Source organism: Prionailurus viverrinus, chromosome B4 (genome assembly GCF_022837055.1).
Source record: "Prionailurus viverrinus isolate Anna chromosome B4, UM_Priviv_1.0, whole genome shotgun sequence".
Lineage (NCBI taxonomy): Eukaryota > Metazoa > Chordata > Mammalia > Carnivora > Felidae > Prionailurus > Prionailurus viverrinus.
Genome location: NC_062567.1, coordinates 41,052,579 through 41,196,229, shown reverse-complemented (window position 1 = coordinate 41,196,229; position 143,651 = coordinate 41,052,579). Strand labels below are relative to the sequence as shown.

The window sequence follows — 143,651 nt, the reverse complement described above, 5'->3', positions numbered from 1 at the left end:
AAAAAAAAACCCAAAAAACAAAAAACAAAATTTGAACTACTTCTATTGTCCTGCTATGTGACAGTTTGCAATTATTATTTGTACTTATACAATTGTTCAACCTGCAGAGAAATTTGAAAGTTTCTAAAACTGATCCTGAAAAAACAAAGACATGGACAATACTACATTTTCTCGAATAATTGTGAAACAGGATTTTTATAAATCTTTGCCACACACATCCTATGTGTAAGTCTTTTTCCTATTTATATACCTGTTGCTTCGGTGAAAGAAATTGTTCGAAATTAAAATGAACAAAAAAAGATGGTCTTAAGTCAATCTTGAACAAAAATGAGTTGATTATGTCTGGGTATACAGTCGACTTAACATGAACATGCAATAACGATTAATTTTGACAACGTCATTGACAAATTTGGAGAAGATAAGGGAGCCAAAGAGAAATTATAACATTATTTATTACAGTGACATACCTATATATAGGTATAAATTCCTCTCCTTTTCCAAAAAAAAAAAAGCATTAATATAATGGAAAGGATTTTATCGATTTAATTGAGTAGTTTGTACAATATTTATTTTTATTTTCATAGACCTATTTAAACACATATTTTAATTTCGATTGGCATTATTTTATTTACAACTTCCAACGAAATATATCCACTACCTGCATTTGTTTTCTGACCATTATTATCATTCGTTCCATTTCATGATTATTACTGAAAACTATATTGTTGTATAGAGGAAAGGAAAGTAAACAAAATAAAGCAAAGGAAAAAATAACAGTCTGGGTGTTAAATATGCTGGGTACAGCATTGCTCAAGGACACAAGGACAGCGAGTAAAACTGTTATAAACATCTCACAATTAGAAAATGACACAGAAATGCATTTTTTCCTTGGGGAGACTGGGAAATTTCAAAAAAAAATTTTTTTTTCAACGTTTATTTATTTTTGGGACAGAGAGAGACAGAGCATGAACGGGGGAGGGGCAGAGAGAGAGGGAGACAACAGAATCGGAAACAGGCTCCAGGCTCTGAGCCATCAGCCCAGAGCCCGACGCGGGGCTGGAACTCAGGGACCGCGAGATCGTGACCTGGCTGAAGTTGGACGCTCAACCGACTGCCCCACCCAGGCGCCCCGAGACTGGGAAATTTCAAATACAAGTGCCATAGCAGAGTGATATATATGCACATTATGTGTACTTCTCCCTATTAAAATGGAAGAAAAGAAGGTGACTCAGTTAAGAGTCCAACTTCGGCTCAGGTCATGATCTCACAGCTTGTGGGTTCGAGCCCTGCGTGGGGCTCTGTGCTGACAGCTCAGAGCCTGGAGCCTGCTTCGAATTCTGTGTCTCATTCTCTCTCGGCCCCTCCCCTGCTCCTGCTCTGTCTCTGTCTCTCAAAATAAACATTAAAAATGGAAAAAAAGAGGGGCAAAGTAGGAGGGGTAGTAGACATTCCATGTCGAATGTGAACAATGTAGCAAATTGAAACCATGAAGCTATGGGAGCAATAAGGTAGCAGGAGTCTGAACAGAATCAGAAAAGAGAAGGTGGACTGGGAAAAAGTGGTGAAAGGCACATTTCAACCATGAAGGATTTGCTGATTTTAAAGAGAAGCTTTGGTTTAATTTAAAAAAATTATGCCCTCTAAGAAAGGATCCTATGTCAACTACCTCATTTGTAGTAAGCCTGAAATTAAAACTGGAAAGAGTGCTGGGAATAAAGCAAAGGAGTTTTTGTGGGCCGCCCAAACCAGAGGTGCTTGAACAATGTAAGTGATTTTTCTCCCTTTATTCTCCAAATACAATGTGAAACCAGTTGGGAGGGGGCCTCATGCCCCTTTGTATCCAGGCTTCTGAGAATATGGTAAAGGTTCAGTAGATGTTTAACTGCTTAATGGATAGAAGGGGGGGGGGGGGGGAAGGGAGGGGAGAGGAAGGAGGAGACCCAAGCTAGCATTCAAATTAGAGATGAAATTTTCAAAGTTTTTTTGGAAATTTGTGAAATGCGGAAGGCACTTGGGAGAGTTGCTATCTCCTGACGATTTATTTATTTATTTATTTACGACGGTTTTATTTTTTTAAACAATTTTTTTTAAACGTTTATTTATTTTTGAGACAGAGAGAGACAGAGCATGAATGGGGGAGGGTCAGAGAGAGAGGGAGACACAGAATCCGAAACAGGCTCCAGGCTCTGAGCTGTCAGCACAGAGCCTGTCGCAGGGCTCGAACTCAGGGACCGTGAGATCACGACCTGAGCCGAAGTCGGACGCTTAACCGACTGAGCCACCAGGCGCCCCTACAACGGTTTTAAATGAATGCTTAGTTTGTTTTAAATAATCTGGTTTTCTATTTAATTCTTTTAATCATCTATTTACCTATTTCTCTTTTCATATGCATTTCTCTCTATGAGTTTTCCAAAAAGTCACACTGAACACATGCTTGGGGCTTTCCTGTTTCCTTTTGCTGGCCTGACACTCATTCTAGTAAACCCAGCAAAATAGGTATTTGATTAGGAAGGATATTATTTTTCGAGCTTTCTTTTTTTTAAGTTTATTTATTTTTGAGGGACAGAGAATGCATGTGCATGGGTGTGCCCACACAAGTGGGGAAGGGACAGAGAGAGAATCCCAAGCAGGCTCTGAGATGTCAAAAGTCAGATGCTTAATAGACTGAGCTATCCAGGCACCCCTATTTTTTGAGCTTCAATTCTGGGAGTGAACACTACTGTTCACAACAGCTAAATAAATATACAGAGAAATGAAAATACGACCAGGCTAATTCAGGTATTCTGAATGCAGTGCCTTAAGCAATTAACTAATTCATTAATCGGACTCTTGATTCAACTAATTGTATTTTTGTTCGTATTTATTTACTTTTTAAAGTTTCTTTCTTTTGAGAGAGAAAGTGAGAGATGGTGTGCATGAGGGGGAATGGGAATGGCAGAGAGAGAGAATCCCAAGTCGGCTCTGTGCTGTCAGACCAGAGCCCGATGCAGGGCTCGAACTCACAAACCGGGGGATCATGACCTGGGCCGAAATCAAGAGCAGGACACTCAACCGAATGAGCCACACAGGTGACCCCCTCAACTAATTGTATTTTGAGTTTATAAACTATGTTTCATTTTTAAGGATTGTTTGGGTTTTCACCTGTTGCTTACTTTAATGTGTAACCAGGGGTGTTTTTCTCTGAATACATAGATTCTTCTCCTAACCCCCTCCTGTCCCTTGAAATACTGAGAGTTTTTTTTTTTCCTTTTTTCTAGTATGTCAATGATTTGTGTAATTACTGTTCAGTTGTTTTAATCCCAGACAAAAAGAGACGACTAAAGTTTCCATTTATGGAAAAATCGCTTTGACAGCTTAGAAAGCCCAACTGTTTTTGTAGGATTGTGATTAAATAGAGGAAGGAACTTCTAGAAAATAAAAGTTATTACACAAAGTTCTCCCAATGGGGGGCCCGAGTCCACAGCAGAAAGCTAGTTTTTGTTATTTTGCCTGGAAGGTGCTCCCTTCATTACTGTTCTGTTTAGTCAGCTGACCTTTCTTCCAGATACTCATTCTGTGAAAAACCCCCTGTTGTCCAAAGGCTGCATGATAAGACCTGGAACACTGATGGACATTGAGATTGGGATCCACACTTCTCCTTTGCAATGTGTCTACAAAGAGTTTTTCTCTGAGCCTTGGCAAGGAAATCTACTACGCGAAACTATTTCTTCGAGAACCCGAGAGCCATCTCTTTGAAAGGCAGACATTGGGGCGCCTGGGTGGCGCAGTCGGTTAAGCGTCTGACTTCAGCCAGGTCACCATCTTGCGGTCCGTGAGTTCGAGCCCCGCGTCGGGCTCTGGGCTGATGGCTCGGAGCCTGGAGCCTGTTTCCGATTCTGTGTCTCCCTCTCTCTCTGCCCCTCCCCCCGTTCATGCTCTGTCTCTCTCTGTCCCAAAAATAAATAAACGTTGAAAAAAAAAATTAAAAAAAAAAAAAAGAAAAGAAAGGCAGACATTCAGGGAGTTAGGGAGATAAGTCTCAGTCTCCCAGTCCCTGTGGGAGAATAAGGGTCTAGCTTCCATGGGGGCACCACCTTGCTTTAACATGTGCCACTGCCACCTGTCATAGATATAGGAGAAGTTTATTTCTCTTCTAGATAAGCACTAAGAAACAAGTCTTCACTCAGATTAACATCCGGATTAACACAGATTAACGGTCTTTCTGTTAGCACACCTTTAAAAAGTCTTCAGTCTTTTGTTTTGGGGAAGTTGAGTTCCTTCATGCCGGTCCCCCTTTCCTATTGTAACAGTGTTACTGAATGAAATCTGTCCTCACTGCCTTAATGAGCGTCCGGCTTCATTTCTCTTTGCCGTAGTTAAATGTCTCCTTTATTCTGCTTGCCTCAAAGTCTTGTAAGTGGATTGGGTAACTGTCTAGTGTCCAGTAATGATAAGTGTTTTCCCTATCTCATTAATTTGGGAATTTTGCATAATATCTCAGTCCCAGAATTCTCCATAAGCCATTACAGTGGTTTCTTCGTATCCTGGGGGATATGTATGTTCCAAGATCCCCAGTGGATGCCTGAAACCAAGGACAGTACTGAAGCCTGTATATACCATTCTTTCCCCCTATACATAACATACCCATAATAGAGGCCTTGTGACGCAGGGTTAAGCTACTATTGACCTTCTGATGATACATCAGGAGAATCATCTGCTTCCTGACCACAGTTGACTGGGGGTGACTGAAACCATGGAAAACAAGACCACAGATAAGGGGGGACTACGTCCTTGGAATATAAGTGTTTAAAAAGATCATGAGTGGGGCGCCTGGGTGGCGTAGTCGGTTAAGCATCCGACTCCAGCCAGGTCACGATCTCGCAGTCCGTGAGTTCGAGCCCCGCGTCAGGCTCTGGGCTGATGGCTCAGAGCCTGGAGCCTGTTTCCGATTCTGTGTCTCCCTCTCTCTCTGCCCCTCCCCCGTTCATGCTCTGTCTCTCTCTGTCCCAAAAATAAATAAACGTTGAAAAAAAAATTAAAAAAAAAAAAAGATCATGAGTTAGGCAGCAAGAGTAGACTTTGGTTTGACTCTTTGCTTCAATATTTTTATTAGCTTCTTAAAACTGAGCAAAGGGCTAACATTTCTATATCTCATTTTCTTCATTTGAGAGTAAAAAAAAAAAAAAAGAAAAGCATCCCATCCGGACTTGTTGGAACATTGAGATTGACAAAACATGGGCAATGGGTAGTACCTAGTTCATAGTAATTGTTCAATAAATAATTACCACTTCGAATTATCAATCCCTAGCGAATCCTGAAGAGATTATTTTTTTCTCCTCTCTGTTGTTACAACAATTGCTCCTATGGCATCATTTATATACCTATCTGTAGGTTTCCTCTATTAGGCAGTGAGTTGGTTCTTCTTTTTCTTCTTCTTCTTCTTCTTCTTCTTCTTCATATGAAGGGCACTATGCTTTTTAAGTTAAATTTAATTAATTAATTAATTAATTTTAGAGAGAGATTGTTCTCGCACATGAGTGGGGGAGGGGTGGATGGAGAGAAAGAGACGTGGAATCCAGGGAGAAAGAATCCCAAGGAGGCTCCACTCTCTCAGCACGGAGCCCCATGCGGGGCTCAATCCCACAGCCCAGGGATCATGCCCTGAGCCGAAATCGAGAGCAGATGCTCATCGAGTTGAGCCACTCGGGTGCCCCAGGCAATGAGCTTCTTCACATTAATCCTCTATCCTTGTATCCCCGGCTCCCGCCAGTTGAAAGTTGCACATTTGATAAATGTTTAGTGAATGAGCAAACACATGAACAAATGAATGCATGTATGAATTCGTATTTCACTTTTCTTATATTTGGCCTGAAACAAAGATTTATCTATTGTGTTGCGTTGTCATTTTTTTAAGAGTCATCAATTTTAGGGGCGCCTGGGTGGCGCAGTCGGTCGAGCGTCCGACTTCAGCCAGGTCACGATCTCGCGGTCCGGGAGTTCCAGCCCCGCGTCGGGCTCTAGGCTGATGGCTCAGAGCCTGGAGCCTGTTAACGATTCTGTGTCTCCCTCGCTCTCTGCCCCTCCCCCATTCATGCTCTGTCTCTGTCTCTCTCTGTCCCAAAAATAAATAAACATTGAAAAAAAAATTAAAAAAAAAAGAGTCATCAATTTTAGAAACAGAAACTAAAGGTACAAATGGGAACTCAACACAGCATTGTTTTCGTTTCCTGCCTTTGACTATCTGATTGGACTATTCAAGCTCAACTTGTTAAAACTCATTAAGTGCCTATCCCACATGATTTGACTCATACATCCTCTTTTGTCCACAGGCAGTTGTCTTCAGAAAAGAAGAAGGAGCTCGCAAATGCTGTGTCAATTCAGGGACTCAGTAGAACAATGGAATACCGTTCTGAGGTAGAAAATTTGGACGAAGATGGTTATACTCGTTTAGACTTCAGCTCTCAAGGCGTCACTGGGAGACATGTGGTCTTAGAGAAAGGTATTTTTTTCTTTCTGCCTTCAACATTCTTGTTGTCATCAACTAAAACACTTACGTGGAGAAAATTTGAAAGATTTGTGCTTTGTAGGAGGAAAACCTTTTAAAAGGTTCTCAGACATCACTGAGGATATTTGAAAGTGTACTAAGCCTTTCCTCATGGCAAATATTAGATGAGTAATTATTAGTATTTAAAATAATGATGATGATGACAGAAAATACCTACAATTTCTCCGTTCTGTAGAAATAGACACTTCGGCACTAAGGAACTGTACATAAGTGTGATGAATGCAAAGATGAAGAAATTTTAGTGGGAGTGTCTTGTTGCTTGATTGGCAGAAAGGCGTAAATTGTAGAATGGAAGTCATGGAAACTTCGAGAAGTATATGTCAACAACATCAGAATATTGAAGATAAGAAAGAGAAGAATAAAAAGATGGAAGATAGACAAGAAAAAAATCCAAATATTTGATTTAGTGGTAAAGGCAAGTTGGAAGTCATAGGGTTTGGAATCATGAATCTGATGTGGTTTTTTGTGACAAGAAATTGATTTGGATTTTTTTTTTATCAAAAGTGGGGGGTCTTTGTATACTAACGTTAGAAAATGTGTGTTAGATGAAATGTGTGTTAGATGAAAAGATCCTATGAACAGGATATGAGTGTTAAACGTACTATAAAAAGAGTGAAAATGGTGAAAGACATTGAAAAATCTCTCTCTTCACAGAATGAACCATTTAGTGTCCTCTATGGTTCTCCTATTATACAATTCTCTGAAACACTTAGACTGCTTATTCTCAGTCAAAGGCAGAGCTATAGTCTTTGTTGCGGTGCATTAACATAAAATAAGTTTCCTGTTATCAAGAGAAGATTTTTGTCACAAGTTTTGACATGAGCATTTGCACTCCTCTGCTTTCTGGTCATTCACCTTGCTCATTTGCTCTTTACCACTTATGCAATTCTTTTCTTGCTCAACTGGTTTAAGAGGACTGGCAAACTGGATGATGTAAGAGGTAGGGAGTCAGGTACAAGTTTCTACGTATTTGTTGACAAACAGTGAGTTATGTATAATGACCTAGTAGTCTCTGGACGAGATGCTTTTATGTGCTAGCCCATTTAGTTCCCACAATGATCCTCTGAGGTATTATTACCCAATTTTTCACAAAGAGAAATGAATAAGCAGAGGGAGTAATTCACCCAAGGTTATGCAACAAATAACTGAAAAGAGAAGTTTGCCCTAAGGGACCCATGCTATTTCCCCACATTAAGCTGTTTTTTATAAAAATGAGTGGGATTTCAGGGGCGTCTGGGGCGGGGGGGGGCTCAGTCGGTTAAGCGTCCAACTTTGGCTCAGGTGAAGATCTCGCCATTGGTGGGTTCGAGCCCCGCGTCCAGCTCTGTGCTGACAGCTCAGAGCCTGGAGCCTGCTTCGGATTCTGTGTCTCCTCCTCTCTCTGACCCTCCCATGCTCATGCTCTGTCTCTCTCTCTCTCTCTCAAAAATAAATAAACATTAAAAAAAAATTAAAAGAAAACGAGTGGGATTTCAGAAATCCTGATAGTGTCAGGACCTATAGACGTCAATGTGAAACTAAAATTAGGAGTGTACAGATGTCAGGGCATGTGCTGAAATTACAGTTCTGGCACCTGATGAGGTATGATAAAGGAGAGAGAAAATTCAGATAATCCTAGATGACTAGATTATTTGCGTATAATGGTTCACATCAGAATGTCCCAGATTTTGATGAACTGTAGAACCGAAGTGCCGTGTGATTCACCCTACTTCTTCATTTAATTTCTGTTCCTTCTGGCTTCCTAGGAACTTGTGCTACGTCTCCTTATTGGCGTCCCATTGCCGTGACCTTGGGAATCCTATGCTTGGTAATACTGGTGACAGCTGTGGTCCTGGGTACCACGGGTAAGTATTTGTGGGGGGGGGGGGAGAAATTAACAACAATGACGACAACAACAGCAGACATTTGATAAGCATGTATACTGTGCCAGACACACTTTTAAGAGCTTGACATGCATAATCTAACGTAATCTGTATATTAGCACGTGCTGTCTCTCTCTCAAAAATAAATAAACATTAAAAAATTTTTAAAAAGAGACTATAACTATTTTTATGAATCTTATGATTTAAGGAAATTGTTTTGTACCTGATCTTTAATCTAGGTTCCCTTGAATAATATCAGGAATTACCTGAGGCACTTACTAAACAGACATTCTGTGATGGGTGAACGAGTTCTTTTAGATTTTATATCTCACAAATTCTATTGTCAATAACATATTATTGTGCCTTTGGGGTTTTTTCAAGGAGCTCTCATTTTTATTTTTATTTTTTTTAATTTTTTTTTCAACTTTTTATTTTATTTTTATTTTTGGGACAGAGAGAGAGAGAGAGAGCATGAACGGGGGAGGAGCAGAGAGAGAGGGAGACACAGAATCGGAAGCAGGCTCCAGGCTCTGAGCCATCAGCCCAGAGCCTGACGCAGGGCTCGAACTCACAGACCGCGAGATCGTGACCTGGCTGAAGTCGGACGCTTAACCGACTGCACCACCCAGGCGCCCCTCTCATTTTTAAATAACAGAAAAAGGATAGATTAATTACTATTTCAAATCTGTCATGCTCTAATTGACTCTATTTCATTTGCCTCTTGCTTTCTCTTCCATACTCTTTCTTTACTTGTTTGATTTTTTTCTCGTTTTTACTACGCCTTCATGGAAGTTATTTTTTTTCTTTCCATCTATTTAATCTATCCATCATCTATTCTATTATCTATCTATCTATCTATCTATCGTCTATTTATTTATCTATTATCTATCATCACTATCTATCTATTATCTATTATCTATCTATCTTGACCTCTCAATCAGCAATGTGTTCTCTATTTATCATGAATCAAGAATATATCCCTTTGTGTTCCAACAAAAATATGGGTTTGGGAATTATGTTTTCAAATATAGTAGAATGACTTTTTTTTTTCTGTCACTATAATTGTTGTTGGTATATGAAGCTATTTGGAGACCCAATTCAGAGAGCAACCCATTGAAGAATGACAACTTTCCATCAAGAAATAAAGGGAACTACAGTCAACCCACACAATCATCTTTAGAAGACAGTGTGGCTCCTACCAAGGCTCTCACAACCACAGGCAAGGGCAGAGTTAAAAGATGAGTGGAATCTTTAATCCAGAAAGGTCATTTATTGGTGCTAAGACCTGGAGTAGGGTGGGTAAAGAGAGCACTTTTACATGCAGGGATTGTGCATTCAGGGAAAGCACATATCAGTATTATCTCACAATAGTATGCCCCTATCATATATATAATAAAGTGATATAAATATCCCATGCTTTTGGCCAGGCATTGCTAAGTTGGATTTTTTTTTTTTTGAAATCAGTAACTAATTGATCACTTTCTATGTATTTCGATCTATAGATGATGGTATAACTTGATGCAAAGGAAAGAAATGTGTTCTCTCCTCTTTCAGAATTGACATTTAAAAAAATTAAAAAAAAATTTTTTTTTAATGTTTATTTATTTTTGAGACAGAGAGAGACAGAGCATGAACGGGGGAGGGTCAGAGAGAGAGGGAGACACAGAATCTGAAACAGGCTCCAGGCTCTGAGCTGTCAGCACAGAGCCCAACGCGGGGCTCGAGCTCACGGACCGTGAGATCATGACCTGAGCCGAAGTCGGACGCTTAACCGACTGAGCCACCCAGGCGCCCCCAGAATTGACATTTTAAAGGAATGTCATTAGAATAGGAAATAGGATGTCAGGAAGAAAGGCAGAGAAAAAGGAAAGAAGGGAAAATGTGCTAAGAATGAAGAGGCTAAATTGAGCACATGCCAAAAAGATAGACCTAACAGATATGTTCTTGAAAACTCCAGTTATATTTGTTTTTCTTTAATCATACAATTTCATTAATTTTATTACAGTTTGATATGCACTTTACCCTTATTTCTAATTGCATCATAATTGACTGTGACAATATTTTGACTTCAATTTTCCATTTCTGGACCCATATCTTCTCCCTATTTGTATCACGTAGCTAATGATACAAAACAGAGATATTCTATAATATGAATCATTGTTTTTGTACTTTTCTGCTTTGGAAAGCTGTATTGTTAATTGGATCTCACACCTCTAAAAGAAGTTAACGTGAAATTACTGTATATCTCAAAGATTGATTTAAGTTGATTTGTTTTAAGAATTATCATGAAGAAAGGGGGGTCTGGACTGAATTTGAAAGAATAGAATACAAATCAAAAGGGAAAGGAGGACTGACTGTTTAAAACACTGTTTATAATTATTCAACTTATATTTAAAATTTAAATGAATGGAGGATTTTATTATGGTCTCTTACATAAAAATTGTATCCTTATTGAGGTGATTGGGTGGCTCAGTTAAGCATCCAACTCTTGATCTCAACTCAGGTCATGATCTCACAGTTTATAAGATAGAACCTCTCATCAGGCCCTGTGCTGACAGTGCGGAGCCTGCTTGGGATTCTCTCTCTCTCGCTCTCTCTCTCTGCCTCTCTGTCTCTGTCTTTCAAAATAAATAAAAAAACTTGCAAAACTCATAGCCCTATAGTTTGAACTGAAAATGAAATCTATCACTGGCAATTCATTGATTATTCAGTGTCCACGGGATGAATGGTCGCTTGCCCTGAAAGAGTAAATTGGTATGATATGAATGTCATTGTATTTACTTTTTATTTCCAGGAGTTTTTTCCAACTCTTGTCCTCCTAACTGGATCATACATGAGAACAACTGTTACCTATTTAGGACATCATTAGCTTCCTGGAATAGCAGTAAAAAACAATGCTCTCAACTGCACTCTAATCTCCTGAAGATAGACAGTGAAAAAGAACTGGTAAGTGTAGACTTGAGTTTTGTAATTATCTGTGGTCTCTACTGAGCAGAAAAATAAAGGTAGATTCCAGATAATGATAATTTTCCCTAAAAGAAAGTCACTTTTCTTATCCTCCATAATTATAATAATAGCATGTATTAAATGGGTAAAATATATGTTTATTTATTATTTTATACATATATATATAGAGAGAGAGAACAAGCATGGGACAGGGGCAGAGGGAGAGAGAAAATCTTTAAAAAATTTTTTTTTAATGTTTATTTATTTTTGAGAGAGAGTCAGAGCATGAGCAGGGGAGGGGAAGAGAGAGAGGGAGACACAGAATCCGAAGCAGACTCAAGGCTCTAAGCTGCCAGCACAAAGCCCGTTGCGGGGTTCAAACCCACGAACCGTGTGATCATGACCTGAGCTGAAGTCGGACGCTCAAACAACTGAGCCACCCAGGTGCCCCGAGAGAGAAAATCTTAAACAGACTCCATGCTCAGCCCAACACGGGCTCGATCCCACAACCCTGGGATCATGACCGGAGACAAAATCAAGAGTCAGACAGACAACCAACTGAGCCACCCAAGCGCTCCTATGTGCTTTTTAAAATTAATTAATTCTAAAAGTAAATACGTTTCACTTTAAAACAAATCTGTTCAAACACACTCCACTCCAAGTTTGCCTGACTGTAATAATCAGACCACTCCTCATTTTTGTGGGTTTGGGTTTCAATTCTTCAAGTTGGTGGAGTAAAATAGAAAATTCCCTCCCTTGTCGGCATTATGATCAAGGAAAAATAGCAGTAATAATAATACATATTTATAAATCATTTACTGCTTGAAATATCCTGGGAAAGGAAAAGAGGTTTAAAAAGTAACCTTGCAAGTTCAATGCTTACATAGTTTGTAAGAAGAAAGTAACAACCCAACAGCTGCTAAAAGCTAAATATCTCGTATTGGCAATAGATGACATAGGAATTCAGAGACATGCCAGTGTAAATAAAGTTTTACAGAAAAAGTGGGACTTATAATGCATCATGAATGAAGGGTAGGACTCAGTTGGGCTATGAGTAGGAATTAATAGTCAGGAAACACTTCATACATCTAAACAATCTATAACTTCTACCTTTGCTTTCACTTCCTCTCAATTTTTGTGTTTCTGTCCCACATCACCTAACGGTTGTAGTTCACATGAAAATTAATGGAAGTAGATTATGGCAAGGAAGGAGAAGGACACTGGAAGTTGGTCGGGCTCATAGATGTTTCTCTCATTTGTCAACAATTCAAATGTCGTCATTAAAACTCAAATTACTGGGGCGCCTGGGTGGCTCAGTCGGTTGGACATCCGACTTCGGCTCAGGTCACGATCTCGCGGTCCTTGAGTTCGAGCCCAGCGTCGGGCTCTGTGCTGACAGCTCAGAGCCTGGAGCCTGTTTCGGATTCTGTGTCTCCCTCTCTCTGACCCTCCCCCGTTCATGCTCTGTTTCTCTCTGTCTCAAAAATAAATAAACGTTAAAAAAAAAATTGAAAAAAAAACCCTTCAAATTACTTATTCATAAAACACGCCATAGAACTAAATTATTTTTATAGGTTTTTTTTTTAATCTAACTCTGCAGAGCATTTCTTGACGAAAATCATATCAGTTCATATAGTCAATCTGAGGAGAAGATAGTGGCTTGTCATCCATGAAAATTGCCGAAGGGCTCTGTCATCTTTGGATTTTGTTGGGCAAGTTGGAAGGAGGCTGTACGATTTTGATGTTACGGATCTGTTCTTCATTGGAAAATTAAACAATAACGACTCTGAAGGAATGAAATATGCTTCTGGAAACACCCAATGGCATTCAATGGTTGGCACTTTTCTCTAGGTTGATGCCAGCCTGTGCATGCATTCTTTATCAAAGCGATTCAATCTGCTGTCTCTATTTCAACGTCTGTAAGAGTTTTTCCCCATCTATTTTGTCTATCATCTCTGTCTATTCATTCTCTCTACCACTCTTGGACATGCGTTTGTATTTATGTTTTCCTACAGGAATTCATAATGAAGCAAGCGTCTTCTCAACCCGATAATTCATTTTGGATAGGGCTTTCTCGCCATCAAACTGAAGGACCATGGCTCTGGGAGGACGGCTCGAGATTCTCTTCTGACTTGTAAGTAACTGGAAAGACAAAGCTTCATGCCCTTTCTCAGAAAGCTAACAGCATGCCAACCAGTTAAGAATCTGATTTGTGGGCCATTGATAAGAAAGAGAGGCAGAAAGAAAAATGATAGCGAGAGACAACCAGTGAATCAGGAAAAAGAAAAAAAAAAAAAGAAAAGAAGACAGTAGAGGAGGACTTTACAGTCCAAAAGAGTTGAGTGGTCATCTAGTGTTACTAACACAAACGTGCCTCAGCTTTCTTATGAGGAGGGCATTTGCACATGTCGGCAGCTGTCCAGTTAGGGGGAGCTGTCACTGTTAGTAAAAACTCTGGCTACGAGCATGGGCTTTGGAGTTGGCTCTCAGCTTGAGCCAACGCTTGGTCCGCTCACTGTGTGAAATTAGGTAAGTTGGTTAACCCACCTGAGCCCCTTTCTCCTCATCTATAAATGAGAATGAAAATAGTAACTACCTGGTGGGCTTTTAAGGTAAAGAAAGGAGATAAAAGTAACATCACTTAGCACAATGTCCCGTGCCCAGTAAATACGTGTGCCGCGTGCTGTTATCCTTAATTGTAAAAGCAACACATTTTACATTTTACAGAGTTCTTTGACACATAGTTTGCATTTGCTTAGTTGTAAGTTCTTCCCTGTTGTGTGTGTATCAGCCAGAATTCTTTAGAAAAAGATCTATGTAGATCGCCTGTTGGTTCTGAAGAACCCTGACTGCTACACGTGACATTGAGGAATAATTTATCCATGGAGATTGACTATCAGGAATTGGCTCATGTGATTAGGGAGACCGCCAAGTCCCACAGTCTGCCATCTGCAAGCGGGAGACCTAGGAGAGCCTGTGGTCATAAATTCCGTTCAGGTATGGAAGGCTGCTGACAAGGGGAGCTGATGGTATAAAACCTAGTACTCGGGTAGAGACGAGCTACCCTGAGATGTCTCAGTTCACACGGTGAAGCAAGAAAAGGCAAACTCTTCTTCTGTAGGCTTCTTTGTTCTATTTCAGCCCTCAGTGGATTGGATGATGCCCAGCCGTATTGGGGTCTGTGATCTGCTTTCATGTATCCACGGATTCAAGCGCTAATTTCACCCAGAACCATTTCTACAGATATATTTAGAAATAATGTTAATTTGGGTGTGGCCAGTCAAGTTAATGCAAAAAATTAACTATCACAAAGTGCTGAGGTCTTCTTCACTGTAATTGTCAGTTAGTTTCTTTGTCATATCTGAAGAATATGGAATTATATTTTCCTTTTCAGTTTCTATTATTTGTGTGTGTGTGTGTGTGTGTGTGTGTGTGTGTGTGTGTGAGTGTGTGTATAAAAGAGAGAGAGAGAGAGAGAGTGAGCCTGTTTGTTTTCCCATTATTTTCAGGTGTCTTTTCCAATTCCATTTCTCTTTTCAAAGAAAGAAATTTCAGCTTTGTTGATTCCTCTGTGCCTTTAAAAATTTTTCTTTTTTAAAAATTTTTTTTAACGTTTATTTATTTTTGAGACAGACAGAGACAGAGCATGAACGGGGGAGGGTCAGAGAGAGGGAGACACAGAATCGGAAACAGGCTCCAGGCTCTGAGCTGTCAGCACAGAGCCGACACGAGGCTCGAACCCACAAACCACGATTTCATGACCTGAGCCGAAGTCGACCGCTTAACCGACTGAGCCACCCAGGCGCCCCTAAAAAAATTTCTTTTATTAATTTCAATTCTCATCTTTACCACTTCTTTCCATTCAGTTTCTTTGTGTTGAATTTGCTCTTCTGTCTCTAATTTCTCATATGAATGCTTGACTTATGAAATCCCTCTTTCTTTTTCTCAAATATGTGCATTTAAGGCTATAATTTAATGTATTTTATTGTCATTTAGTTCAAATACTTTCTAATTTCCATGCCGAGTCCATTCATTTAGTTCAAATACTTTCTAATTTCCATGCCGAGTCCATAGGTCCATAGGTCCGTAGACTTAGAAATGCATTTCTTAATTTATAAATACCTGTGTGTTTCTATAATTATCCCTTTGCTTTGGGTTGCAGCTTAATTCCATTATGGTCAGAGAACATACTCTGTGTGATTGCAATTCTCTGGTTTTTATCTTTTATCTTCTTTCCCTACAGAGAGAAGTATATTAAAGTCTCCCATTGTGATTCTACTTACCATTCTGTAACCATTTTAGTTGATGCACCGAAGCTGTATTATTAGGCACATTTAAATTTAGAATTTTTATACTGTACAGGTGTATGGTCCATCCTATGAATTTTTTCTTTTCTTTCTCTCCTCTTTTTGAATTGTTTAATATTTTTATTGCTCCATTTTTCTTTGATTTTTTAAAAATGTTTATTTGTTTTTGAGAGAGCGAGAGAGAGAGAGACCATGAGCAGGGGAGGTCAGTGAGAGGAGGGGGCCAGAGGATCCAAAATAGCTCTGTGCTGACACAAGCAAGCCCGATGTAGGGTTCAAACTCATGCATGGTGAGATCATGACCATGGATCCAAAGTCAGGGCCAAAGTCAGAGGCTCAACCACTAAGCCAGCCAGGCACACCCTACCCCATTTTTTCTTATAATAATTTAGAGTTTACTCTTTCGCTAATTTTTTAGTAGTTGTTCTAAAGATTACAACAAATATCCTTCACTCATCAAAGTCTAATATTAATTGTTTGGTTTATTTTAAATGTTTGTGTGTGTGTGTGTGTGTGTGAGAGAGAGAGAGAGAGAGAGAGAGAGAGAGAGAGAGAGATTGAGAGTAAGCAGGGGTGAGGGGCAGAGAGAAAGAGAGAATTCCAAGCAGGTTCCATGCCATCAGCACAGACCCTGACACGGGGCTCTATCCCATGACCCTGAGATCATGACCTGAGCCAAAATCAAGAGTCAGAAGCTCAACCGACTTGAGCCACCCAGGTGCCCCAAATCTTAATTGTTTTTTAATGTTCTTCCCTGGCAATATAAAAAATATTAGAATATTACTTTACTCTGTGTACTCCCTCCTCAATTTACATGCTATTATTTTTGTGGAGTTTATTTAATGCTCTCACATCATTTTCCACATTTTAATATCTCTGCAATTGGCACCTGTCTTACAAATGCTGTCCTTTTATAATCACTGTAGGTCTCAGCTGAAGTTAAAGTCTGTCAAGGATTAGCATTTGTTTCTGCCAGTCAGAGAGAAGCACCACAAATGTGAGATTACTCAAACACTCTACTTGGTTTTTCGTTTCGTTTTGTTTTGTTTTGTTTTGTTTAAACTACACTCGTATTATGGATTCAGATAGAACTATGTAAGTGCCAGTTACTTCTGGGGCAACTTCTTGGGGAATATAATTTTTTCTTCCCATCTTTCACCTGGTGGCGAGACTGAGACGTGCACTTCTGACAGTCTTTTCTGTGTGGTATTTTAATTTTCATTGACTTCTGCACCGAATGAATCCTTTGTTTTCCAGTTTCTGCAGGGTTTTCTATTAAATTCCCATCTTGGATGGATTTATTTCACAGTATTAGGTCAATAAATGGCCTATCAACAATTGATGACCCTCTTGGACTCAATAAAAAATATAGCCCTAACAAACAGTAGATTTATATAGTCATCTCCTCTAGATTTTTCCACATATTTATGGTTTGTAATGCTTTTTATTTTCTTCTGCCTCTCCTTCCAACCATTTTTCTTACCCTGAAGAATACTCCCTGATTCCTTTTAGAGTGGAAATTTGAGAGTTTAATTCTCCGTGTTTGTCTAAACCTGTTTCTATTTCAATTTTTCCAAAAAATATTTTCTTTGAGCATAACATTGAAAATTTGTTGTTTGTTTGTCTTGGCCATTCAAAGATATTGCCATATTTTTCTTTTTTTTTTTTCTTTTTGGTTTGGTGTTTTGAAAGGTCATCTAGTTGAAGGTTAACGTATGTTTAATATCTGATGTCTTCTCAGCTTTGGAAAATTCTCAGCCATACTTGCTTGAAATGTTGATTCTTCCCTTCTTCTGGGATTCCAGTTATATACATTATAGACCCATTCTCAATATTCTGTATGTCTTCTCTGCTTCTTCCTGAGTCTTTCAGCCTTTTTTTTTTTTTTTTTAGATATTTACTTCTCATATATCTTTGAGTTCACTAGTTTTTTTTCCCCCATCTATGGCTAATCTGGTGCTAAAAACCTCCATTAATTTTTTAATTTTGTGTCGTAAATTTCTCAGTTCTATGATTTCAGTTTGGTTCTTTCTCAAATCTAATCTGTCACTATTTATAATTCCTGGCTTTCTTCCACGAGGCCTAAATCAAGGCTGTTTCCTGCTTTAGCCTAGTCATTTTTACAAAAGAATTCTCTCAATCCTCCAGCCTCAGGGCCAAGAAGAGATAGATACACAAGATGAAGAGTACCAGTCTGTAGCTGTTATGGTGAGGCTCAGTGATGCCCTTCAAGCTTGACTGATAAACGCCGCCCTTTCAGGAGAACTCTTCTATTTCAGCAAAGAGAACAGGGCCATACACCCACTTACCATGATAATTATCATAATTGTCTATCATTGTATTGTAATACAACTCTGTCTTCAGAATGAATTAAAATACATAATGCTGTTTTCCCTGCCTTTAAATGGGCTCGATATCTATGATTCTTCATTAGTGCTAAGTATTTCTCAATAATAGCTCCTCTGATTGGTCTGTTCACTAAATACACCCAAAGATAATTTCACTAGCCTGTTGTTTCATTTGATAAATATATTTCTAGGTGAGAGGTTGAAAGATCAACAAAGAACTTTCTATGGAATACTGAGTGATTTTTCTTATTTGTCAGGAGCTTTATTCATTTTATGTAACAGTGTTTTTCTTAAAAAATTTTTGAGTCATTTTCATGCGTTAATAATGAAGCCTATCCTGTTACTATTTGAAAACTAATGCAATCTAAATTCAAATTTCCTTTTGCAATAACATGGACACTTCAGAAACTCTTTTCACAAGATCCTTGCCAATTTCGTTCAGCGTTGTATAGACAGTAGACAGTGTTTCTTATGTTCTTTCTAATCACCTCTTTGTATTTTAACAGGTTTCAGATCAGAAGCACAGAAATTCAAGAAAACTCATCTCACGATTGCGTGTGGATTCACCTATCAATAATTTATGACCAACTTTGTAGTTTGCCTTCATACAGTATTTGTGAGAAGAAGTTGTCGATAAAATGACGAGGCTGTTGATGTAAAGAACAGAGAGAAGTATGTAACAGCCAGAAGGGCAAAAAACAAAACAGGAAAGAAAGATACTGGAGGTCAGAATAAATGCTAAAAATAATCAAGAGAGCTTATCCAACTTCAGTCTTAGCTGAGAAACGGTATGGAGAGTCTGTGATGCTGTACTTTTCAACTGTTTTGGCAGACCAGCCTTACGTTCTAGTTAACAGAGCCCTACATGTGGAGTAGGGACAGCTGAACTTCTAGCTCCATTCTACCATTGACTTAGTATTAACCTGGAGTTAGCCACATATCCGTGGTGTTTCAAAAGGCTCTTTATTTCTGGGCCGACCAGACTCATTTTTTTGTCCTTAAAAGGTGCCCCTGGAGTACATGTGGTGTGTTCCCATGATGCTTTCTTCCACTTCTAGCAGTTTACCAGACACAGGGGGAAGGCAAAATGTATTTCTGAACAGCTGAATGAAGAAATGAGAAAGAACGTCTTCACTACAATCAGAGCTATTCCATCATCTTGTTCATCAATATGGTCACGGTTATGATCAAAAGCATCATGAGGGGCACCTGGGTGGATCAGTCGGTTGAGCGACCAACTGCAGCTCAGGTCATGATCTCACAGTTGGTGGGTTCAAGCCCCGTGTCAGGCTCTATGCTGACAGCTCAGAGCCTGAAGCCTGCTTCAGATCCTGTGTCTCCCTTTCTATCGGCTCCTCGCTTACTTGCGCTATGTCTCTCTCTCTCTCTCTCTCTCTCAAAAATAAATAAACATTTAAAAAAATCCTTTAAAAATTTTTTCTCTGTCCCTGGGGCACGTGGGTGGCTCAGTCAGTGAAGCATTGGACTTCCGCTCAGGTCATGATCTCACAGCTCATGAGTTCGAGCCCCACGTTGGGCTCTGTGCTGACAGCTCAGAGCCTGGAGCCTGCTTTGAATTCTGTGTCTCCTTCTCTCTCTGCTCCTCCCCCACTTGTGCTCTGTCTCCTTTCTCAAAAGTAAATAAAAATGTAACAAAAAAAATTGTTTAAAAAAAGCATGAAAAAGCAGCAACTCAATCTTATTTATTTATTTTTTCGTAAAAATAGCTCAGAGATGGGGCGCCTGGGTGGCGCAGTCGGTTAAGCGTCCGACGTCAGCTCAGGTCACGATCTCGCGGTCCGTGAGTTCGAGCCCCGCGTCGGGCTCTGGGCTGATGGCTCGGAGCCTGGAGCCTGTTTCCGATTCTGTGTCTCCCTCTCTCTCTGCCCCTCCCCCGTTCACGCTCTGTCTCTCTCTGTCCCAAAAATAAATACACGTTGAAAAAAAAAATTAAATAGCTCAGAGAGTACGTCTGTCACATTTCTGACTAATAAGATTTTGTATAATGTGAAGTTGTATGGGAACTGCTCTTACAAGAAAGCTTTCTCCTTTTTAAATACTATCAATCAAAAAGGATCTGGTAATGAATATAGAAAAAAACAATCCCATTGCTGTGGTGTTAACACTCTGGAAGGCAAAACGTGTCGTACAATTTTTGATGATTAACATTTGGAAGTTTTTAGCACTTTCTCAATAATGCCTGTAAAAAGGTATTATTGGAACATGTTTCCTCATATGAGGATTTGTCTCTTTTTTTTTTTTTCTCTTACATTTTCCCGCTGGTGCTATTTTTACTCCCAAAAGAGTCTTCCTTTTATTAGCGGAGAGGGAGTTACAACCTTCCCGTGGTTATTAACAAGCGAACAGAAATCATGCCAAGTTACTGGATTTTTTCACTTTAAAATGTGTAATTGTATGCTATGTGAATCACTGTAATCAAAAATGTTAAAGAAACTTCTGGCCTCCAAATGCTGTGTGTAATAAACACTATCGCAATACGCCCTCTCCCCATCGGAAAATGATAATGATTCTGGCACTGGGGAGAAGGTAGTAGAGTCATTTTAGATTGAAGAATAAATTTGGGTTCTCAAGTATTTAAAAATCTAAGAGAAGACGCTAGAAATTTTTGGTGAAATTTCCTCATGCCTTTTATTTTATTTTATTTTTAATTTTTTTTCAATATTTATTTTTGAGACAGAGACAGAGTGTGAACAGGGGAGGGGCAGAGAGAGAGAGGGAGACACAGAATCCAAAGCAGGCTCCAGGCTCTGAGCCATCAGCACAGAGCCCGACGCGGGGTTCGAACCCACCAACCGCGAGATCATGACCTGAGCCGCCCCTCCTCGTGCCCTTTAACAGGCAAGCTTGTGTATTGTCACACATACCAAAAGAAATGTGGCAAGGGCAAAGTTAATTCAGGTTAAGAGTTAAATTAAGGCAGAAGGTGAGATTTTGAAGATTTTGTATTTTAGTTTTGCTTTTGGCTTGATCCGAGCCTCCTGAGTCCCAAGGACAGAGTGAATGATTTGAAGAAATCATAATCATCAAGAAAAATTCCAGGTGCTGAATGTCCAGCTGTACTTACAGCAGACAGGTTAGGCAATGATAAGCTGTGATTTAAAGATAAAAGTGTGACTGTGACACAACTTTGGCATACAGGAAGATGGTTCTAGGTTTTCCAATGCATACTATACCTGACTCGTCAATACATGGTTATACCACAGTTTACATGGACACGGACGTTGGAATGAACACAAAACTTGCACCTGTTGCAAGAGACAGAAAAGGGAGGATGGCTGCTAACTGAACTTAGTTCCAAAGGGTAAATTCAAGGTGGGTAATGATCATACTAGAGGAAACACTTTCCAGTTCGACGACCACCATCTTCTCTGGCCTGAGCCACTGCAGTAATTTTCGGAGTAATGTCCCAGTGTCCACCCTTGCCCTTCTAAGGTCTTTTGCCAACATGGCAGAGTGATTCTTCTAAATTGAAAACAAATCATGTCAAGCCTCTACTAAAATTCACCTCACTTCCCACGTATCTCAGAGTAAAAATAAATATAGGTAAATCAAAACAAAAAAGAAAAGACCTTTTCAATGGTCTGTGAGACAATTACCATGGGCCACTTTACTTCTTTGAGCTAATCGACTTTTCTCCTCTTCATTTATTCCATCTAGGACACTGGTTTCTCTCTTGTTTCATAATAACTGACATGCTTCGAGCTTTCTGTTCCCTTAACCTGAATGATTCTTACCCTAGATAATCTGCAGGATGCACTCTTTCACTTCTTTCAAGGCTCTGCACAAATATCACTTTCTTAATGAGGCTGACGTCAACTGCCTTATTTAAAATTACCAACCCTCCGGGAGCCTGGGTGACTCTGTTGGGTTAAGCATCTGACTCTTGATCTCAGCTCAGGTCATGATCTCGTGGTTTGTGAGATCGAGCCCCACATCGGGCTCTGCGCTGACAGGGCAGAGCCTGCTAGGGATTCTCTCTCCCTCTCTCTCTCAAATAAATAAATAAATAAATAAATAAATAAATAAAATAAATAAAATTATCAACCCTCCTTTTTGTATATTCTCAATCTCCCTTACCTTCCAACATATTTTCATAAGTCTTGTCCTAGTCTAAGATACTCTATTATTTGCTTACCGTCTTTCTGGTATATCCTCTGCCTTCCTCCTAGAACATAGGCTCCAAAGGGCAGAGCGTTATGTTTTACAAAACTAGAATCTGAGACTAGCACCTGAATTAAAGTAGGTGTTCAAAAGATATTTTTGTCATTGTTGAAAAAAAAGTAAATGTTTAAGGACAAGTAGGAGAAATGGTAATGTAGGTTTTGTGGCAAAAAGTATCAAGAATCTACTTGAATCAGTGAGTGGAGAAGAGTTTTAATTGATATTTCAGGAAAATCATAATTATTAACACCTTCTAACTTTATTTTTTTCAGGCCCCAGCTGTTGCAGTTTCTAATATTTGATCTTCCTGCTTCTTTCTACTGTGTGCTTCACTTACCTCTCCTTTCAAGTTTTATTTAAATTAAATTAAATTAAATTAAATTATTTAAAAAGTTTATCCAGGGGTGCCTGGGTGGCGCAGTCGGTTAAGCATCCGATCTCGCGGTCACGATCTCGCGGTCCGTGAGTTCGAGCCCCGCGTCGGGCTGTGGGCTGATGGCTCGGAGCCTGGAGCCTGTTTCCGATTCTGTGTCTCCCTCTCTCTCTGCCCCTCCCTCGTTCATGCTCTGTCTCTCTCTGTCCCAAAAATAAATAAACGTTGAAAAAAAAAATTAAAAAAAAAAGTTTATCCATTTATTTATTTTGAGAGAGAAAGAGCATGAGCAAGGAAGGGGCAGAGAGAGAGGGAGAGAGAGAGAATCCCAAGTAGGATCTTCACTGTCAGCAGTGTCCAACGCGGGGCTCAATCCCATGAACTGTGAGATCATGACCTGAGCCAAAATCAAGAGTTGGATGTTTAACCTACTGAGCCACCCACATGCCCCTCACTGCAAACTTTTTTACTGCCTTAGCTCCTGTACCATTTTCTAATACATCAATCCAATGCAAATGACCAAATAATTTTGGCTTTACTACTTTTTACAAGGCATAATACAAGAGAAAATGTCTTTACGTTTGTTTTATCTAGAATAACTTGATGAACAATACACGGTTGGAGACACATGGTAAATCTAGAATGTGTGTTTCCTAATCCTGCCCTCATAGGGCCTGCCCAACCCCACCCAAGCATCTTCTCCACTTCTTTATATTTAGTATGCTTGATTTAACCAAGATGTCAACTAAAATATAGAAAGTATTGGTAGAATAATATAATTATATTGTATTGGTTCAGAAAGGATTTTTGGACATTATCTAAAACAGTCTTCTCAGGTTAGGAAATTTAGGCAAAAATTATTACCCGGCTTCCTGGAGTCACATAAAAAATCACATGTAGTTAGCAATAATTGCAAAAGTCCTGACTTCCAGCTAAATGTGTGATTGTTCATGATCATGGTGTACCAAATATGCTATAAAATGTTAAACTGAGTTCATATGCTGTAAGAAAAAAAGATGATTGAATTGGCAACAGAAGAACACTTTTTTTAATGTTTAATTATTTTGGGAGAGAAAGAGAGAGAGAGAACATGCACATGAGCAAGGAAGGAGAAGAGAGGGAGAAAGAGAATCCCAAACAGGTTCTGCACTGACAGAGCCCACATGGGGCTTGATCCCACAAACCATGAGATCATGACCTGAGCCAAAATCAAGAGTTGAATGCTTGACTGACTGAGCCACCTAGTTACCCACCGAAAAACGCTTAAAACAATTCAGTGTGGTAACATACAGTGTTACATTAATTTCAGGTGTACAATACGGTGATTCGTCAATTTATACATTACTCAGTGCTTATCAGATAAATTTACTGTTAATCCCCTTCACCTATCACCCATCCCCCTACCCACCTCCCGTCTGGTAACCATTTGTTCTCTGTAGTTAAGAGTCTTATGGTTTGTCTTTTTCTTCCCCCTTTGTTCGTTTGTTGTGTTTCTTAAATTCCACATGTGAGTAAAATCATATGGTATTTGCCTTTCTCTGACTGGCTTATCTCACTTAGCATTATACCTCTAGATCCATCCATGTTGTTGTAAATGGCAAGATTTCATTCTTTTTTTATGCTTGAATAATATTCCATTGTGTGTGTGTGTGTATGTGTATATATGTGTATATATATATTATATATATATATATATATATATATTCTTTTCCATTTATCTAAATTTATTCTAAATTTGACAGCTTCCATAATTTGGCTTTGTAAATAATGCTGCAAAAAAACATAGGTGTGTATATATCCCTTCAATTTAGTGTTTTCATATTCTTTGCGTAAATACCCAGTAGTGTGATTACTGGATCCTAGATTAGTTCTGTTTTTAATTTTTTGGGGAACCTCCAGACTCTCTCACAGTGACTGCACCAATTCATTCCCCAACAGTGCACAAGGGTTCCTTTTTGTCCACATCCTCAACCACACTTGTTGTTTCTTGAGTTTTTGATTTTAGTTATTCTGACAGGTATGAAGTGTTATCTCAGTGTGGTTTTGATTTGTATTTCCCTAATGATGAATGATGTTGAGCATCTTTTCATGTGTCTCTTGGTCATCCATATGTTTTCCTTGGAGAAATGTCTCTTCATGTCTTCTGCCCATTTTTTAATTGGTTTTTGGGTGTTGAGTTGTATAATTTCTTTCTATATTTTGGATACTAACCCTTTGTTGGATATGTCATTTGCAAATATCTTCTCCCATTCAGTAGGCTGTCTTTTAGTTTTGTTGGTTGTTTCCTTTGCTGGACAGAAGCCTTTTAATTTGATATAGTCCAAGTAGTTTAATTTTGCTTTTGTTTCCTTTGCCTCAAGAGACATATCTAGAAAAACATTGTTATGGCCAACGTCAGAGAAATTTCTGCCTATGATCTCTTCTAGGATTTTTACTGTTTCAAGTTTCACATTTAGGTCTTTAAACTATTCTGAGATTATTTTTTTTTTTTTGGTAAAGTTTAAGAAAGTGGTCCAGTTTTGTTCTTTTTCATGTAGCTGTACAGTTTTTCCAAAACCATTTGTTGAAGAAACTGTCTTTTCCCCATTGCTTTTTCTTGCCTCCTTTGTCAAAGATTAATTGACCATATAATTATATGTTATTTTCTGGGCTTTCTATTCTGTTCCACTCATCTATGTGTCTATTTTTGTGTCAGTACCATATTGTTTTGATCTCTATAGCTTTGTAATATATCTTGAAGTCTAAAATTGTGATACCTCTAGTTTTTTCTTCTTTTTCAAGTTTGTATTGGCTAATTGAGTCTCTTGGGTTCCATAAAAATTTTAGGAACCTTTGTTCTAGTTCTATGAAAAAAACTGTTGGCATTTTGATAGGAATTGAATTAAATCTATAAATTTCTTTGGGTAGTATAGACATTTTAATGATATTTGTTCTTCTAATCCATGAGCATGGAATGTCTTTCCATTTGTTATATTGTGTTTTATTTCTTTCATCAGGGTTTTATAATTTTCAGAGTACAGGTCTTTCACCTCTGGTTAAGTTTATTCCTTATTATTTTTGGTGAAATTGTAAATGCAATTGTTTTCTTAATTTCTCTTTCTGCTACTTCATTTAGTGTATAGAGATGCAACAGATATTTGTACATTGATTTTGTATCCTGCAATGACTGAATTCATTTATCATTTCTAGTAATTTTTGCCGGAGTCTTTAGGGTCATATATATATATATATATATATATATATATGTTTTAGGCACTATATATATATATGTTTTAGGCACTATACATATATATATATATATATAATGTGCAAATAGTAAACGTTTTATTTCTTCCTCACCAATTTGGATGCCTTTTATTTCTTTTTGTTGTGTGATTGCTATGGCTAGGGCTTGCAGTAATATGTTGAATAAAAGTGGTGAGCATGAACATCCTTGTTTTGTTGCTGACCTTAGGGGAAAAATTCCCTTTTTCACCATTGAGTGTGATGTGTGTTGTGGTTTTTTCACATAAGGCCTTTATTAGGTTGGGGTATGTTCCCTCTCAACCTACTTTGTTGAGGGTTTTTATCATGAATGGATGTTGTACTTTATCAAATGTTTTTTCTACATCTATCAAAATGCTTGAACTGTGAGATCCTGACCTGAGCTGAAGATGGAGGCTTAACCAACTGAGCCACCCACGTGCCCCCATCTTCTTTGATTTCGGATTTTGTTTGAGTCCTCTCTCTAGAGGAGTATCAATTATATTGATCTTTTCAAAGAATCAGCTCCTGCTTTCATTGATCTGTTCTATTGTTTTGTTTTGTTTTTAGTTACTATATCATTCATTTCTGCTCTACTCTTTATTGTTTCTTTCTTTCTGCTGGTTTTGGGTTTTGTGTAGTCTCCTTTCTCTAGTTCCTTTAGGTATAAGTTTGTGTTAGGTTGTTTATTTGAGATTTTTCTTGCTTCTTGATGTAGGCCTGTATTGCTCTAAACTTTCCTCTTAGGACCGATTTTGCTGCATCCCAAAGATTTTAGACTGTTTGTGTTTTCATTTCATTTTGCTCCATGTAATTATTTTTTAATTTTTATTGTATTTTTGAGAAAGAGAGAGAGACACACACAGAGCATGAGTGAGGGAGTAGCAGGGGGACAGAGAGGGAGACACAGAATCTAAAACAGGCTCTAGGCTCCCAGCTGTCAGCACGGAGCCTGACACAGAGCTTGAACTCACGAACCACGAGATTGTGACCTGGGCCAAAGTAGGCACTTAACCAACTAAGCCACCTAGGCACCCCCTCTGCATGTAATTTTTAATTTCCTTTTTTGCTGTTGACCCCTTCATTGTTTAGTAGTATGTTATTTAACCTCCATGTATATGTGGTTTTTCCATATTTTTCTTTGATTGATTTCTAGTTTCATTACATTCTGGTCAGAAAAGATACATAGTATGACTTTGATCGTTTGGAATTTGCTGAGACTTGTGTTATTGTCTAATATGTGATCTATTCTGGAGAAGGCTCTATGTGCAATTGTAAAGAATGTGTATTCTGTTGTTTTAGGATGGAATGTTCTCATATATCTGTTAAATCCATATGGCCCAGTGTGCCATTCAGAGCCACTGTTTCCTAGTTGATTTTCTGTTTAGATGGTCTATTAATGTAAGTGCGGGGGGGGGGGGGTGTCTTAAAGTCCCCTACAATTATTGTATTGCTATCGATTAGTTCTGCTTGTTCTTAACTGTTTTATTTATTTATTTATTTATTTAGCATTATTAATATTTATTAACTTGTATTTTTTTTTTTTGAGAGAGAGAGAGAGAGAGAGAGAGAGCATGAGTGGGAGAGGAGCAGAAAAAGAGGGAGAGAGAATCTCAAGCAAGTTCCACACCCAGTGTGGAGCCTGACACGGGGCTTCATCTCATGACCTGAGTGGAAATCAAGAGTCAGATTCTTAACTGACTGAGTCCCCCAGGAGCCCTGATTATTAACCATTTTATGTCTTTGGGTGCTCCCCTTTTGTATGCAAAACTATTTACAGTTGTTATATCTTCCTGTTGGATTGTCCCCTTAATAATCACATAGTGTCCTTCTTTGTTTCTTGTTAAAGCCTCTGTTTTAAAGTCTATTTTGTCTGATATAAATATTGCTACCTTGGCTTTCTTCCATGATACACTTCCATGATAAATATTTCCCCATCCTCTCACTTTCAATCTGCATGTTGTCTTTAGGTCTGAAATGAGTGTCTCGTAGGCAGCATATAGATGGGTCCTTTTTTTTTTTTAATCCATTCTATCACCCTATGTCTCTTGATTGGACTGTTTGGTCCATTTACATTCAACGTAATTCTTTTTTTTTTTTTTAATTTTTAAATGCTTATTTATTTTTGATAGACAGAGTGCGAGCAGGGGAGTGGCACAGAGGGAGACATAGAATCCAAAGCAGGCTCCAGGCTCTGAGCTGTCAGCACAGAGCCTGATGTGGGGTTCAAACTCATGAACCATGAGATGATGACCTAAGCTGAAGTCGGATGCTTAACAAACTGAGCCACCCAGGTGCCCCATTAATTCTTGATACGTATATATTTATTGCCATTTTGTTACTTGTTTTGTGGTTATTTTTGTAGCTCTCTGATTCTTTATCCTCTTGCTCTCTTCTCACAGTTTGCTCATTTTCTTTAGTGGTATACTCAGATTCCTTTCTCTTTATTTTTTGCTTATCTATTGCTGGTTTTTTATTTGTGCTTATCATTAGGCTTGTATATAACATCTTCTGTATATGGCAGTCTATGTTAAGTTGATGGTCACTTAAGTTTGAACCCATTCTTTACTCCTTTCCTCCCCACGTTTAAGGTATATAGTGTCATACTTTATATCTTTATTTTGTGACTCCCTTGACTGCATTTTACAGATATACTTCTTTTTACTGTCTGTGCTTCCTATTTTCTAACTGTTACTTATGGCCTTTCCTTTCTATTCAAAGACTCTGCTTTGACATTTCCTGTAGGGTAGGCTTAGTGATCATGAACTCCTTTAGCCTTTGTTTGTGTGGGAAACTCTTTATCTCTCCTTATATTCTGAATAATATCCTTGCCGGATAGAGTATTCTTGGCTGCAGATTTTTTTTCTTTCAGCACTTTGAATATATCATGCCACTCCTATCTGGTCTGCAAAGTTTCTGATGAAAAATCCTCTGATGGCCTCATAGGCTTCCCCTTTTTCTGCTTCTAAAATTCTTTTTCACTACTCTTTGCCGTTTTAATTACTATGTATGTATATATGTATCTTGGTGTGGACCACCTTGGGTTGGTTTTGATGGGGTCTCTGCCTCCTGCAACAGATCTGTTGCCTCCTGCAACAGATATCAATCTGTTTCCTTCCCCAGATTAGGGAAGTTTTCAGCTCTTATTTTTACAAATAAATTTTCTGTAAAACCTTCTCTCTCTTCTTCTTCTGGGATCCCTACAATGGAAATGTTATTACACTTGATGGAGTTGCTGAGTTCCCTAAGTCTATTCTCATTTTGCGTGTTTTCCTTCCTCTCTCACCTGCTTAGCTCAACCGCTCTGCATTATTCTGTCCTCCAGGTCTCTAATTAGTTCCTCTGCTTCCTCTAGGCTGCTATTTATTCCATCTAGTTTATTTTTAATTTCATTTATTATGCTCTTCATCTCTGATATGTTATTTTTAAACTCTTTAAGGGTCTCACTGATACCCTCCACATTTTTCTCAAGTCCTATGGGTGAAGTTATGATTATTACTTAAATTCTTTCTAAGGCATATTACTTATATCCATTTTGCTTAGATCTCTTGCTGTAGTTTTGTCCCGTTCTTTCATTTTGGACATATTCCTGTCTCCTCACTTTGTCTAATTCTCTCTGTCTGTTTCTGTGTTTTAGGGAAGCCAGCTACATCTCCTTCTCTTGAACCTGGTGCTTCAGGGGTATCTCCTATGTGTGCTGTGTGGGCTTTGCTGTTGAGTCTTGACTGCTTTTCTTTCAGTCCAGTCATCTTCAGTGGTTTTCTTTCCATGTTTGGGGCAGTGTTTTGTCTCTGTGGTGTTAGTGGACCAGTCTGGGGCCACCTTGGGTTTGAGCTGAGTCTGACCAGGCATTTGCCAGAGATGCAGTAGTAGCAAATTGCAGGGCACTTTCCCTGTAGTGTCCCCTAAGAAGTTTTCTTTGGTGAGTGGGGCCTACAATCTAACCTGCAGTGTGCCCCCAGCCCACTGCTGGGGCAGCCCTCTAACTGGCATGTGTGTTTATCTTCCTCTCATCCCAGGGCAAGAGTCACTTTGGAGTGATGCTGGCCCCTATTGGGGCTGCTTGCACACTGTCAGCCTTGGGACCCCAATTTGAATGGGCTATGCCCAAGAGTTTTTTGGAACAGGCATGCCACTGCCACAGACATGGGACTGGCCAGGGTAGGATCCACAGTTTTAGTAAGGCGCATGCTGGTCTGCTTGCAAGATGAGACCTGCCACCACCACCACCTTTACAAAGCCAGATCTGCAAAGCATGTATGGGCAGGGCACACAGTTTCAATAAGGTGCCTGCCAGCCCTCTATGGGACCCACTGCCACCACTCTGACTGCCAAAACTGGCCCGGGACCCTGCAAGACCTGTGGGGCGGAGGACTGGGTGTTGGCAAGGTTTGCACTGGTCTTCTGGGGGGGAGGGGACCTGCAGTGCCAAGACGGAGGCAAGCATCATCGGAAAGGGCAGATCTTCTGAAGCAGCATGGGAAGATGGGGGTGGGGGGTGGGGGCTGGTGGTGTGTATTAGCAAGTTAGGTAGTGAATCAGCACGGCACTGGGTCCTGCAGGTGGTTGCTATTTATGTTGAGGGGAGGGGGAGGGAAATGGCACCTGCCAGTTCCTTTGTTTCTGGAGAAGTCCAATAGGGGAACACTTGTAAAGCTAATACTGTCCCTAACTAGCTATGTGACTTTACAACAACCACTTCCTTCAGCTCACCGGACTTCAATCTCCTTTTTCCGTAAAATGGAAAAGCACAATCAATGAGATGTTCTCGAAATAGTTTCTGTGCTGACATCCCACGTATATGACATTTCATACTACACAATATGCCCTCGCGGAAGAGGGAGGCCCTGTGGTCCGTTCTCTTTTCATAAAGGCACAGAAGTTAACCTTCATCTAAGTGACTCAGTGAGTGTATGGTAGATAAGAAACAGGTGATACGTATCTCTTCGGCCGATTATTACTCTGCAGAGCCTGAAAGAATCTGTGTGTGATTATAAGGTCTTGCCCCCCCCCCCCTTTTTTACACTGTACTCACACAGGAAGTATAAATACGTGAACAAAAGGGATCCGAGAAGTGCAACCCTTCGAAAATTGTTCAGACGGAGACCGCCCAAATGAAAAACACATGCTACTTCCCCTCTGCCTGAGCAATTTGGCATTCCGCGTACAAGTTCCCAGGAGGGGGGCTGGGCCTCTCCAGGCAGGAACTGGAGCCAGAGGCTTCCCCTGATACTGGCTGGGATAGAAGAACATCAGGAATGACTTTCAGTGCAGTAGTTCCTGTGGTGCTCGCAGAAGCCACGCGGCTTGGGTGCAATCAAACTGCGGCCCAGCCTCATCCCTGCAGGAATCCAGATGCAGGCCAAGTACAGCAGCACAAGGGACATGCTGGATGACGATGGGGACACGGTCGTGAGTGTGCATTCTCGAGCCTCGTCTCCAAGCCAGCAGCCAGAGGCTGGACGCAAAGGTACTCTGCCTCCCGGAGTGCAAATTGGCAAGACCCTTGGGCGATGCATGGGACGAGCTCTCTCTCTGGGGAATGTGCCACATGAGGGAAAGAGAAAGCGTTTCCACGATTGATAATTACCTGTCACTGTGCACTTTCCACAACTTGCGTGCCTCGTATATGAACGTCTGAAAAACTAAGCTCAGTACGATCAAAGATGTTTATTTTTCTAAGATTCTATCGTGAGCACAGTGGTTTGCAGTTAAGGGTGTATTGTGTTTACCAAGTAGGTATAAGTATACAAAGGTGAGATTGTATGTAGAATTAAAGCAGCATTCCTTCTCTTTCCCGGCTTCCCATGAAGGCCCAATCCAATGCTGTTGTATTTACCATCTGCGATCCGATCTGGGAATTCGCTGGTTTGGGACTCGTGGCTTTAGAAGGAGTTTTCCCAGCAGACACAGCAACCTGGGTATTTTGTCATAATTCTGCATCTTGAAGTTGTGAGGCCTCGGGAGAGTCATGTCAACAGCAGGTGTTGGTTTTTATCATCTGTGAGATGAGGTGGGATTAAAGTAAATGCTTTCTAAGGTCCCCTTAGCTTAATTCGGTGATTCGATGATCTAAATAGCGGCCTCAGATACAATAACATCCCATTCCGTTCCCTTTTGTTCTACTTACTACCAGACTATTACTGAGATGGTTGAAGTGAATTATAAAAATATTTAATCTTAGTTACATTTCTACCTTAGTTAAGTTTCTACCTTATGCTTCTATTTCCAATAACTCACTTTCTGACATAGCAATAAAAAGATTTTTTTTCAGTCCATAGAATTCATATACAGAGAGAAGGATCTTAGATCCTGGGCAACTCAGTCAATGTAAGGCGAAATGTGACGAGTTCTAGTGGAAAGACCTCACAGCGTAACACAGAAACAGGTTCTTTTTTTGTTTTTTGTTTTAATATTTACTTATAGGAGACAGAGGGACAGAGTGCAAGCAGGGGAGGGGCAGAGAGAGAGGGAGAGAGAGAGGGAGAGAGATACAGAATCTGAAGCAGACTCCAGGCTCCGAGCTGTCAACACAGAGCCCGATGTGGGGCTCGAACCCACAAAGCGGCAGGATCATGACCTGGGCCGAAGTGGGACGCTTAACCGACGGAGCCACCTGGGCGCCCCAGAGCCAGGTTCCAATATCAGCTGTGCTACTTACAGACTGGGGTATTGGATAAGTCACTTAAGTATTCTGGGGCCTCAATTCCTTCATTTATAAAATGTTAGCGACAGTAAACACGTATCCAGTGAGCGTTGTGTGCCTCAAAGTATTTTAAGCACTTGTGTATATGAAACTTCTATTTTATAGAGTGGCTGGGGTTTAAGGTTGAGAAGTTATGTAAAGTCCTTGGCATACCACAGACATACCTGTGTGTTTCTTTTCAGTATGCCATTCCTTGAGAATTCCTAAGTGTTCTGTTTAACATTTTTGTGTTAGTCTGCATCAGAGAGATTCTTTTTTTTTTTTTTTTTTTTAAATTTTTGAGACAGAGAGAGACAGAGCGTGAACGGGGAGGGTCAGAGAGAGAGGGAGGCACAGAATCTGAAACAGGCTTCAGGCTCTGAGCTGTCAGCACAGAGCCCGACGCGGGGCTCGAACTCACGGACAGCGAGATCATGACCTGAGCCGAAGTCGGAAGCTTAACCGACTGAGCCATCCAGGCGCCCCTGCATCAGAGAGATTCTTAATCAGTGACGGGATCGTAGTATGTCCTTCTCTTTTGGCCACACTCAGGTTTTCTTCACTTCTATAAATCTGGACACATACTTTTTCACCGTTCCCTTCCACTTCTCCTTTATCAAATAACTTTGAGGTTTTCTTCCTTTCCTCTATTAAACCTTTCCACTCAGTTTCTGTTCATTGAGCGATCACCACCTGAGACTCACTAATGTGACTTTATTTTATTCTTTGCTTTCTACTACACTATCTACTAAGTTGTAAGAAGATACTGGGGACTTCTAGCCTCCTTGATGTGAAGCAAAGTGACAACTTTGGGATGTCAGTTTCTGTAGCCACCGATTATGAGCCGCATGATCCGATATGTTTTCCTCCAACAAATCCTGTGAAGAATCAGCTTTCACGGCTGTGGTTTTAAGTGGCTTGTGTATAACTTCAGTTTTCGTCTTTAACTAGAGCCAGGAACTCACAAAGATTAGTGATCAGCATAATCAGGAACAGGGTGTACAAATAAATTCTGCCGAGCTAGGGGGTGGAGAGGTAGGTGGGGCAGGATAAAACACTTAGTGAAACATCTGGCAACCTTTCCCTTAGAAGGGGAAACTGAAACCGTAGGAGTAAAGGTTACAAAGAAGTGTCTTGAAGGCAAACCTCTGAAAATAGTTATCTTGCCCTTCATGTATGATACTTCGTTTTTACCTTGTGCTGATGCAAATATTTAAAGGGATGTCACTGTTGAAGTTTAATTACTTCTTAGGAAAATGATCTGATAGAATTTTACTATTAAAAATAACAGAGCAAAGGAAAGGCATGTGGGTGGCTCAGTTGGTTAAACATCCGACTTCGGCTCAGGTCACGATCTCGCGGCTTGTGAATTCGAACCTGCGTTGGGCTCTGTGCTGACAGCTCAGAGCCTGGAGCCTGCTTTGGATACTGTGACTCCCTCTCTCTCTGTCCCTCTCCAGCTCATGCTCTGTTTCTCTTTCTCTCAAAAACAAACAAACATTAAAAAAAGGAGAAGAAGGAGGAGGAGGAGGAGGAGGAGAAGGGGAAAAATACCAGAGCAAAACTCACTCCGGGAATATTTTGGCAATGCAGAAGATTTAAGTTCTTATGATTGGAAAATTAATTTTTTTTCTCTAAAATCAATAAAAATAAATTATGTCCACTCATTTATTTCCTCGATTTTCATTTTTTCAGTAGAAAAGTTATGTTCATCTTAAAAAATGCCAAACAATTCATAAGATAAAAAGGAAAAGTGAAAGACAATGTCCTCATACCTTCTTTCTAAAAACTTATGTTCAAGGTTACGTTATGCCAGGCATATTGCAAGGTATGCCAAATACGATATTGCAAAGTAATAGCAAATATAATATGATCCCTGTTTATGAGGAAACTTAAAGTTTTGCGTCTTCTTCAATTTCTATCATAAGCTTTCTATAGTTTTCAGTATACAGATCTTTTACCTCTTTGGTTAGGTTTATTCCTAGGTATTTTATGGTCTTTGATGCAATTGTGAAGGATGCAATAATGCTGACTTGAAGGAGAACATGCACCTCAATATTTATAGCAACTCTATCAACCACTATCAACCAATTTGTTGATATTGGCTATCGACCAAAAGCCAAATTATGAAAAGATCCCAAATGTCCATCACCTGTTGAATGGATAAAGAAGCTGTGGTTTATATACAGAATGGAATACTACTTGGCAACAAAAAAGAATGAAGTCTTGCCATTTGCAACGACATGGATGGAACTGAAGGGTATTACATTAGGCAAAATAAATCACTCAGAGAAAGACAGAGGTATTTCACTCGTATGTGGAATGTGAGAAAGCCAACAGATGAACATAGGGGAAGGGGAGGACGAATAAGATAAAAAGAGAGAGGGAGGCACACCATAAGGCACTCTTTAAACACAGAGAACAAACTGAGGATTGCTGGAGGGGAGACAGGTGGGAGGATGGGCTAAATGGGTGATGGGCATTAAGGAGGGCACTTGTTGGGATGAGTACTGGGTGTCATATATGAGAGATGAATCACTGGGTTCAGTTCCTGAAGCCAAGACTGAGCTGTATGTTAACTAACTTGAGGAAAGAAAGAAAGAAAAAAGAAAGAAAGAAAGAAGAAAGAAAGAAAGAAAGAAAGAGGAAGGAAGGAAGGAAGGAAGGAAGAAAGAAAGTTCCACATCATATGAAAACAAAGCTGGGAGGGTTTAAGGGGTTAGGGGCATGATAGGCAGACAGACACATGACAGAAAAGCCACGGAGGGCATAAGTAACTTTGTGTTTTCAGAGATCTATAAGCACTGCGTTCTGGCTGCCGGGTAGAGTTGGAGAGAGGGGAAGCTGACAAGAGCTAGTATGGAAAGGTTAAAAGGGCCTACTATGTCATATTGAGGTATTTTCACTCCAATTCAGTACAATAAGCTCACAGAAGGATTTAAACAGGGAGTAACGTAATCAGTTTTGTGTTTTTAGAAAACCATCTAGGCTGCAAAGAGGTAGATGCATTGCAGGAGTACGAAACTGCACGAGCTAATACCTAGGTAGTTAGCATTAGCTAAGTGTGAGATTAGAAGAACCTAAACCGAAGTAGTGTGAGAATGAGAAGGGGGAATCAGACGCTGAGGAGATAGAGTTTAAAGAGTTGGTGACTGGTTACAAGTGGAAAGACAAGGAAAGAAAGAGCACAGGCTGATTAGGTTCCACCAATGTTCTGTAGATGGTGTTGCCAACAATTGGGGTAGAAACTCTGGGCAGTTGGAGTTGCCCAGACACTTGGATGTGTTGCAAGTGGGTTGCAAGTAAGGATTTTGAGCTACATATGTATGTGAGAATTGTTGACATCTTGGTTAGAATTAAACTTTCTGAGGATGAGTAAGGTCACTGAAAAGGAGAATGGAAAATGAAAAGACAAAGAAACCCGAAGGAATAGAGTTCCGAGGAGAGAATCAGGGGCAGGATGGATGAGACGTTCCAATAAAAGCTACTGATAATGAATGGTAAACAGTGGCAGAGGTGGACCAGGAGAGAGAGAGACATTAAGGAAGCCAAAAAACAATAACTTCAAGAGAAATGGAAAAGTCAATGGTGAATTTTAAAAATAATAAATAATAGGGGCTCCTGGGTGGCTCAGTTGGTTGAGCGACCAACTTTGGCTCAGGTCATGACCTCATGGTTTGTGAGTTCGAGCCCCGCGTGGGGCTCTGTGCTGATGGCTCGGAGCCTGGAGCCTGCTTCGGATTCTGTGTACCCCCCTCTCTCTGCCCCTCCCCCACTCATGTTCTTTCTGTCTCTCTGTCTGTCCCAGAAATAAATAAACATGAAAAAAAATTTTTAAATAATAAATATTGCAGAAAATGCAAGCAAAAGGAAGGCTAAAAACAATTTATTGTTTTAGCAATAAGAAGAAAAATAGATTATTGGTAATTTTTAATACCAGGACTTCGGAAGGAACCTAGTTAAATAGGAAAATAAACAATTTGTCATTTTCCTTTTTAAATATTTCTCTCTTTTTGAGGAGTTAGCTGTAAAGAATAAAGATCAAGTGTCAGATCTGAGGTATTATGAGTTTGCGCAACTGCATTTGAAAATTATTTATTATTATTATTATTTTTAAGAGTCCAGTGAGGCATTTTATTTGCATGAACGTATTCCATCCCTAGAAGAAGAATCCCAGCATTTACCCTCCTGTGTGTTTTCATCATGCTTCCTCTGATAGGCCAACGTTCCAACAGAAGACTATAAACCTATCAAAAGAACCTGAAGACATATTAGGGTTTAAGAAAAAAACATAAAAACACTTTAATGATACATTTATGTTCTATTTTACCGCTGCTTACGTTCATTACAATATTCTCATTTTTTTCTAGCTTTTTAGCTTCCCTTCCTCAACTAAAGCGTCACTTACGTGCCATGGCATAAATCACATCTCACTGATCCAACAAATCTTTAAGGCATACCTATTTAACATCAAGCAAGATGGTAGGCAGGGAAGGCTATGATTATTATTATTTAAGCGAAGAATCGTCGACCCAAAAGGTTTCATCGGTTTCAGCTGTGCAACTTAGTGATTTGACAAGTTCACGCTCTGCTCCCCACAAGTGTAGCTGCCATCCATCGCACACGATGCTGTTGCAATCGCCCTGACTGTGTTTCCCATGCTGTCCCTTCCGTTCCTTGACTTAGTCATTCCATAACTAGACGCCTGTACCTCCCACTCTCTTTCACTCATTTTGTCCACCCTGTCACCTGCCTCCCGTCTGGCAACCGTTTGTTTTCCGTACATTGATGAGGATTTTTAGGTGCTTGGAGCCGATTTTTAGGTGCTTGGAGAAGTGGAAGGAGTAATGGGAATCAATTACAAGAAAATGGCAGGTAACGCTGTTGAGGATGTATAGAAGGCCACAAGAGCAGACAGGGATGAACAAGTTCCTGACTGTGTTTACTCATGTGAATATCCTTGAACGAGGTGACGTTTGCTCCTGGCAGAGCAAGACGGGCACTAGTAGTGAGGAAGACGTGGGCAGGGACAAAAGCAGAAAGGTAAGAGCTAGCCTGGGGCAGTGTATTAGTGGGTAAAATTAAGAAAGGCAAGAACTCAGAAGGAAAAGATCAAGTATTACTTTTGGATGGGAATTTAGATCAGGATAAGATCGTTGGGGGAATCACCCGCAGAGTCAAACGCAATGACAGGGTAGATTAATGGGCTGAGACGTAGTCTTCAAAGAAAAGGGGCATATGAGGAGGGACCTTTGGCAGATGAAGCTAAAACGTTGGATGGGATCCTGCTACGCAGGGTCTTTTATACCAAGAAGACTTGTTTTTCCTTTAGGAAAAGCTTAAACTTATATTTGGTGCCAGAGTGGAGAAGGTATGATTTAAGGTGGCTATTTCTGAGGTGTTTCACAATACAGAAGTGAAAAGTAGTAAGCGGTAAAACACTAGAGTCTTTCCATAATTCCATACGGAACTGCCATATAAGGACAAATATTGATGTGGGATCTGTTGGGAGGCTAGGAAAATGATTTAAAAATTGCAGCCAAATTTCATTTGCTCCTTCACTTACTGGCTGTGCAAACTTAAGCAAATTAAGCAACTCCTAGATACTGCAGTTTTTTTGTTTTTTTTTTTTTAAATTTTTTTTTTCAACGTTTATTTATTTTTGGGACAGAGAGAGACAGAGCATGAACGGGGGAGGGGCAGAGAGAGAGGGAGACACAGAATCGGAAACAGGCTCCAGGCTCTGAGCCATCAGCCCAGAGCCTGACGCGGGGCTTGAACTCACGGACCTCGAGATCGTGACCTGGCTGAAGTCGGACGCTTAACCGACTGCGCCACCCAGGCGCCCCATAGATACTGCAGTTTTTAAAAATCCAAAGGAAGGTTAAAAATAGTGCCCTCTTGGGTAGTTTTTGGATGAGTCAAATGAAATATGACCACATAATACACTCAGTAGTTGTCATTATCAAAATCTGTGTGTCCTTGGGTAAGGGGACTCGCCCCTCTAGGACTCAGTGACCTGCCTGTAACATGGGGATCATGAGGAGTATCTACTCACAGGGGGTTGTAAGATACGAGATAATGCATAAGGCATTTATCTTAGTAACTCAAGGAGTGTTAGCAATCTTTATGAGTAGCGATGTTATTTTTGAATTGCGTTTCATAAGTGAAACTTCTTAATTAAGATATAAAATTGACTCACCTAAATTTTACTCAAAAACATATGTGTAATCGACTTTCTAATTGCAGTGAGTTAAAAACTCAATGATATTCTGCAAATAGGTTATACATTTTTAGATGCATATTCTTTTGAAATGATAGGAAGAATAACATCCATTTACTTTTAGAGAGAATGAAAATATTAAATAGGATTTGAAATAAAATCGTAAGATAATGAAAATCTGCGTTTTCATGAACACTGAAAAATATTCTCACCTCACGGCCCCTCAAATATTCTCCCAGAGGAGATTTATTCTGTGCCCTATGGGAGGAGTAGGGAAACAAAAAGAAGTTGCTAAAAAGACAACATTGGAAATTTGAAAGTCAGATATCTAAGCGGCAATATCTCATGATTAAAAAACGTTAAAAGTAATTTCTGAAAGATGATGCACCTTGCCACCGGTCTAATTCGCCTCCGTTATGTCTGTGAGTCCTGGTAAAGGAGAAGTCTACAAAGTGTGCTGTTAAGCATGATCATGTAATCCTGTCTCTGGCCCTAGTTTGCCATGTGGCTTTGTGCAAATTATTTAGATTCTCTGTGTCTTTTCCAGCTTTTATTATGCTTTCTCTTTCAGAGGCATACTAAAAAACTACATCTGGTAATACAGGGGTCACTTCTTTTAAATTTTTTTTTCAACGTTTTTTATTTATTTTTGGGACAGAGAGAGACAGAGCATGAACGGGGGAGGGGCAGAGAGAGAGGGAGACACAGAATCGGAAACAGGCTCCAGGCTCTGAGCCATCAGCCCAGAGCCTGGCGCGGGGCTCGAACTCACGGACCGCAAGATCGTGACCTGGTTGAAGTCGGACGCCTAACCGACTGAGCCACCCAGGCGCCCCCAGGTGTCATTTCTTATAGGTCCTGGGAATGGAGCCTTTCTTTCAAGGGAAACTCCCCCTTTCTGACGCCTGATGAAGAAAGAGTAACTAACGGGTCAAGGATGCCAACTCTCTCCATCTACAACGTTTCTTATAATTACAAAGGAATTTGCCTTCCAAACTTGACCTCAGCACTGTAGCCTTTTATGATATAGTTATAGTAAAAAGATACACGAAAGGGGTGGGTTTTTTTTTTTCTCTATATATCTCACTATTCCTAAGGATGTTTATACCATTCCTTGCCCTGTCCACACCTTTTTCTAAACATGCCTCAGGGGACAGCACAGGGGTTCTCTTCCAAAAAATAGAACCACGATAAAGCCAAGCCAAACTGAAGCACCTCCCAGGCAGTTTTGTTTTTGGGTTTTTTTTTTCTTATTTCAGGGTGGAGGTGGCCCCTAGAGACAGACCTCATTTTATGATCAAGACACTTGGAATAAAACTCAGGAATATTAAACTTAGAAAAATAGAGGGAAATATAACATCAAAAAAAAAAAAAAAGAAAGAAAGAAAGAAAAAAAAAAGAAGTGAAACTTTCAACTCCAAGGGCTTTCCATTATGGAAGCCCGGTTTCCTGGGAAATGAGCACACCTCCTGCAGAAACTCCCTAGGGTTGTGTTTTTCTGAGTCTTGAGATAAACAGGAAGAGATTGTGAATACTGAGAGAGGGAGGCAGGGAGAGAGAGGGAAGGAGGGAGGAAGGGAGAAAAGGAGGGAGAGAGAGGAGAGTCAGAGTAGAAAAATTTCCAAATGACCAGGGAAAGATGATTCTTTAGAAGGGAATTTTTATAACTTTGTTCCTTAGCAAAAGATATAGACTCCTGCTTTTGTCTTCTGTCCTACAGACAATCTTAGGAAAGGTGATGTATTTATTCTTTACATGGATATAATTATTATTAGATAATATTCTAATATGTTAAGTCCATGCCCTCGCTTTACAGGAAAGGTTTAAGATTCTTCTTTTTTATTCTTTCAGTAGAAGATCAACACCTCTCTTGGGCCCCGATATTATACAAGGAAGAGCAGGTTTCTTAAGGGACAGTTTGGTTGATTTCTATAGTTTTTCTTTCTGTTTACCTTCTTATTATTTATAATTTGGACCAGGGAAATATTAGTCATAAAAAAGGAACAGCATTTAAGAAATAGTTTATGCCTTTCAGAGTGTATTAATATAAATAGGTTTCAGCAGGAGTAGATAGGTATATGACAGATATTTATATATAATCTGCACTTTCCTTCCTTCCTTCCTTCCTTCCTTCCTTCCTTCCTTCCTTCTTTCCTTCCTTCCTTCCACATTAATTGAGCTGATTTCACCTGATGTTCTAGGTGCTAGAACTGATGTTTTTCTAGTGACTAAATAGACAATAATCTTCTTCAAAAAGGAGCTTACTTTCTATTGGGGTAAGACAGATATAAACCGACAGAAACGAGTAAGATATATAATATATTTGATAGTATTAAGATATATAGAGAAAAATAAAGCCATCATGGTGGTGAGTGCACATATGGGCTAGTACCTCTGGAATCCAGAAATCTCCACCTATTTAAGGTTTTTTTGGCCATAAGGAACTTTAAAAAGACTTAGGGTTTGGAGAGGATGTTGAGCATCAGCTCTATTCTGGCTTCTGATCTCGTTCTGATCTTGATTTGAGATACTCTTAAGTCAATGCCTTGACAGTCCAACAATTTCCAGGAAAATTTAGACCAAATCACATAGGCCAGTTAATCAAAGGAAATGGGGAAGAAAGCACATCTCTCCAATATCTGTTCGTGATTCAGAATCTCACACAAGTCAGTGAATAGAAACCAGTGTGGCTAGAAGATGAATTTAGCTGAGTCCACCTTCTGCTGTCAGAAATATGGCTGAAAACGCAATCGATTTTTAAAAATCAACAATGTTTAGGGTGCCTGGGTGGCTCAATCGACTAAGCGTCTGACTCTTGATTTTGGCTTAGGTCGTGATCTCCCTGTTGGTGAGTGTAAGCCCCACCTCAGGCTCTGTGCTGACCTTGCAGAGCCTGCTTGGGATTCTCTCTCTCTCTCTCTCTCTCTCTCTCTCTCTCTCTGCCACTCCCCTGCTTACACTCCGTCTCTCTCAAAATAAATACCTAAACTTAAAAAAGAAATGAACTCCTGGACCTCTTCCAAGAGTGCATCATGTAAATGGAAAGTTGAGGAGCAGGGAGTAGCCTGCCAATTAATTATGCAGGAGCAGAGGCGGAGCTAACACAGGTTAACACAAAGGACAAGTTTGTTTCAAGGTTAAACAGAGGCCACTGTGTGTAGAATCTTTGAATGAGGGGAGAGTAGTTCAGAAAAGAATGAAAGAACTAGGTAGGGTCCGGAAGAACAAGACTCTTGCAGAATTTTATTTTAAGTGCAAGAAAGCTATAGGAAGCTTTTAGGTGGGGAAATAATATAATCCGATTTATTTTTTTTTATTTTTAATTCTTTTTTTCTTAACGTTTATTTATTTTTGAGACAGAGAGAGACAGAGAATGAACTGGGGAGGGTCAGAGAGAGAGGGAGACACAGAATCTGAAACAGGCTCCAGGCTCTGAGCTGTCAGCTGTCTGAGCCCCGACGCGGGGCTGGAACCCACGAACCGGGAGATCATGACCTGAGCCGAAGTCGGAGGCTTAACCGACTGAGCCACCCAGGAGCCCCTAATTTTTTTTAAAAGAGCAATCTGAGTCTTCATGAAAAGTAATTTGGATTTTTTTCTAAATGTAATGCAATCCAGTGGAAGTTTTCATGGAGGTGATTGTTAGTAGAAAATAAGATTCACAGTTTAAAATATATCAATTCCAATGTCAAAAAAATTATATATCTTATTTTGAGAGAGAGAGAGAGACAGATATAGAGAGAGAGAATCCTAAGCAGGCTCCGTCCTGTTAGTGCAGAGCCTGAAGCAGGGCTCACATTAGGACCTGAGCAGAAATCAAGAGTCAGATGCTTGACTGGATGAGCCACCCAGCGCCCCACACATTCGCTATTTCTACACCATCATTACTACTTATCATTCCCCACTTGGAAATAAGGTGTAACACAAATCTCTGTACCTAGAATACATGACATGGAGGACTGTGTCAAAGAGGAGATGAATTCAGATGTCTTCAACCTTTTTGTTTCAGGACCTGACCTAACATTCCCGATGAAGGGAAACACAGTTTCAAGGAAGCGTCAGCGTTTTATTGAGGGTTTTGCTCTTTCTTTGTTCATTTTATTTATTTATTTTTTTTTAATTTTTTTTTTCAACGTTTATTTATTTTTGGGACAGAGAGAGACAGAGCATGAACGGGGGAGGGGCAGAGAGAGAGGGAGACACAGAATCGGAAACAGGCTCCAGGCTCTGAGCCATCAGCCCAGAGCCTGATGCGGGGCTCGAACTCACGGACCGTGAGATCGTGACCTGGCTGAAGTCGGACGCTTAACCGACTGCGCCACCCAGGCGCCCCTCTTTGTTCATGTTAATCACGATGCTAGATGCCACACGTTTGGGGGTGGGGGCAGCGACTTCCTTGTAGGATACCACACAGGTCATTCTGATCCAGAGCTAGCCTCAGCAGGTGACGGGTTCCCTGTCGACTCAGTAGCTCCTCTGCGATTACCACAAAGCACGACTGTGGGGGTGCAGCATTTATTATTTAACTGTTCTAAATTGAGATAGCTTAGATTCATCCTTGAGCCCCTGATGATCACGTTTCTTGACGGTCCATTTTGACAGGGATACAAATGAAGTGAACGAACACAATCCTTACAGGAAAGGGGCTTTCAACAAAGAAATCCCCGAAAGCAAACAGTAAAATGATCACTTCTCATTAGTCATACGCAATTTGCTTTTCAGAAGAAACACGATGGGGAACGTGGGGGGGGGGGGGGCGATGCGTCGCGAAAGTAACAGCACGCTAATTTCACCTCTCCTCTGCTGGTATGAACAACAGTTCCTCGCTGAGGCAGTTCCATGTCTTTCATAACTCGGATTTTGGCAAAAAGAAGGTTACACAAACCAGCTTATAAAGATACTGGCAATGCGTTGCTCGATGCAGCGCAAAGTAGAACGGGGGGGGGGGGGGGGGGGGCGGGGGCAGGGCGGCGGAACTCAGTGGGGCCGGTGAAGGATTCCCGCTGTGTAAGTGAGGCTTGGCAGTGAGCCTTTTAACCGCATTCCTGAGGATGGAGGGCATGTTATCTAGCCCCTGGTTACTGTTTTCCTGCAGAAGGGGTTCCTTCCCAGAACCAGCTCTTCTCACTTGCCCGCTGGTGGCAGAGATCCCGAGGAACAAAAAGCGAAATCCTGCCTTTTCCTTTGTTCCCTGCAGGGCACCGGCCTCCCTCTTCAGTTTGGCGACCAGTGGCCCTGACCCTGCTGACTCTGTGTTTGGTGCTGCTGCTTGGCCTGTTGGCCCTGGGGCTTGCGTGTAAGTCTGCGCTCTGACTTGGGGGGAGGGTCTTGGTTCTAAGGGTTGTCTGGGATGAGAAATACTTTTATGATTTTTTTTTTTACTTTAATTCTAACCCTAACCCTAACCCCATGGGTACTTCAGTGTACCTTATTCTAAAGCACCCATGTAAATGATGAGTAGTGAAAGAAGCATTAAGATGCAGCAATCGCTTGCCAGCTAGACTTTTACATTCCGTGTGAGATCGAATAGGGTTTTGTCCGTTTCCATGCCGATATTTAAAATCAGCAATTTTTAATGCATGCATGATTTAACCCTCTTTTATCCTACAAAAGAGTAGAGGCAGTGGTTTTTGCTCTTAGTATGCATGACTCAGCAGGCTAATACAGAGGGAAGAGATTTCATTGATGTCTACCCCCTCAATATAAGGACAGACTAGGTCCTTAATGACCACAGTATTTTTCAGAAAGCCCAGGAAGTTATAGAATCATTTTGCAAAATCTTGTGAAAACCAAACAAGGAAACATGCGTGTGGAAAAGTCTTGAAATTTCAAACCAGGAAGGACAAGTTCAAAAACTAAAAAAGCAAAGTGGGTGAATTTGCTTCATGAGATTGAGACCCTATAGTAAATGTTTCCTGAGCCGTTGAAGAAGGTGGTTCAAGGCATCGTAAGTTTTTAAAATTAAAAAATATATATATTTCTCTTTCTACCATGGCCTCCAAAGTTTTAATTCATTTTGGTATAATTTGTTTCATGACCGCCATGACTTTTAAGGATATGAAGCAACTTTCATGATTCATGAAGGACTTTTCTACTTAGATTTAGAAATCTGAAATCTGGAGTTTAAGCCTAAGGGTTGGTTGAAATTTTCTAGACAAGAGATATTAAGGATGTTGCTTGTTCTCACTGAGCCCAGTGGGAATCCATAAAACTATGGAAATGATAATAGGACTAGTTTAATGACTGAATGAGATAACAATATATGCTGATTGTCCATAGTCAACATACTAATCATTAGATGAGTGGATTTGTAGTTTCAGGTTAAGCAGAGCTATAAGCGTAGGCACAAAATATTTACTGAGTAGTGAATATGGGTGAAGATTTTAGCCCTGAAGTTAGAAACCGTTATTATGATTCTACATTGTCAGGTCAAAAGACGGAGTTTGAGAAATTAAACTGCCTGAGACAATGCAATTTATTGTGTACTGCAGTTCAAACTTGAATGCACGCGATATGAAAGCTCAAAGCATGAGATCTTAAACAGCACAATGTTTTTTCTTCCCCATATGTAAAAAGGGGAAGTAGAAATGAAGAAACCAGCTGTCCAGTCTGACTTGGTAACTCGGGTTAGTTTTCCAGTTCTACCAGCTTTCCAACACTCAGCAAGACAGCATTTCTAACAAGGAAGAAAGATTGGCGAATCTCTCCCGACAGCTGCAGTCTCTCCAGACAAAGAACAGGAAGCTTGCAGAAATTCTGCAGCGCGTGGCTGAAAAACTGTGTCGTGAGCTCTATAACAAAACTGGAGGTGAGTCCTGTTCACTGAGCTCCCTCCGCCCTCAGGATATCTGTCATGGTAGAGCTGACTTTCCCATCCGTGTACCTGGGAGTCACGTAATATTCAGTTTGTTGTCTGGCAAACATAATAAAGAATTTGGGCGCCTCCCATCCCCAGTTACTGGATCATTTAGTTCAGGTACCTCTGTGTTATAATAAAAAAGATTCTTCAAATTCAGACATTTAAAAAAATTTTTTTTAACGTTTATTTATTTATTTTTTTTAATTTTTTTTTCAATGTTTATTTATTTTTGGGACAGAGAGAGACAGAGCATGAACAGGGGAGGGGCAGAGAGAGAGGGAGACACAGAATCGGAAACAGGCTCCAGGCTGTGAGCCATCAGCCCAGAGCCTGATGCGGGGCTCGAACTCACGGACCGCAAGATCGTGACCTGGCTGAAGTCGGACGCTTAACCGACTGCGCCACCCAGGCGCCCCAACGTTTATTTATTTTTGAGACAGAGAGAGACAGAGCATGAACAGGGGAGGGGTAGAGAGAGAGAGGGAGACACAGAATCTGAAACGGGCTCCAGGCTCCAAGCTGTCAGCACAGAGCCCAACGCGGGGCTCGAACTCACGGACCGTGAGATCATGACCTGAGCCGAAGTCGGACGCTTAACCGACCAAGCCACCCAGGCGCCCCTCAAATTCAGACATTTTAAACAATAAAAACAATTAACGTTGAATAACCAAGATAACAGTGCACGTAAATAAAATACAGAGTTATTTCTTAATTTACCTTGGCACATAAAGAGCTGAGAGTAGTATGCATTTCGTAATGAGTTTATAAATCTTTTCTCACTGAGAAGTTAATGAGCTCGTAACTATTGTTCTCCCATTTTAAGAACCACACTGGCATCAGGTTAAAAATGCTGATAAACGGTATGGGGGCACCTGGGTGGCTCAGTCGGTTAAGCGTCCGACTTCGGCTCAGGTCATGATCTCATGGTTTGTGAGTTCGAGCCCCGCGTCGGGCTCTGTGCTGACGGCTCGGAGCCTGGAGCCCGCTTCAGATTCTGTGTCTCCCCTTCTCTCTGCCCCTCCCATGCTCATGCTCTGTCTTTCTCTGTCTCTCAATAATAAATAAACAGTAAAAAAATTTTAAAAAATGCTGATAGGCTGAGTCAAATCACAGTCATTTAAACCCACTCTGCCTTGCCTGGGTACCAGAAATCTGCATTGTGGTAATGATGACAATGCCAGTGATAGATGAGCCACGCTTTGATGACCACAAGACCGGAAGCCTCATCTCATTCCCAGGCCTTTTTCTCCTGTCTTTTTTGGGTTTCATCATGCCTAACTCTATTCCAGTTAGTCTTCTCTTCTGTTCTGCTCATTGTGTGAGCACAGGAAGCAACCCATATTTCGAGTCTACTTTTTTATTTTTCTTTCAGGGACTTTAAATTGGGTTGAAGTCTTCCTCCTCCTTACGGGTATCACTTCCCACGCTAACCAGACAGCCAGACTGCGTGGTTAGCCAGTAAATGGCACCCACGTGCATGCTTCCATTTCTCCAGGTGACTCTTTTCCGCATGACTCATGGCCTCACTGGTCACGATTTTCTTTCTTTTGTTTTTCTTTGTTAACTTTCCTGAGGAATAGTTGACAAATGTAGTTGTATGTATTTGAAGTAGATAAAGTTACGGTTCGAGGTACACATACATTATGCAATCATACTCAAAGTCAAGATGATCAATGCATCTAACCACCTCATAGAGTCTCGTTTTTTTCTTCTTGTGCTTCCGACAACCCGCTGTATGTTGTCTTCTATGGTGGCACTGTGCCTTCGAAAGGTAATCCAAGTTTCTCTGAAACCGGTGGTCTCTGGGATTTACAGCTAGCTGTATAAAAACAAACAGAAAGCTGGTTATGCAAATAAACCATGCCTCCCTTAAATATAAAATCTACACGCCATCTGTTAACGATATCCCTTATTGCCATGAAAATGTCCATATAGCTTTGGTTTGATGTTCGTTCTCAGTTTTATTCTGATGCTCTCCATTCCTTTCCCATTATCCATCCATCCATCCATCCACTCTCTCATTCAGCTAAGATTTATTGAGCACTGACTGATGCATGCCATGCAACGTATACACAGATTTCTGCCCTCATAGACCTCTTGCTCTATTGGGGTGGTGGTAATAAATAGACTTAAAAACATAAAATAAGATGATCAACTTGTCCTAGTGTGCTGGAAACTTTTCCAGCTTTAGTACTGAAAGTCCCACATTTTGGGAAAGCTCAGGTTTCAGGCACACAGGAAAGGGTTGGTCAAACTAAACATAATCTATAAGAAGGTAATCAATCCTATGGAAAATAAAGTAGATAAGGCATGAGGCATCAGGGATTTAGGGGTGGTGGGTTGTTAATTAAAGTAGGGAGACCCTGAATTCCTAATTAAGGTGAGGGTATCGGAGCAAAGATTTGAAGAGTTGGGGGAGTTAGCCATGTAGATAATGTGGGGAAAGCACCAGCCAAGGAGGTTCTGGAAAGAACCGGAACAGGAAGTGCAGGAGCCCTCAAGTGAATACAACTGCCTGTTCAGGGAATGATAAGGAGCCTGTGTGCCCAGGGCAGAGTGAGGGAGCGGAGAACTAATAGGAGATGTGGTAGTGATTATTTATGGCGTTAGGTGACATGGTAAGGGATTTGGCTTCTATTTTGGGCAAAATAAGGATCCATTGCAGCATCTCCGGCCAAGGAAATATATATCTGACATGAGTTTTAAAGGCTAACTCTGCAAATATGTTGAAAATAGACTGGAGGAAGGAAGAGTGAAAACAGAGAAATGACATCAGAAATGGCTTTTGCAATCATCCAGGAGAGCGATGATGGTTCCTCAAACTAGGATGTTATTAGTGGAGATGAATGAAGGATGGAATAAAATGGGAGGTGAGAGAAATAAAGGAGTCAAGGATACCTCCAGAGATTTTGGACAATGCAATTAGGGGAGACGTGATCAAGTGAGATGGGGCAGAATTCTGTAGTTATGAGGGGGAAGGTTAGAAACCAAAAGAACACTGTTTTGGGCCTGTTGAATTTGAAGTATCATATGGATATCCAAGTGGAGAGCTGAGTAAGTAGTTTGCTATAAAGTCTGGGCCAGAAATATCAACTAACTTACGAAAAATCTCCCAAATTATTTATTTATTTAAAACTTTGTTTTACCTTAAGAAATATTTCAAATATACACACACAAAAAAATACGAACAATAACATCATACCCATTAGCATATTGACCATTTACATTGTAACATGTTAACATTTTGACACTGGGTTGTTTTTAAAATAGATATATTTTTATGGAATGATTGAGTTCCCATACCTCCGTAAGGGTTGTGGTTACAAATATCTGTTCTCAAAAGCCCAAGGCCATGTACCCTCACCAGTGTTGAAACCATGGCTTTCAGGGAGTAGTTCCTACACTTATAACCTCTACCCACATAGTCCTTCTCACCCTTGACCTGTGCACTTACCTTTTCCGACTGTGGGGCCCATCTTAATTTCTGACATGTGGAGATTTACCCTTTGAATTCATACTTTGCTTAGTACTTATGCTTTTTTTTTTTCTTAAATTTTGTTGACTTTTTTTAGAATGAGAAAAGAGTCCATATCTTATTGGTATATATTGCATTTAAAAAAAAAAAAGCCTTTGGGTGCCTGGTTGGCTCAGTCGGTTACGCATTGGACTCTTGATTTCAGCTCCGGTCATGATCTCATGGTCATGATCTCATGGTCATGAGCTGAGCCCCTCGTGGGGCTCTGTGCAGGGCATGGAACCCGACTGGAATTGTCTCCCTCCCTCTGCCCCTTTCCTGCTTGAACACGTGCATATGCACATGCTCTCTCTATATAAAAAAAAAAAATTTTGAGGAAGAAAAGTATGGAAGCTTCAGTTGTTTCTTAAACACCATGCATAATTAAAAGCTCTTTATGAAACTGAATATTCTCTGTTACATATGGCAAGAAGCAATTCCAATCATTCATTGCTAGGTTCCAAACTCCATGAAAGCAGGTAGTGTCTGTTTTCTTTTTTTTTGTTTGTTTGTTTTTTTAACATTTATTTATTTTTGAGAGCGAGAGAGGGAGACGGAGAGAGAGACAGAGAGAGCACGAGCAGGGGAGGGGCAGAGAGAGAGGGAGACAGAAGAATCGGAGGCAGGCTCCAGGCTCTGAGCTGTCAGCACGGAGCCCAACGCGGGGCTTGAACTCACGGCCCCCGGGAGATCATGACCTGAGGCGAAGTTGGATGCTTAAGCGACTGAGCCACCCAGACGCCCCTGTTTCAATTTTCACTGGATATTTTCAAATTCCACTGTATATTCAGTACCAGTAACAACTCGTGGCACATAGAGGGTGTTCGGTAAACATTTGTAGTTATCATCACCCGGGCAACTAAATAAGAGAAAGGGCATCAATTCTCTCTTGAGTCATCACGTACTATATAACTTCAGGGAAGGAAAGAAGGTAGACCTGGATAGAAAAATAACGTATCAAAATTGGTTTCTTTCCAAGAACACAGATGCAGCCCTTGTCCAGAAAAATGGAAATGGCATGGGGACAAATGCTACCGATTCTGTAGAGACAGCAAGAGTTGGCAAGGCTGTGAATATTTCTGCATTGCAGAGAACGCCACCATGCTGAAGATAAACACGCAGGAAGTGCTGGTAAGATCTTGAGGCTTAGTCGGTGCATGAATTGTTTGTAAAAGGAGGTCTTTCAAAGCGCCGTGTAAGAAGAATCTAAGGAGTCAGTGCTCACAGAGTCTCACACTTACTGCCATCAAGGCCTAAGTCTTACTCCTGTTGTGTCGAGTGATTCCCTGGGTTATGGAAGAAGGCATTTTCTGTTCTCCACAGAAATCCATGCCTTAGAACCACGAGAGGAGGCGCTTCAAAATCTCCACCAGTCAGGAATCAAATTAAAACCTGTTTTCGTGCCTCACCTCCTTGGATGTGGGTGGGAAGGGCACAATATGGAGGCAGTGTCAGAAAGATGAAAATAGTCCTTCCTGTCCTTCTGTTATAAAGGGACAAGGCCTTTCATTAAAAATATTTCATTAAGTAAATCATTACTAGAGTTTGCAGATAAATATCTTGCTTTCCAGAAGTTTATAACCTAACATAGACTGGTCAAGGCAAATATGAAAGTGAAATTATAAATTGACATATATTAAGTATATGCGGTTAAAATAAACTCTAAAAATCACGTAATTGTCGCCACCTTAAAAAAATATTTATCGTTGCCTTCGGATTTAGTCCCTCAAGCAGTGTGGCCGTTATGTATTTATCATTGTTTTAGCGGAGGTCTCGGCCCAGAGTAAGTAGTTTATCCACAAAGGATTATTTAATTGAAATAAAAGGCCACCTCACTATGCAAACTCTTAACATCCCTCTGGTTACATCCGAATTCCTACCTACTTTCTGAAATCTGTGATGAATAGAACTCTGCACTGTCTCTTATCCACTAAAATAATATTTGTATCCTTTCTTGACAGCTCAATTTAAGCAGAAAGGGAGGTAACTTTATTTGACTAAGACAATGCGTCCTACCATAAGCCCATCTAATTTTTCTTATTCTCTTTGTTTCCCCCACCTCTCGTACATACTGAGGACTCAGGTATATAATTGAACTGCGTTATATATAATGGTAGGGAATATCGTGAAAGTTATACAGTGATTTTCTCTCATGCTTCATATCCTTGTATATATTTAAATCATTTCCATGTGATTTATATTCAGAACTTTTAATTTGAGGGATCTACCCTTCAGTTGGAAGTATTTCAACTACACTTCTTTCGATAGGCCTACTCGATGACTATTACTTAGTGATAGTTTCACATACACTGCCAATAATCTTTTCTTGAACAAACATGTGCTATTAACTAACTGAAGGGTTGAAGACATAAAAAATGTATGTGTCCTTAAGGAACTCACAATATGGTGGAAAAGAAGGACATAAAAATGGATAATTATCACAAATTTATATAATTTCTATGCTATCAAGAGTGAGACTAGATAGAAGGAAGTGAATAACTTAAAAACATTTCAGTATAGGGGCGCCTGGGTGGCTCAGTTGGTTGAGCGTCTGACTTCGGCTCAGGTCATGATCTTGCGGTTTGTGAGTTCAAGCCCCACATCGGGCTCTGTGCTGACAGCTCGGAGCCTGGAGCCTGCTTCAGATTCTGTCTCCCTCTCTGCCCCTTCCCATGCTCATGCTCTGTCTCTCTCTGTTTCTCAATAATAAATGTTAAAAAAATAAAAAATTTTCAATATAGATATTAGGGAAGAAATTATATATATGAGTATATATGTATATATAAATACTATACAAAAATATAAATAGACACACACATATGAAAAATTTCTCTGCCCTTCCTTGTCTGAGACATAAATCATCCTTCCAAATTTTCTCTTACATCTTTTTGCATTAAATTATATTCATTAGTCTTTTCTCCTTCTGGGTCAGTCCCTGTATAAAGGTTATTTTTCCCATGTTTACACTTGTCCTTCCATATTCTTCCATTTCCCAGAATTACTCCAATCTCTTTGTAAATCTGCCTCTCATTTTTTTTTTTAATTTTTTTTTTCAACGTTTATTTTTATTTTGGGGACAGAGAGAGACAGAGCATGAACGGGGGAGGGGCAGAGAGAGAGGGAGGCACAGAATCGGAAACAGGCTCCAGGCTCTGAGCCATCAGCCCAGAGCCTGACGTGGGGCTGGAATTCACCGACCGCGAGATCGTGACCTGGCTGAAGTCGGACGCTTAACCGACTGCGCCACCCAGGCGCCCCTGCCTCTCATTTTTTTATATAAAATTTAGTATTTGTGACTTGCAAATAATGGGTCATTTATAAATCTTGGTTGATGCGATTCATGGTTTCAGAATATCAGTATACATTCCATAATTATTAAGACAAGATCAATTCGGGGCGCCTGGGTGGCGCAGTCGGTTAAGCGTCCGACTTCAGCCAGGTCACCATCTCCTGGTCCGGGAGTTTGAGCCCCGCGTCAGGCTCTGGGCTGATGGCTCAGAGCCTGGAGCCAGTTTCCGATTCTGTGTCTCCCTCTCTCTCTGCCCCTCCCCCGTTCATGTTCTGTCTCTCTCTGTCCCAAAAAATAAATAAACGTTGAAAAAAAAAAATTAAAAAAAAAAAGACAAGATCAATTCTTTAACTTGGCCAAATTGACCTCCCCGCAGACACTTTTTCTCTCAAGGGCACTATCACCTATGTGGGGCAGGACTCATGTGTTGTTCTTGTTTAAAAGTGTTGGCTGGCCCTACACATCTCTGTGTGTATAGGGTGTAACATCTCTAAAGCTAAAGATTTTCTTGTGTGCCTTTCACAGGAGTTTGCCATGCCTCAGAGCTACTCTGAGTTTTTCTACTCTTATTGGACAGGGCTATCCCGCAATGGCAGCAGACAGGCGTGGCTATGGACCGATGGAACCCCGTATTCCTCTGAACTGTAAGCCTTCAGACCATTTTGTGGGCAAAGCATTCAATAGAGAGGGTTTGCTTGCGTCACAGGGTCCAACAATTGGGTTCAATCAGCGTTAGTCGAACATCTGCTTTGCACTGGGTGCGGAGTTTGTAAGAGGATGGACCAAGACGTTCAAAAATAAAACATAGTGCTTGCTTTTCAATGGCTTATAAACCAGTGAAGGAGACCTACAAACTGTTAGTGAAACAGTGGGGGCAGTTCCCCGTCTGGATGCTTTCAGAGTGTTTATCTCAGGGCCTGAAGTCCCTTGGAGTTATCAATACCCGGAGACAATATAAGACCTCAGATTTCTTGGCTTCCTGGGTAGTGTAATAGGGAGCGCATCTTTATTTACTTATCTATTTATCTATCTATTTATTTATTTAATTTTATATTTCATTTAAGTAAATTAATTTATTTTTTTAATATGAAATTTATTGTCAAATGGGTTTCTATGCAACACCCAGGGGAGCACATCTTTAAAAGTACAGTTTCTGAGACTAGATTTGCTGACGTTATAAGAGGAATATTATCAAAAATTACTTTTACTTATGTGAGCACTTAGATAGGATTGTCGTGGTATCTTTTGAAACAGGTAAATGTAATACCTGTCCCCAAATATATTACAGTTTAAAGCCACGTTCGGACAGATACCTTTCTTCTCTTTATATCGTACAGGATATCTTCTCCCAGGAGGTAGGACGTAATCAGTGTAATCATTTTTTTTTTTTAATTTTACAGTTAATTAAACTGAGTCGCAGATGATCTCTCAGATGGTGGTAAAATCATATGATAAATTTGATGGATTGTAGCATGCATCCTAGTTTTAATTAGAAACAGCTTTTGTTGCTTTAGATGAACGGATGCTTCCAAGAATGAGTATGGAAATTGAGGGGCTGAAAGTAAGAGCTTGGTGACCCCGTCTTCGCAGTAAATTCATTCTGCGTGTCTATTCTACAGTTTTGTCAAGCGAAGGATACTCCCTATGTACTCTCTGGGTATTTAACATTTCACTTTAGAAGTAAACTATGATTCAATTAACTTTTTTTTTTTTTTCTTTCTTCAAGGTTTGAGATTATAATAGATTTCACCAGCCTAAGAAGCAGGGACTGTGTGACCATCCTCAATGGGAAGGCTTTCTCAAAGGACTGCAAAGAGTTGAGGCGGTGTGCGTGTGAAAGACGGGCTGCAGCAGTGAAGCTTGAGAGCCTCCATTAGCCTCTCTGAGCCATTACGTGGAGGTGATGGACTCTTCCGCCATAAAGGTGATGTCAAGCTCCCTTCAGGGAAATTGAAGATCAGAACAAAAGTCAATTTCTTTATGGGCACCTGTAATAATTTGGTTTCAGTTCCTTTTTTTCTCCCATTGGAGCCATGTTTGTACAACAAAGCAGCAAAATGATTTGAGCCAAGCAAGGTCATTGCAAAGGATATTCGAGACGTTGGAAAATGGGAAAAAAGGAGGAAAGGCAGTTTCTCTGACAGGTACAAGAAGCACTTTCCTGTTTCCTGCTCAAGATCGCCAGCATTTCTGAGCTTGGGTTCACGCAAATGTTTATGAGTCACAAAGAAGTCCTATCTGCATACCACCCACCAGTCGCAGACTTTCGTAAAGTTGTAATCTACCTTCTTGACCTAGAGATGCTTTCCAGCGTTCTTCCTTCTCATCATCTAATATCATCTGCCTTTTTCCATGTCTTCCTTAATATTTGGAGAAGTGAGAAACTTACTGAAGTAGAGGAAATAAAGGTGTGTAACATTCTTTACTCCAAAGGTCAAGTAGACCATGAGAAATTAGCAGTCATTTTCTATACAACGTTCTTAAATACGGAACTAATTCTTTCTGTTTCTGTTTGCTTCAGTCTGTACTTTTCCCTTCCTACTCTCTCAATAAAGCCCCCATCTGCCATGTCTAGGGCTTGCTTCCCACTGGGATAACTCTCTTTATTAGAATCTTAACTTCTTATGAACATACCTCCCCCTGTTCACTTAAGACTCCAACAATTATCTCCTTTCCTGAGGAATTTCTTCCAAGAAAGAAATATTCTCAGCTCAGTTTTGTATCCCAGTTACTGCCCTGATCCTCCCTTCAGAGAGACTGAAGACCAGAGCAAATGTCAGTCTCTTTATGTGAATCTAATCATGTGAGTCTTTAATCAGTTCCGATTTTCTTCCATTTGATCCATGCTTATGCCTTTCAGGTACTGAAGATTTAATAATAATAAATGTAAATAATGTGAAATGTATGTGATTTGAGAATAGATTTGTGATTTGGGGAAATTTTCAGCGTGGAGATGTTCTTCAAACTATGATAGCAACCTGTGTTTTGGTTGTTTGTGCCTTACAGAGAGTTTGTAGGGACTGTACAAGAGTACTGATTATTTGATCACTGGAAGAAGATAAGTCTTTGAGAGGCACACTGATTTCAAGAAGGTGATTTTAGCACTTTCCTGAGATGAAATCTTTTGAGGCAAGATGGTCATCAACACATGGCTAAAGATAAGTCAGGGAAATTTTAATAGGTTGAGTTATCCAGTCAGGTCCTGGAAAGGGGAAGAGAGACTGTGACATTTGCACACATCACTGGTTTGTTGTGTAAGCATTCCTTTCTCAGGAAGCCAATATGCACAATCATAACAGGGGTCATGGTAAATAACACCATCACAACCACTGACTGTTGGTTTATGGAAAAATCAATTTCAAGAGTTTAATGCTAGAAAGGATCATCTATTATAAATCTTTATTTGTCAGCAGTGGAAACTGGGGTGTTTTAGTTTTATTTTCAGTAAGCATCTATCTCATGGTAAAATGATATTAAGTTAGCAATCATGATAAAGAGAATATGTCTGTATTCATTTTCACAAGACTGCATTACTTAGCAATCACTACTTGTGGATTTCTTAGGAGTTAATTTTCTTTTCAATTTTCTGTCGATTCGTCAGGAAATGTCTTCAGCGTTGAACAAATTTTGTCTTGATTTATTGTGTTGTGCAAAAATAAATGCACTTGTGGCCATAAAATGAGATGTTTTAGATCCCCTATACTGATTCATTATTGGGCAAATCACTTTACCTCATGAAGTTTATTTCATTAAGTATGAAGTGGAAATGTTTGTAATTTTCTCGTGGTGCTGTTGTTAGCTGAACTGGGGTAAATATGAAATTAGTTTTACAATCTAAATTGCAATATGAAATGTAAACGACATTAACAACACGTAAAAAAAGGATTTAGTGTTTTCTTTTAAAGTTTATTTATCTATTTTGACAGGGACACTGTGAGTGGGAATGATGCAGAGAGAGAGGAAGAGAGAGGATCCCAAGCAGGCTTTGTGCTCTCAGCAGGGCTGGATCCCATGAACCTTGAGATCATGAGCTGAGCAGAAACCTGGAGTCGGATGCTCAACTAACTGAGCCATCCAGGCACCCCTATTTTTTTTTTTTACATAAGGGACCACAAAAAAGCATAAGCAACCCTTTTTGGATATCTGTATTCTTTAGTAAATTATCGAGAGGCACTTACATTAGGAAGATGTGGATATTACCAAATGTTTTTTATGATGAGTGCAGATATTTAATGAATGCAATTAATAAAATAGGCACATAACAAGAAATGTGGTTTAGTACTTTAGTTAAGCAATTAAGTGTTATTTAAGTTTTGTGACCACGGGAAGAAAATGTGGTTAATATGAGAAAGTCAAATTATTTTGTGGACTAAGTTGTAAAACAGGGACATGGGACACATCGTTTTGACCCCTGGCATCCTACATGACTGCAGTCTAGTTCAGGGTTGAATGACAAGTGTCTCTTTAAATGCCATTACTTTAAAGAGACTAGCTGCCTGGAAAGTGGGTGTTGAAAAGTGTTCTCCCTTCAAATCTGCAACCTAAGGGAAAGTGTCACTTTAGATAGTGAAGAGGGAAAAAATAGCATTTATTTGACATTCTTGCTATTCTTAACCCTATTTCTCTCCATATTTGCCCTCGGTCCCATCATCTGTATCACAAAACTTGCGACACTGATCACAATATGAGCAGATATTTCAAAAGAACAGAAATATAGTAAGGCACAACATTTTCTCCCCATTTTAAAAAATATTTAAGAATAGGAAAGAGGGGCTCTTGGGTGGCTTAGTTGGTTAAGCATCAGACTCTCGATTTCAGCTCAGGTCACTATCTCATGGTTCATGAGATCGAGCCCTGCATCGGGCTTCCCGCTGAGAGTGGAGCCTGTTTGGAATCCTCTTTCTTTCTTTTTCTCAAAAAAAAAAAAAAAAAAGAAAGAAAAAGAAAAAGAGAAAGAATAGGAAATAATCATGACATGAACTTGGACATGTGATTTGCTAAGACATGTTTCCATGGATAATCAGAAAAAGCAGCACCGCCTGAATTAATTTTTGGCTTGTGAAAACTTTTTCTCTTCCAGGCTTTTGTGTGGTTAGTTCATTCTGAAGAAATTTCAGGAAAAGTCAAACGAGGAACATAGCCTTTCCTGGTAGATCTGAGTTCCCTAGGGTACACAATGAGTTATTTCTTTTCCTGAGGATATTGAACCGCTTTTAAAACTTATCAACAGGAAACAGATCATGAGCCCTGTAATAGCAGGAAGAGTGAGAAGTGTAAGGGGACCTTTTACATTGGAGACATAAGTGCTTATGAAATAAGGAGAAGACTCTAGTAGATTGCCTTGGGTTTGGCCTTAATATTTGTTATTTATTTAGTTATTTATTTTGAATACAAAATTTATCGTCACACTGGTTTCCCCGCGACACCCAGTGTTCATCCCAACAGGTGCCCTCCTCAATCAACTACTTTGTAAAGGGATTCTTGTCATTTTCGCAGAATGCAGAAGCCATCGTGATTTTATTTACAGTGTACATAACTTTTTTACAAGGTGCGTTGTATGAATAAGTTTTTAGGATCTGGTAATATTATTATTCTATCAACATTACTATTCTCATGTTTTCCTTTTTATACGCTTAATGTACTTTAACCATAGCTTGTAACAAAGCTTCTTTACATTTATAGGACAGGGTTTTATGTTTCCTTTCCTCTTTTTTCTTAAAGCTAACTTGGATTTCAATGAGATGGATGAAAGATATCCAATTGAGTATTGGTGAGACCAACATATAAAACTCGTTATCTCTGTGCCAAGGCCCAATCCCTTACCAGTGCCTGGAAAAAGACCTTGATATTCTGGGCCAAAAGCAATCTGCAAGAAAAAAAAAAATTTCCACCTGTAATATCTATGTGTAAAGCAGTATTGCCACTGAGGAAATTTGTAGGGTCCTATGCCAGCTGCACTGTAGATAAGATTCTGGCTTGTAAATTATGCATCACATATTGATGGAATGACATCAGCTGAAGGAAGTTTGCCTTTGGCTTCATTGTACTTTTTCTTAACAGAGTTATTAAATGCTTCCTATCCTTTCTGTAAACATAGTTCCATGACAATACTCTGAAGAATCTTGAGACAGTCAAATTGTTATTGTTTCTCGTTTATTCCAGGTTATTATATTCAACCGCCAGCTGTCAGCTGTGAAAACCAAACACAGGACTCAACTTATACTGTGTTTTCTGTGCTATTTTCCTTTTCCAGGTTCAGCAGAAAATTAGAGAAAAATGCCTGTTATTGAAAAGCCCACCGTTTAAACTCCAGGTCAAGGGTAAATTAAAAAAACAAAATAGGGGCGCCTGCGTGGCTCAGTCCAACTTCGGCTCAGATATGATCTCACAGTTTGTGAGTTCAAGCCCCACGTCGTCTCTGTGATGACAGCTTAGAGCCTGGAGCTTGCTTCCCTCTCCCTGGAGAGGCTTAGAGCCTGGAGCTTGCTTCTTGTCTCCCTCTCTCTCTGTCCCTCCCCCCACCCAAAAAATAAATAAACATTAAAAAAGTCAAAACAAAACAAAACAAAACAAAACATGAAAACATGCTCTTCCCATCCTTAAAGGACCTTATCCTTCAGAGGTCACCTTTTACAATAGACTTCTAGGTTCATTTAAGTTATTTCCGCTAGCCTCAGTGGATTTATTTTGTTTCACTTTATTTAAGCGGTATCTTTATTGTAAAGAGAGATGAGAATCTAATGTAGCTCAGCTAGTCCTTGTGAAAAATGAAAAATTAAATAAAATTATGTTGAATTTAGCAGGTATTTGATGAGAATTTACTGTGTAGCAAGTTTCACTAAGGATGGTAAACAGAAGTAATGTAGTAATAATTGGCGAATTTTTCTTTCCTGTAGATTACAAGATACTTTCATATCTTGTGTCTTGGCAACAAGCTGATCTATGTACAGGGAGCCTGCAGACCTAGGATTCAGATTGTCTATAGATTTATTTGAAGAGAGTCATTAACTTTAAAACAGATATTTTGTCTAGACAGTTGCTGACATTTATATATAAACTTTAGCTTCTCAATATTCCCGTAACCTGCGCAGGAAAAAGGGTCATGTTTATCTGGACTACATTAATAAAGTTGATGCCTACAGATGACTAGTAATTTACTCCAGATAATAATAATGAACACTGATACAGTGTCAAACTCTAGGAAAGGCAATAGTTTCAGCAACTAACATACATTGATAATTTAATTCTCAAATAATATTTTGAAATAAGCCCTATTACTATTTTACAATGAAGAAATTGAGGCACAGAGAGATGCAGTTACAGTGGAATGTTACTTGTCCAAAAAAGACATCCAGATGGCCAGCAGACATGAAAAGATGCTCAACTTCACTCGTCATCATGGAAATGCAAATCAAAACTGCCATGAGATGTCACCTTACACCTATCAGAATGGCTTAAATCAAAAGCACAAGAAACAAAAAATGTTGGCAAGGATATGGAACAAAAGGAACCTTCTTGCACTGTTGGTGGGAATGCACACTGGTGCAGCCACTTTGGAAAACAGTATGGAGGTTCCTCAAAAAGTTAAAAATAGAACTAGCCTATGATCCAGTAATCATGCTACTAGGTATCTACCCCCAAAATACAAAACACTAATTCAAAGGGTTACGTGCACCCCTATGCTTATAGCAGCATTATTTATAATAGACAAGATATGGAAGCAGCCCAAGTGTCCATCGATTAATGAATGGATAAAGATGTGGTACACACACACACACATACACACGCGTGCACACACAATGGAATATCATTCAGCCATTAAAAGGAATGAAATCTTGTCATTTGCAATGACATGGATGGAGCTAGAGAGTATAATGCTAAGTGAAATAAGAAAGAGCAAGACAAATACTACATAATTTCACTTATATATGGAATTTAAGAAACAAAGCAAGTGAGCAAAGAGGGAAAAAAAGAGAGAAGCCAAGAAACAGACTCTTAACTACTGACAGGAGACTGATGGTTACCAGAGGGGAAGTGGGGGGGGGGGCGTTAAATAGATGATGCGGATTAAGGAATGCACTTATCATGATGAACACAGGGTGATGTATGGAACTGGTGAATCACGACATCGTACCCTGGAAATTAATACTACAGTGTATGTTAACTATACCGGAATTGAAATTTAAAAAAATAAAAAATGCTGGAGTGTTAACCTTGAGAGTCCCAGCCTGAGTCCTTTGATTTGTGAGTACTAGAGACAGTCAGAGAGAGGAAAGAAGGAAGTTCACAGCTGTCCTTTACTGGAGATGCACTGGTACTGACGGCCTAACTACTCCTTCTACTTATATAAAGTGCTCGTAATGCAAGTGTCCAGTAGAATTCTGCAATCCTAAAAGGGTATTGTCTTACAGGCAGCAGATAGCTGTCTGTCTTCTTTCTAATATGAAAATCCATATCTCTGTCCTACTCTCCTGCAGATTCAATAGTGGAATGCCTGGAAGCCTAGAAAACATGCAAAGAAAGATCTGGCAGGCAGAGATTTTAAAAGCCTACATTTATTTATTTATATATAAAAAAAAATCAGCCAGCTAGAAAGGCATCATCCCCCCAAGGGCTTATAGATTTTTGTGTGGAGTTTATAGTCACTCTAGATTAGGGGGGGAAGCAAAAGCACAAGAACATGTTTTTTCTTCAGTTTGTTCTCAGCGTTTCGGGATTTTGTCCTCAGTAGCTCGAAGTCACTTTTATTCTTGGCAATTTACACAATGTCAAATGAAGGTCTGGAAAGCATTGAAGGAAATTGCCAAGTGTAAATGCAGAGATAGGTTTTGATACCTACCTCCCAGGTAGGTAGTTTCATAGCCCACACATAGGCACACTTCACTTGCCCTTTGGAATTTTGTGGCAGGTTTTCCAATGGCCTGATCAGCACACTCTTGCAATAGATCTCTTCAAGTGCAATTTTGTTCAGGTAGAGGATCATAATGCATACTTCTCACAGATAAAATATTTCCAAATGCTGCAGTTAGCGGAAGACAGGGACTTGTCCTTGAGATATCCGCAAAGCTGGTTAGTTGATTGGAGTGTCTTTACTGGTGACCTGGGGAGGCAAAGTCAGGTAATCCGACTTTAGGCATGGGGCTGACTGTGATGGTCTTGTGGGTACCTAACGAGAGGTGGGTAGCTGTTTGTTTTGTTTTAATATGGTATCCTCCTATGGCACCCTCTTTCTTCAGTAACAGAGCTGTTTTCGCTCAATAAAAATATGCTACTATAATAGCAAAAAGCCTCATATTAAAAGAAATAGAGACACAAAAGTTGGCTCTAACTTAGGATTTCTCTCCCGACTCTTAACTCTCAAAATACTAAGGCACCTAATCCTGTTCACCAATCTCCCTAGTTCTATCTAAAAACCTTAATATGGAAATCGCTTAATAATCACCATAATGTCTTTCCCTTAGTACTCTAGCCATTAAACGGTCCACAGGAAATGTCATGATACTGATAAATGTTGTTCATGCAGTGTCTCCAATTTTGATGTGAATGTGCTACGGGTGATGGCAGCAGGACTGAGAAGGATGAAAACTTGGAAGCCATGAAGCTACCCTTCAATGACCTCAGCTTTGGTTCCAATAAAAAGCCTGTGAAGCTATCATTGCTGGTTCTGTCTTCTGGAAAAACTCTGAGGTATAAAATAAAAGGAACATCTGAATTCCCTCAGGTTTCTAATTTTTCTTGTAACAATTCCCTCAGACACTTACAGGTCAGGGGGAGGAGCGGAGCCATCTTGCCAAAGCCACGATCTGCTGAGACCATCCTGAGACAATCCCACCCAGTAATCATAGCCACTTTTGATCTTCCTCAGGCTGCCAGTGATAAAGTCCTAGAAGCAACAAGACCTCAACAGTGAACTAGGGGGAAAACAGCAACAAACTATGATGAAATATAAAGTGTGACATTTTGCCTAGATGGAAATTGAGAAAGAATAAGACAGAGATGGTTTTAAAAGAAGGGATACATTTCATAGATTTGTTTTTATTGTCGTACGATAGATGGGGTCTTAAGGACTATAAGGAAAATAAGCATCTGGCAATAAAATAATCTTAACAGATTCCGAGTTTGACAGTTAATACATGTCAAAACAAGGTGTGATACTAATGAGGAAGAGTAGAAATATCCTTGACATCATAGACCGCATAGATCATTCTTTCCCAGTATACTTCAATACGAGAAATAATTTAGAAGATTCCAGAGGCAACTTAACTGTAGGGGTATTCTGTTAGAAAAAAACATGACTAGCTTTTGTCACCAAATTTGCACAGAAAAAATAGTGGAAGCCTATAACTGTAGTGAGTTCAAGTTGTCTTGGTTTCCTGCGTGTCCTTAACATATCGTTAAATGGTTCTCTCATTATTCTTGGAAAATTGAAAGTTAGCTAATTATTGAGTATAGCAAGCATACATTTTTAATGAGGTCAGAAATGTGTCAACTCTGTATTCTACTTCATACATATTTCCATAAATATGTAAAATGATTTCAGGGAAACACTGCTTGTTAAGATGGTAGTAAACCAGACTAAACGTTTCATTTAGCAAATGCTTATTTTCATAGACCTCTCCATTTCATGACGTCACTTCCCTTTTTATACTTCCGCTTTTCCTTGGTAATTACAGAGCTGTGATTGGTTGTTATACTTCCCTACAGCATTGAAAGCGATGACTCTGAACCACACACAACTGTAATATACGTACATCTTGGAGTGGATCAACAAGTCATAAAATAGTATTTCCTTTACCGCCTCGCCTTTTTGATGAACAAAGGACATACAGCTAACATATTCTCGTTGATTTCTGGATAGCTTCCTGCTTTTGTTTTGTTTGTCTAATTAAAGGGAAAACAAACTTTGGTAATTCCCACTCCGTCTCTTTGAAACCTTTGTTACGTACAACAAATATACTACTCTTGTAGAATATTAAGGAGTCCTGTCTTCTTAGAATCAGTCCTTTCTTTTAACGTATCAGGGTATTTTCAGAATGATAGGAAACCACGAGATAGTGTTTACCATTTCCTCTTTGCTGTCTATTTGTAGAAGATTAGAGCCCTCCTTCAAACAGTCCTCTTTACTGGTATGCCAGATTTTCCAGTTTTCAAAGACATGGTAGCAACTTCCACCATTCTGAATCCAGTTGTTTGGACAAGGGCTGCAGTTATGGGCTTTGAATATAAACATACCTTGTTAAATTTATCAGAAAAATATCAGTAGCACATCTCCCCAAAGGAACCCCTTGCCTCACCCGCGGTGAAACTGAGCACTTTTAACCAAATGGTTCGTATGAGGCAGTACTTACCATAGTGAGATTTATATAATTATTTCCAGCTACAATAGGTCTGTAAGAACTAGTTTAAGATAAAATTAACTTTGGGGGGCCTGGGTGGCTCAGCTGGTTAAGCGACCAACTCTTGGTTTCGGCTCAGGTCGTGATCTCACGTTTGTGGGTTTGAGCCCCACATCAAGCTTCAAGCTGACAGTGCTGAGCCTGCTTGGGATTTCCTCTCTCTCTCTCTTTCTCTTTCTCTCTCTTAAACTTAAAATCAGCTTTGGAATGTCTTTCCCCAAATTGTTCCTCTTCTATAATAAGTGAGCTGATTGTTCTATTTTTATAAATATTTCCCTTCTTTAGGTTGACATCATTTATGTCTTCATTTGTTTGCTTATTGTTTCATGTCTGTTAACCTCACTGGTCCAATCTAATTGGACATATACTGGACCATTAGGCAAGCTGAGTAATAAGTTTCAAGTTGATGTTTAAATTCTGAGAGTTAAACATGAACGTGTTTCGTATGTAAGGGAGAGAACAAACAGTTCATTCTACTTTGAGGAATGATTTTAGAAAAATGTGAGTGAGGAAAATTGAAGAAAAACATAAGTGACCAATAAGCTTATTTCAGAACTTGGATATAACTAACAAGTAAGCCATATTGTTTAATCGGTTTTATGAACCCTGTCTTAAAGAATGTATTCACAAAAAAAGTGTGCTCAAGAGTATAAAAGGGGAACCGAAAAGCAAGAATTTGACCGTTTCTTGCACAGTTTTATAGAGGGAAAGACACTGGCATTTCCAGAACTCTAGTTTCTAGACAGAGGACTTCTACTGAGGGTCACAAATAGTTCATTATCAGTTTCCATGGATCCAACGTTGAGTTATTTAAAGCTTTTCATTATCCTTCATTTAGAATCTATGCTGATCAGTGTCTTGTCTACTGTTAAAGTTATAGCCTGAGTGGCATTGACAATGGCAGCTGAAAGGTTGGAGGACATGTTAGATTTGTAGGTCTCCAAAATGGATATTGTCATTGTCTCAAGGTCGGTGGCTCAGATGTGGGCCCAACTCATGCTTGCAAAAGCTTGATGTATTTAAAAACACTGTGGGGCACACAGTGATTCTGTAAACATTTATTTGACCACATTTTAGTCAGAAGGAGCTATAGTAGGTTTTTGATCTCTCTCATTGGTGATTCTTTAAATGGTATTCACTCCAAGGATAATTAATGCCAATTAGGTAACCATAGAATATTTGACAAACTACAAAACAAATAGAAATAGGCTGTTTTAGGTTTAAATGCTTGTAAGAGGGGAGCAGCTTGGCTGGCTCAGTCGGTAGAGTGTGACTCTTGATTTCAGGGTTGTGAGTTCAAGCCTCATGTTAGGTGTGGAGCCTACTTGAAAAGAAATGCTTGTAAAAGATGTAAAAGATAAAACTTAAATAACTTCATAGAATATTTAAAAAGAGCTGAACCCTGTATTGTTATAATTTTTGTGGTAAAGACTCTGATTCTAACATGATTTTTCTGCCCAAAGTGATATCTAAATTTGAATCTAAAGCAATGTCTCAACCAAATATATTGAAGAATTTAGAACTATAATTAAAGATGCACTTACAGGGGCGCCTGGGTGGCTTAGTCAGTTAAGTGTCCGACTTCAGCTCAGGTCATGATCTCACGGACTGTGAGTTCGAGCCCCGCGTCGGGCTCTGGGCTGATGGCTCAGAGCCTGGAGCCTGCTTCCGGTTCTGTGTCTCCCTCTCTCTCTGCCCCTCCCCCGTTCATGCTCTGTCTCTCTCTGTCTCAAAATAAATAAACGTTAAAAAAAAATTTAAAAAAAAAGATGCACTTACAAATTGGAGTGATTGGGTAAAACATCAAATGCTGCTTAAAAAAAAAAATCTGATCGGGGCGCCTGGGTGGCGCAGTTGGTTAAGCGTCCAACCTCAGCCAGGTCACGATCTCGCGCTCCATGAGTTCGAGCCCCGCGTCAGGCTCTGGGCTGATGGCTCAGAGCCTGGAGCCTGTTTCCGATTCTGTGTCTCCCTCTCTCTCTGCCCCTCCCCCGTTCATGCTCTGTCTCTCTCTGTCCCAAAAAAATAAATAAACGTTGAAAAAAAAATTAAAAAAAAAATCTGATCTAATCCTACACATTTCCCTTTGAAATTTGACTATATGCTTTTTAAATCTGCATTTTGTGGGACCTCAGTATTTTCCACGTTCTATGGAAATATATAAATAAGATTGAACTGAAGTGTGGATCAAAATTACGTCCCTCCTAATTTAAAGCTCTGACTGTAGTTCTGCAGAGAGTAAAATGTATGTCACTGTTTCTTTTAAGGGATTGGTGCCTACATTTGTATCTGCACAGTGGAAACTGATTTGATATCAATTACCTGAAATGAAGGAGTTTTGCATCAAGGTTTGACAGTATTTCATCTGAAGGTTATGGTTTTTCTGCCATCGTGTGAAATTCCACATTGTTCTCTCCTGATGGATGAGTTTTTCTTGCTGCTTCATTGCAATAGTGGACACCTGGAACACTTCAAACAATAACAATCATTCTTAATAAAAAATACTAACAAATTATTGCAAAGTAGTTTTTCCATACAGACTAAGTACAGCTGCAAATTACTGATGATCTTTGGGACTTTAATTCACATTAAGTTTTTGTTTACAATGTACACTGTTCAAGAATCAAAAACTTCAAAGGAGACAAATCAAAAAGCCACTTTATCACCCAGTCTCCCCATGCACCTGACTTCACTCCCCAAGAGCAGTCAGCTTTACCAATTTCTTTTTTACTCTTCCACATATGTTTGCTTGAATTTTATAAGCAAATGCATATAAAATGCCCTCTCTTCCCTTTGTATGGACGGTAGCAATCTGTTTATATGGTTTTTCACCTTTTATTTTACCACTTAAAATATATTTGGGGGGCACCTGGGTGGCTCAGTCAGTTGAGTGTCTGACTATTGGTTTCAGCTCAGGTCATGATCTCCTGGTTCATGAGACTGAGCATCGCATCGGGCTCTGTGTTGGCAGTAAGGAGCCTGCTTGGGATTCTCTCTCTCTCTCTCTCTCTCGCTCTCTCTCTCTCTCTGCTACTCCTTCAATCATGCTGTCTCTGTTCTCAAAATAAGTAAGTAAACTTTAAAAAAAGGTAATTATAAAGTATATTTTGGACCTAATTCCATATCAGTATATAAATAGCTTTCTCATCCTTTCATTATAACTGTATTGAATTCCATTGTCTGGATATATCATGATTTATGTTAGACATTTTCTTTTTTTTTTTTTTCAACGTTTATTTATTTTTGGGACAGAGAGAGACAGAGCATGAACAGGGGAGGGTCAGAGAGAGAGGGAGACACAGACTCGGAAACAGGCTCCAGGCTCTGAGCCATCAGCCCAGAGCCTGACGCGGGGCTCGAACTCACGGACCGAGAGATCGTGACCTGGCTGAAGTCGGACGCTTAACCGACTGCGCCACCCAGGGGCCCCTATGTTAGACATTTCCTATTGACTTTTAGACTGTTTGTAATCTTTTGGCATTCCAGAAATAAATACTGTAATAAAGAACCTTAGTCATACATAATTTCACACCTATGCAAGCATATTTTTAAGATAAGTTGCTTGGTCAAAGTTTATGTACATTTAAGTTGTATTACATATTTCCAAATTACCCTCCATATATGCTGTTGCACATGGTATCTCAATATCATTTGACTTTGCATTTCCCTTTTTACACTGGTGTCGAAACATTTTCTCGTACATACAAAATGTCATTTGTATTTCCTTTTCTATGAAGTGTATAATCATATATAATATATAATTACATACATAATTATAATTTTTCTCATTGAGTTTCTACTCTTTCCTTGACTGTTTTATATGAGGTGCTTATTGTGCTGAGAATTCATTCAAACAGGCCTGGGATCAGCCTGAGAGTGTCTGTAAAGTTTCTGCCTGGTACCGACCTCTGGACGAGGTATGAGACCTACTGATTAATAGTGTCGCTTTGCAGTCATCAGTCTGAGGATGTTGGGGCCAGATTATACTAGCTTGTCGGCATTCTTTACTGATGCCATATGACCGATGATTTGCCCCTGGTTACAAGGAGGTCCTGAGCAGGGTCTGCTGTTGAAGCCGGTTACCTTACAGAAGTATGCCTATGCGGTCAGCAAAATATAAAAATTCCCAGGCAAGACTCTATTTGGGGTGCCCTGGTACCAAAGTATTCTGTGTATACATTGGTGGTTCCCGACTGAAGAGAAGAACTTTGTTCCGAAAGGATAGTCACAGAGGGAGGACGAGACACCTGTTCGTACCTGGCCTGTCCAGATCCTTCATTGTAATACATATCCTTACTTTAATGTGGTCGTTAAATTGTACCCTTTTCTTATGGTAAACTGTACATTGGTCAGCCCTGGCATTCGGGGTCGTGTGACTCTTCTTCGGCAAATCAATCTCGTGTAACGGGTTCTGTTAGTGCACTTGTACTTTGGTAAACTGAGCTTTTCTCTGATACGAGCTGCAGTTACACTGTCCCGGTGTGTCTTTTGACTTTGCGTGTGGTAGTTTGCCCCACGTACATCAGATGCTTTTTAAAATTTTTGATTTTGTTTAAATCCAAGGTAGTTAACATACATGGTAACAACGGCGTCTGGAGTTGAATCTGGAGATTCATCATCTACCTTTGGTAGTCAGTGCCTATCCCAACAAGTGCCCTCCTTAATGCCCAGCACCCATTTAGCCCATCCCCCCACCCAACACCCCCTCAGCAATTCTCAGTTTTGTCCCCTGTATTTGAGGGTCTCTTGGGGTTTGCCTCCCTCTCTGCTTTTATCGTATTGTTCCCTTCTATTCCCCTCTGTTCATGTGTTTTGTTTCTTGAGTCATTTTTAGTAAAAAATTTACACTTGAGATTATACTTTTATAAGTGTAGTTCATTTTTCCATATTTGGTAGCTGGAATTTATTTCGTTGGAATTTATAAGGTATGACTTCAGCCTTTCTCCCCCAGATGGCTACATTGTGTGTGGTCTCATATCCTTTACTGAATGAAACCCCTCCCCATTGTCTTGTTTTTTTTTTTTTTTTTAAGTTTATTTATTTTGAGAGAGAGAGAGAGTGCCACATGCATAAGTGGGGGAGGGACTGAGAGAGAGAGAGAGAAAGAGAGGATCCCAAGCAGGCTCTGCACCATCAGTACGGAGTTCCTTGTGGGTCCCCGAACTCACGAACCATGAAATAATGATCTTGGCCGAAGTCCAATGCTTAACCGATTGAGCCTCCCACGTGCCTTTCCTCCCCATCCTCATTTACTTGCCATCTGTAGCTGAAGGGATAGAATAATGGGAATAATATATTTCTATTATTTTAGTTACATTCGATCTGCCTGCTTCTCGGCGGAATGAACCACACAGCCTTCGTTATTTTAGATTTATAATTTTATTTCAATATTCGGCAGGGCCTGCCTTTCTCCCATTTTCACATTACTTTTATATTATTTTTTGTTGCCGTTCTTTCCTTCTAAGTCTGACTCGCTTTTTAGGTCGATTCTTTTTAAAAATCATATTATATGTTTCCGATTCTGTGTCTCCCTCTCTCTCTCTGTTCCTCCCCCGTTCATGCTCTGTCTCTCTCTGTCCCAAAAATAAAATAAACGTTGAAAAAAAAATTAAAAAAAAATCATATTATAAAGTACCCATCTATTCCTAGTCTATTAAATAGTTTTCTTCACATGGATATTGCTTTTCTTTGTGCCGTTTGGTTTTTATAGAATGTCTTGAAACCCACGGCTTAATGTTTTTGATCAGTTTGCGAAAACATTCATCCAATAGGTCTTAAAATAATACCACTTTTATCGAACTATCTCTTCTACTTTAGGGTCTATTATTACACATATGCTAATCTTTCCCAATATGGTCTAGGACTCTTACCCTCTTTTCTATATTTTGCTCAAGAGCTAGGGACTAGATATGCAATGGATGGTTTATACCTTGTCCATTGGCGGTTCAAGTAACCTAGGCTGCTAGTGGCTTGGATTATGTTCCTTCTTAGCAAAAGGCTAGATATAACCAGAGTGGGGAGTAGGACAGTGATGTTATTTATTTTATTCTATCAATAATCTTTCACGTTTAGAGATTGAAAATAATATTTTTTAGGAATTTGAAGTATTATTCCAGAAGTTTAAATTTCGATGAACTCTTTCTAGATTAACCATATTCTTGAGGTTATTGCTGCTGTGTTTATTACCATCTGAAAAGGTTGTACTGTATAAAACTGTAATAAAACTGGAGAAAGGGAAATGAGACTTCTCTTTTGTTCCCCCGCAAATGGGAAGCAAAATATAGTGTTGGGCTTGTGATCAATTTGCGACAAGTGAGGAATAAAGATTAAACAATATATTTATTTGGGGGAATATAAGACAAATGTTTTTAAAGCCCCCCAAATAAAAGTATCTTGTAATTATACGATGTTGTATGATATACTTAATGGATGAATTAAGAAAATGAAAAAGAAGAGTAAAAACAAATGAAAAAAATTTGATGTTTTAGAAAATATTTTGCACTGCAGAGCTTTCAAAATAGAAATTAGCATAAATCATTTGGTAAAAATAGAAAATACAACATAGTAGGAAGAAAGCAAGAAACTGCTTTTCCTTACATTTAAACCCACCATTCAAATAGCACTTGTTAGCATTTAGTTTATATCTACTAAAACTTTTTTCCACATATGCATGTAAAACCCCATCTATGTTACATATAATTTTTATAAAACTGTATTTTTCCATAAGTGACTTTTAAGTCTGCTTATTTCATGGGAACTATTGTGTAACCATATCTCCATATTAATAGCAACAGTTCTAGAAGACCTCTTTAAATTACTGCAGTGTATCCTTTTATATCAACGTACATGATTAATTTTACCATTTTTACTGTCAGATATATATGGATGCATTTTTAATGGTATACAAGAAAAATTTGTAATTAACCCATGCATTACTTTCATATTTAAACAGGATATGGATTTCATTCATCACTCTTTGTCAGAAACATGCCCCTGTTTCTAATATGTATATTAAATTATATAGTATATAATAATTTAAATATTAATATTGGCCTTTTTGTTACAGTGAAAATTTTCACGGAGAGAATATTTAACATTCTTTATTAAGTGGAACATGATTAAGATGAGATAATTATTAGACATTAAACATGATTTTTACAACTCAAAATACACTGGCTATAAAATAATCTATAACTAGAAGGACAGCGATAAGAAAGCCTGAAGTCAACAAACCACTTCTTGTTTAGCACAACTCTTGTTTCTGTAACTGGCTTTTACTTAATAAAAGCCCTAAGAATGTTTTGAGAGTGTAAAAGATGATCTTGGCCAATGGCACTATTGGTAGCAAAAAACTAAAAGCTACTATACATGAAGAAAAGCCACTAGTAAAAATATTTTACATTTGTATAGTGCTATTTATAAGTTTTAAAAGTAGGTATTTGTAGCTATTAATGCAAAAAAAAAGCCAAAACTTGTATTTGTTTTTTTTTTTTTTTTATTTTTTTTTTCAACGTTTATTTATTTTTGGGACAGAGAGAGACAGAGCATGAACGGGGGAGGGGCAGAGAGAGAGGGAGACACAGAATCGGAAACAGGCTCCAGGCTCTGAGCCATCAGCCCAGAGCCCGATGCGGGGCTCGAACTCACGGCCCGCGAGATCGTGACCTGGCTGAAGTCGGACGCTTAACCGACTGCGCCACCCAGGCGCCCCCAAAACTTGTATTTGTAAGCATTTTCCAGAAATTACTGAAAGTTTTAAATACTTTATTTTCTAGCTAGCTTTCCTTTATCCTCATGGAAGTATTTTCTTCCCATATTTTTTGTTTTGGGAGTTAAAAAAAATTGTTTCATACAGACTACACCCATGGGATTACGGCATTAAAAAAAACAACAAACAGCAATCACTGATGTTGTCACCGTCTATCTTGCGTTCCTGACCCTGTTTTTAGTTACTTTTGTATCCTTCCAGTGTCACTCTGTGCATGAATTCTTGTACTGTCGTCAGAATGGAGCTAGACAATATTCCATTCAAAGTGCCAGGTTTTACAGAAGAAACTGAATTATTCGAGGTTAATTTACTTCTCTGTTAGTTCTCTTTCAACTCCTCAATCTATTTCCAGTGTGTCTGTTTGAGAAATATACATTTAAGTGTGAGTTTCCTAAAAAAAAAATAGACTTGCGTTTGATTTAAATAACGTTTTTATATGATACCCAGAGAGAGTAGACGGTGAGATAAGGAAGGCTTTCGCGGTGCTAACATTTGTTGTGAAATTTCTTTTGAGGTGATAGACAAGACAACAATTACTTATTGAACTTCTAGTAATTCTTAAAACAATTTTCTTTTTTTAAATTTTTTTTATTTAAAAAAAATTTTTTTTCAACGTTTATTTATTTTGGGGACAGAGAGAGACAGAGCATGAACGGGGGAGGGGCAGAGAGAGACGGAGACACAGAATCTGAAGCAGGCTCCAGGCTCTGAGCCATCAGCCCAGAGCCTGACGCAGGGCTCAAACTCACGGACTGCGAGATCGTGACCTGGCTGAAGTCGGACGCTTAACCGACTGCGCCACCCAGGCGCCCCCTTAAAACAATTTTCTAAGAACAATCAGGAAAATAAGTTCATGGCTAACATGAACAAGATCAAGTTTCTTGTACTTTGTGGAAGCAAATCTGAACCCGTCTCTTCTTCATTCTAGAACTCATAATTCTCACCAGCTAATGTCTGCTAGATAGAGAAATGTTTTTCCAGAGCATATGAAAAGGAGGAATTATCTGGACAATAAACTTTATCTCTGTCTTTCTATAAATACTTCCTAGTGCTAGCATGAGTGATAATCCAAGTTGTTGGTTGTTTTTTTGTTTGTTTTTTGTAATCTGCAGCTCTGTAATTATTATATTTTATAAAAATTTCACTAGCCAGATATGAAAACATGTCTTAAAATTTGGACTAAAGACATGTGATTAAATACGGCCCAAATAAAGTGTTCAGATTGCATTAAGCTTACTATCTTGTACTTTGCCTCATATAAAGTGAAAAGCTCTTACTAAAATAATCTGCATAAAGTCATATTTAGAATACATGCATATTTAGAAAAGAAAGAGCATTATACTGAAATCTTTCAAATTGCATCCTTTGGCATACCAATAAGAGTCACAAATTGAATCATAATATAAGTCATTATTTGCATTATTTTCCCCAAAGAGACGATGGCATTAGAATTGAGTTAAACAATTAACTCGTGCAGATGAGCGTTAAAAGTTATCAGTAGCATCCCAGTGCTTAGAGAGTTACATAAATGCCCCATAACTTAAATTAGTAAGCCATTATTTTACATCACTTATATGCATTTACAGGTTTCTCATTGATTGGTTTATCTATTTATAAACTATGACATTTATTTATAATGATATATAGAATTGTCTATAAAGCTACATGCAGCGTATATGTACATATGTATTTTTATAATGTATAATTATATGTAAAGTATATGTAGTATGTATACAGAGAGATTATTTAGAAGATACCCTTTTGTACTTACACTTGATGCCCAGGAAAACAGAGGTTGTTACTGAGCCCACGCAGAAAATACATGAAATCACCACCAGAAGACACCATGTTCCTGAGCAAGGAATAGGGCCAATGATACCGAGTTAGAGAAAGTAGACGAAAGACATGGGCTAAGAGCAGACCGAGTGAAAGAAAGAATTTGCATTCCTGCTAGAGAATCCCTGAAGCCCTGGGGACTGTGGTAACAGGAAAAAAGCACTCTGAACTTTTGGAAATGCAAGTTAGATTTGGAAAAATGTCAAATCCAATAGGTTAAACAACATACTTCTCTTAACGGTATATGATGCCACAATCTTACTACCTAGTTTTCTAGTTTTCTCTTCCAGCAATCTTTTAGAGCAAACCGGGTAGTAAGCCTTCATTTTTGAAAGCAAACATCCTCATCTCTCTCCAGTGCCACTTGAACAAGATTGGTTCAAAGATATTTCTTTCATTAAAAAAAAATTGGGGCGGAGGGGGGCGCCTGGGTGGCTCAGTCGGTTAAGCGTCTGACTTCGGCTCAGGTCATGATCTCACGGTTTGTGAGTTCGAGCCCCACGTCGGGCTCTGTGCTCACAGCTCGGAGCCTGGAGCCTGTTCAGACTCTGTGCCTCCTTCTCTCTCTCTGCCCCTCCCCCACTTGTGCACGCGCGCGCGCTCTCTCTCTCTCTCTCAAAAATAAATAAATGTAAACAAAATTTTTTTAAATAAAAAATAATTCTTTTTAATGTGTATTTATTTTTGAGAGAGAGAGAGAGAGAAATGGAGCATGAATCGCGAAGGGGCGGAGAGAGAAGGAGACACAGAATCCCAAGCGGACTCCAGGGTCTGAGCCATTAGCACAGACAGAGCCTGGCACGAGGCTCAAACTCATGGGCAGGGAGATCATGACCTGAGCTGAAATGAAGAGTCAGACACTTAACTAAATGAGCCACCCAGGCATCCCTTAATTTTAAAACATAAAATTTTGGCTGAGGGACATTTTTTTTTCCAGGTAATTTTGCATCTATTCAGGAAGGAAAAATGAAGAATGTATGATTTGCTATACACTAGTGTCTTAACACTAGCCAGAAAGAATTAAAAGTTATCTTTGTTTGGATTATGTGGTAGGCTGAATAATGCCACTGCGCCAAATGCCCATGTCCTATTCCCTGGAACCTGTAAATATTACCTTTTGTGGTAAAAGAGACTTTAAATTAAGTGAAGGATCTTGGGATGGGGGCTTTATCCTGTTTAATCTGGGCCTTTATAAGTGGGAGGTCGGGAGTCGGGGTGCTATATGACAATGGAAGCGGAAGGACACTTGAAAACATAATGCTACTGGCTTTGAAAATGGAGGAAAAGGCCATGAGCCAAGAAAAGCAAGAAATGCCGCTCTAGAAACTAGAAGACACAATGAGATGTATTCTCCCCCAGAGCCCCTTAAAGGAACGCACCCTTGCCAACGCCTTGCCCGATGAAACCAATTTTGGACTTCTGACCTTCAGAACTGTAAGATAACAAATTTGTCTTGTATTAAACCCCTTGGTCCCTGTTAATCTATTATCAAAATAATAAGAAGCTAATACAAATTTTAAATAATAATACCAGCACTGATCACTGGAGCAGACAGCTCCAGACTGATAAGATTTTGCCAGGTTTTCAACCCATGTTTTCTCTTTATTTCCTAGTATTAGTCAGGTGATTTTCAGGGTATTTTATGCAGGAACCAAACTAATAAAAAAATATATGATTTCTTTCATGTATCTACCAAATTTGGGAATTCGTTGTCTTTCCAGCAAGAGAGAGGGAAAAGGGTTACTTTTTTGTCATAGGTTACGTATTTGTCATAGCCATTGCTCTTTTCCTTTTGCACCTTTACTTACTCTCCCACATCACTTCATTTTTAACGTTAGCGTATCATGCACATTATCAGATGCATACGTGAGGAATCTCATTAGAAAAATCACCTTGGGCTCATCGTAGGCCAGGAAACAAAATGTAAACTGCAAAGTCTTGGACTAAATAATCAGAACTGGTTACCTGAACATTTGGTGGAAGACAGATGTTTCTGGTAAGGGCTTGGTGTTGGATTATCCCACTGGAGGGAGTTGTATGTCCCTTCTTCCTGCATGTCTGAGATGCTTCGACAGGTAAGGCAGTCTCCAGGAGAAGGCGAGGCCAAATATCTCCTCTTGTGGCAGGAGCAGGCTGGTGAAAGAATTGAAATTGACTACTTCTCACACCGGTGGGAAACTACGTTTGGGTTTAAGGAATAGAATCGATGCATCTTCATCTAGAAAGTAGAAGTTTGTGAAGTTGAAGCCAAAGTAGAACTTGTTAAAGAAGGAAATGAGAAAGAACCTGAACTTGAAAAGGCCGATGGTAGAATAGATTATTGCTCTGGTTTTGAAAGCACAGCAGATGTTGAAGGTGACAGCACTAGGTTATTGTCAAGATGAAAAGAATAGAAGTCCAAACAGCACCCTTATATTTGGTGTAGGAAGCATTTGGATGACCTAGGGAGCAAAGAGCCAGGGTTCGCTCACCTGGGACAAACCAGGATGTAAGGAGCTGTGGATCACTGTGTATCCTTAAAACAAACAAGATAAGGAGGGATTTCATCTCTAAAATCAATTTACCTGCTGTAGTAGTTAGGGTAATGTAGTGACAAGTGAGTTTCAGAAAGCACACTAAAGATTATTTCTTGCTCACATAACAGTTTAGCTTGAGTAACCCTGGTTACTGGGTCAATTTCTTCCAAGGGGGACCCAGGCTCCTTCTATCTCGTGAGACACCGGAGTCCCTTGGAAAGGGAAAGAGAAGATGGCAAATCCACATCTGCTCGAAAAGCCATAACCTACATGTAGCACATCCACATCCACTAATGTAATGCTTGTGTTTGGATCTAAAAGGCTGGGCCCGATAAATGTGATTTTTGCCTGGCCAGGGAAATTTTTATGACAATGTTACTCCAAATGGGAAGCATGAGTTATTTAGTGGATAGGTGGCCATTTCTGTCACATCCTGTGACTATAGCATTGGTATTAAGAAACTTGATACTTTAATCACCATTCACATATTGGCCATTTGTTCTTATGGCCAAAGGTCATGTCTTAGTAATGCATAGTTTGCAAATCTCAACAATCTGCAAAATTGCAATGTTCCCTTTTGTTTCAGTGTCCCCCTGCATCAATCATTGGTCTCTGTAACAGAAGAAAACAAATGGCATATTCAGAGAGTAATCTAAGGGCATTGAATAAGGGCACTGTTGGGGGAAGGATTAATGGACCCAAAAAAGGTGGTGAGATATGCATTGGGATACTGTTAGCACCCCTAGGCCTGAGGAGTTAAGGGGAGGGTGTTTGAACTCTATGACTTGTTTGATAGGGGTCATGGCCTGAGATACCGAACTTACAGCCTTTCCTTTGCCAAACCATGTCATGGTAGGGAAGACCCAGGGACTGAATACCTTGACCACTGTCTCATTTCAACCTTTGATCACTGCTAGGACCTCCCAATAGCTAAATTAACTGGAAGCCAGGGGCAAGTTTCCCCAAATAATGCTGGTTATTTGAGTTCTGCCTCCCAAGACACAGGGTGGGGCCAAGAGGATCTCAAGAGGTAAAGGGAGACTATCCAGCAAATTCTCTGAATACTTCTAATGGTTTTCATGTGACTTGAGATTCTGATCTGAAAAACGATGTCACTTAACTCTGTAGCCTTTTTAATGTAGTGATTTCTATCTTGAAGAGAAGAAGAGGAAGAAGCCATAAGCATACCAAACGTGCATTAAGACTAATGTCAGGAGCACAGGAACAGGAAGTTCAATGAGTTGTCATTAATTTCCAGGTGCGCTCACATTTTATCAGGACTAAATATCAAGCTTAGAAAGATCTAGTTTTCTGTAACACAGTATACGCTCTGATAAATTTCTTTAGGGGAAACATTGGGCTCTCCCAATAAAGAATTAATAGGTTACTTGTATCGCTTTTGATGTTTTTAATCATACCACCTTTTACTGATTATTCATGACTTTCCAAGTAGTGTTTCAAAAGGCTTTTATGTGAATTATTTTGATTCTCAGAACAGCTCTATGAAACAGGCACTGTCATTAGCACAGTGTAACTTCGTTGTAAATTGAAGCGCAGAGAAATCAAACTTTACCAAAGTTCACTTGGGTAGTAAGTGGAAATCAGTATTTGAAATTAGGTGCTCTGATCACAGAGCCTGTGCTATTAAAATCTGTGCTATTCTGATTTCATGTATAAGATTATTTTGATTTGAGGACCAGAAAAAAGAATCTTTGTAGGCACAGTTTGATAGGTTTACATTTTTTAATTGCATTTTTCCAGGACCTAAGATATCATATTATTCTTTGAAATTTACTTGTGCCATAGTGATGTATAAATATATGTGTTTGTTTTTTGTTTGTTTTTTGTTTTTCCATTTGCGGGTGATAAAACACTAAAGTCCAGAGATATGGTTGATTTCTGGATGATTTTCTCAAATATTGGTTCCTATTCCATTTCTCTAAATCAACAAATAAAACAGTAACATAATGATACTCTGCCCCCAAGACCATAATTTTAAGACATTTGAAGTAGAAGCGAAACTTGAGGTATTTGTGTTATTTTTCCTGTCTCTCCAAAATCTGCTTGTTTATCGATAGTCTACGACAAGAAAAAGATCCAAGGGTCTTTGGGTATTAGAGCACGAAGGTATAAAATAATACCTATTTGTTGAGTATTTATTACATGTTTGGTACACTGCTCAATGTTGTATATGTCATATCAGATGATCCTATTACCTGTGAGTAAAGTAATAATATTAAAACCATTTCACACATGAGGAAACTGAGAGTAACTTACCAAAAGCCACACAGGGAGGAAGTTCTAATGTCGTTTTTCTCACAATGTATTAAAACCTACTTGTAGCAGAATCGAGCCGGAGTGCTTCTTAAAAGCACAGGACTCGGCGTCTTCTCAGCCTTCCAACTGAGAACCTTGAGTATTTGTGTTTGCACATCTGCATGGTTTACCAAGCCTCTCAGTTGAGATGTTTGAGAATCCCATTCACAAATTTTATTACCACCAATGTGAGAAGAAAGAGTGGCTTCAAGGAAGCTGTGGGAAAGAAATGCGATGTTTGCCTGTTATCCCGTGAAAGGGTGCCTCCCCACGTATCTATAAATACTTCAGGAGTTATTCGGCAAAAACCAAGCATAGAACTGTCAGGAAGAGATAAAACATTTTTACTTGCCGTTTTGTCTGCTTGCCTACGGGCCTTGTTAAGGAAGCAGTTTCTTATTTTTCAACCCCATCAGCCTTCTTGCCCAGAAACTTTTATTTTCCTTGCACAGAAAATTACAGAGGTTGAGTCTGACCAAAGCAGACTCAGAATCCAAACTGTAATTCTGTGATGTTTTACAGATTGTGGTGCTTTTCACGCGATGACAAGTGACTATTTTTTTTTGCTTCCCGTGAGCCACAAGGAGCCGTGCTTAATGCTGGGCGTATAGGAAAGTCATGGTGTTTGCCTTCATGGAGTTATCGATATAGTTAGTACCCTGACCCCGTTCTTAGGTTGGGCGAGCGTGAGATAATGGGTGCTATTCTATTTGAAGTATGAGAAAATGAACGTTAAAGGGGCCACACTACTATTTGGTCCACGGTTGTACTTTAGTTAAGTCATCATCTACATCGTCCTACGGAGTCCAAGTTCAATTTTCTTTCCACTACCTTATGTTGTCTTTCAAACGTAGATATCTTGCACAGCTTCGGTTGATGAAAGCCTAGCCGTTCTCATTCCAATTTAAAGTGTTTTTTTGTTTGTGTCTGAAGATGCAGTGAATCATACTGCGTTGACATAATTATGAGGAGAAGACAAGAAGTTGGTAGAAAAGATAATGTAAAGATGACTCCAAGGGGGACGAAGGGAAAAAATAAACAATTTTATGTCCAGGAAGTCCTTCATCCAGATCTGTCACTGTACAATCAAGCACCTGTCTGTGACATCCTTCCCATCTCTTTGCATTACAGGAGTGTGTCCACCTTTGTCATGCCTGCCTTCCTCTCACACATTAAGTAATGTTTGTCATTACAGAAGGTGGGGTAAATTTTCCCATTATAAAAATAGGCACAATTCATATTGTCTCCTCCATTTCCAGAAAGCTCAAACCTGTGAATGGAAAAGGGAGAATGAGTTCCCGTGAAAAACGATGTCGACAATCAACGATCAAACCCTGCGTGCAAGTATTTTGTGGCACAAAGGGGAAAAAAAAATGAAAACACACATTCAGATCATTGAGAAATTTTCACTCTGCTCGGGAGTATAAAGTATGCACAGCTGAGGAGCTCCGTAGCGATTTCAAACAGCATCAATTAAGTAGTAAGTGAGCAGTAGGCACCATTAGAGTCCAGAGAAAGAGACAGATATGGATGGGATCTAAAACTATGGAGAAGGCTTTATCTTTTCATCTTTTCATAGAAGAGCATGCTTTAGCTCTGTCTTGAAGGGAGGATAGGATTTAGATAAACAGAGAGGAGTTAGAAGAACCCCGTAGGACAAGTAGCTGCACAAAATGGGAAGGAGCTCAAGGAAAAGTAAGTTGATCAGACATTTTTTTTAAATGAAAATTTGTGTTACAAGCTAGCAGATATAAGGCTAAGCACACTCTACCGTGATTGCCTTACCTTGTCTTTATTCCCTGCCGCACTGCTCGTGACAAGAGAACAAAGAATGTATACATCTAATTGGTTGGCCAAACATCTGTAGGATACCTACCATGTGCCAAAGCTGTTTTATGTGCCGATGATAGAGTCAACAAGGACACAGTCCTTTCTATCAGGGAACTTACATTAAATATAAGAGGATATTGGTAAGAAGCCAACAAATAAAACATTTCAGAGAGTGGTAAGAGTTATGAAGAAATGAAACGATGTGATAACAGACTCGAGTGGATGTGGGGCTAATTTAGTTTCAGTAATTGAAGTTGACCTCATTGAGGAAGTGAGGTTTAAACAGACATGCGAGTCACAAGGGGGAGCCCACCATGGAGTTCCAGAGGTGGAACGTTCCAGAAGAAAACAGTAAATCCAAAAGCCCTGAGACAACAAAACAAGTTGAGCTTGTTGAAAGAACAGAGGGTTCACCCGTTTGCCTAGAGTATTGGGAATGAGGCAGAAAATGACAGGAGCTAAAGCTCAAGACCTATGAAGAAATTTGCTTGTACCTGCAGTATCCTTTGTTCATCCCCATAGTAAACACTTAGGATCTGTTGAATCAATTAATTGCAAATTTTAGTAACGACCAGATTGTACAAGTTTTAGTTATATGGTTTACATTTTAACTGGAAAGACAGAGTTTTGACATACAAAGTGAGCAAAAATCTTGAGGTTGGAAACTGGAAAGCCATATTAACTATTAATGCAATTGGTTCCTTTGCCTGTCTCGTCTGTAGAAGGATGGAGCCTTATGATAGGAACATTGGAACCACCTTGTCAACGATGTGCCTGATTCTTGGAGAACCCGGGCGTGAAAGAGTAGGTAAAATGATGCTGAAAAGTCCCAATGAATCCTCAAAGTAATCACTTCCAACCACAAAACAACAAGAATGATAATTTTGTTCGAAAAATCTGTGAAGAGAATCGGATCACGTTAAATGCATTCACACGCGCACACACACACGTGCAAATATCACAACGGTAAATTCGAGGGTAGAAATGAATGGGGAAAAATATTGGAAGTACAGGTTGGTTGTGACACAGATAGAGAGCAAAGGCATGGGAGAGTAAGGAAGGTAGAACTGTCTTATTACCCGTGGTCACTTATTAGGACTCAGGTGTCAGTGACTCAGCTACTGCTTATGTAGCACACAGAAGGGTACAGAGCCACCTCCCAACTCTCTTTTTTTCATTTTTTTAATGTTTATTTATTTTTGAGAGAGAGAGAGAGAGAGAGAGAGAGAGAGAGCGGGCACAAGTGGGGCAGGGGAAGAGAGAGACGGAGTCATGGAATCCGAAGCAGGCTCCAGGCTCTGAGCTGTCAGCACAGAGCCCGATGCGGGGCTCGAACTCGCAGACCGCGAGATCGTGACCTGAGCCCAAGTCCGACGCTCAAGCGATTGAGCCACCCAGGCACCCCAAGCCACCTCCCAACTTTTAAGTAACTTGCCATCAAGAGAGTAAAGGTTCTCAGGAATAAAATTTGCTAGTTGTATTCCAAAAGTCCAGTGACTTACACATCTTTGGAGGGCACTGAACCATCTTCCCACCTCCAGACCTCATTAGTGTTCTTGCGGGACAGTCCAACCCAACGAATGAATCCAGTCCTAGACTTCATGTATTCCTATTGCAAACACAAATAAATAGAACGGTCAGCACGCTTTCACAGGTCTTGCAATGACGTAAAGACAAAGCTTCTTGATAAGACCCTGAACAACAACAATAAATTAGATTACACGTCAATATGAATATTAATTATATTTGGTGTTTAGAATTGTGCCAAGTTCGCTTGTTCCAGAATGAAAAATTGCTTGTAGAATACAGGGGAAAAAATGTTCACAAAAAGCAGATATTCTAACCTCCTCTGTGTTTATCTTTCACTGACAGAAGACTAGAGTCGATTATTACCACTTCAAATAGAGTACCAAATATGGCTCTTAAATAAGATAATGGCAAACAACTGGAGAAGAAACATAAAAAAGAAATATATTGCTGGCGAAACTATTATTCCCTAGGTTTAACCTCTACTTGGCTTTGGTTTCATCGCTTAGCTTAGTTTTGTAGTAGCCTACAAAATTTACATATGGAAGTATTAATTTGTTTCAGTTGATTGAGTAAAAGGGAGTTATATGAGGTCTTTCTCAAAGGGATTATAAACAGCATCCGCTTTATCTAATTTGCCTTTTTCTTTTTTTTTTTTAATATTTATTTATTTATTTTGAGAGAGCGCACAAGCAGGGGAGGGGCAGAGAGAGGGAGACAGAGAATCTGAAGCAGGCTTCGAGCTGTCAGTGCAGAGCCTAACACGGGGCTCAAACCCATGAATTGAGCCGAAACCAGATGTTTAACCAACTGATCCATCCAGGCGCCCTCTAATTTACCTTTCTCTGCCTAGGAATGAACACTACCCACTATACATTATGGGTCATTGCCTATTGCCCCAATTAGAATATAAGCTCCCCAAGGTTAGGACTTCTGGAAGTTTTGTTAACTGCGTAGGTTCAGATTCTGGACTAGTTTCAGTGCATATTTGTGGAATTGATGGATCAATCAATCAATCAATCAATCTATGGGTAACAAAATTAAAAGGAGTCAAATGTTCGTATACGCTCATACCTCTCAGAAAAAACAGGTGAGAATGCATTCTTGACAAATAAAAAGTGACTTGAGCTTCTTGACAGATGTGAGATACAGACTGGCATTCCATAAGAGACAGTGTCTGAAAGTCACCTTTAACCGCTTGTATTTTAAAGCTTCAGCCATAACTCACCTTTCTGTTAACCCCCTGTTCTTTTCGTTAAAATACACCCACATTGTATACTTCACTGTACAAAGTATAGTCCACCTGCCGTTCAACTATTCTTTGTTTCTCAAAAATGACGTTGCTTCCTCTTTCATTCGTAAGTCTCCAATCTGGCATCAGCTTAGGGTAGCAAGATTCAAGACATGTTTCCATGTCTCCCATTAATCTCTGGCTGTTGAAGTCGAGGTTTTCAGGCGCTCTCTTCTTTTGCCAGATTGGAAAGAAAATTAACGTATTTATCCGAATGCCGTCTCTGAGTTTCAGTCCACAACACGAGTTAGTAGATGAAGCAGCACACACAAAGGAGCATGCGTGTCAGTGGAATGTTCTCCTCATGTCTGGTCCACTTCTGTGGACTCCAGCTCAGGAAAGGAGAAGTCAGTTTTACTGATCAACTATGGCAGTTTTGTAGACTATGACTGGCTTGAGCATTTGCATTTGGTTTGATCTCTGCACACAACCCAAATCCTGATCTTGTATTCGAACTTATACTTGCGTTCATGTTTAATATACAGAATATGATACTTACCATAATAGAAGGTGTAGGATGAATACCATAAATACTTTATGCCTTTAAAAAAACGTTTCAGGGGCGCCTGGGTGACTCAGCCAGTGAAGCGCCTGACTCTTGGTTTTAACTCACATCATGATCATGTGTTCGAGCCCCGCATCAGAGTGGAGCCTGGTGGTGACGCTCTCTCTCCCTCTCTCACTGCCCCTCCCCTGCTAGCTCTCTCTCTTTTAATCTCTCTCTCTCTCTCAAAATATTTTTTAAAAATTAAAAAATGTTTTAATAAACGTATTACTGAAAAAAATTAAAAAAATTAACCTATTATTTGGTGGAAGGGAGACTCTAAGGCGTGGTTTCTGGTTTGCTTCCAGGATTCACGAAGAAGAGAAAAGCTATACTAAAGAATAAAGAGAGAGTGCATGAGTGGATGTGAACATAGTTCGCTTGAAAATAGAGCCTTTGGGGCGCCTGGGTGGCTCAGTCGCTTGAGCCTCCGACTTTGGCTCAGGTCATGATATCGCGGTCTGTGAGTTCGAGCCCCGCCTCGGGCTCTGTGCTGACAGCTCAGAGCCTGGAGCCTGCTTCGGATTCTGTGTCTCCCTCTCTCTGCCCCTCCCCCACTTATGCTCTGTCTCTCTCTGTCAAAAATAAATAAACATTAAAAAAAAAAAAAAAGAAAATAGAGCCTTTGTTAGAAGCTGTCAAAGAGGAAAATGTGGAAGAGGCAAGGCGTTTTACAGAAAAATTTCAACTGAAATCCTGTGTGTTTCGCAAATGAGATTGTTCCCACCCTACCGAAGAGCCTGTGGAAAGGTAGAGTTTGTATCATAGTTTGTTCAAGTTCAACTGTTCAACAACTTAGCAGGACCCGGGGAGCCATGTAGTACTGAGAGGACATTGTTATTTATATTTTACAGTGATTTGAGCTGCTGAGTTTCTTTATACTTTCAGATTCTTTTGTGAGTTAGTAAATGGAGTTAAGAAAGCTGAGAAAGCTTAAATGACTTGTCACAGGAGTAAGACCAGAATTCGAAGTCTCATTAGTTCATTTTCACACTTTTTACTCTCAGCTGTGGTCATTTCTACTGGGCTTGATAAGGTTCAGATTAGTACAAACTGTAAGACTCGAGAAACGTGTGTGTGTGGGCGCGCGCGTGTGTCTGTATGCGCGCGCGTTGTGTGCATAAAATCAAATGCTTCACTTACAATTTTGCTCCGCATGACTCCAAATTATTTGACAGAAGAATCTCCTTACCAGAACTTTCTGGCTGGTGATCTTCAGCAAAGTGGCATTCACGTTAACACAGTACTGCTTACTCTCTTCCCACGTCAAGTTGTGCCTGAAAAATCCATAGCAACTATCGCCGTAGTATCTCCAGTTTCGGTCACATGGGCTGCATTTATGGCCTTAAGGAGAAACCCAGCATAGGAATCTTTACTTTCTACTTTTCCTTTTTCCCTATATTCAATGTTGCTTGCAGATCTCCAGATTCCCTACGGATAACATCACAGAAATACTCCGGGGCGGGGGGGGGGGGGGGGGGGGAGGAAGAGGTTACAAAACCATACTTACTGGCGCCGCTCTTTTGTTCGGATTGTTTTATTAAATACTGGCAGAACTGCTGTGCCAACCGGTGCAGAGTGCCTGAGAAATTTTTGTTCTCCGTTTGTAGGTAGTTTCGCTCTGTGGCAGCTGGAGGTAAACATTGGGTAATAATTTGTCATCAGGATAATAACGGTGATGCAGAGACCTTTCAATGAACTCTACTTTCAGTAGAATTGTCAAACTGAGTGGTTACCGGATACACATGAATAGGCGAGGACTGCAAAGGGTCTGGGGAAAAGGGGGGAAGGGGACCCAGAACAAATTAAGAACTGTGCAAAACTGACACCTGGTGGTCATCCAAAAGAAGTTGAGTTATATGAAGGAGACCATCGCAAAGTAAGAAAATGCCCTGATCAAATGAGGTGCAGGTTTTGAGATTTCCTTGAATGCAGGTTGCTAAGCAGATTTCAAAGGTGGATGGCACGTTACTTTGTTTTTCACGTCATACCAAAATCTCTTTTGATTTAAAAAATACATTATTGATTTCTGGTTGTGCTCAAAATATTGTGATATTTGGGTGAATAAAAGATGGCACAGGAGGGGCGCCTGAGGGGCTCCATCGGTTGAGCTTCAGGCTTTGGCTCCGGTCATGATCTCATGGTCTGTGAGTTCGAGCCCCTTGCGTGGGACTCTGCTGTCAGTAGAGAGCCTGCTTCAGATCCTCTGTCCCCCTCTCTCTCTGCTCCTCCCCCACGCATTGTCTCTCTTTCTCAAAAATAAATAAAACATTTCAAAATATTTTTAACACTACTACTCACATTTTCCAAAAAAAAAAAAAAGATGACAAATGAAAGATTCTACAATATCTTGTGAAAAGTAAACAGGTACACAAACCAGCAACAGCTACATCATGGGCTTTTAGATTTGTAAAAAGAAGGGCTTTTAGACTTATAAAAAGAAAAAAGTGATCATTTTTTGTGTGTAGGACACAAATTGTTTCTGACTGAAAATAAACACATTCATTAAACACAATGGGAAGGAGGGCTTTTAGGAAGAGGGACTAGAGAGAGCAAACTCTCAGGCAGGGAAACCGAGAAAGCCCCATGTTGGTCGGGGCGTGGGATATGCGAGACAGGGAGAAAAAAAACTTGAAAAGATCGTGGGGATCTAAACCGAGCGGGATCTCCAAGACCAGTTTAAAATTCTTGAAAGGGATTGTAATTAATAAATCAGCAAAGTGATAGTAAACAGAAGGAAAAAGTCGGAAGTCGAAATTGAGAATTTCTTGGCAGCCATGTAGAAGATGACTGAAATAGTAACAAGTAGACCCACAGTGACAATTTGGTTCAGGGGCATCCACCCGGACCCTCAGGTGTTGCTTTCGCCAGGTCAACTCTTTCCCAATGAGTCAATACTTACACATCATCCACAAAGCCACCAGCCCAATAACTAACCCCACGCACAAGGTCAGCAGAATCAAAGCCATCACACGCCACAAAGGTGAGGAAGCAGAGTCAACTGTGGGCACACAATAAAGATGTTAGGGGGCGGGCTATGTGGCAGTGTCACCTCTGCCCTTGCTCTCTCAAGGTTATCTGAGTGATATAAATAGATTCATTGCCAAATCTTGCTAGTGTTCTTTTGGTGATCATCAATAGCGAGCATAACCCATTCCCCATGCCACGCACCCATCTTTTTCCAATGGATTTCGACTCTGAGTCAAAAACGACGATTAAGAGCTTTGTTTCTTGGTCTTCGTTGTGTTTTGTACCCACCCCCCTAAATGATGGCTTTTATAAGCCACAGCTGGAGAATCATACCCATTGGCTGACATCTTCAAAAATGAAGGTTAGAAAACATTCTTTCCCCTTATCCGCTTGATTTTGATTCCTCCCAGCAAGAAACTGTGTAAACCTTAGGGTAACGTTCCCTGCTTTTATCTTCTATCGCTGATATTCTAAATAAGTCTGTCTGAGCCTATGTAGGTATTAGTCAAATTCTGAAGAGAAGGAAGGTCATCAGGAAAATGAAACTACACGTGCTACCCCTAGCAGAGAAGGGAAACTCTGACTGACCGATTTCAACAATTAATTTCCAAGTTGCTGGCTCCGGGCACTCTTACCTGAGGTGAGAGCCGGTTTTCGACCTTTAATATTTAAAGTGACATATCCGTCTTCATCCTGCATGGCTTCCCTTGGACTATGAGTGAGCTTAGGGTCCAATGACTTTGCAAACTTGTAATGTCCACTCTTAACGATTTCAGTGTTGGCGAGTCGATGATCCTCCTCTCTCTGGTAAGGAGGAGCCATAGGCGTTGGGGGACATGGTTGTTTTGTTTTGGTTGGGTTTGGGTTTGGGGTTTTTTTTTTTTTTTTTGGATATTTTTTCTTCCAGGAAGCCCTTTCCTAGCTGTTCAGAGATACAAGGACCTTGAACGTAAAAACATACAAATAATAACTTGCCGTGAAGGAGGAGATATGGCATTTGCTTCCTGTTTTCTTTATCTTCAGCCCTGAATGAAGGAACATCTCCTTACGTGTATCCTTTCAAAGAACAAAAGTTCATGCCTCATCTTCGCCTTAGTGGAGTCTAAATCGTGTTGTTGAAATGAACCGTTTTGTGATGAAAATTTCCTGGGCAAAACACGAGCAGATACATAGCCTCTTCCACGGTGAGGAGAAAGTCTAACATAATTTGATCTAATATGAGCTCAATGAGACGTTTCAGGGTCTTGTGTTAGCGGGCAGCATTTCTGACTATAGCCTACACTTCATCCAAATGCGTGCATCTTCCGCAAATTATATTTTTCAAAACTTTGAGGACTCTGCAGGAAGCAGGCTTCATACTGCTTGGGTTTAGGCATCAGAGAAAACCCACCAAATAATGTGAAATAAAGCCGAGTCGGGGATGTAGGCACTGTCTTTCAAAGGTTTTCACTTTAAAATGAATTTCCAGCAAGGGGCAAATCATCATGAAGCGAAATTGTGTAATTACAGGTATGGTGGTGCTTCGATGAAGAGCTGTTTGTGGAAGGGACAGGTTCCTAGTGCCCTGCACATCGGAGTGTGATATGTGTTTCCACGCATCTAACTGTATAAAATGGGTTTTCAGGTTGTTATTGTGGCTCACACTGAAAGGAGTTGAAGGAACAGCCAGAGAGAGCTAGTTGCTGTGCTAATGTAAGAATATTAGTGAGGACGCTATTTTGTCATTAGGGTAGCTTTTATATAGTTTTATAGCAGACATATATAAGTATATATATAAATAATAATAATATAAATATACTATACAAACATACATATAATATAAATAATACTTATATATAAATATAATATAAATAATACTTATATCTAAATATAATATAAATAATTATATAAAATACAATATAAATAATAATTATTTATATATATAATAATAATATATGTACAGTTAAAACTTCATGGCCAGAAAAGCTTCCCTTCTTCTAAGTAACTTCTAGGCATTAATCTTATAAATAATCTTATTTTTATTTTTTCTCTAGTTAGCTGAGTGTCAGACTTTACTTTTCAATACAGTAATTACATAAGATCTCATGGCAGGTATTTTGTTTACTAATTTTCCTTTGGGGACATCTTGTACCTATTTCTTTTTCCCTTTCTGTTATCTCCTTCCCTCCGAATTCTTTGTCAAATTCACTTAAAATAATCTTTCATTTTGGGGCACCTGGGTGGCTCAGTCGGTTGAGCGTCCGACCAGCTCAGGTCACGATCTCATGGCTCGTGAGTTCGAGCCCCGCATCGGGCTCTGGGCTGAGGGCTCAGAGCCTGGAGCCTGCTTCCGATTCTGTGTCTCCCTCTCTCTCTGCCCCTCCCCCATTCATGCTCTGTCTCTCTCTGTCTCAAAAATAAATAAACATTAAAAAAATTACAAAAAAATAATCTTTCATTTTAAAATTTCTTTCCTTACACACCTCACCTAATTTTAAAAGTGAGGTAAAGAATAACGAAAACAACATGGGAGGCATTGCCCAGTAATTACTCAGACCCTCCTTCTCTTCTTTGGCTGCCTTTATTCACACACCATTCCTGAGGCTTTCCCTCCACCTTCACTCCTCTGTTCTGTGTTCTTTCTGTCACTGCCTTACATCAGCTTTCTCCCTCCCCCCAAAATATACAGAGACACTGAAAAATAATTGTGACATAGTGACAGAGAGAAAAGAACAGAGAGTGAGTTCAAATGACACTTTTTTTGCAAATCTTTGCTCTGCTCTTAGGAGCCCAATAAGTGACTTCTGAAAATTTACAGTTAAATGAAATCAAATATGTAAATGTAAGGTTCGTAGGCATTCAAAAGCCTTTGTAATTATTGTAAACGTTTTCTTGTTCAATTAGCAGAAATTTTCAGGAAGTATGAAACATTACAATCAGCTTGTTTTTTTGTGGTTTCTACATTCTCTAGGTCTTGGGTAATTGGTTGAGATATAAAAATATCGCGTTTATTCTTCTTGGAAATTGCCAAGAATATGTTGGGCTTACTTCCTGATTCACGAATGCTTAAAACTGTACATTTAACACCAGAAATAGGAAAGCTGAAATGTAAGCCTCAGGTGACATTCCTTTCCTATAGCTCAGCCTCTGGACTTTCTTTGGTTTTTGTTTTCCTTTTAATGATTGTAATACAACTTTTTTTCTTTTCTTTTCTTTTCTTTTCTTTTCTTTTCTTTTCTTTTCTTTTCTTTTCTTTCTTTTCTTTTCTTTTCTTTTTTTTTTTTTTTATCATTGATAACACTAGCCAAAAGCTGAGGGTCTTAGGTCCAGATCTATGTTGCATAAAAATATATTTGCCTTTATTTGTATTACCCCAACGTGGCTTGGAGGGTGTAAACATGCTGCGTAAGTACAGAGTTTCTCAGGGTCAAAGGAGCCCTTGATAACATTAGTCTTAATTCTATTTTCTTCCTCTACATAGCCTATAAATACAAGCTGAGTTACTCAGCAAATTAAACAGAGAACTGCAGGAAAAAGAGATAGAGATAACACACTTTTCTTTTTCCTTTTCCAAAATCCAAAGACTTTGCAAGATCGCGCGTGCGCGCTCTCATTTTTGAGTAAACTTTATCCCCAACGTGAGGCTCAAACTCAGGACCCTGAGATTAAAAGTTGCATGCTCTACCCACTGATGCAGCCAGGTGCCTCTTTGCTCATCACCCTACAGGACTTGTCATTGGCACGTTATTTCTGTTTTTATATTTTATTGTCCCTCTTTTCTTGTCTTAGTAGAGTAAAACTAAAAAAGTCCTCTACTGCGAATGTTGGGATAAGTTTGAATTACGAATAAATTTTTTTTATTTGTTTACTATTGTGGAGATTAAGAGGCACTTTTCCATAGGTTACCTTTTTTGATTTTAAAGCAAATTTCTAAACTGTCTTGGACACTGAAATTGGCAGTGAATATCCACGGGGAAAGTCATTGTCCTAGTCTTTGTGGAGCAGTCTTAGGTTTTAGCTATCTAACCTTTGTTCATTAGTATGTAGAACAACTTTCCTAACTCCAATATACACCAGCCCACATTCCTTGTTTCACTTTTTTTCCATTACACTTATCATTCTCTGACCACCCCCCACCCCCCCCCCAACACACTCACACTCACACACACAGGGAGGCATTTTTGTCATGTACCCCCAAAGAATGTATTCTTTAGCTCTAAAATAGTGACTGACATAGAGTTACCATCCAATAGATATTTGGTAAGTGAATGAAAGGGTATTTTCATCCTGATGTTGCACGTGTAGAAAGAGAAAGTTAAGGAACGTGGGGACTTTTCTATGTTCACACTTCTTGTAAAAAGCAGTATCATTTCCTGGTTCCCAAGTTCTTTCCCAAGTTATAAAGTCTTCCACACTTAAGTATTGTCCAGACTCCATTTCAGTTTATAGCTGAAGAATGAGTAAAAGACACTAGAATCACAATGACAAGGTATAGATTCGATAGGAAATCAGTTGAATTCATCACATTGTGGATAAAATTGTTTAATATATAATGAGGGCTAGTGGATATGTATGAGAGGAAGACCAAAGGAAAATCACGTTGACTATTATGAATGCAATAATGATGTCTTTAAACTGAAAACAAATAAAGGAAGGGAAAATTTTGCAGCTGGTGTTATCTTTTTTACAGACTTCTTAAGGCCCGTCACGTTTTCACTAATCCCCAGTACATTTATTGGTGATATCCTGTTCCCTTTAAGTCTTCCGCATTAAGATTGTTGGTTCACCTCTGACTTACTAGCTTTCTACAAATACACCAAATACTGTTTATCTTTGGAAAAGCCTAGGATTTCCTGTCATGAAAAAAAAAACATTATTAGTATTTTCTTTAGTTTTCAGCAAGCTTAAATATGTGGACTGAAAAGTGCAGTGCTTTATTAAAAATTAATGAACTACACAATGCATAGCTATCAGACAACAGCCGTGGCAAAGCCTTTTGTTAGACGGTAGAGAAAATAAAGGGAAACGTGTCAAATATCAACCGTCACACTGAGAAGTTTATCACGCACATGCCCACAAAGTATCTGTAAAGGTAAATAAGAATCAAATGGAATCCGTAAGCCTTGAGTTAAGATTTGAAGCAAAAGCAAAGAGAAAGGAAAGGAATACTTTTGTCGGGCAGGGCAAACATCTAAAAGCTATGGAAGTATGAGTGAGTATGGCGTGATCCAAGAAAGCAAAGTGATCAAGCATATTCGAACTGAGGGTTCGTGTCACAATATATTGGGATATAAGGTATCCTATTAAAATCACTACTAAACGTATCTTGCAGGGTAACTAATCAATTATTTAAATATATATTTATTGATCTCTGTATGTGTATAGTATTCTATTTTCCGGGATAACGTGGTGAGCAAAACATACAACAGTCGTGCTCTTATGGATCTTATAATCTAGTGGAGGGCGATGAACACAAATAGCAAAGAGGCAAAAAAAAAGAAAAAAGCAAGATAATTTCAGATCGTGTGTGCAATGTAAAAAATAGTGTAATAGATCTTTAGGGGCGGAGCTTGGGACAGGCCCTTGTGTTCATTTCACTGGACAAGTAAATGTTGCTCTGAGAGTTAAGGCAATCAATCTGTCAGCATAGCCCTTTATTGGAATCAGGATATTTGATTATCCGGATTGGTTGAATATACATTTCAAAATAAATTCTATCATGTATTTATCCTCCAGCTCCTCCTTGTGGCCATTTTTTTTTTTCTCTCTGCTTTTATCTTTAGGTCTCTGATGCCTGCGGATTTAATCTTGACTTTTCTCCTTCCCTTTTTGTAAATAGTGTTGAATGAATTTCCATTTTGCCCACTCGCTAAATACTGTCCAATTAAGACCCCTCTTTAAAAGTGTTCTCTGAAATGGGCACATAATATGTGGGAATGGAATGATCGTTGAAGGGTGGAGTTAGAGTATCTGATTGTGTAAACTCTATTTCTTTTAATGTATCCCAAATCAACAATACTTCCATATTTAATACGTGCCTCCCCTTATTTCCCACAATGAACAGTATAGTCTGGGAGATTTAATTCATGTGACAGCAACACAAGAAGTCAGAGTTGATTCTGAGTTTTGGGCTAAGTGAAGTTTTCATTTACTGAAATGGAGAAGCATACAGTGACACAGCTGGGAAAGCGCTGTTTATATTTTTGAGGTGTTAAGTTTGAAACTCCTATAGCATATCTAAATAAATATTCCAAGTCGTCAGTCATATGTACGGACCTGGTGATCAAACCCTGGCCTGAAGACATAGGTTTGGAGATCACCTATGTATGGCTGTCAGTATCCCTGGATGAGCACAAACAGGAGAGAGGGCCAGGAACTGAACTTTGGGCCACAGCAGTATTGTGAAGTCAGATAAGGAGGAACCAGCAAATCAGAGGGAGTATTAGGTAGTGAAGTAGAAAGAAAAACAAGATAATGGTGTCCTGTAGAACAGAGTATTTTGAATTTTTTTTTAACGTTTATTTATTTTTGAGACAGAGAGAGACAGAGCATGAACGGGGGAGGGGCAGAGAGAGAGGGAGACACAGAATCGGAAGTAGGCTCCAGGCTCTGAGCCATCAGCCCAGAGCCCAACGCGGGGCTCGAACTCACGGACCGCGAGATGGTGACCTGAGTTGAAGTTGGACGCTTCACCTACTGAGCCACCCAGGCGCCCCTAGAACAGAGTATTTTGGAGAAGAATTTTAAGTTGAAGGGAACAACCAATTATATCAAACACTGCTGACAGGCCGAGTTAAATGAAACTAGGGAAAGAGTCACTAGATGGGTTAATGTGGAGGTTGATGGTGATTTAGGAATGCTTTTGCAGATAAAGTGAGGGGAAAAGCCTGATTAAAAGCCTGAACTCCTTTGTTGTTAAATGAATTCGAGAAAGGGGGTAATTGTGTGTATATTTGTGTGTGGAAGGGTGAATGAAACCTTTTTTGCTTATTTTTAAAATGGGGAATAGTATACCCTACGTGTAAATTAAGGTGAGTGAACCAGTAGAGATGAAACAAGTTAAAAATCATTGAATACTAAGATGGAATGGATTCAAGTATGTATAGATGGAGATTGACCATGGATGAGAGTTTGTACAATTTGTACAAATGGTTGTACAAATGGATAGTGGTTGAAAATGACATTGTTTGACATACAGATACGACTTTCTTTCCTTCCTTCTTTCCTTCCTTCCTTCCTTCCTTCCTTCCTTCCTTCCTTCCTTTCTCTCTCTTTCTCTTTCTTCTGTGTTTCTTCTTTCTTTCAAGTATGATCACAGTGGGGGGATGCCAGGTGGTGTAGTCGATTACCGAGGTTATTCCAGGAACTGAGAGTCCAGTATATTGGAATTATCATCTACATAGATATTGGAATCAGTGCTAATCATGACAAGAGTCGAGATTTAAGAGATTCAAGACTATTGAAAAAATGGTAAGGAAATGAGGAGAAATTTGGCGTATGACTATAGTAAGGTGTGGTATATAATAGCGTAATCTGTCAAAATGAGCTAGAGAGATGCTGGAAGTTTTGAGGGAGATAAGTATAAACAGTGGCTTCTAAACTAATACAATTATAAAGTAATAATAGATAATAAAGCCTTTTAGCATCATAATAGCAGAAAATGTGTAAGACGTGTAACCAATCCTTTTTCTTTTTTTTTTTTAAGTTTATTTATTTGTTTTGAGAAAGAGAGAGAGAATGGAGGCAGGGGGAGGGGGAGGCGCAGAGAGAGAGAGAGGGAAAGAGAGAATCCCAAGCAGGGTTCATGCTGTCACCAGGGAGCCTGACAGGGGGCTGGATCTCAAGAATGTGAGATCATGACAGAGCCAAAACCGAATCAGATGCTTAACCAACGGAGCCACCCAGGCACACGGATCATTTTTCTTATAGAAATTATTAGCCACCAAGTGGGATTCCGCATCACGGTTTTAAAACCCAAGTATAATTTCATATAATACTGTAAAGAGGTTAAATGCTTTCTTAGGGAACTTGAGGGTATGAAAGAATCAGGGCAATGAAAATGAATACTCAGCCTTTGCAGAATGTGGTGAAAGACAAAGACCATAGGAGAGAGAGAAAAACATCCTGAGTTTTCGTTTTTGTAATCACCTGTTTAATTTAACTTTTCTTCGTATCGATGGCCTCTGCCTTTGCCTGTTACATAGAATAGTAAACAGAAATGTAAATTTGTTATTTACTTCCACATTTTTGACAGGGGAGTTTAACTGATTATGACTCAGAACCTTGAGATAATTATTTTTTTGATTGAGCATTGCATCATTTTGAAAAAACAACAACAAACCAAAGAACAGGAACAAGAAATACATGTGCATTCGTGCGTTTAGAGATCAGGCATAAAAGTTTTTGAAGAATCATTAGCTTCACATTGTCTTTCTGCAACCTATCGGATATTCATTCACACCCATGAAATACGGGCAGTTTATTCTGGAGAACTTTGACGAAGATGATCTTCACACAGAGGTGGACCTTGAAGGTTCTGGATCAAGTCCTTCAGCCGTTTGAAAACAAAAACCTACACCAAAACACCCCCCACCAGTACTGTTATGTAATCTTTTCCTTCTTACCCCAAAGGAAACTTTAGAAAAAAGATTTCTTAGTTCCCTTGCTCATATATAGACCCCCCCCCAAAAATGGCTGTCAGCGGGGCTGTGTTCCTTTCTCAGTGCTCTGTGGGAGCACCCGTTTCCTTTCCTTTGCCTCTTCCTTGGTTGCTGGCCCTCCTCCTCCACCTTCAGCCAGCAATGTTGTCTCTCTCTGCCCGAATCTAGGAAAGGTTCTCCACTTTGAAGGGCTCGTGAGCTTAAATTGGGTCCGGCAGATAACGCAGGATAACTTCCTCATCTCAAACTCTGTCACCTTGGTCACATCTGCGATCCCTGTTGCCATGCAAACTACTCTATTCAGAGGTTCTGGGGAGGGGAAGGTGCATATCTTTGGGGGAGGGCTGTTATTCTGCTTTCCACAGGTTGTCCACAACAATTATTTTTTCAAATATAAATTAGTGAATTTTTATAAGAAGCGATGATGGGATTAGAAGTAAATGCCGTGCCTGGAGTCTGATGCCGATGAACTAAATGACCAACCGTAGGTGAGAAGTGCTGTTTTTTTTCTCATGTTCTTCCAGATAATAGCCAGAGCACTTGCTATATCAATTGTCTGCTTTGGGGCCCCTGGGTGGCTCGGTTGGTTAAGCGTCTGATTCTTGACTTCGGCTCAGGTCATGATCTCACAGTTGGTGAGATGGAACCCCATGTTGGTCTCTGGGCTGACAGCACGGAGTCTGCTTGGGATTCTCTCTCTCTCTGCCCCTCCCCCACTCTCAATCTCAAAATAAATAAATAAATTTAAAAAAATCATCCACTTTCTTGCTCATAGGATGTTGTTGAAACAAAGTATCACAGTGAAATCTTTGTGCAGTGGGTTTACTTCAGTTTCACTGGAAACACCTTTTCAGGGCATTTTGAGTCCTAAGAAAGAGAACATAGAGCTTGGTTATTTTATCAAGTTATTTTTAAGATGAGATGTATATAACTTGTAGCTCAAAGAGGCTTCAAGGCATAAAGATTCTCTAGAGATTCCCCATTTGCAGTGGTCCCCGTGACAACCCAGCACTGTTTGTTCTTCCGGTTGCCCCAAACTCCAGTCTTCGAAATTTTCAGACCTGAAAGATGGCGTCTATTCTCTAGGAGTTTTAGCTGCCCCACAACAACGACTGTTGGCTGCCCGCAGGTTAAAAACCAACTGAATAAACAAATTAAAAACAAAACCAAAAGCACCACACCATGAGCCAGCCCTTTTGTCCCCAGAATCTGCCTGCTTTCTTTCACTATCCCGGAACTTCTGGTAGTTGCTTTTTAAATCTTGTCCTGAGTATTAGTTGTTATCTCCAGAGGGATTATTCTGTTTGGAATTTAGCCATGCCAGAGGGACCTGCCATGGGTACGCAGTTTTAACAGCTATCAATTTCTTCTTTATGTTCCATTGCTAGTACTGCCACTCTCCCCTCTCCACAATCTGTCTTTCTCTGTCACACACACACACACACACACACACACACACGTATTTCTTAAAACAGCAGCTAAATGTGGTTGGTCTTTACCTACACGGCTTTTTCTGTCTTGCACGGGTCTATCTGATATGAGTGAGTATAAACGAGATCCGATGTCTTCATACAGGCTTAGCTGGTCTTTGACACATGTAAACACGACAGTCGGACCCTTTACTGAAACATTCAGATCCTCTACCTGAGGATCATGGGAATTCCCCCAGGAAACCGCCATCCGGGCTCTGCTTCCAAGTACCCCTATTGCTTCACAAGAAGCAGTGCAGAAAGAACAGACAGATTGAGATCTTTTTTATTCTGGTTTCTAAAGAGAAAGGTACTTGACTTCTCTTTCTACACACACACACACACACACACACACACACACCAAACAAAAACGAAAACAAAAAACAAAAAACTGATTGTCATTCTGTCCTTACCGAGGGGCGGTGGGGTGTGTCTTGGGTCAGTAGAGTGTGTTTATAAAAGCTCCCAGCCTTGAGAAGAACACCCTGTTCCTGAGCCTGAAGACATTGCAACATTAATTAATTTACAGTAGCGCTTTCTTCTACAATGTCTGAAGAAGTGACTTACGCGACACTCACATTTCAGGATTCTGTTGGAGCAAGAAATAACCGGGATAGAAATAACCTAAGGAAAAGAGGTAGGAGTTCAGAGACAGCAAGATGTTGACCTTGGGGGATGCACAGGTGTTAAATGCTTTGAGGTCGATGCTAAGGAGAGGTGTCCTGCAGAATCTCCAAAACGGAGACAAAGTTGTGGGATGCGTTAAGTGGAATGGATGTTCCCAATTTGGGGGAGAAGACATGTACCTTCCAAGATCTCTTTAAACGTGTGGTATCACTATGTTTCTTGAGGTTCTGTGCCATAGTGAAACATATTGGATACGAGAGAAATCGAATCTGGGGATTAATGGATTTCTTTTTAAAAGTGAAGTTGTGATATTGATACCTTGTGAGAGATGCCAGGCAAATATTCTTTTAGAAGTCAGATGGGAGGCTTCTAAAATAGAGAAAGTGGAGGAAATTTCTCTTTTCAAAGGTACAAATAACTGAAGAGAGGAATGGGAAGATGAGTGAGTCAGAAATAGACAGGAGATCATTTCTGTTTTAGAAGTTTAAAAAAACTGTCTTTAGAAGGTGGAAATTCCCAGTATAATTCATACAGTTGAATCAATAATAACAGTATCTGTATAGTATTTTATATGCATTATGTCATATTTTTCTCAAAATATAATTGTGAAGTAAATGGAATGATATTAGCAAAGCTGAGGCTGAAAAAAACTAAATGGTTTAGCCAAGTTCCTACAACTAGTATGTGGAGTCCAAACTCAGTTCTAGTCTTCAGCTCATTCCCTTATCCCTTGTTGGAAGAAATATAAATCTCTGTGGTCAGGAATCCAGGTTAGTATATCAGACTATATTCTTAATTTTCAATAATCTGTTGACAGTTCAGGTTGTTGCCCAAATCATCTGATATATAGGAACTACTTTCTCCTCTTTGGATTTGTTTTTAAGTGTGTGTGTGAGTGTGTGTGTGTGTGTGTGTGTGTGTGTGTGCGCGCGCACGTGCCTGTGCATGGTATTAGGGCGATATGCAAAGAGGACGGGAATAGGTTTGTCATGGGGTCTAATAAACCTGGTTAAACATTTTCGTTTATTTGTTTGTTTAAGTTATAGCTGTAATCCTTGAGATAAAAGGAATTGTGGTTGTGCTGTATGTGACAGTGCACCTGGAAATCTGCATTAATCTGTCTGAAAATGTTGGGCTAGATGCCATTAGATTCTGAATAAAGAAATATCATAGGTTAGACTACATGTTAATTTTGCCTTTCATTCAGTATTCATTCATTACCTACCAGATGCTAAATAGAATGTAATTGATAAAAGTAAAATCCATAATAATCCTAGCCTTGTGGAGGTTTTGTGACCTCAAAAACTTGAAGTCTCCCCTATTGTCCAGATCATCCAGAGAAGCATTTTTCACCACATCTCATACATGCATTTGGTAACCTTTTTTTTTTTAATGTTTATTTATTTTTGAGACAGAGAGAGACAGAGCATGAACAGGGAGGGTCAGAGAGAGAGGGAGACACAGAATCTGAAGCAGGCTCCAGGCTCTAAGCTGTCAGCACAGAGCACTACGCGGGGCTCGAACTCACGGACCGTGAGATCATGACCTCAGCCGAAGTCAGACGCTTAACCGACTGAGCCACCCAGGCACCCCTGCATTTGGTAATCTTAAAGAAGGGTGTTCAATGATATAAAACACAAGCCTAAAAATTAGGAGACACTCTTAAAGGGAAAGAGAATGGTGGGAAGAGAAGTGGGGGAGCACTGATGGTAGAGATCTTACCGCACATCATTTTAGGTATTTTTGAGAAAGTAAAGAGAGAAAGAAAAGGGAGATTTTAGGAAGCTGGGGAAGCTTCCTAAGTGGGAGAAATAAAAACTCATGTGCAACTACAATTTCTCTGTTGGCTTTCTTCAGGGTGTCCAGCTCCTTCCCCCATCTGGCGCCAGGCTGCCCTGAGTCTGTTAACTCTTTGTCTGATGCTGCTGATTGGGCTGGTGACCTTGGGGATTATGCGTAAGTATATTTTCATCGAACCCAAGAAAGGTGATTAGGAAACACATTTGTAAACTATGCAGACTCAGGTTTGACAGTATTATATGATCACATCTCTTTCATTCTTCCAAGTCTCTAAGCTCAACAACCAAGGGACAGACTTTATGACTATGAGGATTTTGGAAATGGATTTTATCCATTTCCTCTTAATAAACTAGACTGGATTATGAACACGGCTTTTGTTTTTCTCTTTATTCATTGGAATGGGGAGCTTCTTTTCTGCATAGATGCACATCCACCTATTATCCCAGTGGTGACCAACAGGGAGCCAACGGAGGGGGACTCAAGGAAAAGCGTGCCGTTTCATTCACCCCAAAGACTTAGTACAAGACTGGCTTAATCTGCTCACTCAAGACCTTTCTAGTGTAGAAACAGCCTGCCTGCTAGAAATGAAAAAGAGATAAAAACAAAGAGGAGAAGTTACCTGGGGGACCTTACCCTGTATATAGAAAGTTGAACCACCTCTGTGTAACAATGGAAGTTCCAGTCCCAATCACAATAGCCCCCCCAAAAAGAGTATTTTCTTGGTTCTGACCCATCCTTGAACCGTCAAGGTCGGACAGGATAGGGAGTTGTGGACTAACATTAAGTGGAAGAACATCCTGAGAATACACACTTTGTAGGGTGTCGTTAAGTATATGATGGACAGAGTAGAGTGTTGGCATTTTATTCCCTTTCAGGGGACTTGCAGGCAAGAAAGTTTATTTTCTGGAGGATGCTAGCACCTTCCATGCTACTTTCTTTCATTTTTACATGTGGAAGATTTCATGGGTAATTAGAATTTAGACATACTGGTTTGAACATTTAACTAGGAGCTAATGATGTGGCTTTAGCCTTTTTTCTTTTTAGCCTTCTTTCTTTTAGAAAGAAACATGATGTTCTAGCAGCAGGAACAACTATTCAGTAGCCAATCATTAGGTATTAGCAGTTGATCTTCTACAATGATGTATATTTTAAAAATGAAGATGCACTGATGCATATTCATTGGTTCACTATAGACGGGTGAAGGGATTTTTTTTTTTCCTGAAGGGCAGTGACTCTTAAATTTATTGTGACAATGAATCACCTGAGGTGCTAATTAAACAGGCCGATTTTTATGGATCCAGGGCCAGAAATAGTCTAGTGTGGCATTAAAATCTGCATTAAAAATGTTTATTTACTGGGGCGCCTGGGTGGCTTGGTCGGTTAAGCGTCCGACTTCGGCTCAGGTCATGATCTCACGGTCCATGAGTTCGAGCCCTGCGTCGGGCTCTGTGCTGACAGCTCAGAGCCTGGAGCCTGTTTCGGATTCTGTCTCCCTCTCTCTCTGCCCCTCCCCTGTTCATGCTCTGTCTCTCTCTGTCTCAAAAATAAACGTTAAAGATTTAAAAAAAATGTTTATTTACTTATTTCAAGAGAGAGAGTAGGGGAGGGGCAGAGATAGAGGGAGAGAGAGAATCCCAAGCAGCCTCCTAGGCTCCACACTCTTACTGCAGAGCCCTGCACAGGGCCCGATCTCGGGAACCGTGAGATCATGATCTGAGCTGAAATCCAGAGTTGGACACTCAGCTGACTGAGCTACCCAGGTGCTTCTAAAATCTGCATTTAAAAAAAAAAACACAAATATATGGATGATTCTGATAAAAGTGGTCTTCACACCATACCTATTGCCTTAAAGGATTCTGTTCCCATGAAAACACCAATTACATGAACCAACTCCAAATAGGAAAAAAAACCACACTGGACGAATGGCAAAATGGCATTGCCTTAGATGAAATAACAAAGATATATAATCATTAATTCATTCATTTAATACAAGTATAATCAGATGCAAAATCTCAATACAATTATAAAGGATGAGCTCCAAACAATTTGGAATAGCAAGGCAATCGTGTGTGCTTCGTCCATGATGCTTCAATTATTGGGAGCCACTAATACATACGACAGGATGTAAGAAATATGGCTGTGTTAAAAGAATTACCCCTGGCTGAGAATAAGAGGATATGTGAACATGTATCCTATTATGTCTTGGAGTTTTGCAGACATCTCATGAAATTAACTCAGATTCAGAGAGATTAAGTCAACTGCAAAACACCATCCACCAACAGCAAGATAACTTCTCCCAGCAGCTGAGCGACTGCAGGAATTTTCCCAGCGAGGAGGAGCATCTCAAATCCCAGATCTCCAGTCTATTGAAGCGGCAGGAACAGATGGCCATCAAGCTCTGCCAAGAGCTGATCATTCGCACTTCAGGTAATCAGGACCTACCGTCAGGTCAAATCTGTTGCCCCAGTGGGCACTGATCACATGAGCCACCTTGCAGTATGAGAAAGTTATGTTATCCAAAGACTCCTAATGATGTCGCCCTACATTTCCAGGGGACAAGGGAAGATAGGAATTTATTTAACATTTCTGAAAACACAGAAGTGAATTTGGGGAGCATCTTGCAATGATCCCAACCTGGATTCTTCAGCCTCTTAATGTGTGAACCATTTTTAGGTGATCCTGATGTTATAAGAAGTTAAAAGTGTAGCTGGTAACTCTGAGGCCAGAAGACTGAGCCCTGGAAGCAGAATTTCGATCACTGTTGCCCTAGCCCATAATTGGGGGTGATTTCATTTTCACAGGCTCCTAAAGCAGTATGTTTTCAGAATGCTGGGTCTCAGACCCTATCGTCAGGTTCAATTACTTAGTTCCCAAATCCTTTCCCAGTCACGCCGGGATTATTTAATTTGTGCTCATGGGTGCAATTTCTTTTTCAGACCACAAATGCAATCCTTGCCCTAAAATGTGGCAGTGGTACCAAAACAGCTGCTATTATTTTGCAACGAATGAGGAAAATACCTGGATTAACAGTAGAAATAACTGCCTGGACCAGAATTCCACCTTGGTGAAGATAGATAGCTTGGAGGAAAAGGTCTGGCTGAATTTCTTTCCCTGGTTATAGACAGTATTCATATGATGGAAAGTAAATACATGGAATTTCTGACTCACACAGTGGGAATTTCGGGCATTTTGAATGAGAATGAATATCTTAACGTCTGCAAACCAGAATGTGGCTCTCCCATGATACTTTCCCTGTTGTCTCTCTCAGGATTTTCTGAAGTCACAGCCATTACCCAAGTTTTCTTTCTTCTGGTTGGGCTTATCATGGGATCCATCTGGAAAGAGCTGGCTATGGGAGGATGGCTCCATTCCGTCTCCATCCTTGTAAGTTTCAACTGTCGGGGTGATGGGGGGCGGGGGGAAAGCAAGCGAAGAATACTAAGAAATGGAACACTAAGAAAATCAATGTTAACTGTAAGAATTATAAATCTAGATACAAAAATAAAAGAGTACAATGTACGAAGAAAAGAGAACTTCAGGAAAAACTATTGAGAGCAAGACTACCTAATTTCATGTATGTGACAAACTCATGGCAAAACACGGAAGCTTTTCTATTAGTTGAAATTTCTTTTTTTTTAATTTAAAAAACAAATAATACGCTTTGTTTGAAGCAGTTTATAAATATTAGCCCTATGATAAAAGCACTGTTATAGTCCTATTTTAGGGATGAAACAATTGCCATAGAGAGATTAAATAACTTGCCTGAGGTCACTGAGCTCCTAAGTGACAAAATCAGGACCGAGTGCTTTTGTGATCATGACCTTGGGCTCTCTGCTACCCTGGCTGCCCAACACTTACAGTCCAGAGGGTGGTGTTTATCATGGACATACATTAACACATTTATTTAAATTCCAATTGTCAACCACTTTCTAACAGCAAGTATGTCTAAATTGGCGAATCAGTTTAATAATTAGTTTTTTTGATGGAATGTACCAATTAGATTATATGGCAAATGTTTTTCATGACTTAAAATGAGCTGAATCCGCACCTTCAAGGTTTTGAGGAAATATTTAGTGTACCTATAGAATACATGATACTTTGAAAATTACGGTTTTTGCAACTATTTAAAGTTGTGAAAAAATAGATGTCAAAAATATGTCAAGGAACACAGTCTTACAAAATTCTCTTAGTGATTACAAATCAAATATTTTGAGGAACACAGCTCATCACAACCATATCAAGACGATACAGTTGTATTTGTACTTTTAAAAAAATTTTTTTTAACGTTTGTTTATTTTTGAGACAGAGAGAGACAGAGCATAAATGGGGGAGGGTCAGAGAGAGGGAGACACAGAATCTGAAACAGGCTCCGGGCTCTGAGCAGTCAGCACAGAGCCCGACATGGGGCTTGAACTCACGGACCACGAGATCATGACCTGAGCTGAAGTCAGCTGCTTAACTCACTGAGCCACCCAGGAGCCCCTGTACTTTTAATATAATACATGGTATTTGTACATTACATGAAATGTAAGGTCATTTGGCACATTTCTGGGTGTGGTGGGTTTTTTCTCCACCTCCCTTCCCATCAAGTTATTCACCCATTCACCTCACTCCTGTTTTACTCCTTAATGCATGTTGTGCAAATTTTCTTTTTTAAAAAAATTTTTAATGTTTATTTATTTTTGAGAGACAGAGAGAGACAGAGAATGGGCATGGGAGGGACAGAGGGAGAGGCAGACACAGAATCCGAAACAGGCTCCAGGCTCTAAGCTGTCAGCACAGAGACCGATGCGGGGCTCGAACCCACGAACCATGAGATCATGACCTGAGCCGAAGTCAACCGATGCTCAGCCGACTGAGCCACCCAGGCGTCCCGTCCAGGTTTCCTTAAACTGAGTTATAATCACTCATTTTCCACCAAGGGTACTGTGCTTCAGCGGTGGCTCCCCACATTCCCTGAATAACAAACAATGACAGGTCTGCACTTTTGTCCCCAGATATATGTCATCTTTGTCCATTTCCCACCATTTTGTCAGGGTGGGACACACCATGACGATTTTGCCCTCGCTAATGACCACTACCAGTCATATTAAATCAACTAGTCTGGTTTCACCCAAATACTCACGGCAAAGAGCATGTGCAAAGTAATAAAAATACAAAGATGAGAGTCACTTCTTTGCAAATGGAGCCATATTGGGCATGAGATGATAACACACTAATCCGGAGTGTTGCTGCTAGACTGAGGGTTTATAGAACATGCCACCATACCCTGGGAAGTGCCATTGTTTCCATTTTGGGCTTTACGAAGATGAGTCCCTTCTCCCAAAGGACTTTTCATTATCCCAGGCCCCTACACTCACTCCCGGTTAAAATATGGAAGAGATGGTCCCTGCAGCAAGGTGGAGAGTCTGACGTCACTGATGCCCTGAGACTGTGGCTGTTATCACGCAAGGTGCTGGGACTGAGCTTCTGAATCACACAGCCGTTTCCTCCTGAGTGAGGCTAATCTCAGCAAGTGCAGAAGCCAAGAGGAAGATTTAGTAAGCCCGGCCCTGAAGCCAGAAAAGAACACTGCAGTTTATGCAGATCATGCGAGTAAAAAGGCACACTGGAGGTTGAGACCGGCTGAGCATGATTTGTAATGACGTTATTCAAGAGTTACCACCAATTCCTTACGGAGGAACTAGGGACCGGTATCAGAACCACATCGATGTAGTCACTTATGTTCTCCCTTAACCCTTATCGTGTTCTTTCTTCCTCCTCCACACGTGTGTGTATACATATATACATAACACAAAATTATATATACACGAAATTATATTTGTGCATAACAAAATGTAATAACTGTCCACCCAGAACGTGATTTCACTTGTCTGCTTTCCTTCATAAAGTTCCAAAGTAAAGAAATCCTAGTACTTCTAATATCATATGTGCTGGGTAGTTTCTACCACGTTAATGGAGAGGTTACAAATTCTCAACCCAGGACTTAAGTATCCTGCTTAAATAATTCTACCTGGGATTATGATTAACTTGAAATGAAAAACTCAGATATGCCAGCTTGAAGAATTTTGATATGTTGTGGGGGCGCCTGGGTGGCTCAGTCGGTTGAGCCTCTGACTTCGGCTCAGGTCATGATCTCACGGTTTGTGAGTTCGAGCCCCGCATCGGGCTCTGTGCTGACGGCTCAGAGCCTGGAGCCTGTTTCGGATTCTGTGTCTCCCTCTCTCTCTGCTCCTCCCCCACTCACACTCTGTCTTTCTCTCTCTAAAAAAATAAATAAACATTAAAAAAAATTAAATAAAAAAAAAGAACTTTGATATGTTGTGGAACCAGCAGTCTCTCAAAGTTCAGATAGATGGCTTTTGGTAACTGAGAACACTGAATTGTGATCAAATTTCAAATATGAAATTTGTCTTTAATTTTAAATGGATGACTTTCCAGATTCAGCCCTAGAGAATATACCCAGATCAATGGATCCAGAGGATGTGCCTATTTTCAGAAAGGAAAGATTTATCTTTCCCGCTGCAGCGCTGAAATTTCTTGGATTTGTGAGAAGACAGCTACATTAGTGAAGATTGAAGATCTGGATTAATACGCATCTTCTGAATTCACCAAGATGTAAGGGACTTGTGATTACGTTCATGTGAAGAAAGAGAAGGCTACCCGACCACAGCCAAAAACATGAAAAGATGACGATGTACGTAAACCATCAGGCAAATAAACTTCACGGAACATCCTCTGCTTTATCGTCTGATGGCTTCTGATCTGATGTTCTGGTGACTGCTGGGGACCTCGGGAGAATAGCCACTGTATGGCCCTGTTATTCTATATCAGCATCATTTCACTGGATTTCCTCCCTCAAATAAAAGGCTCTTTTCCTGCTCTGTCATCACACATGCACAAGTGCACAAGGGTGACGTTTGAATATTTAGCAGCCAGCAGCCCTGGAACAACATTCAGGAGGCCCCGTTGTGACAAAGATCTGGGGGATTCTGGGATATGGGTGCTGGCGGCTAGGGCAGCAGCATTATACCAACTGATTTGAAAATAGTTTAGTATCTTGGCAAATTGTTTGCTCGTACCCTTTGTACGAGCTTTGTCATATAGGTGGAGTAGCACATCATTTAGTATTTATACTATCATTTTTTTAGATCAGTAATGTTGAGGTTATTGCTTGGGTAATCTGGGTGTTAGAATCGTGTGAAGATAGTAGAACCATTGTGTTCTATTTTTCAGAACTTTCCTGCGGCATAGCTGGTCAGCGTTCCTGCACGGTAGTCGCCGAACATCGTAAATCTAGCTTGAACGTTTTTCTGGGACAAAATTGCTTATTCGGTGAAGGAGATGGTTTTTACTTGCTCCTCATATAATTGTGCAGCTGCGTAGAGGCTCGATAGAATGGTAAACTAACCCACAATACTGATCTGGCCAAACCAGAGATCTAGAATTCACTGGAAAAACTGACATGATCGGAGTTCTGAGCTGGGTGCATTTCAGACTACTTTGACAATCCTTTGAAAGAACATCACGCTACATCCAGTAGCCTTTTACTCTCTAAAGATTTAAAATCGAGGGGCGCCTGGGTGGCTCAGTCAGTTGAGCGTCCGACCTCGGCTCAGGTCACGATTTCACGGACCATGAGTTCGAGCCCCGCGTCGGGCTCTGGGCTGATGGCTCAGAGCCTGGAGCCTGCTTCCAGTTCTGTGTCTCCCTCTCTCTCTGCCCCTCCCCCATTCATGCTCTGTCTCTCTCTGTCTCAAAAATAAATAAACGTTAAAAAAAATAATAAAATAAAATAAAATTGAGAGCTAATTGAAATTTTACATAGGCACTAACAGAAACTCTAGAACAAAGGAATCAAAGTCTAATGTGAAAATGTAGTGAAAATTATGAGCAAAATATCCGTAAGCACAAATTTGGAAACATAATTATTCCATCATAGTTCAAGTGAGCAGGCTTTACTAATTATCATACAGGACTGAAACACAAGTCTAACACAGATTAAAAAAAGCAACTTTACTCTTTTATTTCTTTAGTAGCTTTCTCTCACTGTCATTCGCACAAAGACAAAATTATTCCTCAAAGGTCAACGCCTCTGCACCTGACTCCCACACATTTGAGTTTTTCTTTATTCCCCTGGGAAAGATCATTTCTTCTTTTATTCCTCTATTTCTAAACATCGAAAGATCTACTATTAGTGTTAAAATATCTTTGTTGGTTATTTTGTTCCTATCAGGAGGTTACAAGTTTCTTCCCTGGTGTCTCGTATCTTTTAACTCTTATCTCCTGGGCACTCTGACTTTCACCCTCACTGAAAGAGGACATTTCTGTTTCTGACCTCACAGTGGCTCTGGAATTTCACCAGATCGTATTGCTCATAGACGTCTCCCCGCTTCCCTGCCATCATGATGTCGTCCCTGGCAGCCTTTGCAGTGGATGAGTAAACCCAAAGGTCTTCTGGAAGATCCTCCAACCCCTTATGTCGGAATAATTTATTCCTTGCTGCTTTCTGATACCTTGGCTTATGTTATGAGACATGCCATATGCCAGGAGTCAATCTCTCTCTCTCCCCACTATTGAAAATTTCTGGGAGATATCACACAACACACACACACACACACACACACACACACTGTCAAAAGTCCTGGGGAAAGGCCATGGTTTGTATTTATTTTGGATAACTGTCCTTCCCTCATTGAAGAGTTATGTAGTTTCCAAAGCTGTCTTCGTGTAAGATTTATACAGGTAGTCCCCTTAAAAGGACAGATTCCTGGGCTGCACCTCAGGTCTAAAGACTCAGAATGACTGGAGGGCAGGACTGCGGAATCTGCAAGTTTCACAAACGCCACTGGAGATACTTATTAACTCGGCCTGGATATTCGCCAATGTTTGAATAAATGGCCTCAATACTAGCTTCCCTGAGCAAGCATATTCAAAGGCAAAGGTGGCGGAACCATCCTCAAAGAGAAAACTCTTTTCTGTCTTTAAAAACATTTTGCTTATTTATTTATTTTTAATTTCATTTTTCCGGCTTTACTGTGATATAATTGACATATAACATTGTATAAGTTTAAGGTGGATAAGACAACGATTTGATATATGTATTGTGAAATGATTTCCACAAGAAGTTGGAACATTATTTTTAATGTGTATTTACTTTTGAGAGAGAGAGAGAGGGCGCGTGATCCAGGGAGAGGCAGAGAGAGAGAGACCGACAGAGGATCTAAGGCAGATAGCAGAGAACCCAATGTGGGACTCAAACTCACGAACCGTAAGCCAAAGGTGGACACTTAACCAACTGAGCCACTCAGGCCCCCCACAGTAGGTTCAGCTAACACATTCATCACTTCAGTGGATGGCTCTTTCTGCAGTGTTAGCAAAATTAGTTTGGTTCGTGCAGGGCGAATTGGGTCAGGACAGGTCAAAATTGGGACAGAAGTAATTACAAACCTCAGCTATTTCATTTTTGTGAGCTCGGCCCACAACTCTTTAATGAGAAGACTGGTTGGGGTGGTCAGGATAGACAGGTAATATGCCATTTGCTTTATCTGGCTTGGTGGACATACTTAGTTTAGCTGTGTGCTGCAATTATACTGAGAAGCTTGGAGGAAACACTGATGCCTGAGATTATTCCACCTCTTAGGACTCTGATATAGTTGATCGGGGGTGTGATTAGGTTATGGAAAAAAGAATTTAAGCTAATCTTAGGATTCTAATTTTCAGCTAGGGTTGAAAACCACTGGACTGAGATCATTCTAGTGACCATTTTGTTGGCGTAGGGCTACCATATTGGTAAAATAGCCAGACGTCCATTATATATGAAGAGAGAAGGTGAGCTAGTCCCATTGGTGAGGAGTCCATGGCCTTGGGACAGTGGGCATGGTGACTGTGATCGGAAGCTAGGGTTGTTGGTATATTCGAGGCTGTATACTGATTACCCTAAGTGAATCATTCTTGTTATGTTTGCTTATGTGTGGAGAAAGATGAAAGGGCACATTATTAACACTCTTTTCCTCAGGGCAGGTATGATAGTAGTAAAACTGGACAGGAAGAGGATAGAATTAACTTTTAAAACTGAGAATTCATGGGGCGCCTGGGTGGCGCAGCCGGTTAAGCGTCCGACTTCAGCCAGGTCACGATCTCACGGTCCGTGGGTTCGAGCCCCGCTTCGGGCTCTGGGCTGATGGCTCAGAGCCTGGAGCCTGTTTCCGATTCTGTGTCTCCCTCTCTCTCTGCCCCTCCCCCGTTCATGCTCTGTCTCTCTCTGTCCCCAAAATAAATAAACGTTGAAAAAAAAAATTAAACAAAAAACAAAACTGAGAATTCATTGTGAAGCAGAGGACTGAAGAGGTGGTCAAATTTAACAAGACGATCCTGAAGCCAATGGAATTCTGTTCCTCAGGTATGTTAGTCTTGCCGAACAAGTAACTTGAAGAGCTGACATGTTTTTTTCCCCCTCTCCTTCAAGGTATATAATATTATCAAGATAATAAAGTGCATCTCCCCTCAGTTTTCTCTAAATATATCTTAGCATGTTTTTCAATAATCAACAAAGACTAGGATTAAAAGTAGAGCATACTGGGCTTGAAACATACTGGTTCACCCATTAAGCCATTGTTTTTTAAGTTTATTTATTTTTGAAAGAGACAGAGTGTGTGCACGTGCACCTGAGTGGGGGAGGGGCAGAGAGAAAGGGAGAGAGAGAATCTCAAGCAGGCTCTGCACCGTCAGCACAGAGCCTGTCACAGGGCTCGAGCCCACAAACCTGAACCGGAATCAAAGTTTCAGATGCTTAACTGACTGTGCAACCCAGGCACCCCCAATAAGCCATTTTCAGTGGTCTCGCAGATCATTTCTAATGTTGTTCCCTATGAATAATCTACGTTCCTCTTTCCGTTTTTGTACTCATGGGGTCTAACGGCCTTGAAGCAACACCTCTACCTTGATGCCTATTATGTAGCTCCCCAGCGATTCTGGATATTTGACATGAACGGATATTTTTGGCTATCTTGAGGACCAGAAAAATGTGATGTTTCTGTAGGCAATTTTCGTCCATTCTCTGCCTAGAGTATGGAGGTAGAGAAACTTCTCTTCACGTTCAGGTTCACAGTTAGAGGTGAGAGTGCCGTGTGTCTTTTCAGTTGCTCAGCCAGCTGTAAGACAGGGCGAGAGGTATAATACTAGAAATAGCGAATGAGTGAGTGCTATATGTGGAAATACTGAAGGAGTGGTAACGTCGCTTTGGGTCTATTTATCCAAAAGCTGCTCTGTGTTTTCTTCATGTTCTAATTACCTTCTTTGGGTTAGGATGCATGTTCTACTTGTATACTCAATTGTAATTTTATTTATGGACAGAAGTCAAATCTGTGTAAATAATAAAATACGCTGTAGCTGATCTTCATGCTTCCCAGATCTGTTTAGACTGACAAAAATGTCTTAAAATTCCTAAAAGAATCATGTAGGTGCCTCTGAAACTAATTGTGATGACAACGAAAATAATTAATTATAATAACAATAATAAATATTCAAATCCTCTGAGGAAAAGGCCATCTGTGAAATCAGGGGACCCATTCTGAGAGAGGACGGGAGGATTAAGTTTAACGTCCTGGTTTGGGCACAGGGTTGGTTGGTAGAATAGTCCACGGCACAGGTGGACGTAATCTTGCAGTCTCTCTGCCCGGCCCCTGGGACCTGGAAAGTGTCCCTGAATAGCACTGTGAGCTGACAAGGTAAATCTCCATTTTAAGGGCCAAAATAAGTAGTTTCTGGGAGGCCAAATATCTGTTTTTAAAAAGGCACACCTGGCGGCTCAATTAAGCGCCCGACTCTTGGTTTCAGCTCAGGTCATGATCTCGCAGTTTTTGTGGGTTCGAGCCCCATGTCAGGCTCTGTGCTGACAGTGTGGAGGCTGCTTGGGATTTTCTCTCTCTCCCTCTCTCTGCCCCTCCCCTGCTTGTGCTCTCTTTCACTGTCTTAAAATAAACTTTAAAAAACATATATATGTATGTTTTTATATACATGTTATATATATTTTAAATATATATATTTTAAATATAAAAACATATATTTTTAAAAATATTTATATATATTTTTTATTTTTTAAATATTTTTTATATATTTGAAATATAAAAACATATGTTTTTATATTTTTAATATATATGTATATATTTTAAATATTTTTTATATATTTGAAATATAAAAACATATATATATATATATATACACATATATATATATATATTTTTTTTTTTAGGTGAAGACATTCAAGTCATGAAAGACCAGAAGAGGCTTCTAGGCTGCACCAGCAGGAGGCAGCAGACTCTCAGTGAGAGGGACAGGTACGCACCAGCTAAGGAATTTGAAATTTCTGTTGTCTGACATTCCGGATGTTTCTTCCACTTTTAAGGGATTCTCATAATCGGAGAGAGGAAGGGGTTGTGAGATTTTCTTTCAGCATAAACCAAGATTATAACAAAAACAGCCATCTCCGGACTATTCAACTAACAGCCAAGGGGAAAACTTCCAGACACGATGCGCTGTTTTTAATCCGAGCCCTCAAACTCACAGTACTGGGCAAAGGCAAATTATAATTGGCATGATAGAAAGAGCATTTGAATTCTTATTGGATTCGTTTGGTAATGATGACAAGTTATGAATTTCTGGTCTATCTCCTTGATTCTCAAGTCGTTTATAATTGTTTTTATTACAAGAGTAATATTCCTTAAGTGCTTTGCTCCATCATTCAATCAAGTAATTCAGAGCGGAATAATCAAAATAATCTACCTTCACAAAATCAGATAGTTCTCCATAAATACAAAACATGTGGGTACTTAGAGGAGGCCAATAATTCCTTTGAAAACATAAGCACATATCTTTGACTCAATTCTTCCATGATATTTTGTGATTTTAATTCAGAGAATAGAACTTAAAAATATTTCAATTCATGAACACAATTTAAAAACTTGGTTGATAACTTGCAGATGTCATAGTGTTTTATTTTGTTCATTTCTAAGTAATAACTGTAGCAACAACCACAGCCTGTGAGATAAAAGATTTTTTTAGAAATAAGAGAAATTTTTAAAAATTCTTCTTATTGAAGGAAAAATTGTGATAGACAAATTTTAATATCTGTGCCTTAGAATTTTGGCTGTTTAAATATGGATATTACCTCAGCCTTAAAAAAAAACCCTAAAATTTACATATAAATGTGGTTTACTGCATTATTAATTCATCTTTTAGTTTAGTGTGTGTTTGAATAGAGATTCAGCCTAACAGACAAGTATTGATTTTACTCTACGGATCCAGATCTGAACTTTATCTCTTGGCAAAAAGTGGTTGGTCCAAGTTGTGGACATGTGACCCAAGCGAGATAAATCTGAGTTCATTGATGAGTATTGAGGAGGGCACCTTTTGGGATGAGCACTGGGTGTTGTATGGAAACCAATTTGACAATAAATTTCATATATTGAAAAAAAAATCTGAGTTCATGAGTTGATAAATGGAAGTTGAGAAATAGATTTTTTTTTTAAGTTGGGGTTTTTAGTTGGGTTTGCTACTTGCCGTAACAATCCTCCCTGGAGAAGGTTAACTACAGTAAGCGAGCAGAACTCAGATTCAAACAGAAGCAGAGAATAGCACAGTGCAATTTCATCTGCGGAGACCTGAAATCGGTAGCTTTCTTCAGTTTTCTGTACCACCCTAATCACCTTCCCCTCTGTGAGATAACAGATGCCTTCGTTTGTCTAGGCTATTTAAATGGACTCAACTTTCTATTAACCATAACTAAAGAGACCTGATCAATAAACAATTTTTTTTTTAGTGTTTCTTTTTGAGAGACAGCGAGAGAGAGAGAGAGAGAGAGAGAGAGAGAGTGCCTGTGCAAGTGGGGGAGGGTCAGGTAGAGGGGGACAAGAGGATCTACAATGGGCTCTGTGCTGACAGCAGAAAGTCTGATTCGGGGCTCGAACTCAAGAACTGTGAGATCATGACCTGAGCCAAAATCGGATGCTTGACCGACTGAGAAACCCAGGTGCCCCCTAATACAAATAACAAATAATAACATACAAATAACAAATAATAACAAAACTCTAATAACAAAACTCTTTCCCAAATTCTATGGGAGCAAGATTTAGTCCAAATCTACCTCATCCTTCAAAGGTATGTAGGGATTATTACCGATATCAAATATTTTACTACATTCTATAGCCTTTTGGTTATATTACACAGTTATATTACAGTGTTAACATATACGTAGCTTTCTGTCTTCTATTCCCGTTTAGATGCCAGTGGGGTTGTAATTCATTTGGCAGAAATCCAGCACACTGTGAATCTTACATCTGTGCTCTAACTTTAGAAATTCTGACGGCAAGTAAAGTATGAATATAGCTTTTCTTCTGGTTTTCTGTGCCAGAAGAGAAAGCAGGCCTCAGGAGACAATTACACATCAGAATTGCCAAGACGTTACATGCTTAATCATGAGATGAACGAAAAAGATCACAGAAAATGTCTTCTGAGGTATGTGTAGATGTCTCGATTGTAGGTATTCTAACAGCCCCAACCTCGCCTCCAAAAATGTTCCCAGGAAAGCACACTTCACATTCTGCATTTTCCCAGAATTTGAAATCGAATGGACCCGAACTTTAGAAACTCAGTCTCAGGCACTTTGTAAGAAGAGAGGTAAACTAGTGTCGTACCAATGATTATCATCATGGCCAAAATAATCTTAGTGTTCCCCTTATTTTCATAAAATATAATCTGTACACAGAACCTTCTACTTATTCAGAGGACTAAATAGCAAATCTATTTTACGACAACAAACCATAGTGGTTGAGAGAACAGACGTCAGTTCAAATCACAGCTCAGCAGCTTGCTAGCCCTGTGATCTTGGGGAAGTTACTTAACATCTGTTTGCTAATTTGTTTTCATACTCAAAATAGACACGATAGTAGTTTTTTTTTTCTTTTACAAGCTTGTTGTTAAGATTAATTAAGTTAATATTAAGCTTTGAGAAAATCGTCCAGCAAACACCAGGCACTATTTGTACTATGACTGTTGTCGGACATTCCGGACAAAATAGAAGTTTGCTGAGTGAATGAAGTTGGGTTTCCTAATCAATGTAAACTCTGGCATTTTTTCACTATTTGTCTAAAACATCTGTCAAAAGATTTCTTAAAACTGTCTGTTTATTTGAGAGAGAGAGGGCGAGCTGCAGAGGGGTAGAGAGAAGGAGAGAGAAAATCCCAAGCAGGCACCTCTCTGTCAGCGGAGCCGGGCTCAGGGTTCTGTCTCGTGGGGCTCGGGGCTCATGAGATCATGACCTGAGCCGAGATCAAGAGACAGAGGCTTAACTGACTGAGCCACCCAGGCGCTCCAAAAAGATTTTAAACATTGCAGATTTTCACCCAGCAGCACGGAATAGGTTATCCTGTTCTTAATGTTTATTTATTTTGAGAGACAGAGAAGGAGAAAGCATGAGTGGCAGGGAGAGAGAGAGACAGAGAGAGAGCATGAGAGAGAGAGAGAGAGAGAGAGAGAGAGAGAGAGAAAGTCCCAAGCAGGCTCCACGCTCAGTGTGGAGCCCGAAGGGGGACTTGATCTCATGACCTTGAGTTCACTACCTGAGCCGTTATGACCAGATGCTTACCGGACAGTCACCCAGGCACCCTGAAATAGAGTGTTCTTGAAATGCAGTTGTATGTTTTTATGAAGTAAAATTGTATCACAGTGTGGCCTGTAGATAAATGCTTCAAAAATGTATGATAGATCTTTATAAGGTTTATACTTGAAAGCATCAAGAGTATACGTTTGTAGTACTTTGACAAAACAGTTTCATGAACAGTGTATTTTCTACCCAGTCTACCAATCTAGAAGAATTCTACCTTTTAGGAGGTATTTTAAATTCTAATTGTGTGTGTGTGTGTGTGTGTGTGTGTATATACATATACATATATATACATATATATGTATATATGTATGTATATATATGTACATATGTATATATATCTATATGTATGTATATGTATATATATGTATATGTATATATATGTATGTATATGTATATATATGTATATATGTATATATGTATATATATGTATATGTATATGTATATGTGTATATATATACACACACACATACATACATATATATATATATTATTCATACACGAACATACACAGTTGGAATATATATATATATATATGGCACATACATATGACACAATTGGCTCAGAAAATACCATTCACACATGCACACCCACAAATAGTTGAAAATAGAATTTGTGTAATTCGCTTCCCCCCCCCCCGCCGCCCCACCTAGTTCTGTGTATGTTTTTTTGTCCCCTAAAGAAGAATGTTTTGTGAGGCTGGAAGTTCCCAAGAAGCCTATGTCCCTTTAAAATATTTTGGTTTTAGAAGGGCCTGATTTCTCTCTCTAGCTCTCTCTCTTTGTGCTTCCTCTCCTCCGCCTCCTTTTCTTTCACCAGGGACCCTGGGGAGGGCAAGGAGCGGGAGAGGCATGATCTTGGGAGAACAAGGCATCTGCCTTATTCCAAGCCCTGTCCTACATGCACAGTTGGGCACGCACCACTGAAGACAGAGCTGGAGGAAGTCGGACTGCCTGTCGTAGTAGAGGTTGTGGGTTGGCTGCGGTATTCTCCAGTAACGAACTCCCGAAAGCCCTGCTTGCTAGAGAATCGCAAGAGCCTATCAGGCAGCAAGTTCAGATAGGGACAAACTATTGCCACTTTGCAGCTGCCAGCTGAGAATGATTTTCAGGGGGTAGGTCCCCTCCACCCCGGAGGCTATGCAGGTGGTTGTGATTGGGCTCTACCTCCATAGGTCTAGAGGGGCCCTTGCTTCCCAAGGCCTACTGAAGGGTTGCTATTTCTCCCTTATGCCTACTCTGTCATGCAGTTCAGTGTGGCCAGGGACCTGGAATAAGACAATGGTCAGGTGAGACTGGGTCACAGGAGAAGGCTGTTGAGGGATGAGGTGCATACCTACTCCAAGCCCCAATGTACCCAATGGAGAATGTTCCCCCTGAAGACAGAGTTCCACTTTACCCAACCCTTTTGCCCAAGAAGGGCCAGGTGGAGTGGCTGGTATAATTACCTGTCAACCTAAAATGGTCAGAAAGGCAATAATTAAGCAAAAGTGTTTATCTGGGATCATAAGCTGCAATTCAGGGTACACGAGTTTGGGTAGCAACCCACATAGTGTCTACTAGGGGGTGAAAGTCAAAGATGTTTATATTTTTTTAATGTTTATTTATTTTTGAGACAGAGGGAGATAGAGCGTGAGTGGGGGAGAGGCAGAGACGGAGGGAGACACAGAATCCGAAACAGGCTCCAGGCTCTGAGCTATCAGCACAGAGCCCGATGTGGGGCTCGAACCCAGGAACTGTGAGATCATTGACCTGAGGTGAAGTTGGATGCTCAACTGACTGAGCCACCCAGGCACCCCAAAAGCCAAAGGTGTTTAAATACAAAACAAGAATGCTTATATACATTGCTCAAATAATTCTTTTTTTTTTTTTTTTTTTTTTTTTTTTTTAAGAGAGAGATTGAGAAAGAGAGAGGGCCACCTGGGAGGCTCAGTCACTTAAATGTGTGACTTCGGCTCAGGTCATGATCTCGCAGTTGGTAAATTTGAACCCCATGTCAGGCTCTGTGCTGACAGCTTGGAGTCTTGTGCCTGCTTCGAATTCTGTGTCTCCCTCTCTCTCTGCCCCTCCCCTGCTCATGCTCTCTCCTTCTCAAAAATACATAAACATTAAAAAAGTTATTAAAAAGAGAGAGAGAGAGCATGCCCAAGAGTGTGAGTGGGGGCAAGGCAGAGGGAGAGCAAGAGATAGTATCTTAAGCAGGTTCCATGCCCAGCTCAGAGCCCGACATGGGGCTTGATCTCACAACTGTGACTTCATGAACTGAGCCAAAATCAAGAGTCGGTCGCTTCACTGACTGAGCCGTCCAGGCGCCGCTGTTCACAAAGAATTTTGGTCACAAAGAATTTTGATGGACTCTGGCAGCAGAAAACTAATCTTGACTAAAAGGTGGCAAGGGCTTTCGCCAAGCAAAAGTTGTAGCAAGTTGCAGATTGTTGTGCAGAGTCCTTGGAATATTTGCGGTTTGGCCCAGTTCGGAAGTTCGTGGTTCCACTTGAGGAGAACAGGGAGGACGTGCATGAAGCCCACATCCTTAATGGCCTCCCAGGTCAGTTTCAAAACCCCTTGACATAAGTGACTCCATTTTATTTCATCTTACACACACACACAGAGAGAGAGAGAGAGAGAGAAAGAGAGAGAGAGAGAGAGAGAGAGATCTGGGAGCCCTAGTTGCTGGAGAAGCCCAGAAACTCCATCAGGCAGCAAGTCCAAATTGGGACTGTCACCAATTTGTAGTCGCTGCCTGGAGCGATATCCAGGTGGGGTGAGTGGGAGGGGCCTCAAGCACGCCGGAAGCTCTCTGGTTGTTTGGGGGTGGGCCTTAGCTCCACAGTCTAAGAGGTCTAGGCTGCCCAAGGGCTACTAAAGGGGTGCCTAATGCACATGCAATTGCAGCACAGTTCGGCTTAGCCTGTAACAGGGCAAGGGTCAGGAGAAGCCTGGTCACAAGAGGCTTGGGAAGAAGGCATCTACTTAATTCCAAGCCCTACGCTACAAAAAGTGTGCCTATTCCCCAGGAAGGCAGTGCTGGAGAATGCTGGACTGCCTGGCTGGGGTCCTGGCTGGGGTTTCCTTTATATTAAATTTCCAATTCTGATGAATGTATCTACTCATTTCTAGCTGCTGGCATGAGTTCTTGGGCGTGCACTGAAGAGTTGATTGAGGTGGGGGGCAAAATTTGTCTTCTGGGTAAACTTCCGATTGTTGGAAATCTGCTTTTCAAAACACAAGACACATCTCCCGTCTTCAGTCTTCTCAGGCCAGGGGTATTAGCAGCCAGCAATAATAAACTTTAAAAATAAATCGCAACACTTTATTTCTTAGGGAAGTTTTAGCTGTAGAGGTTGATCCTGCCCTAAATGGTGTCTCACACTTCCCTGGGACCCACGGAGCACTCGAGCCAGTGAGAAGCACCGGGCAGAATTAGCAGAGAAGGGCAGTCACACGCTGCAAGGTGGAGGACATTGCAGAGGTGACAGGAAATGAACAGGGGAGCAAGAAATGGCCACCAAGGCCTCCTGAACAAACCCTCAGACCTATGAAAACTCTGAAGTATCCAAAAGCTACAAAAATATCGTCATGTATGTTTTCATTATATCCTGATTCAGCCAGAGGAAGGGTTAGCATTTAGATCCTATTTAGGGAATAGGATCAATGTTCACCAGCTGAAAAGTGAGCCTTCAAAAATGTATCCCTCACCAGAGCTACTAGTACATTTATAAAATAGCACCGCGATAGTTTGTGATTCAATCACTAATTTCATTATATACTTGTATTTTTAAAAAAAGGAAAAAAAAAGAAGATAGTCTCAGAACTCATGGATATTTCATTTTAAACCCCTTTGGCACTTAGCAGACATAACACATAACCAAAACATATTGCTTTTGAGATAAGGAACCAAAGAAAGAGAAACAAAACAGCAAGTAATGTTTAGTTTCAGCTTCACGTCAGTTCTGGTTAATCTATGACCGGTGCTTAAACCACAAGACCTGTGAACTTAAAATATTTTAGGAAAAAATCTTTCCTTAATAATTTAACTGATGGGGGCGCCTGGGTGGCTCAGTGGGTTGAGCGTCCGACTTCGGCTCAGGTCATGAGCGCGCGGTCCATGAGTTCGAGCCCCGCGTCGGGCTCTGTGCTGACAGCTCAGAGCCTGGAGCCTGTTTCAGATTGTGTCTCCCTCTCTCTCTGACCCTCCTCCATTCATGCTCTGTCTCTCTCTGTCTCAAAAATAAATAAACGTTAAAAAAAATAATTTAACTGATGAAGAGACATCAGCAGGATGGCAGAATAGGAGGTTCTTTGTCCCTTAACAGCAACACTAATTTGATGATCATCCGCACATAAAAACGTCTTCACGAGTGCTGTAGATTCCGGGGTGAGAGATTATAGGAAGGAGCATGGAAATAAGAAAAGATGCATTGATGGGAGTAAGGAGGACAGCCTCACTTCGTACACATCAGCCTTCCCTGTGCCCAGGAAGTGCAGTATAAGAGAGACCCCCTCCACCTGGTAAAATACCGGTAATGACCTCTAAAGAAATAGAGACATCCAAACTGCCTGGTGAAGAATTTAGAAAGGATGGGAAATGTTTTTAAACATCGTGCATTTGGTGAAAGAACTACCTAATGGAGAAACTGCTTTTTGAGAAATGTTTGATTGGTGGAAGCTACTCAATTACCTGATGTTGTTCAGATGAACTGTCATTCTCTTTGAGGAGCTTTCCTTTAATCCTCTTCCCAGAAATTTGTCGATTACATTTGGGGTTTCCTACCCTGGACCAGTTCTCATGGATTTTCCATTCCTGGGCCTGTGCTCCCGAAAACTTAGATTCTCTGTATCCATTTTTCTATCTCTTCAATGTACTGTGTAGTGACCTGTGACCTCAGTTCCCTCATGGATTAAAGAAGAGCTGTTAATTTTTAATTTATTTGGCTTTTTTTCTTGTTGTGTGGATGGCAGTGATCATTTCTAAGCTCCATATTTGCCAGACCAACACCCAGAAGTCCATTGCTAATTGTGTAATCTCAGGCATAATCATTTCTGCAGTTAGAACAGGCTCATTTATTGAATGGATGGACACTGAATAACTAAAAGAGTGATGGGGTGCCTGGGTGGCTCAGTCGGTTGAGCGGCCGACTTCGGCTCAGGTCACGATTTCGCGGTCCGTGAGTTCGAGCCCCGAGTAGGGCTCTGTGCTGACGGCTCGGAGCCTGGAGCCTGTTTCGGATTCTGTGTCTCCCTCTCTCTGACCCTCCCCCGTTCATGCTCTGTCTCTCTCTGTCTCAAAAATAAATAAATGTTAAAAAAAATTAAAAAAAAAAGAGTGAGTATAGTAAGAATTAAGTAAAGTGGAAACAGCTAGAGTCATGACGTGACAGAATGTTTTTATTCCCCTAAAAACAGCATTCAATGGATCAACAAAACAATCATCCCAGTAAGAGACTCAATTGAGAGAATTCATTTGCCAACACTCCCAGGAGCCTGGGAAGTAAATACCTCAGTCCTGAAGGGGGTATTCAGGCAACACACTAGAACATCTACTGCAACCTACTCTTGCACTGTTTGGATCTGCTTGGCTAGTATAAAAGTGTTCCATGACTAGCTCCTCCAGCATTCTAGTCAGTCTCTTTTCTTGGTGAAACTTACTAGTGAGACAAACTCTTCACCCTGTCATTGCAACTAACATTTACTACCTTCTTACCTCACTACCCATTCTAGACGCCACTCACCCTTGACCGTGCTCTCAACTAGTCTAGGTGTTTTACCTAGTGGGGTGACCATGATACTCATTGCTAAGGTATCTAAGACTCTGGCTGCCAAGTTCTTCTCAGATCACTTCTACTGAACTTACCTATTAACTGTCAAAGTTTAGTGGGGAACTTGCAAGAGATATCCTAGTGGGTCACCTTGATGACAAACATATGCTTCACCTTCCCTCTTATGCAACAACAGCGCGACATTCTCCTGGTAATCAGACTTAATTAACCTTGTCAGGATAGTGACTCATTGCTTTTCCTGCTGGGCTCTTGGCATAAAAACCCCAGACTAGCAGCCATAGTTTACGCTTTAATGAGATTCTGATTGTTTGCCTGATGAAAGAGCTCCCGCTGTGGAAACCAGGGCTTTCAGACCTGCATATCTTAAAGTTGAGTTTATGTAAACACAAATTCCCCAAACCGATGGTAGCAGTGGTAAACAGGGTCAATCCTATTTCCACCATTGGTTCCCAGATCTGTGGATTCTACCTACTGAGACATAGAAACATGTGATAATTGTTGATTGAGAGTGTTTTCTGTTAATCTGATATTCCTCATGTGACTCATGAGTCTTTAAAGACTCTAAAACTATTGAGAAAGGAGGTGATCTTCTAATAAATAACCCACATTAACAATTGTAACAGCAATAATGATATTTTCCATACTGAGTTGTGATAGCTAATTTTATGTGTTAACTTGAGGACCATGGGGGCACCCAGACATTTAGTTAAACATTATTCTGGGTGTGTCTGTGAGGGTGTTTCTGGATAAGGTTAATAATTTAATTGGTAGCCTGAGTAAAATAGATCGCCTGCCCTAATGTGAGTGGACCTCATCCAGTTGAAGACTAGAATTTTTTTTTTTTTTGTAAAGACTGAGTAAAAGGGAACTTCTCCTGCTTGATTGCCGAGCTGGAACACCAGCCATTTTCTACCTTTGGACCGAAACTTACAACATTGGCTGTCCTGGGTCTCTAGCTTGCCAACTGCATATCTTGACACTTTTTCAGCCTCCATAGTCATATGAATCAATTTCTTGTACCTATATCCTATTGGTTCTGTTCTTCTAGAGAACCCTGAATAATATAGGTCTTGGTACTAAAACTGGTTAAGAGAAACAGAATGTTGAGGATAAAGTTTCTGAATTAGTTCTGGAGTTTCTTAAATTGGCTCTTGATTTGATTAGATTTAAAGACACTAATGACTATTTCCAGTTGTAAAGGGGGGCGTTGATAGTCCACGGTGTGATGTGGCAATGGATATACAAAAACATCACCACTGGATACTCAACATCAACCACTTAAAAAAAAAAAAGAGGAAGCTGGGTGACCATGAGACTTTCATGTTTTGTTTTGTTTTGTTTTCTAATCAAACTAACAAATATAACAAAACTGGTTGGTTGTTTGTACTGGACAAAGTGGAGAAAGAAAAGGATGAGCTCAGGGATTTGAACTTCCAACTCAACTGGTGCATAAATGATCTCAAAACTTAATGTATGCCGTGAAGGACACCCTTATATTCTCCAGACACAGGGTCGAGATTGTTGAAAATCCAACCTAGAATCTCATCCTATGATTATTGAATTACTACAGATATTGAAGTCCCAGCTTCAAAGAGTATCTACTGTTAAAGAGAGAGCATTGAGTGAGGATGAATGGAGTCCTGAAAGTTGGAATGGGGACATGTGGGAATATCCTGGTGAAGCTGGGGATATTGAGCCTCTAAATTCTGATGGATCTTATTTACCACTGGAAGAGATCTCCCCATCCCCAGAGGGAGCAGCCTTTCACCCCCAGTGGGAGTAGCCTCTCTATCCCCTTCTGAGAGGATTAACCCTACGATGCTGAGGAAACTGTACAGACTCCCTGAGACAGCTGCTCAGCAAGACAATTCTGAATATCCTCAGGACCTCCCTTTCACTCTTCCTTACTTCTAAACTTACAACAAGACTCAAGTCCCAGAAGGTGCCTAACGGTACAAAGTATGATCCATGAGAAGGTGAGCTCTACTTCAAAAGAACAACTGGAGTTTTCTAATTTATGCAGATGAAAATCTGGGAAGCATGTGTGGGAATGAATACTAAGGCTGTGGGATTTTCCCACTAGATGAAAGAAACATGAAGTTGGATTGGGTCAAATTTATTAATATGAGCTCACTAGGCAGAGATTCTGCATTGAATATTGCAGTTTGGAGAGTTAGAAAAGACTAACAATTTGTTTAGTTGGTTGACTAAAATATGGACCAAAAGGTGGCCTGTCATGAGAACATTGGAAATACTAGAGCTGTTTTAGTTTAATATAGGAAAAGCTGAAGGAGGTTGGAATGTTAGAGTGGATTTGTTATTTAAAACCTACTCACCCACACTGGGAGGGTCTGGAAGACATACATAGCCTTCACCATGAGAGATAAATTTGTGAGGGGAGTCCCTAGCATCCTTGAAGAACGCTGAGATCGCTCTTCTCTGTAAACTAGACTTACTGTAGGAATTGCAGTCACTGAATTGGGAATAAAAGCAAGGAGGCTAATTGGATCCAAAGTGGCAGTGGCCGAATGGCAACATTCAACTGCAAAGGAAAGCTGAGTGTGGTTACCATGATGGGCAGCACAGCCAAAGCAGCCATCAGAACACTCTGACTCACATAGACCTGTGGCCTTGCACAATTAACTAAGGTGTTCCTAGAAGTGAAACAGATGGGAAGGCTACTAAGTCGTCACTCGATCAGTATAAGCAGAAAAGTTCTAGGTCAAGTGAACCAAAGTCTACCTGGATCATTAAAATATAGAGTCATGGTTCTTCAATCGATTTCCAGACTTACGCCAGTTTACAGACCCAGAATGAAGAGGAGGACCGGTCCCCATGAGGAAGGGTTTCGGTATATTGCCTAAAATTTATACTGTTAATCTTTTCCCCAACCTTCCTCAATGAGACCCACAGCCTTTTACTAGGGTAACTGTGCACTGTGCAAAAGGAAATAATCAGAACTTTCAAAGACTGTCTGTTGGACACTGGCTCGGAACTAATTCCAGGAGACCCAAGACCTCACTATAACCCACCAGTCAGAGTAGGGGCTTATGCAGATCAGATGATCAATGGAGTTTTAGCTCAGATCCCTCTCACAGGGGACTGGGTGGGTCTCCAAACCCATCCTGTGGTTATTTTCCTTTTCTGGAATGTACAATTGGAATAGATATACTCAGCAGCTGGCAAACTCCCCACATAGATAGGTTCCCGGACTTGTGGAATGAGGGCTATTATGGTGGAAGCTACTAGAACTGCCTGCACCTAGGAAATAGTAAACCAAAAGTAATACCACATTCCTGGAAGAATTGCACAGATTAGTACTACCCACCATGAGGGACTTAAAAAATGCAGGGGTGGTAATGCCCATCTCATTTTTCCTATTTGGCCCGTGAAGAAATAGATGGATCTTAGAGAATGACCAGAGGGTTTTGTAACCATCTGGGGATGATTATTCCAATTGGAGTTGCTGTACCCGATGTGGTGTCATTGCTTCAGCGAATTCAATACACCCCTGGTGTTTGGAATGCAGCTACTGACCTGGCCAATGCCATTTTCGCTCTTCCTGTCAATAAGACCAATCACAAGCAGTCTGATTTCAGTTGGCAAAGCCAGTAATACACTTTCACTGTTCTACCTCAGGGGCATATCAACTCTCAAGGTCCATGTCATAATTTAATGTGCAGAAACAATGATAACCTTTCCTTTCCACAGATATCACACCGATCCATTACATTAATCACATTGTATCATTAAGTATAAACATTTTTAATCTGTAAAAAAGAAAAGAAAGTAAAGAAAAAGAAAAGAAAAGAAAAGAAATTGTTCTTTCCAATCTCTTATATTAAAACTTTGTAGTTTTAATACCCCAAAGAAAATTATTTTGTTCACTTACTGTATTTGAAAGCAATACAAATTCATTTCCAAAAAATTGTGTACATATTCCCTTTTAATCTAGCCTTAAGTATTTGTTCTCCTCTCTACTTATTCTAAACTATATACAGACAAAATTAAGATAGTTGTTATGAGAAAACGGCTAGTCATCAAAGGCATCCTCTGTGCTAATTTCATACTAGCTTGGGTAAGTGTCTTAACCATCCTTTGAGAAACCACAAGTATTTCTAAAGGATTCTGCTAGACTGAGTGAGGCAAACATATACCAGACATTTCCTGGACTGAACTTAAATGCGTGTTCTATGTTTCTCTTTCTTAAGAGTTCAAGTATTAGCAACCAAAATTGTATCTAGGTATTTGTTTATAATGAGCAAGCAGCTTGCCTGAAGTGGATGGAAGGAAGATAGGTATGTAAAATTAAAATATATAAAAATCTTCTCTATTTAGAACCCAAGTGAAATATAGCATTTTTTTTCTTTCTTTGCTGTTGCAAAGATCATCACTCTGTTTCTTCTCTAAAGCAGTACCAATGTGACTTAAGTTTATTTTGATTGGCTACAGGATTTCGAAATGTTCCAATAACATTAAATCACCTTCGCTAGGTGTGGAAGGATGATTAGGAATTAATCAGGAAAATATCAGTATAATATTAAATACAATATGTTGCAAGGAGCAACACAGACAAAGCCTTGGAGGTAAGATATCTATTTGGTGGGTTTTAGAAAAGCAAGCATGATAGGAAGTTACATTATGAAGCTGTGTGGTACATAATAGCATTGGGGATTTGTTTCTTTCCCATATGATTGAGGGCTTTATATGCAAGATATGCAGAATATTCTGGGAGAGGAGACAAAGGGATGGAAGACATAAACACTAATGTTTTTAAGTTTATTTTTTTTAGTAATCTCTACACCTAACATAGGGTTCAAACTCACAACACCAAGACTAAGAGTCACATGTTCTTCCAACCGCACCAGTCAGATGCCTCAACATCAAAACTATTTTACGTGAGAAGTGTACGTGGGAAAATAGGGAATAACTGAAAAAATTTAAGGAGGTGTGAGTTATCTCAGACGAATGGTTTGCTATGCAAATAGTATAAAGACATTAAAGAGTAAGAGGGTCATGTGTCCAGATCGTGGACGTTTATATAACTTAATATGCTTAGGCATAGTTCTATGTATTGATGTCATGGTATGTAATTAAAGTCCTTATAAAACATGCTAAAAAGCTCATTAACTAGGGATTTGAAATTTTCTCATGTTCTAAAGAAAGATTAATCTAATAAATAGGAGTTAGGATGGCAGAGATATGGAAAACCGCATTATTGGTGGTAAGAGGATTAGGACCTAGAATGAGCTAACATGGAGAATAGAATAGAATAGAGTTAGAATAGAATAAAGTTCCTAAAATAGAAATTATTTGGTTTTACTAGAGGAGGGGGTATTGAGGTAGGAAGCACAATGCTTCTCATATTTCTACACTGATATATAGGAGTTGGTATAACACATTTATCTTTATTTTGTCTGTTTTTTTTTTTTTTTTTTGATTAATCAGAGAAAACTGTTCAATTGGGTAGATAAAAAGTTTGCTCTAGAGGTTAGGAGTGGGGTCTACTTGAGATAATGATGTGGCCTTCATCCACATTTAAATAAATGTTAATATATTTGGCATATGAAGAAAAGGGCATATGTAAAAAGAAGAAGGTCTAACATAGAACTTCAAAGAAAAACATTGGAGACAGAGAGAGAGAGAGAAAGAAAGAAAGAGAGAGAGAGAGAGAGAGAGAGTCCAAAGAGATAGAAAACTAGTCAAGAAGCAATATGACCACAATGGGGGAGGTTAAAGATGAGAGCATTTTCAAGAGGCATTAGATACCTACACTGTAAAATGCTCCAGGACTATAAATTGCCTACTTAATTGGCAGTTTATGATCAATGGTGACCTTAAGTGTGACTGAAGTCCCTTTACTGTTACTTTTAAGAATTTTACAATTTTTAGTTAGCTTTTTAGTATTTTTCAGATTTTTATGCTAACATAGCCTGTCATTACTAAAAACTGAAAGTGTCTTTAGAGACCTTCAGTTTGTTAATGCACATTTTTCATGAATATTATTTTTAAGTGTGATACTGTGGTTTATAATAAATATGTATTTTGGTCTTCCATCTACAGTTTCTGGCTTACAGCTCCTAAACTCCTTGGAATTTCCTAAGTGATAAATACAATGGGAACATCTTTTATTATAACATTTGGTCTCTGGTCCTCAATTCCTGAAATCAAGCCACTTCAGAGCCCTAAAGGTAAAAAGGGTATTTTGGTATTTGTAACAAGTTCCTTTCAACCAGGAAGGCGTGACAGAGTTTATGTTAATGAATTGTCTTGAGGAAATCCCCAGGCCTGGGGGGGGGGGGGTGTGGTTGCCAGGGAAACCAACCACCAAATGAGGGTTGGAACTTTCAGCCCCACCCCTGGACTTCCGCAGAGGAGATTGAATCTACCAATGGCCAATGATTTAATTAAGCCTGCCAATGCAGTGAAGTCTCTGTAAAAACCCAAAAGGAAGGAGTTAGAGAGCTTCCGGGTTGGTAAATCAGAAAGTTTCTACCTGCCATTATGCCTGGCCCCAACCCCAAATGCCACAGGAACAGAAGCTCATTTGGTCAGGACCTGGCCGTGTGCATGTCTCCATCTGGCTGTTGATTTGTATTCTTTAATATTCTTTGTAATACACCAGTAATCTAGCAAATAAACTGATTTCCTGAGTTCTGTGAACCCCTCCAACAAGTTTATTGGAAGCCAATACGGGGATTGAGGCACCCTTTGATTTATAGCAAATCAATCAGAACCACAGGTAACAGTCCAGGCTTGCAATTAGCATCTGGAGTAGAGGCAGTCTTGTGGGACTGAGCGCCTAACCTGTGGGATCTGATGATACTTCAGGGCAGTGTCAGAATTGAGTTAAAAAAAAAAAAAAAAAGAAAAGAAACAAAAGAAAAGAATTGAGTTGAACTGTAGGACACCCAGCTGGTGTCCAATTGCTTGGTGATATGGGGAAAAAAATTCCACCACATTGTAATTGGTGAGCAAAATCATAGTAAGTATGTTATATATATATATTTTTTCAACATTTATTTTTGGGACAGAGAGAGACAGAGCATGAACGGGGGAGGGGCAGAGAGAGAGGGAGACACAGAATCGGAAACAGGCTCCAGGCTCTGAGCCATCAGCCCAGAGCCCGACGCAGGGCTCGAACTCACAGACCGCGAGATCGTGACCTGGCTGAAGTCGGATGCTTAACCGACTGTGCCACCCAGGCGCCCCAAGTATGTTATATTTTTGTGGTTATTATTATTACTATTGTGAAGGACACTTCAGTAGTCCTGAAGATAAGAAAAGTGTTTTGTTCCATCACAGGTCTTGTAGTAGAATCATTTCTATGAATATATTTTCTAATAAATTGTCCTAGCATGACTAGAATAAAGCACGTGTGATAATATCTTAGTCTTCTATGATTCTGAAGGGATGCATTTGCAAATGCAGCAGAATCAAATTTTCACTGGAACAAAAGTCAAATGTGTATGTGTGAAAATACATCTTTCATTTACCTATAGTTTAACCTACCTTTCAAGTCCTTATTCCCCTAAAATACCCAGAAAATTCAACTATGCCAATTTGCCAGACAAATCAGATTATATCTGGCCTGTTGTCAGTATCTTACCTCTCATTGGCAAATATTCAGTAAATTCACAATTCTCTCATTTTTTCCTTATGACATATCTCACCAGGCAGGTATAGTCAAATACTATATTTTAATATCACTTAAAACAATTCTTATCTTGGTGTTTATGCTGCAAAATAGGTATATATTTAAGATTATTTACTTTAGTTTGGTACTTTTTTTTTCTTTAGGAATTGTCTTTTTATTTATTTTTTGTTTATTTTTATGTATTTTGAGAGAGACATAGAGAGCAAGTGGGAGAGGGGCAAAGAGACAGAGAGAGACAGAATCCCAAACAGGCTCCTGCTGTCAGTGCAGAGCCTGATGTGGGGCTCGAACTCACAAACTGTGAAATCATGACCTGGGCTGAAATCAAGAGTCAGATGCTTAACCGCCTGAGCCACGCAGGCACACAGGAATTGCCTTGTTATTGCTTATATAAAATATCTGTAGGTCTAAAAAAACCAAAACTATCATGCAAATCTAGCTTTTATTATTTCTCCTATCCCCTTCCTTCATTAGTTGTGGTTTACCCTAAAATTTTTTTTATTAAAAAACAATTTTTTAATGTTTATTCATTTTTTCAATTTAATTTTTTTTTAAATTTACATCCAAATTAGCATATAGTGCAACAATGATTTCAGGAGTAGATTCCTTAGTGCCCCTTACCCATGTAACCCATCCCCCTTCCCACAACCCTCCCGTAACCTTCAGTTTGTTCTCCATATATTCATTTTTGAGAGACAGAGACAGAGCGTGAGTGGGAGAGGGGGAGAGAGAGAGAGAGAGAGAGAGAAGGAGACACAGAATCTGAAGCAGGCTCTAGGCTCCCAGCTATCAACACAGAGCCTAATGCGGGGCTCGAACCCACGGATCTTGAGATGGTGACCCGAGCTAAAGTCGAACATTCAACCGACTGAGCCACCCAGGTGCCCCTATAATTTTTTTCTTTTAAAAATTGTAAGAAAATTACCCATAAGTATGTGTGTATGCAAGTATGTATTTAAATTGTAGCCCTCCCCACAATTTCCTAAGCAAAAGGCTATCTACTATAAATATTGTTCTCCTCCTTGCTGTTTTCATTTAACAATATCTCTTGAAGACGATCTATGACAATATAAGAAATGGGCTCTTATATATCACTTTTAAGTGGCATATTACCTTACATTATGAATGTACAGAGTTTATTCGATCAGTCACCTATGGGTGCACATTTGGGTTGCTGATACTTTTCTTATGGCAAAGAACCAACAGTGCTGTTAGGAATAGCCTTATGCGTATCTTTTTGTTTGTCACTCTACTTTGAGTATAAGATTTTTGGTTCGTCACTCTATTTTGGGTATAGATTCTTAAAAGGAGAATTTCAGGGTCAAAGAGTAAATGTATATGTCATTTTGCAAAAGGCTCCTCACTGGGGATCTCATCTTTCAGTTCTACAAGTCACGTATGAGTTGCCTGTTCCTCCATAATCTCACCAGCAGAGTATTTGTAACACTCAGAAGATTTGTTACACACACTTTTCTTATTACGTGTGCCATTAACTTTTTTCGTATGTAAAACTTAATTGTCATGCATCAGTAAGGATATTTTCACCAAAAGAGTAAGAAAGAAGATAAGGGCTAGACCATAAATTCCTGAAGTATCAGCTTTATTATCTTGAGAAAGCTCTCATAGATTTCTCATCGATGGAAATATGTAGCGGTCTGGGGAAAAAGGTTGATTACATGATTATAAAACATAGCACACCTTAGATGTTCACTTTTATTTATTAATTGAACTTATTTTTAAATTTCAGAAATAACGCATGTTTACTGTAGAAAATGGTAGGAAATACATGTGATGTTAATGAAACTAGTCCACTTAGCCGGAATCAACATGGGACTACATCCAAAAAGAATTCAATTTTCTTACACATAAAAATTGAAAAAGTAATATTAATTTTAATGGATGTTTTCCAGAATTTTTATTTTGATTACATTTAATTTATTGATGAATATGAGAGGAGTAATACGTTTAGACACTGAAATTTCTATCTAAGAATAAATTACGTTACTCCTTTTGTTCATCTTGCCATCTTTTACTACAATTTTAAATCTTCATCATTTCCTATCCCCTATTAAATTTTTCATCTGAGTTTTATATATTTGTTATGTTGGGCAATACCTTTTCTCTTATTGGAAGGATTTGCTTTTCTAACAGTTTTTCATTTGTGTGTAATAAGGTATATGTCTTGGATATTTGTCATGAGATTGGCCAACATAACTTTCAGTCATTTTTTTAATGTCACTTTTTCTACAAATCCACAATTAATATTTTGTCATTTATAATCAATTGTCACTAATCTTTTAACTTTTCTCCTCTTCACTTGCTAGAATACTGGGGCAATGTTAAATAAGAATGGTGATAAACACATTTTAGTGAGTACAAAATATGTAGAATCATCATTTTGTGTCATTTTTGACAACAATTTTATTCTTTTATTTTTTTATTAATTTTTTATCATGAAATTTATTGTCAAATTGTTTTCCATACAACACCCAGTGCTCATTCCAACAGGTGCCCTCCTCAATACCCATCACCCACCCACCCCTCCCTCCCACCCCCCATAAACCCTCAGTTTGTTCTCAGTTTTTAGGAGTCTCTTATGTTTTGGCTCCCTCCCTCTCTAACCATTTTTTTTCTTCCCCTCCCCCATGGTCTTCTGTTAAGTTTCTCAGGATCCACATAAGAGTGAAAACATATGGTATCTGTCTTTTCTCTGTATGACTTATTTCACTTAGCATAACACTCTCCATCCCATCCACGTTGCTACAAAAGGCCATATTCATTCATCCTATCTCATTGCCAAGTAGTGTTCCATTGTGTATATAAACCACAGCTTCTTTATCCATTCATCAGTTGATGGACATTTAGGCTCTTTCCATAATTTGGCTATTGTTGAGAGTGCTGCTATAAACATTGGGGTACAAGTGCCCCTATGCATCAGCCCTCCTGTATCCCTTGGGTAAATTCCTAGCAGTGTTATTGCTGGGTCATAGTGTAGATCTATTTTTAATTTTTTGAGGAACCTCCACACTGTTTCCAGAGCGGCTGCACCAGTTTGCTTCCGCTATCTTCATGTCACATCCACGAATCCAAGCATAAATGAAATCCAACATCTGAAAAACAAATGAGGAAAGTCTATTAAAGATGTGATATTGACACACACACATGCATAATATGTATGCACAGATATACTATAGATTAGTATATACATCAGAATTTACAAACATTTGCATTACATATTGAAATGACTAACAGAAGTTATATATTGAGTGAGATGATTGCTTACAATATGAGAGAAGGAAGAGACTGCAATCTGAAATGGAACGGGATTTGGATCTGGAATAATCTGAAGACAGAAGCAAAATCATAGTTATAGATAAAGAAAAATGATGAAAGGATTATTAAAAACACTCAGAGAAAACTTAAGTATGTTTGGAAGGCTGCAACAAGACCCTGGTCCATTGTATTGTATTGTATTGTATTGTATTGTATTGTATTTATTATTATTATTGTTGCGGAAACCCTATCACCTCACTGTTTCCAATGATCTTTCTATAAGACTCTGTTTTAAGTGGTCCAATATTTTTCTGTAGCTTTCAGATTAAAATTCAAACTCTCCCCATTATCTATGGGAACACTCATGACATTCTAATTTTATCCATTAGTTCATCTAGCTCCCTGTCAGCCATTCACTTTGAATACCTTGACTTTTCCAAGCACCCCCTGCTATCCCTCACTAATTTTATTGCAATATGCCTCCTCTCCCGGGATTGAATATTATACACCCATCCAGTCTGGACTGTTTTCTCCAACTATATTGTTTCTTACACTATATTTATGCTTACAGGCACTTATTACACTGAATTATAATTTTTTTTTACTTGTCTTCTTCTTATATCATGGGTTACTCAAGACAAGGGATAGTTATAAAGGTTACGCATAAAACTTTATATTCTCAAAGGTGTGTTGACACAGAGTGAAGTGATTTCCTTTATTCCTTTTTTTTTCTTTTCATGAAAGAAGGTAAGAAAGGAAACAGTGAAGAAGAGAGGAAAGAAAAATTCATCGGAGGTTATAGAATTTTCAGGAGAAGAAAGGATATGGGTCCTCTCAGAGTTTCCACTGTGATTACTTGTATCACCCTTTATATCCAGCCTCATTTGAAAAGGAAAGTTCATACACTCCATCTTTGTCTTCCACCCTTAAAATATCCTGACAGATTTCTCACTTTCACAGAGATCTAATGGAAACACTATTCTCTTAAATAACAGTAGAGTCAACCCACCCCCAACTGCCTTATTTCTTCTTAGCAAGGATCATAAGGTATATAAGAGCCCCAACACATGAAATATAATTTTATGAAAAAAAAATGAAAAAGAAAGAAAGGAAAAGAAAAGAAAGGAAAGGAAAAAAGGAAAGGAAAGGAAAGGAAAGGAAAGGACAGGAAAGCAAAGGAAAGGAAAAACTACCTCCTTTCTCCCAAAATAGAATTTAGGAAAGAGGAGAGTGGTATTTTAAAATACTCCTCTAATTAATATACTTAGAGGACTCCAAAAGATATTATCTGTGTAAGGTACAAACAGGATGCTACAAAAACTAGAACCCTCAAGAATCATATAAGAGTTTATCAGATTAAAAATATGATTGTTGAAATAATAATCAGTAGAAAGATTTTAAAAAAGAATCTAAAACCTAAAAAAGAAAATACAGAGAAAAGATGCTAATCTGCAAATCTTAATATTTGAAAAAGAGAAGTCATGAAAAGAACAGGAAATAGAGTGGAGGAAAAATAAACCTAGAAGTCACAGAGTATATTTTTCCTAAATTTGAAAGACAAACTTTCAGATTGAGAGGGCCAGAGAGTGCACAGCAAATAAATGATTAAAAAGCACTCATACCCAGAATATCCGAAAGTTTCAGCTCCCCAAATGAATAAAATATCTTTAAAAGCTAAAATCAGGTCATTTTTATGGTATGAAATTACACTGGGAGCAGACTTCTCATCAACAACATTGTTTGCTAAAAACAGTGAGGCAACTCCTGTCATACTCTCTAAGAAACTAATTTTTAACCTTTGAATTTATACCTAGCCAAAATAAAGACCTTTTCAGACATGCATGAAGACAGAACATTTATCTTCCATACACCCAGCTAAATTCCAGTAGAGCTAAACTCCATTAAAATATGAGTGTAGGGGCGCCTGGGTGGCGCAGTCAGTTGAGTGTCCGACTTCAGCCAGGTCACGATCTTGCGGTCCGTGAGTTCGAGCCCCGCGTCAGGCTCTGGGCTGATGGCTCAGAGCCTGGAGCCTGTTTCCGATTCTGTGTCTCCCTCTCTCTCTGCCCCTCTCCCGTTCATGCTCTGTCTCTCTCTGTCCCAAAAATAAATAAAAACGTTGAAAAAAAATTAAAAAAAAAAATTAAATATGAGTGTAAAATGTGAGTGTAAAAAAAGGAAGAAGGAATTGCAAAAACAAACAAACGGAATCTAACCCAAGAAAGAGTGAGGAAGAAGGAGGATTAGTTTGATAAAAATAATAATTAAACACATAAAGAAACTAAGTCATGGGGCGCCTGGGTGGCACAGTCGGTTAAGCGTCCGACTTCAGCCAGGTCACGATCTCGCGGTCCGTGAGTTCAAGCCCCGCGTCGGGCTCTGGGCTGATGGCTCAGAGCCTGGAGCCTGTTTCCGATTCTGTGTCTCCCTCTCTCTCTGCCCCTCCCCCGTTCATGCTCTGTCTCTCTCTGTCCCAAAAATAAATAAACGTTGAAAAAAAAAAAAAAAAAAGAAACTAAGTCATAAAAGACAAAGAAATGCTTTTTTAATAGAAGAATGTGTAAATGATTACAGTATTTTCATGTTTTCTTTATTTCAGATATATTCCAAGATTTTGAACCCAGTAAAGATTCGAGGGGAAGATGGAGAACCCAGTTACTGAGGAGACCATATGAAAGCATTTCACTCACAATTTTCCTCCTCCTTTAAGTCTTCACAGTATTTTGCAGTGAAGTTGTTCAGGTCGTGTAATGTGTCTTCTGTCATCTTTTTGAAACTGATATGCTCATTTGAGATATTATTACATATATTCATGTATAGTGTTACATTTTTCTCCCATTGTTGTATTATGCTTTGTTGAATGTAATCCACTGTTCTGTTGCCAAAGATGAGTTCTTGGTAATCTATAATTTATATGAGGAAATTAATAACTTTAACATAGTCAAACTTTTCTAATAAATTATATTAACGTCACAATAACAATTTAAAGTTTAATGGAATACTCCTATTAAAATGATACCTATATATGTGTAAAATACTTACCATATGTACTTTTAAGATGAAAACTCATTTGAGATAAAAAATGGTTTATGTTACTCAATGGAGAACTAGTTCCTTGTTTAAGGAAATGCCTGAATAAGCTTAAAAAGAAAAAAAAATAAAGATTTCTGTGAAGCAGAGATTTCAAAATAAGACATGATGCAATTCTGTAGTTAGTTTATAGAAATGGACATCACACTTTTGAAATGAGGAGGCGCCATAATATACTGGTGAGTCTCTGTTGTAGTTTGAGTTTCTTGGACAGATATAACCATAATTTAAGGGTGGAGAATTGGTAAACAGCAGTCTCAGGATTTAAAAAAAAGTTCAGAACCCAGGGATCATGTCTCTAAGAACATCAGAAGAGCCAGAAAACTTTATAACTTCTTCATTTTGTAGACTGTTTTGGCATATTTTGGCTTTTCTATGTAGACCAATGTTAGTTTACCTGGGAACCCTGCAACTTAATAGAATCTTTAATTTTTAATTTGAGTTTTATGAGGATTAAATTAGATAAAATCACAAAGAATGGATGCTCAAGAAATGTTAGCTATTATTAGAATCATTCTCTCATTTCCTCAAGATGCCTTTGTGCTCACTATTGTAGGAGGGAAAAGCATCTCCTACTAGCATCCAGGCTTGGGAAGAGATGCTCCCCACGTATGGAGTGCTTAAAAGAGCCTTTTAGGGGCACCTGGGTGGCTCAGTTGGTTGAGCGTCTGACTTTGGCTCAGGTCATGATCTCACAGCTCGAGAGTTCGAGCCCCGCATCCGGTTCTGTGCTGACGGCTCAGAGCCTGGAGCCTGCTTCGGATTCTGCGTCTCCCTCTCTCTCTGCCCCTAACCTGCTCACATTCTGTCTCAGTCTCTCTCAAAAATAAATAGACATTAAAAAAAGAGAACCTTTAGTTATCAAATAAGTAATTAATAGATGTTTAAAGAAACAAATTATCATAGGGTTTGGGAGTTTAGTCACAGAATAGAAGAAAACACGATCAATGTAGCAAAGAACAGAAACACGAAGGAAAGGTAAAGGGACATTAAAACCATACAGTGTAAAATCAAACGATAGACGGATGATCAAATATTCCCTCCCGGTCACTTCCAGACTACACAGAACTGGAAAAGTACTTAGGGTTCTCTGACCCTGGAAATTAAAGGTAAACATAATCATTCCATCATCAGCTATCACTTTTGGACTTGCCCCTAAAATTCCCTTTACTTTGAGGTCTAATTAATTGCTTGTATATCTGGAAATTGTCTTCCAGGTTTTTCTCAGATGAAGTATATGACTTTTTATTTTGTTAGGATGGATGAATTATATCTTTTCTGAAATTCAAGATAGACGAATGGTAGTTATTTTCTCTCCATACATATTCAGTACTAGAGGATGTCTAATTATTCTTTAATTATATCTTTGTTTAAATCTGTTCTTCTTTTCTCTTTATGAACTCTTATTACTTACATAATAAATCACTTGGATAAATTATCCAAGTCTACTATGATTTTCATATTTCTTTAATTTTGAATAATTAAATTTTAATTTCTTATTCAATTTTAATTTCCTCTGTATAATCTTCCAAAACATCCAGTTGGGCCATAATGAGCTCCACTCTCTCTTTTAACTCATCTACTGAAGTCATTGCGGTGAAAGTCACGTTGTTTCAATTTAAAATTTTTTGATTCCATAATTTAATGTCTTACATAATCCCATTATGCTGGTTGTTTAATTTGGTTATCTTTCTCTTCCAGGCATTCTATTTTACTAGTAACTATCTGTTTGGGGCCTTTGGATTTTTCCTCCTTTGGCCTCTGGGTCCTCTAAAATCAATAGCTATTTTTATTTTCCTTTAGTTTTATTTACTCTGGAGTTTGAGATCAAGCTCTGGAATACTTTGAGAAGTGTCAAACCTACGTGTAATGGAAGTCACACTTGTTCCGTCCGCTATATGTCAATGGCAGGCCACATGACAAGTTTTAATTCTATGTTCCATATAAAGGGAGACACCTGGTCCAATGCCTTCTCAGACACAAGGTCTAGTACTCTGTATGATTTAGAATTACAGGACCTTTTGTGCATGCCAATTCAGCTTATATACAAAACCTTTGAGATCAGAGAGACGAGCGAGTCCTTGAAGACAACACAAGAAGGTTGGTACAAACTTTCTGCCATAGAGTTCAATAACCTCAAGAGACTAGGGACAAGAGAGGAACAAGAGTGGAGTAAGAGAGCCCTATCTCTTCCCCCTAAGCCTTTTTTTTTTCTTCTGTGAAAGAGCCAGGCTCTTAACTATCACAGAAGTAAACAAGTACATCACCTCCTTTTTACTGGAACCTTACAAGAGTTTTGGACATAGACATATTTTTTTAAGTGTTTTTGTTTGTTTGTTTGTGTTTTGTTTTGTTTTGTTTTTTAGAGAGAGAGCGTGTGTGTGCGTGGAGGAGAGGCAGAGGGAGAGGGAAAGAGAGCATCTTAAGCAGACTCCGTGCCCAATGTGGAGCCTGACGTGGGGCAACTGACATACTTTCAATGTCTTTTCTATTTCTAGCTCCAGTTAGGGGAGGGACTTGATACTAAGAAATGGGAAGGAAGGGCAGAATAAAAGTGAATTTGGGCTATCTGAAATGTTAATGAAAAATCACTGAAATTGATCATTACAGGTAGATCTCATTCTACCTTGTTTTTTTTTTTTGTTGTTGTTGTTGTTCTAAAAGTTCTAATAAAATAAAAGGAGGATAAAGAAGGCATAGATTCACAATAATAAGGAGAAAGGAAACCATAGAAATGGCGTTTTGGAAGGTGGATAGCAGAAGCTACTGGTAACTTCACGGGCTTTGGGAAAGTGAACCAAAGTCAGCAGTGAGAAAACAGAAAAAAAAAATGCTGATCCTCATTTAAGAATCCCAAAAGCTCTATGAATTGGTGACAAAGTCATACTTTATTATTCCAAGTGGAGGTGTGGGGAAGCCTGGAAACTGGAAAAGTACCTGAGTATCTATAGATGATTCAGATACTCCTTTTGCCCCATATTTTCTCCCCTATTTCATACAACCGAGTTACCCTCTGTGAGATAATAGGATGTATATCTAAGTCTGTATCTGTATCTATACCTGTATCCCTCTATCTGCCCTATTTTCTGTCACAGAGCTTCTAAAGCCCTGATATTTTCCGAAGTAATAAGAACACTGGGAACATCTCTTATTCTGACATTTGATCTTTGACTCTGCCTCTGACATAAGGATCTTAACTCCTTATAAATTCCCAAGTGATAAAAGCCCTAGGAACATCTTTTGTTCTAATGAAGTGACTCTGAGCAGGCTCATGGGAGCTGGTCACTGGAAAGACCAAGCCACGATAAGAAGCTTGGAAGTTTCAGCACCCTCCCACCCTCTTGAGAAGGGAGACGGGCTGAAAAGGGAGTCATTAACTCCATCCATCATGCCCATGGGATGAAACCTCCATAAAAATCCCAGAAGTATGGGGTTCAGAGAGCTTCCACGCTGGTGGACATAATATCCATAAGGTGACATAACCCCGGCTCCATGGGAATAGAAGCTCCTGGGCTCAGGACCCTCACACGCCTCACCTTATTATCTCTTTATCTGGCTGTTGCCTCTGTATCCTTTATCATATCCTCTGATAAAGTGGTAAACCTAAGTGTTTCTTGGAGTTCTATGACCTACTCTAGCAAATCAATTGCCCCTGAAGGGGTAGTGATGAGAAACTCTGTTTTGTCGCCAAATCTGACAGAAGTTGTGAGTAATCTGGCCACCTGCTACTTGCCATTGGCATCTGAAGTAGGGTGGGAGCAGTCTTGTGAGACTGAGCCCTTACACTGTGGAACTGGACCACTGTCTCCAGGGAGACAGGATCGGAATGAAGTTGAATTATAGGGCATGCGGGTGACGCCACAGAGAATTGCTTGGTGAGGGAATAACCCACAACACTTTGATGCCAGAAGGGTCAGAAGTGAAGTGTTCTTTGTGAGTGTAAAGGAGACTCACAGGGAAAGAAACTCATGGTAAAGAAGAACTGTTTGTTTTTTTCCTACAACAGGTGGAAATGGAGTTTTCTCTCAATACCCTCTCTTACCCGTTCCAATGAAAAACTGTCTGGGGAAGAGTATTGGAGGATTCCTCTTCCAAGGAACTAACTGGCCCAAGAGGGGAAATGAAAACAAACAAACCAACGCAGATATTGACAATTGGGTTCCTCAGTGAAATGCCCAAGTCCACGAACTCTACGTATGCACCGACGTCCCACTCAGTTGATCGGGTATCACACTCTTGAACGAGTACGGGCAACCAAAGATCACCAGATATTTGAAAAAAAAGCCGCTACCGTGAAAGACTGAGAAAAGAATATAACACACACAAAACGGACGAAGAACGCAAGCAGAGAGAACGCAATGAGAATACTCAACAAATTCTGTAAATAAACTAAAACTCTCTTAGATTTCTGGGGGCACCAGGGTGGCTCGGTTGGTTGAGCTCCTGACTTTGGCTCAGGTCATGGTCTCTCAGTGTGTGGGTTCTAACCCCATGTCAGGCTCTGTGCTGACAGCTCACAGCCTGGAGCCTGCTTCTTATTCTATCTCCCTCTCTGTCTGCCCCTCCCCTGTTTGCTCTCTCTCTCTCTCTCTCTCTCTCTCTCAAAAATAAATAATAAACATTAATTTTTTTTTAATTTTAAGCTCTTAGATTTCTGAGGGAAGTATAAAAATAAAAAACAAAGTTGAAAGTTTCTTATAGTTAAACGTACCCTATCCAACCCAGAATTGTACCCTTATGTATTTATCTGATAAGATTTTTATTATTTTTTTACTTTTTAAAAATGTTTATTTATTTTTAGAGAGAGAACGCAAGCAGGGGAGGAGCAGAGAGAGAGGGAAAGAGAGAATCCCAAGCAGGCTCCATGCTGTCAGCACAGAACCTGAGCGGGGGGGCTCGAAGTCACAAACCAAGAGATCATGACTGAGCAGAAACCAAGAGTCAGAAACTTAGCCAACTGAGCCACCCAGGTGCCCCTACCTGATAACATTTTTTTAAAATGTTTCTTTATTTTTGAGAGAGAGAGAGCAAGGGAGGGTCAGAGAGAGAGAAAGAGAGAGGAAGGCGAGGGAGACACAGAATCTGAAGGAGGCTGTAGGCTCTGAATTTTCAGCACAGAACCTGATGCAGGGCTCAAACCCGTGAACTCTGAGATCAGGACCTGAGCCAAAGTCAGATGCTTAACCAACTGAGCCATCCAGGTGTCCCCTGATAAGATTTTTAAAAAATATGTCTACATAAAGACTTGAACATCATAGTAGCTTTATTTATATTAGCCCCAATCTGGAAGCCACCGAAATGTCCACCTACAGGTGAATGGGTAAACATTTTGTGTATTCATACTATGGAATACTACTCAGCAACGAAAAGGAATTAGCTACTAATAACACATAATGCGAGTTAATCTCAAAAACATGCTTAATGAAAGGAACCAGTCATAAAAACCCATATATAAGGTTCAAGAGCAGGCAGAACAGTGCAGGACGACAGAAAGTAGATTAGTGATTACCAGGGGCTAAAATTGGTGGTGATGGCGGTGGGGGTAACTTTGAAAGGGAAGGTTTTGTGTGTGTGTGTGTGTTTCATCTTTTGTTTACTTTTGGGGAACACTGATTAAGAAATTTTATTATAGGGGCGCCTGGGTGGCTCAGTCGGTTAAGCGGCCAACTTCGGCTCAGGTCATGATCTCGCGGTCCGTGGGTTCGAGCCCCGCGTCGGGCTCTGTGCTGACAGCTCAGAGCCTAGAGCCTGTTTCAGATTCTGTGTCTCCCTCTCTCTGACCCTCCCCCATTCATGCTCTGTCTCTCTCTGTCTCAAAAATAAACGTTAAAAATAAATTAATTAATTAAAAAAGGCACACCAGGTATCTTTTTGAATTGGCAAAAATGTTGTATATCTTGATGTTGACGGTTATGCAGGTTTATGTTTGTTAAATACAATGAACTATACACTTAAAGTGGGTGGGTGTAGGGGCGCCTGGGTGGCGCAGTCGGTTAAGCGTCTGACTTCGGCCAGGTCACGATCTCGCGGTCCGGGAGTTCAAGCCCCGCGTCAGGCTCTGGGCTGATGATGGCTCGGAGCCTGGAGCCTGTTTCCGATTCTGTGTCTCCCTCTCTCTCTGCCCCTCCCCCATTCATGCTCTGTCTCTCTCTGTCCCAAAAATAAATAAATGTTGAAAAAAAAAATTAAAAAAAAAATAAAGTGGGTGGGTGTATTATTTTGTATTTTAATTATACTTCAATAGTGTTGAATTGAAAAGACAATTTTAAAACCTCAGAGAAGTAAGATATGATTTTGTACCTACGCCCAAGAATAAGATGTGATACAAGAAGACTTTAGAAAGCAACAAACGTTTACTGAAAATGAATGATGCCAGGAACACATTTTTGAACAGGAAAACTAAAAGGTAATTTTAAAAATCATCCATGAAACAGGACAGAAGGATAAAAGGAGGCAAAACGGGAGGAAATAATATTATAAAATAGGAGAAATCCGGAAACAGATGAAATCATGCTGGGGGTGGATGGAGAAAATAATAAAAAAGAGATGATTTCCCGTAAATAAGGGATATGAGTTTTATCACCTCTTGCTTATCCTCCTTAGTTCCTTTCTCAGATGCTTCCCATCTTGTATCTTTAAAAATAATCTTGAATTTTTATGCCCTACTGTCTCCCACAAACAATGCCCAAATTAACTTTCTCCTTGACACAGTGGCTGCCTTTATTCCCTGAGGGCTTACCTGCCTCAGCTCTGCTCTCTGCCAGCCCAGCTCCGCTCTCAAGTCCCTCTGCTTTATTTTCAGTTTCACCATCTATCGCCATTGCTGGCAATTCATGGTTATCTTTTCAGGAAAAAAAAAAAGGGGGGGGGGAGGGAAGTCCATTCTCTAGTCTTCTTTTTTCCTCTCTAACTCTCCAGACATTCCCAGGGTCCTTGGTCTGATTCTGATTCTGATGACAGATAGGTATATTTTTTAATTTAAACATTAAAATATTTTAAATTAAAGAAAATAATCAGTGAAATTAATTAATTAATTAATTAATTAATTAAAAATAATTTTAAAAGGGCAATATTGGTTTCAGGAGTAGAATTCAGTGATTTCATCACTTACATGCAACACCCAGTGCTCATCCCAGCAAGTGCCCTCCTTAATGCCCATCACCCATCTCCCCCATCTCCCCACCCGCTCCCTTCCATCAGCCCTCAGTTTGTTCTCTATCATCAAGAATCTCTTGAGGTTTGTTTCCCTCTATCCTTCTCCCCCACTTCCCATATGTTATTCTGTTTTGTTTCTTAAATTCCACATACGAGTGAAATCATACGGATGAGGCAGATGCGGTATATGTACACAATGGAATATAACTCAGCCATCAAAAATGAAACCTTGCCATTTGCAATGATGTGGATGGAGCTAGAGTGTGTTATGCTAAGTGAAAGAAATCAATCAGATAATAGATATTGTATACAAATATCTTTTATAAAAATAAAATGAAAGTAACATACACAGCTGCATACAAAGGGAAAAAATTATTTTCTAACAAAACGCATTAGAGAATATACGACAGAACATAAATTGCATCTCCAGCTTTATAAGCAGCTCAAGCCAGTTGCCTATTATATTTATTGGATGGCAAGGATGTTATACTTCTCCTCAGTACTTACAGTGGGTTTGTCAACGTCATAGACACAGAGAAGAGGACTGTATTTGGGGCCCCTGGTCCTTAAAACATTATCCGCAAACCTGATGCCTCAAATTATATAACCAGAGATTTGTTCACAGATGTGATTTTTTCTTCCTCATTTGAATATAACATACTTCGGGGTAAATTCAAAAATTAAAACTTCCACATACACATAGAAAGTATAATTTTATATTAAGATCAAAAAGTCTTAAAAACAAACACAAAAGAATAAAAATAATGTAAATAACAAATTATTAATGACAAAAAGCAACCCCAGGGAAAGCATAAGAAACCACGTATCCTATAGCAATATAAAAATTTCAGTACCTATGATCAAACCATCTTTCTACTGTTCCACTGTCACCTAACTTTCTAGGAATTGAGTTGCTGGAGGAAACAGACTGGAATTAAGCAGCCTGGAATGATACCATGCAGAGATGAGGAATCTTCAGCCTTGTTCCTTCTCCGCAAGAAGCAAATGTTTATCACATCATCACTGACTAGGATCCCTGGGTCCTCTAAATCTCATAGTATGTGTCTATTTTATATCTTCTAGCACTTAAATAAAAATCCCGGATAGTTACGTTCATGCTAATACTGATTTTCCTTCCCATAAGAGTCTGTATGTGAAATCATCCTAAAATGCCTAAAAAACAAGAAATGCTCTTTTGGTGACAGCAGAGACCTGGATTTCCAGAGGCCTAGACCACCATCCTTCCCCCCCCCCCCCCCCCCCCCCCACACACACACACTGTGTACAAAACGAAACTCTGACATCGTAACTTCACTGTGGACTGGCACTCCGTAACGGGAATCCCTGGAGTCTGGTGGCCTTGAGTTGAAGGCAAGAACTCACCAGTGTAGGTAAATAGTTCTCCAGTGTGTCTGATCCTGCATAGAGGCTCTTACCGGTTCTCTTGAGACTGTAGCTCTCTTGGAATTTCTTCTTCTTGGAAGGATCTGGAACGTGGAGACTAGCATTAGTCACTTCTTCAGGCACTACTGAACAAATAAAGCACAACCACCGTGTGCGGTGCATCTCACACGGAACTTCACAGAAGCGACTCTTACGGCGTGATCTATGCATGCAGAGGCCAAGTTCAGCGATCTACCTTCGTAATAAACACCAAGCAAAAATATAGTGTCAGAAAACAGACTGTGTCACTGAGAATTTCAGAATTGCTTTGTTCTCACCTGCAAGCACATCTCTTTCTTTTCTTCACTTCCTCTAGTAAAACACACAGTTGAAGCAATGGTCCGGAGAGAAAAATGTGGGTTTTAAATATAAACATTCTTTTTTTTTTAAATTTTTTTAATGTTTATTTTTATTTTTGACACAGGGAGAGACAGAGCATGAGCGGGGGAGGGGCAGAGAGAGAGAAGGAGACACAGAATCTGAAACAGGCTCCAGGCTCTGAGCTGTCAGCACAGAGCCCGACCTGGGGCTCGAACTCACAGACTGCGAGATCCTGACCTGAGCCGAAGTCAGACGCTCAACCGACTGGGCCACCCAGGCGCCCCTCTTTTCCTCACCAAAACTTTGTCTCCTGCCTTTTTCCTTCCTATTTTTGTGGACTGGAAAGGGCTCTTGGAAGTTAAGAGCAG

At 39.8% G+C, this 143,651-nt stretch overlaps 5 protein-coding genes across 17 annotated transcripts; 3 read left to right on the top strand and 2 right to left on the bottom strand.

The window, feature by feature from the left end:
• Nucleotides 1-6,297: 6,297 nt before the first annotated feature.
• Nucleotides 6,298-19,441, top strand: CLEC7A (C-type lectin domain containing 7A). 4 transcript variants are annotated; one of them, XM_047868444.1, is made up of 6 exons: nt 6,298-6,478; nt 8,290-8,388; nt 9,488-9,625; nt 11,201-11,352; nt 13,368-13,486; nt 18,514-19,441. In XM_047868444.1, exons 1-6 carry the CDS (start codon nt 6,376-6,378, stop codon nt 18,647-18,649), a joined length of 747 nt encoding a protein of 248 aa, XP_047724400.1. In that variant the 5' UTR covers nt 6,298-6,375; the 3' UTR covers nt 18,650-19,441. The 4 variants fall into 4 exon arrangements, with proteins under 4 accessions (XP_047724400.1, XP_047724401.1, XP_047724402.1 ...); XM_047868445.1 differs by lacking the exon at nt 9,488-9,625; XM_047868446.1 differs by lacking the exon at nt 13,368-13,486.
• An 11,284-nt stretch (nt 19,442-30,725) lies between these two features.
• CLEC1A (C-type lectin domain family 1 member A) lies at nt 30,726-66,137 on the top strand. 6 transcript variants are annotated; one of them, XR_007154047.1, is made up of 8 exons: nt 30,790-31,275; nt 43,911-44,009; nt 45,345-45,521; nt 50,066-50,217; nt 52,901-53,019; nt 54,102-54,783; nt 61,899-62,062; nt 66,039-66,137. XR_007154047.1 is itself a non-coding variant. In XM_047867146.1 (7 exons), the coding sequence occupies exons 2-7, from the start codon at nt 31,161-31,163 to the stop codon at nt 54,250-54,252; spliced, it is 813 nt and encodes a 270-aa protein (XP_047723102.1). In that variant the 5' UTR covers nt 30,726-30,736; nt 31,080-31,160; the 3' UTR covers nt 54,253-56,057. The 6 variants fall into 6 exon arrangements, 2 of the variants coding, with proteins under 2 accessions (XP_047723102.1, XP_047723101.1); XR_007154046.1 differs by lacking the exon at nt 66,039-66,137 and adding an exon at nt 63,080-63,454; XM_047867146.1 differs by lacking the exons at nt 61,899-62,062; nt 66,039-66,137 and adding an exon at nt 30,726-30,736 and having other exon boundaries at nt 31,080-31,275; nt 54,102-56,057.
• Nucleotides 60,915-78,195, bottom strand: CLEC9A (C-type lectin domain containing 9A). 2 transcript variants are annotated; one of them, XM_047867148.1, is made up of 7 exons: nt 78,169-78,195; nt 75,341-75,508; nt 73,311-73,391; nt 66,094-66,240; nt 63,438-63,589; nt 62,137-62,258; nt 60,915-61,475 (listed from the first exon to the last, which is right to left on the bottom strand). In XM_047867148.1, exons 2-7 carry the CDS (start codon nt 75,429-75,431, stop codon nt 61,355-61,357), a joined length of 714 nt encoding a protein of 237 aa, XP_047723104.1. In that variant the 5' UTR covers nt 75,432-75,508; nt 78,169-78,195; the 3' UTR covers nt 60,915-61,354. The 2 variants fall into 2 exon arrangements, with proteins under 2 accessions (XP_047723104.1, XP_047723103.1); XM_047867147.1 differs by lacking the exon at nt 78,169-78,195 and having other exon boundaries at nt 75,341-75,687.
• Nucleotides 77,694-87,159, bottom strand: CLEC1B (C-type lectin domain family 1 member B). Of its 2 annotated transcripts, none has more exons than XM_047867150.1 (6): nt 87,005-87,159; nt 86,302-86,400; nt 84,910-85,029; nt 84,592-84,743; nt 81,540-81,646; nt 77,694-79,477 (listed from the first exon to the last, which is right to left on the bottom strand). In XM_047867150.1, the coding sequence occupies exons 1-6, from the start codon at nt 87,066-87,068 to the stop codon at nt 79,333-79,335; spliced, it is 687 nt and encodes a 228-aa protein (XP_047723106.1). In that variant the 5' UTR covers nt 87,069-87,159; the 3' UTR covers nt 77,694-79,332. The 2 variants fall into 2 exon arrangements, with proteins under 2 accessions (XP_047723106.1, XP_047723105.1); XM_047867149.1 differs by having other exon boundaries at nt 79,342-80,934.
• A 9,820-nt stretch (nt 87,160-96,979) lies between these two features.
• On the top strand, nt 96,980-111,222 carry CLEC12B (C-type lectin domain family 12 member B). 3 transcript variants are annotated; one of them, XM_047864865.1, is made up of 6 exons: nt 96,980-97,114; nt 98,962-99,060; nt 101,113-101,331; nt 101,841-101,995; nt 102,173-102,288; nt 111,158-111,222. In XM_047864865.1, exons 1-6 carry the CDS (start codon nt 97,024-97,026, stop codon nt 111,159-111,161), a joined length of 684 nt encoding a protein of 227 aa, XP_047720821.1. In that variant the 5' UTR covers nt 96,980-97,023; the 3' UTR covers nt 111,162-111,222. The 3 variants fall into 3 exon arrangements, with proteins under 3 accessions (XP_047720821.1, XP_047720819.1, XP_047720818.1); XM_047864863.1 differs by lacking the exon at nt 111,158-111,222 and adding an exon at nt 106,141-106,499; XM_047864862.1 differs by lacking the exon at nt 111,158-111,222 and adding an exon at nt 105,346-105,793.
• Nucleotides 111,223-143,651: the final 32,429 nt, after the last annotated feature.

Bases quoted from the DNA above. Each gene is read 5' to 3' on its own strand.
- CLEC7A (XM_047868444.1), top strand. From the start codon at position 6,376: ATGGAATACCGTTCTGAGGTAGAAAATTTGGACGAAGATGGTTATACT. The intron at 9,626-11,200 runs GCAAGGGCAGAG...TTTTATTTCCAG, and splicing joins CAAGGCTCTCACAACCACAG to GAGTTTTTTCCAACTCTTGT. The intron at 13,487-18,513 runs GTAAGTAACTGG...GTATTTTAACAG, and splicing joins TCGAGATTCTCTTCTGACTT to GTTTCAGATCAGAAGCACAG.
- CLEC1A (XM_047867146.1), top strand. From the start codon at position 31,161: ATGCAGGCCAAGTACAGCAGCACAAGGGACATGCTGGATGACGATGGG. The intron at 44,010-45,344 runs GTAAGTCTGCGC...AACTCGGGTTAG, and splicing joins GTTGGCCCTGGGGCTTGCGT to TTTTCCAGTTCTACCAGCTT. The intron at 53,020-54,101 runs GTAAGCCTTCAG...TCTTTCTTCAAG, and splicing joins ACCCCGTATTCCTCTGAACT to GTTTGAGATTATAATAGATT.
- CLEC1B (XM_047867149.1), bottom strand. From the start codon at position 87,068: ATGCAGGATGAAGACGGATATGTCACTTTAAATATTAAAGGTCGAAAA. The intron at 85,030-86,301 runs GTAAGTATTGAC...GTTTACCTCCAG, and splicing joins GGTGGCTTTGTGGATGATGT to CTGCCACAGAGCGAAACTAC. The intron at 81,647-84,591 runs GTAAGGAGATTC...TGTTTGCAATAG, and splicing joins TCACCAGCCAGAAAGTTCTG to GAATACATGAAGTCTAGGAC.
- CLEC12B (XM_047864862.1), top strand. From the start codon at position 97,024: ATGTCTGAAGAAGTGACTTACGCGACACTCACATTTCAGGATTCTGTT. The intron at 101,332-101,840 runs GTAATCAGGACC...TTTCTTTTTCAG, and splicing joins GCTGATCATTCGCACTTCAG to ACCACAAATGCAATCCTTGC. The intron at 102,289-105,345 runs GTAAGTTTCAAC...ATGACTTTCCAG, and splicing joins TCCATTCCGTCTCCATCCTT to ATTCAGCCCTAGAGAATATA.
- CLEC9A (XM_047867148.1), bottom strand. From the start codon at position 75,431: ATGCAGGAAGAAGGGACATACAACTCCCTCCAGTGGGATAATCCAACA. The intron at 63,590-66,093 runs GTAATTGATATC...TTATATTCAAAG, and splicing joins GCAAAACTCCTTCATTTCAG to CCCATAACTGCAGCCCTTGT. The intron at 62,259-63,437 runs GTAAACACTATC...TGTTGCTTCTAG, and splicing joins TAGACAGCAAAGAGGAAATG to GACTTTATCACTGGCAGCCT.